The sequence below is a fragment of the Hippocampus bargibanti genome, linkage group LG17 (assembly GCF_051943395.1).
Source record: "Hippocampus bargibanti isolate YZ-2025 linkage group LG17, ASM5194339v1, whole genome shotgun sequence".
Classification (NCBI taxonomy): Eukaryota; Metazoa; Chordata; class Actinopteri; order Syngnathiformes; family Syngnathidae; genus Hippocampus; species Hippocampus bargibanti.
The window spans coordinates 2,585,452-2,729,630 of record NC_142750.1 but is presented as its reverse complement, the minus strand read 5'-3'; the positions used below and the strand labels follow the sequence as shown (position 1 = coordinate 2,729,630).

General features: G+C 41.0%; 8 protein-coding genes across 15 annotated transcripts in view; 5 read left to right on the top strand and 3 right to left on the bottom strand.

Moving 5' to 3' along the window:
- pvalb6 (parvalbumin 6) overlaps positions 1-21,512 on the top strand; it is a 25,645-nt gene extending 4,133 nt beyond the window's left edge. The window contains exons 1-5 of one of the 2 annotated variants that reach the window (XM_089019473.1): positions 1,180-1,337; positions 19,898-19,972; positions 20,056-20,188; positions 20,271-20,380; positions 21,314-21,512. In XM_089019473.1, the coding sequence (XP_088875599.1) occupies positions 1,304-1,337; positions 19,898-19,972; positions 20,056-20,188; positions 20,271-20,380; positions 21,314-21,339 (378 nt within the window). In that variant the 5' untranslated portion in view covers positions 1,180-1,303 and the 3' untranslated portion in view covers positions 21,340-21,512. Of the gene's footprint in view, positions 1-1,179; positions 1,338-19,897; positions 19,973-20,055; positions 20,189-20,270; positions 20,381-21,313 lie in introns of those variants that run through there. The other variant, XM_089019474.1, reaches the window with a different exon arrangement.
- A 1,066-nt stretch (positions 21,513-22,578) lies between these two features.
- baiap2l2a (BAR/IMD domain containing adaptor protein 2 like 2a) lies at positions 22,579-47,477 on the bottom strand. 4 transcript variants are annotated; one of them, XM_089019460.1, is made up of 16 exons: positions 47,338-47,477; positions 40,210-40,312; positions 39,990-40,117; positions 36,583-36,658; positions 35,259-35,345; positions 34,385-34,446; positions 33,418-33,489; positions 33,218-33,298; positions 32,193-32,324; positions 31,837-31,920; positions 31,471-31,537; positions 30,320-30,524; positions 28,539-28,604; positions 26,842-27,013; positions 24,863-24,903; positions 22,581-24,684 (listed from the first exon to the last, which is right to left on the bottom strand). In XM_089019460.1, the coding sequence occupies exons 4-16, from the start codon at positions 36,650-36,652 to the stop codon at positions 24,606-24,608; spliced, it is 1,218 nt and encodes a 405-aa protein (XP_088875586.1). In that variant the 5' UTR covers positions 36,653-36,658; positions 39,990-40,117; positions 40,210-40,312; positions 47,338-47,477; the 3' UTR covers positions 22,581-24,605. The 4 variants fall into 4 exon arrangements, with proteins under 4 accessions (XP_088875585.1, XP_088875586.1, XP_088875587.1 ...); XM_089019461.1 differs by having other exon boundaries at positions 40,210-40,309; positions 47,338-47,476; XM_089019462.1 differs by lacking the exon at positions 40,210-40,312 and having other exon boundaries at positions 47,338-47,444.
- nptxra (neuronal pentraxin receptor a) lies at positions 41,238-52,981 on the top strand. Its single transcript, XM_089019457.1, has 5 exons — positions 41,238-42,457; positions 47,359-47,635; positions 48,721-48,953; positions 49,725-49,904; positions 50,943-52,981. Exons 1-5 carry the CDS (start codon positions 41,753-41,755, stop codon positions 51,171-51,173), a joined length of 1,626 nt encoding a protein of 541 aa, XP_088875583.1. The 5' UTR covers positions 41,238-41,752; the 3' UTR covers positions 51,174-52,981.
- A 9,127-nt stretch (positions 52,982-62,108) lies between these two features.
- LOC148885210 (extracellular serine/threonine protein kinase FAM20C-like) lies at positions 62,109-72,004 on the top strand. Its single transcript, XM_089019466.1, has 10 exons — positions 62,109-62,557; positions 63,276-63,454; positions 65,010-65,088; positions 65,162-65,254; positions 66,300-66,415; positions 67,538-67,718; positions 68,174-68,283; positions 68,370-68,451; positions 69,732-69,791; positions 71,259-72,004. The coding sequence occupies exons 1-10, from the start codon at positions 62,118-62,120 to the stop codon at positions 71,506-71,508; spliced, it is 1,590 nt and encodes a 529-aa protein (XP_088875592.1). The 5' UTR covers positions 62,109-62,117; the 3' UTR covers positions 71,509-72,004.
- Positions 72,005-72,601: 597 nt separating this feature from the next.
- Positions 72,602-76,792, top strand: LOC148885209 (uncharacterized). 2 transcript variants are annotated; one of them, XM_089019464.1, is made up of 3 exons: positions 72,602-73,189; positions 74,616-74,893; positions 75,815-76,792. In XM_089019464.1, the coding sequence occupies exons 1-3, from the start codon at positions 72,982-72,984 to the stop codon at positions 76,556-76,558; spliced, it is 1,230 nt and encodes a 409-aa protein (XP_088875590.1). In that variant the 5' UTR covers positions 72,602-72,981; the 3' UTR covers positions 76,559-76,792. The 2 variants fall into 2 exon arrangements, with proteins under 2 accessions (XP_088875590.1, XP_088875591.1); XM_089019465.1 differs by having other exon boundaries at positions 72,632-73,189; positions 74,666-74,893.
- On the bottom strand, positions 76,430-82,791 carry ccdc97 (coiled-coil domain containing 97). 3 transcript variants are annotated; one of them, XM_089019468.1, is made up of 8 exons: positions 82,085-82,789; positions 81,379-81,552; positions 81,139-81,298; positions 80,880-80,968; positions 79,861-80,044; positions 79,666-79,789; positions 78,255-78,397; positions 76,430-76,544 (listed from the first exon to the last, which is right to left on the bottom strand). In XM_089019468.1, exons 1-7 carry the CDS (start codon positions 82,232-82,234, stop codon positions 78,283-78,285), a joined length of 996 nt encoding a protein of 331 aa, XP_088875594.1. In that variant the 5' UTR covers positions 82,235-82,789; the 3' UTR covers positions 76,430-76,544; positions 78,255-78,282. The 3 variants fall into 3 exon arrangements, with proteins under 3 accessions (XP_088875594.1, XP_088875595.1, XP_088875593.1); XM_089019469.1 differs by lacking the exon at positions 76,430-76,544 and having other exon boundaries at positions 76,932-78,397; positions 79,666-79,786; positions 82,085-82,791; XM_089019467.1 differs by lacking the exon at positions 76,430-76,544 and having other exon boundaries at positions 76,932-78,397.
- A 13,806-nt stretch (positions 82,792-96,597) lies between these two features.
- Positions 96,598-144,179, bottom strand: part of desi1a (desumoylating isopeptidase 1a) — a 56,256-nt gene continuing 8,674 nt past the window's right edge. Inside the window, exon 7 of the mRNA XM_089019471.1 lies at positions 96,598-96,732. Within this exon, the coding sequence (XP_088875597.1) occupies positions 96,702-96,732 (31 nt within the window). The 3' untranslated portion in view covers positions 96,598-96,701. The remainder of the gene's footprint in view (positions 96,733-144,179) is intronic.
- LOC148885207 (protein shisa-8) lies at positions 99,752-134,830 on the top strand. The gene is made up of 5 exons (XM_089019177.1): positions 99,752-100,488; positions 103,084-103,711; positions 116,840-116,955; positions 130,177-130,293; positions 134,181-134,830. The coding sequence occupies exons 2-5, from the start codon at positions 103,092-103,094 to the stop codon at positions 134,672-134,674; spliced, it is 1,347 nt and encodes a 448-aa protein (XP_088875303.1). The 5' UTR covers positions 99,752-100,488; positions 103,084-103,091; the 3' UTR covers positions 134,675-134,830.

The window sequence follows — 144,179 nt, the reverse complement described above, 5'->3', positions numbered from 1 at the left end:
CAATGTCACATGTCAACAAAAACATCTGAACGAACCACTTCCTGTCCATAAGGCAGAACTTGCGTTTGCTCAATTACGGGGAAAAAAATGGCAGCAACAAGATGTCCAAAAGTTGCTAACAATAGAGTGACGCCTAAAGGTTAGCCGAGCACAAAGAGACTCAACGCGTTTCTAATTAGAAAAGACATGACCTCTTAAATGAGATCATTAGCAAAGCCATTGTCAGGTGGGAACGCTGCACGGGTGAAAATGGATTGAGACTTTTCTTCATTTAGAACCTGCTCTCTTTTTTTTAAAGGACCTATTTTGTTCAGGCCATTCCAAGCCTTCGTCACTCGGGAAAGAGTCATTTTATTTTTAGAGTACAGTGATACCTCGGTTTACGAACCCCTTGGCTTACAAAATTTTCTGTTTACGAACGTTAAATTTGTGAAAATTTTACCTTGGCATATGAACTATTTTTCGGTCTCTGTAGTTTTAAGGCTTAGAAAATTAAAAAGTAGAAAAGTATGTTTTATGGGGACCTGGGAACGGATTATTCTCATTTTAATGGTTTCCTATGGGAAATTATTTTTTGGGATACACACGTTTCGCATTACACACTCTGTCTGGGAACCAATTAAGTTCGTAAGCCAAGGTATTACTGTTGTTTGTAAAATATCGATTGTCGCGATAATTGCATCATGCTAGTAGCGGAATTGGAAGCAGTCAAGACCCAGATACTGAACCCTCGTTCGACACGATAGCGTATCACGACTACTCCGAAGTCACTTGTGTATATTCGCCGTTCACCCCCCCCCCTCACCCCGCGGCGTTCACTTGCTTCCGGTGTCTGCATCTTTTGTCGCTTCATGAATGGCCGCATCTCAAAAGTGAATGCGACTATTGGTGTTGCTGACCCCCTTTTGCCGCTGCCCACTTTCCCTTTTGTAAGAAGCCAGTTCACCGCTAGCAGACCCCCCGCCCCCCGGGCGAGACCCCAACGCCTCATGCCGAACATGGGAATGTCTTGTTTCCGCCCCCCCTGTCTTTATGTAAGAAAAGTGCTCGAACTGCAAGGTCAGCGCTAGCAGAAAAGGCGTGCGCACTCCGCGGACGCCGGCGGCGTTGCGGGAAGACGGGTGGGGAGAGGGTGTCAACTGCTGCCGATGACCGGGCAGCGCTGGTGGGGTTAAGAGATACGAGGCAATGCTACATTTGGACATCCAATTGCCCTGAAGGGGGTTTCGAGGAGGGCGAGGGGGGGTACCATGTGCAGTCATGCGGCTACAGACGCTCATGAGCAAATAGCGTGGTAATATAAATGATAATGGAGTCAAGTGTACATTGGAGTCACGGTAAGTGGACGTTAGCGATCTTACCGCTTGTCTGCGTACATACAGGCAGTCGCAAACAATCATCCGTCAATACTTGGCGGTACTTGTGCAACGGGGCACGAAATTGTCGGGGGGGGGGGTGAGAATGGCACTCGAAGTGAAATGGCGTGGCGAGGATCTGGGTTGGATGCTAGCAGAGCGCATGTAGGATTGATTGATCCATTAAAAAAAAATCATAACACTCATAACTCATACACTGCCATTCCCGAATTTATTTGCGAATTGAAAATATGACGTTGAGCGCCATTCACAAATTTCTTCGGATGTAGGTTTTTCTAGCGAGGGGGTGCCGATAAAGCACTGGTCAGACCTCTGGAAATTAGTTTTTTTTCTCCCTTCCACGAGGGGGCAGCATTTGCCCTTTGTCCATGTTAGCGCATTGTTCCAGCATCAGCTGTTGTTCAAGCGCTATATAATAATAATCATCATCATCATCATCATCATAATAATCATCATCATCATCATAATAATCATCATCATAATACAACATTTCATTTATTATCACCTTTCAAAGCTCTCAAGGTCATTTTACAGTCACAGGATAAGTTTTTTTCTGTGGGCGAGCAGCGGCAGCCACACGCGCTAGCGTTCACTTAACATGGAATAACTCAAATAGAAAGTTAGCTAGCTGGCGAATGGACTACGAATAGATAGCTAATAGATAGCAAATATATAGCTAGTTAGGTAGCCAGATAGATAGCTATTTAGCAAATAGATATCAAATAGATATCCAGCAAGGAAGCCAGCTAGATAGCTAGATAGATAGCCCGCTAGACAGCGAGATTAGCTAACCAATAATAAAGTGCTATATAAACCAATATACAGTTAACATCCGATTTACGACCAGCGCGATTTAGGACTACCCGTACTTACGACCACAACCTACAAACCCTATTTTTAAAATTTTGATTCCCGCAACGCGCTAGCAGGCCGGCAATGCGTACAACAATTTTGGCCAGGCAGCCAGCATCTCACTCTCGCACAGCAATCGACTGCGTGATGACACCCGAGGGGTGGGGAGTTTGGCAGTTTATTTAGCCAACGAGTCTCTATTCAACATTTTGAATGGATTTCGATTTACGACCATTTTGACTTACGACCGTTTGGTCGGAACGGAACTCGGTCGTAAGTCGAATGTTACCTGTATATGTATAGCGTTGTATTTTGTACAGCCGCCTCCATTTCAAGCTCATACAACTCCGGACCTATTTAACTTAGGAATTAACCCTTTTTTGCTGATGAAAGAAGAGAGTCTAAGGTGTCTAACGTCGTATTGAATATTTATGTAGTCCTAAAACTCAATTTTCTGTGGCTCCTGGAATTTGAGTGACAGTGACAAAAACCCTGGCACTGGAGTGGACACATTTTTTTTGCACATGAAAGTCAGACGTACCTGCGCAAAGGTAGTTCTGGAGATAGCAGGTCTGCATGGGTTGGTTTGTTGAATTTCTAACTTCCAGCTTGCTAGTTATTTTTTGATGACTTCCTCTAAGGATGACAGCCTATTTGGATGAAAAAAAAACCATCAATATAAATTAATTAATAAAAAAAAGATAAATATTACTTCCTGGAAGGCTCTCATGAGCATGTTCTGTCCCACGACTAGCCGCCATTTTGCCGTTCGCTACGTCTGCTGTTTACACAATTGAAAAGCCTCGTAATGTCAACAGTCCTAAACCTTCTAAACTGTGATTTTTTTTTACCACCCCCCCCCCCCCACCCACACCCATCTTCCCGCTTCGTTTTTCTTCTCCTATTCAATATCTCGCCTCTCCCATTGGTCCAGAACACAAAGTGTTTTTCTTTCTTTCATTATTTGGGTAGGCGCTAATGCGGGAGGGACCTGATGGGCGAATGTTGTCCGCCAAGTCGAAAAGGGACGTCGTAATCAGGTGATGAAGAGGCTCCATTCACCAAGAGACAAGAGGACAAAAAGAAGCTGAAATCGAAATATGTCCAGAGATGGAAAGTGCATGGGATGGTGAATGAGACAATTGTGTGGAGAGGAAAGGAGAAATGGACACAAACGGGGGGAGGGGTGGCAGATAAATCATGAAATGTCATTTCGCCTCATCCTTTTTTTATGTTTTGAAGAGACTGTTATCAACTATCGACCATAAAGGCCTGCAAAGCCTTCTCTGCTGGCCTAAAATAAATATAATAATATAATAATAATAAAATATCAGAATCACAGACTGATTATATTAATTATATTTTGTCCATCAATCTTATTAAATAATTCCAAATTGTCTTTCAGCTTCCTTTCATTATATTTCCCATGATGCCCTGCTTCCAGATGTGTGTTTTTGTATTTAAGCATTTAACCAATCATATTTCAGGAGTTTTTTTTTTGTTCTTTTGACTTCAAGATGGCGCTCCGAGAGTAGCTGCCTTTCCAGCAGCTCCTGTATTTTGTTTTTGTACTTCTTTTTTTCCTTTCCTCTCCCTTTGCTGCTGTGAAATGTAAATTTCTCCACTGCGAGACGAATAAAGGAACAACCAATCCAATCTAAACCTAACTGGACTCAAACACTGAAAAGGGGTGGGGCTTAAGGCTCTTGCATCACACTGGGAGGCAGAGAAGCATGACGAAGACTGCAGCATTTTCAAATGAAGGAACGTACACACACACACACACACGCGCACACACACACACACGCGCACACACACACACACAAACACACACACACACACACACACACACACACACACACACACACACACACACACACACACACACACACACACACACACACACACACACACATTCTGTGCTGTGCTTTAAAGGGATCATCCGGTTAAGTATTTTTTTTAATCACAGAAATGAGATTATCTTGCCTTTTCAATTTGATCCATTTGTTTTAGAGAAATCAGTAGGTGACACACAGTTCCCATTTCTAGTCAGCAAAATGGCCGCAGCATCCTTTTAGATTAGATTAGATTAGATTACTTTACATTAGATTAGATGAGCCTTTATCTCACAGTGGAGAAATTAACATTTCACAGCAGCAAAAACAAAATACAGGAGCTGCTGTAAAGGCAGCCACTCTCGCGGCGCCATCTTGAAGTCAAAACAACAAAAAAAACAAAATAACAAATAATGTTAGACAGACAGTCGTCAATCTTAAGCACTTTCTGCACCCTCAGTTGTATGAAGCACTTCTAGATGAAAGAGGAGAGAATCAAGGCGTCCTTTTCACCAGTGGATCAGGGACATATTGGTGGAATATGCAGTCTGCTAAAAGCTAAATGTCTAAAACCAACACGAACCTGTAGCATCGGTTGACGAAAAGAGATCGTCTCACATCTCCTGTCCTACGTAAATCCGCTTCAATTCCAAGCCGCGACAGTTCCAGATCCTCAAGCCATGCATGTTATTCCCATGTTTTGGTGGAAGTCACGAGAAGAAACAGATAATATTTTTCCTTTCCAAATCATTGCAGGATGATCGCTAGTCAGATTCAGAAATGACAATCGATTGGCAACAAAATGGATCAACATTGACATTTTGCAGGCTTACCTTTAAGGCAGGTTTTGTATCTCCAAATCCCAAATTGCTGCTCTTGAAGCGGCCACAGCGCTGCTTTTCTGGATGTTGTTATTGTCAATATTTGTACATAAACAACGATTAGTGTATTTTATTGTTGTCATTGCAAACTAACAACCAAGGATGCTGTAGCTATCTAGCAGGCTAGCTATCTGAGTGGCTATCCGTTAGCTAGCTACCTATCTGAGTGGCTATCCGTTAGCTAGCCCCCTATCTGAGTGGCTATCCGTTAGCTAGCTACCTATCTGAGTGGCTATCCGTTAGCTAGCTACCTATCTTAGCAGTTTTTTTTTTTTTTGACGACGATACTAGTGCAGCGTGTTCTACCGGAAACAAATTCCTTGTGTGTTCTACATACTTGGCAATAAAGATGATTCTGATTCTGATTTGAGTGGCTATCCGTTAGCTAGCTACCTATCTGAGTGGCTATCCGTTACCTCTCTCTCTCTCTCTCTCTCTCTCTCTCTCTCTCTCTCTCTCTCTCTCTCTCTCTCTCTCTCTCTCTCTCTCTCTCTCTCTCTCTCTCTCTCTCTCTCTCTCTCTCTCTCTCTCTCTCTCTCTCTCTCTCTCTCTCTCTCTCACACTCTCTCTCTCTCTCACTCTCTCTCTCTCTCTCTCTCTCTACTCTCGAGCTATTTATTGGCTATCTATTATCTAGATAACTTTCTATCTATTTGAGTTACTTCCTGTTAGCTATGTAGCTGTATAGCCTTCTAGATATCTATCGAGGGGGCAGCATTTCCCTATTTTCCTTGTTAGCGCTTTGTTACAGCTTCAGTTGTTAAAGCGCAATATGTATGTATTGCATTGTATTTTGGACAGCCGCCCTCATTTCAAAGTCAGATAACTCCAAACGCATATAATTTAGGAATTTACACTTTTTTTCCGATAAAAGAGAGAGTCTAAGATTTTTTTACGCTACATTGACTGTTTATGTAGTCCTAAAAGTCAAAATTCTGCGGGTTCTGGAATTTGAGTGAAAATGACAAAAACCCTGACACTGGATTGGACACATTTTTTGCATGTCTGGCAGTGAATGAGTTAATGGCACCAAACATGAAGTCGCTTTGGGATCTTGTTGGATTTTTCGGCTTATTTGCGAGTACAGTATATTGGCAGAAAACTGCGCATGGGGGCCTGCCTTTGGCTTGCCAAGTGAAGAACTAAAACGCAAGAAGCAGCCCGCCCGCTGATGGCACGGAACAGGTCAAAGTCAAGCGCATCATTTAGATGACCGCAATTCTGTTGATGCAGCAAAGTGCAAAGAAGATCGTAGACGAGCGAGCGAGGGCGGACACCCGTTTGCAGACGTCACTTGGCTCGGATCATATTCAACTGCGCTTGCTCAGGGATGCTAGCAGGTAGCTAGCCTTGCATATTGATACAACATTCCCATGCACACAGCATATTCTAAACTTAGTTTCCTTTTGGCTCGACAGTCGCTACCTTGTGTGCTGCGTAATGAGCCCGGAGGTCACCCAAAAGGTCATTGGTGAACGGAACATGCATTCAATTTTAATTTATAATGGTGTGCGACACTAATTGCTCTTGCATGTTAGCTCAACATTACATTTACCATTGTAAATTAGCTTAACATTAAGCGTACAGTGATACTTTGGCTTACGAACTTAATTGGTGCCCAGACAGAGTGTCTAAGGCGAAAAGTGTGTATCCCAAAAAATTAATTTCCCATAGGAAACCATTAAAATGAGAATAATCCGTTCCCAGGTCCCCATAAAACATAATTTTCTACTAAATAAGCCTTAAAACTACACAAAATATACCTTATGTTACGTATAATAAATGTGCTATGGTATTGTAATTAAAGAAATAAACTGGGAACAGAGGACAAAAATGAGTCGGCAGCCATTTTCTTGTTAGGAGAACAGGCTCGTTCGCGAACAAGGCAAAAAACGCCTGAAAAGTTCGTACGCCAAGGTATCATTGTACTGCATTTTCCAGTGTATAAGGCACACCGGAGTACAAGGCGCACCTTTAATGAATGAAAAATGGTTTTTCATATGATATATAAATATATAAAAGTTTCCCAATTATAAGTAACTCAATATGACGTCACATATAAGGCGTACCGTCGTATAAGGCGCAAGGTCATCTTTTGACAAAAAAATGAAGGCTTTTGGGTGCGCCTTATACACCGGAAAATACAGTAAATATTCGCCAGTACGCTCTCTGCAAATATCCAAGCCTGTAGTGGACAAGTGAACCTTATTATTATTAGTAGTAGTAGTAGTAGAAGTAGTAGTAGTAGCAGTAGTATTAGCTTGCATTACACTGTGTAAGATACAGAGTTAGCTGTCAAACTGGCTATCTAGCTTGCTATATATTGGCTATCTAGCTGGCTATCTAGATACCTATCTAGCTATCTATTTGCTATCTATTAGCTGTTTGGCTGGCTATATATTAGCTATCGAGCTGGCTGTTAGCTATCCATCTGTCTGGCTATCTATTTTCTATCTCTTAGCTGTCTAGCTGGCTATTAGCTAGTTTTCTATCTATTTGAGTTACTTCCGCGTTGAGTGAACGCTGGCGCGTGTGGCTGCCGCTGCTCACCCACAGAAAAACTTATCCTGTGACTGTAAAGTGACTTTGAGAGTTTTGAAAGGCGCTTATAAATTTAATGTATTATTATTATTATTATTATACGGATCGTCTATTGCGCAAGACCTCCTATGCGTTACAAATGGATCACGCTACCGTCTCATAAAGTGACCACAGATCAGCATTGGCCGAGCAAACATGACAGATTGTTTCTGGTAAAAGAGAGAGGGAAAAAAAAGGTGGGGGCGGCTTGGTAGGAGGCTTAACTATAAGTCTCTGTGTCCTCCTGTGGTCATCATTCAATGCTCTGCTCCGAGGGCTATAAAAGGCTGTCCGATTCTGCCAAATGATCCCATTGGAAGTAGGGGGCGCAATGGGGAGAGGAAGATAAGAGAGTGCATGGGGGAAAAAAATAGAGAATTAAACAAAAAAAAAATTATCACAGACTCAAGGATTTAGAGGTGAGAGGAAGGGGGTGGGGGGAGGGGAGGGGTCCCAAAATGCGCCCGGGTAAAGAGGGCATTGATGAGATCACAAAAAAAAAAAGTGATTCGCGGACAATAAACAAGTGTGTGGATTGAATGGATGGAGAGCGGCGGTCTACGAGACAAAGAAGGACTTGATTTTTGCAGCCAAAGGGGGGGGGGGGGGGGTGGGTTGGATGCAGAAGCAAGCCAGATAGATGAGAGGGTTCATTGATTGGTAGATTGAGCTTCAGTGGGGGACGTCGTCGAGCTCCGACAGCCAAATTGAGTGAAAAGGAATTAAAAAAACAGAAACAATTACACACAACGGAGACAAATGAAAAAAATTAACTCATTCACTGCCAGGCAGTGTGGAAGAAAAATGTGTCCGCTCCAGTGCCAGGGTTTTTGTCATTATCACTCAAATATCAGGACCCACAGAATATTAAGTTTTAAGACCGCAAAAACATTCCATACAGCATTAGAAACCTTAGACTCTCTTCTTTCATCAGAAAAAAAGTTAATTCCTAAATGATATAAATCTGGAGTTATATGAGCATGAAATGAGGGCGACTGTACAAAATAATAATAAAAAACAACAATAATAATAATAGCAATTAAAACAACAACAATAATACAACTTAAAACAACAATAATAATAATAATAAATTTCATTTATAAGCGCCTTTCAAAACTCTCAAGGTCACTTTACAGTCACCGGATCAGTTTTTCTGCGGGTGAGCTGAGGTAGCCACGCAGCGGCAGCCACACGCGTCACTCAACCCGGGATAACTCAAATAAATAAAAAAACTAGCTAGCTAGCTAATAGATAGCTATTAGATAGCCAGCCAGACAGCTAGCTAGATAGCTATATAGCTAATAGATAGCAAGCTACATAGCAGACAATGCAATATATACATATTGGTTTATATAGCAATTTAACAACAGCTGAAGCGCGAACAAAGCGCTAACATGGGCAAAAGGGAAATGCTATCCCCTTGTGGAAGGAGTAAAAACATTGCCAGAGGCCATGGCAGAGCGCTTTATCGACACCCAAACATGAAAAAAAAAACAATTCCTGAACAAATTCGGGAATGGCGCTCGATGTCATATTTTCAATTCCCGAATAAATTTGTGAATGGCAGTGAATGAGTTAAAAGAGGGATAAAACAAGGCCATAAACTGGCTGATGGTTCCATTTATTGAAACCAAAAGTGGGGAGTGGCAGGTTAACAAAATTGATGACCTTGATGAAAGCCAGCTAAGCAAAACCAAGACGCGTCCCCCCCCCCCCTTCTTTTTTTTTTCTTGGCAAACAAAAGAGGAAACAGTAACATCAGAAGGAGCGATGAAAAAGGGCGGGGGAGTAGGAGCATTAAAAAAAAAAAAAAAGATGTGATGATGCGGAAACAAAGAATGAAATGAGATAAAATGAATGAGGCAAAAATAAAAAACAAATTAAATGCTTGCACGGGATCGCCGTTCCATCTGTCAAAAAGCAAATTGAAAATTCCTGCTCGTAGAAGAAGACAGACAGCCTGTGGCTTGTTTGTGGTTCTCTCTCCTGTCGTGCGAAAAGTGTCCTTTTGGCAATGGAGCTTTTTCTTCTATCTAAAATGAGCCTCTAAAGCTGCGATGACAAAAAAAAAAAATTGGACCGGAAGCTGGAAATGCAAATAGCATACACATCACCAGCTGGACTCGCTATGGCGTTGGCATGTTCTCCCAAGCTACTTCACAACCATATCCCCAAAACGGCCTCATTTTCAATATCCATCCACCAATCACATATCAGTCATCATTTGTTACCAGGGTCGGAAATCTACTTGTACGCCTTCACAATCAGTTCTGTACGATTGGCTAGTGATAAGGGCATACTGGCCAGAGCTAGCACACTGGCCAGAGCTAGCACACTGTATCTGTAGCGAGAAAATTTCACTGCTTCCAGATTACTATTTTCATATTTAAGCATTTAACCAATCACATTTCAGCCATCATTTATTACCAGGGTCGGAAATCTACTTGTAGGCCTTCACAATCACTTCTGAAGGCCCTGGAGCATAAAAATCAATGTCGATGAAACTGGTGCTTATTGCATCATATTTCAAGTTGGTAACCAAAGGCCTGCTGTAAAACGCTGGAAATGTCAGAGTTTTCGCAAAAGTATGATTGGCTAGTGATAAGCGCATACTGGCCAGAGCTAGCACACTGTATCTGTAGCGAGAAAATTGCACTGCTTCCAGATTACTATTTTCATATTTAAGCATTTAACCAATCACATTTCAGCCATCATTTGTTACCAGGGTCGGAAATCTACTTGTAGGCCTTCACAATCAGTTCTGAAGGCCCTGGATCATAAAAATCAATGTCGATGAAACTGGTGCTTATTGCATCATATTTCAAGTTGGTAACCAAAGGCCTACTGTAAAACGCTGGAAATGTCAGAGTTTTTGCAAAAGTATGATTGGCTAGTGTTAGCGCATACTGGCCAGAGCTAGCACACTGTATCTGTAGCGAGAAAATTGCACTGCTTCCAGATTACTATTTTCATATTTAAGCATTTAACTAAGCTGGGTTGATAGCTTTTTGCATCAAGTGTACAGATGGCTTGTGCGGGTTGTTTGTGGAGCCTGATTGATGGGATATTTTAACCTTGCAGTCTACACTCTGCCTTTGAACTATCAAAGTTGAAACTAGTCCAGTAATTTCACTGTTTTCTAGCCATTTTGTGACTCTCTCACTGTCGTCTGCCTGTCTCTTTAATGTTTAAACCACCCCCCCTCACAGCTGCGTTCTTGACCAATCACGTGGCTTTAACCACAGACTGGGGGCGGGGAATAGAGGAGAAAAACAGTCGGCTGCCATTTTCTTGTTAGCGAACGACACATCACTCATTGAGGCAGCTCCGTGTGTATCCCAAAAAATAGTTTGTATACCAAGGTAAAATTTTTCATACATTTAACGTTGATAAACGGAAAAGTTGGTAAGCCAAGGGGTTCGTAAACCGAGGTATGACAGTAAAAACACTGCATTGCAGCTACTTTTCTGTTCTGTTGCCATGAAGAGGCTGAGAATTTAGTGAGGGTTTCCTTTGAGGCAAGCTTCTCACCACCGCTGGCTTTTGATTTCACTTCATTGCTTTCTGTTTCATGCTCCTCATGCTCCAACGAGTGACTCAATGGCGAAAATTGACAATCGGACTTGGGCAACCGAAAAAAAAAAAGGTTCCTAAGTTACATTGACATTGAGATCGTCCATATTATCATGAGAATTGGATGATATGCAATTTGGTTTCTTAGTTTTACTCCTTGGTGCTTTGTACTATCTTTGTGACTGCTTTATTTCCTGTATATGATAATATGATAGTTGACCATGTTAAGCGCTTTGTTACAGCTTAAGCTGTTTTTAAAGTACAAATCCAATCCAATAAATCAACATGTATGTACAGTATTGTATTGGATTTTGTACATCCACCACTATTTCAAGCTCAGATAACTCCAGTCCCATATAACTTGGGAATTAACTATTTGTTTTCTTATGAAAGAAAACTGTCTAAGGTTTCTTACGGTGAACTGAATGTTTATGTTGTCCTTAAACTCACTATTCTGTGGGTCCTGCAATTTGAGTGAAAATGACAAAAACCCTGGCATTGGAGTGGACACCTATTTGCACATTGTCTGGCCTTAATAATAATAATAATAATAATAATAATACATTCCATTTATAAGCGCTTTTCAAAACTCTCAAAGTCACATTACAGTCACAGGATAAGTTTTTCTGTGGGTGAGCAGATAGGTAGATAGCTAGATAGCCAGATAGCTAGGTAGATAGCCAGCCAGATAGCTAGCCAGAAAGAGATGGCTAGTTAGATAGCTAGATAGCTAGATGGCCAGATAGCTAGGTAGATAGTCAGATAGCTAGCCAGATAGAGATAGATAGCTAGATAGCCAGATAGCTATATAGCTAGATAGCTAAATAAAGTGCTTGGAATAATACATAATTTGGAACTTGGACACCAGTGCCAAATATGGTCGTGTTTGCCATAAATGAGTGTTCACTCAACCCAGAATAACTCAAATAAATAGAAAGCTAGCTAGATAGCCAATAGATAGCGAATAGACAGCTAATACATTTGGATTTCAACCACATTACGTATGACCTACGGTAGCCTAGCAATTTGTCTGATAGCTTACTAGCTAGCCTATAGGCTAAATGTTGCTAGCATACATAGATGCATTGAATGAGTTAATATCCCCAGCAGACAAACATGTTTTCTCGGACTGTTTTGCGGATCTCCCATTAGCATGCCAATCAATGGGTGAATGAACAGCCATATTGATTTGAAACAACCCGCGCGGGAGTCCCACAAGTAATCACATCACGCGTCACCTTTGACAACGACGAAGACGCCGACATCATCAAACGACGTGAAGAGGGAGGACGACGAGGGGCTCAAATGAGGATGTTGTTTAGCGACAAAGCAACGGCGCTGATGAAGTATGGGATGTTGTCATTGATGTGGAAATACAAAGAGGCCATGAAAGACGTCCTCTTGTCTTCAGTGTCCCTCCCCTGGTAGTTTCCCTTTGTCGGACAAGAGTCTTCCAAGCTTTGAGAGAGGACCTCATTGCCTATGTAGATTTGATGCCTTATTTTTCCTTCCATTTTTCTCCTTGTGGTCTCTTTCATTCCTCATCTAGCATTCCGCGGTGAAATCCGACGTTGACCTCAGTGTCTCCAACCACGTCGACGTCAACTCTCTTCGCTTTTAATCTATCCTCTGTCATTTCTTTTTTTTAATATTCCGTCTTTCATGATCATTATCTCAGGATTACCTGTCAGCGCTTCATCAGGCTGTCGCCTTGTCAGGCACGCCTCTGGTGGCCATTTTTTTTTTTTTTTCATTTGGACAAATGTGCCAATAAAATGGTCGGACGTTTGAAAGAAGATCCTAACTCGAGGGAGCAGATGGCAGAGGGACAGGTGGAGTGATAACAGAATAGGAATCATCTTTATTGAATTTTATCTAATAAAGGCAAATACAATCCAATCCAATTGCTAAGCATGTAGAACACACAAGGAATTTGAATGGATTATTCTCATTTTAATGGTTTCCTATGTGAAATTAATGTTTGGAATACACACTTTTCGCAGTACACACACTTTCTGGGAACCAATTTAGTTCGTAAGCCAAGATATCACTGTATGTATATGTGTATATATATATATACATACATACATACGTACATACATACATACATACATACATACATACATACATACATACATACATACATACATACATACATACATACATACATACATACATACATACATACATACATACATACATGCATACATACATGCATGCATGCATGCATGCATGCATGCATGCATACATACATACATACATACATACATACATACATACATACATACAAACATGATGCAGGCAGACACACTACAAACTTCATTAATAGCTGGTTCCCTTGCTTGTATGTTCTCTTCAAATTGTACAGGTGGCTTGTGCGGGTTATTTGTGGAGCTTGATTGATGGGATATTTTAACCTTGCAGTCTACACTCCGCCTTTGAACTATCAATAATAATCCATTTTATTTCAAGCGCCTTTCAAAGCTTTCAAAGACACTTTACAGTCACAGACAGGCATAGATACAATAGTAAATAAAATACAATTCTAAATAGAATACAATAAATAAAATACAATTATGAAATAGAAACAAGAGATAGAGATACTATCGCAAAAATATATACGAAGTTAATTAGGGGCAATAAATTGCAAAAGCCGTGTGATAAGCCGTATTTCTGATAGACGGGCGCAACAGAGAAAGCACGCCGGCGGGATTGAAGATGTCACCGGAGATGCTAAACGCTATGAAGCAACGCATACATGAAAAGAGAAAGCTTCAAGTTAAAAAAGTGGAAAGAAATGAGACAGACAAAGGTCTTTCAAAAAGAGAGCGCTGGTCGGTAGGGGCTGATGTGGGCTGTGGAGGGGGATATTAGAGGACAGAGAGGTCCACTGGGTGAGTGGGAGGGGGGAGAAGATTAGGTGAAGAAATCGAATAGCAGCAAGGAGGAAGGACAAAACAAGGATGGGCATCACAAAACAATCCTGGCTGATGAGAGTGGCGCCAACGTTTGATGATCAGTAATAGCGATTGTTTAATTAGTTTGGGCGGAGACACGAAAAACATACAAATGAGGCTCAGCAACATCGGTGAACACACCCTCAAGGGGGCGCTACTGTCAAGTGAAAACGAATGCCTTCTTAGTTTGTCGCAGTGGCGGACCGTCATGGCCTGCAAAGCCTTCTCTGCTGGCCTAAATATATCTGAATTACGGACTAATTATATTTTGTCCATGAATTCTTATGAAATAATTCCAATCACAAGCCGCTCGTGATAAGCGCATACTGGCCAGAGCTAGCACACTGTATTGGTAGTGAACTGCATAAGCTAATATATTTTTGTGTTGATTTAATAGCGGGTTTGGCTGATGGAGGAGAAGAAAAATAGATATGGGTTGGAGATTTACTGTTAAAGCCATTTTCAAGACAGACTTTTCAAGAAAAAAATGGACATCATTAATAAAGGTCGGTCAGTTATTTCCTAGCTAATGCTACCCTCTAGTGTACTTGTCATAAATCACACCAGCGTTTTTACAGTCTGGATTGATTCAGACGTAGCACTACTGAAGGCCTAGCGATGAAATCCAAGGCCCGCCACTGGTTTGTCACTAGCTAGCTAGCCAGATGAGCGGTTAACTAGCTAGCCAGCTAACCGCTCATCACAATTACACCAAATAACAGCTTATCCCAAACGTTATTTGATACTTAGAAAGCTGATTCGCATCAGGGTCCAGTTAGCGTCACTACATCTTCCTTAAGACAAGCTTCGAAAATCAGACAACGGATGTCGTAGGTAATGCTATATCCCTGTAACTGGCTAGCTAATATCGATGAGAAGGTTTCTTCAGCCGTCATCTGTACTTCTTTGAAGGTGTCGGATGTTTCGCTTCTTATCCAAGATGCTTCGTCAGCGAACTAAAATGTTTTTATGCTGGTAGTTTTGACCCTATATATATCCCTACTGTCCAGACGTGGCCGTGCAAGACTCTCTGCTATGATTGGTCCCTGCTCTCAGGTTGAGGGGAGCAGAGGACTACTCCCTGCATCTACACTGATTACTTCTATTGTCCTGCCTGATTACGAGGTCTACGACTGGCATGATTGCCCCATTTGCTCTGGTATCACCTCATCAGCATAACTAAGCCTATGTTGGCTAAGAAGTCTGTTGTAGGAACGATCCAAATTGAACCTAACCAAATTGGCTTGCTAATACTTAGCTGTAAGTCCCTTCAGCAAATATCTTCAATGTTTGTAGAAGTGAGCATTTGAAATGCAGTGAGATAAAAAAAATAAAAATAAAGCACAAGGGTGGGCGGCGGTTGATAAATAGGCTACACCAAATAAAAGAGCAAAGCCAGTGTTAAACTTCCTGAACTGGCTCCTCCATAGAATAAGATCAAATTTTAGATAGAGAGAAGGAGCATCTCGACCAGGTAATGACTTCCCGATAGCAAACGTTTGTTTGCAAAATGAGAAGAGGTAGTGTCCCGGGTCGTACTTGTGATTTATTTCAAGGTCACATTTTAATTACAACTAATGAGATTGACGACGCTGGAACAGCTGTGCCCCCGGGCTAACCAAACATGCTAACACCCCCCTCCCCCCCTCAAAAAAAAAAATGTTGAAGAAATTAAACTTGTTGATTTGCCCGTCGTCAATAAAAAATAAAAATGAGACTGTTTTACGAGCTCAGCGTATGTAGTCCATTATGTCTATTCACAAAGGGGGCGGGGGGATACGTTTCGAATGATACATTTAATGAGATGGACACTCATTATGAAATATTGATGACTTTTTAACGGGGCTTACAAAAGCATCTGCATCTTTAATTTGTTTGCTCATATTACATGCAAATACGTCAGGTAGTCTCCGCACTGGCCTTGTTTTCATTCTTATGTCGATTTTGCAAATGAATCTCATCAATGAGAAGGTTTCTTCAGCCGTCATCTGTACAAAAGTGAAGGTTTCGGACGTTTCGCCTCCTATCCAAGAGACTTCGTCAGCGAACTAAAGTCTGACTGGTCGTATCGGCCCCATTTATATATCCCTAATGTCCAGACCTAGTGGCGCCAGACACAGCTATGATAGGTCCCTACTCTCAGGTTGGGGGGGGCGCGGGACCCCCCCCTGTGGCCCCACTGATTGTTCCTACATTCCTGACTAACGATTGGCCTATTACCCCCACTCCCCCCGGTATCACCTCATCAGCATAACGACCCTCATCAGCATTGCGAAAGTTGCCTAACCTGTTTTGCCTGAGCAGGCTATTGTATGAACGATCCAAATTGAACCTCACACCACCCGACCGGTTTAATGAAGGATTTCCGGTCAGGAATGTAGGAACAATCAGTGGGGCCACAGGGGGGGGTCCCGCGCCCCCCCCAACCTGAGAGTAGGGACCTATCATAGCTGTGTCCGGCGCCACTAGGTCTGGACATTAGGGATATATAAATGGGGCCGATACGACCAGTCAGACTTTAGTTCGCTGACGAAGTCTCTTGGATAGGAGGCGAAACGTCCGAAACCTTCACTTTTGTACAGATGACGGCTGAAGAAACCTTCTCATCGATGGACCACTCCTGTACGACTGAGAGCTTACACAGACGAATCTCATCAATGCGCAACTTTACGACGCCGCAAATACGGAAGCTATTATATAGCTATATATATATATATATATATATATATATATATATATATATATATATATATATATATATATATATATATATATATATATATATATGATTATTTTCCTCTTTTTTTCTTTTCATTGCATGAGATGAGCATCATTTAACCGAGAAAAAAAAAATCGGCAATGTGATTTGATTATGCAACGTTGAATTATACAACACCTTGGACATAAATTATAAAATGTAAACGTAACATTGCAGAATACAGTGATACCTTGGCTTACGAACTTAATTGGTTCCAGAAAGTGCATTTAAGGTGAAAAGTGTGTATTCCAAACGTTATTTCCCATAGGAAACCATAAAAAATAATTTCCTACTAAATAAGCCTTGAAACGACACAAAATATACCTTATTTTATGTATAATAAATGTGCTGTGGTATTGTAATTAAAGAAATAAACGGTACAGTATAATAAAGTCGTTTTATTTACCTTTGTGATGGTCGTTGATGACTTGAGGGAATTGATAGCTTTTTGCATAAAATGTCTCAAAGAGCTCTGGGGATCAGATATTTTAACCTTGCAGTCTACACGCTGCTTTTGAACTATCAATAAGGTTGAAACGAGTCCAAATTTCACTGTGTTTCCTACCCATTTTCTCATTATTACCATAATAATAATAATAATAATAATAATAATAATAATAATACAGTAAAGTCTCGTTATATCGATATCGGATATATCGATAGTCCCGGTTATATCGATACTATTTCTATGCACGCACGGAGAAAATTACATGCAAACAGGGTCGGATATATCGATAGTCCCGGTTATATCGATATTTTTTCGGACTCCCTTGAATATCGATATAACGAGACTTTACTGTAATAATAAGGGTGCGGAAAATCATACTGGACCCTCCGCACCCTGCCCACCACCTTTTCCAGCTACTCCCCTCAGGCAGGCGTTACCGATCCATGCGTACCAAATCCAGCAGACATTGAAATAGCTTCTTCCCCCAAGCCATTAACTCTTTGAACAGTAGCCCAAATGGAACTGTATAGTGCAATTTTTTTGATGAAGATACTAGTGCAGCATGTTCGACCGGAAACAAATTCCTTGTGTGTTCTACATACTTGGCAATAAAGATGATTCTGATTCTGATAATAATAAAAATTGGATTGCATGTACCTCTATTCCTATTAGTCGTTTATTTATAAGTGACGTAAAGTTACAAGGACTTGATTCAGACATAACACTACTGAAGGCCTAGGGTTGAAGTGCACGGCCCGCTACTGCCGTCATTGCATTTGATCGCCTCATTTGAAGTTGGATTGTGCAGATATTACACAATTTAAAGGTGCTTCAATAAATTATCTGGCAAGCACACAGGAAATCACAGCCCGCTGTATTCATTTATATTCGACGGATATCCACGATAGAAAAAAAATAATAATTTGAGTCTCACGCTGAACGCCTTCTTTTCAAACGTCACTAAATAACAATTCGAACCTCATTTGGAAGTTTATGCCATCGAAGACGTGCAAAGACGCTCAACGGATGGCCCATAATGCATCTTGACGCAGTCCGCTGACTGTAAATGAATAACAATTGACTTGACTCGCTTCCGCTGGCAGCTCAGTGGCTTACGTTCTCTCACCGAGTCAATCTTAGCCTCTTCATTTCAAAGTGAATTGTTTGTTCTCCAACCCCCCCCCCCCCCCGCGACGCTTTTCTGCTACACGTCACAAACGGAGGCTAGTAATAATAAAAGATTGAACGCCAGTTAAGTACTGTTCATTATTGATCCACATGCGGGAGTGTGGGGTATCACTGAAGCAGACAACAGTGCAGGCCTCAAGAAGCTCTCAAATATCACCTGCAGTGATTTAAAAAAAAAGGGTAGAAGACCACAAAGAGCGTCAAATGGGGGTCACCTTCAAAATTCAAGAAGATCTACACAGATGCTACTCTGGAAAAAATGATCTCATCTCCACTGGGTCTTTGAATAGAATAAGAATGTGATTACAACAGTGGTTGACCGTCAAGACCTGCAAAGCCTTCTCTGCTGGCCTAAAAATACCTGAAATACAGGCTGATGTTAATTATAGTTCGTCCATGAATTTAGGAAACAAAAAATTGGTGTCGGTTGTCCTTTAAATGGAAAAAGACTTTTATATGTCATCAGAACTGATCTGGCAAAGTCTCACTAGGTATTTCATAGACAGCTGAAGACTCAGATGGTCTGTTTAATCCCTGCTGACTTGGCCTGCGGCTCCTCCTCTGACCCGCTTTTATCTACAGCAGCTCGACGAGAATACACAAATAAAATGCCGCACGCACGTCGAAGGTGCCGGCCGCCATCTGTCCTTCTTCACTTGACTGATATTTTCCTTGTTTCGACCATTCCCGCCTTGTTCGCGTTCATCTCGATTCATCACTCTAACCGTCACTTATTTCCTCGCCTAATTCATCAGGGCTCATCTCGCACGCGCCCGTTTCCTGTTCCGTTCATGTCACCAGTGTCATTCCGTATAACAATAATAATACATTTATTTCCGAAGTGCCTTTCAAAACTCTCAAGGCCACTTTACAGTCATTGGATTTTTTTTTAATGTCCACATTTGGTCCGTCGTGGACTCCATTTTAACCCCGGTAACAGAGAATAAACAGAATAGAGATAGAGAATAAACAGAATAGAAGTTCATCAGAATCAGAATCAGAATCATCTTTATTGCCAAGTATGTAGAACACACAAGGAATTTGTTTCCGGTAGAACACGCTGCACTAGTATCGTCGTCAAAAAAAACTGCTAAGTGGCACTATACAGTTCCATTTTGGTTACTGTTGAAAGAGTTCAAAGAGTTAATGGCTTGGGGGAAGAAGCTGTTTAAATGTCTGCTGGATTTGGTGCGCATGGATCGGTAGCGCCTGCCTGAGGGGAGTAGTTGGAAAAGGTGGTGGGCAGGGTGCGGAGGGTCCAGTGTCATAAACCAAAACGTTCGTAAGCCAGGAGGTTCGTAAACCGAGGTATCGCTGTACTCAATAAATAGCTTGTCTGAAGTAAAAGAAGATTCCTTCCTGTATTCGAGCCTTTTGTTCACAGTGTCCGAACAAACTTTTCTGACACTCGCTCACATTTTCCGTCCCCTTTTCTCTTTTCGCCAACAGCTAAAATAGCCACAATGACAATGAACAGCATCCTCAACGTTGACAACATCAAGAAAGCACTCGATGCATTTGCAGGTAATTTACAGACAAAAAAACACATCTTACAAGTTGTTCAATTTACAAGCCAGCGTTTGCTTGACTGTGCTTCATATTTTTAGTGGCCGACTCATTTGACCATAAGAAGTTTTTTGACATGATTGGTCTGAAGAACAAGTCTCCCGACGACGTGAAGAAGGTCTTCACGGTGCTGGATGCCGACAACAGCGGCTACATCGAAGAGGAGGAGCTTAAGTAAGACGACGGAAAAAAAAAAACATGAAAAGAGAGTAACGGGAATGAAGCTTGATTTTGGTTCGTGTTCTTATCTGGTTAGATTTGTCCTGAAGGGCTTTGCCAAAGATGGCAGGGACCTGACGGATAAGGAAACCAAAATATTTTTACACGCGGCGGACAAGGATGGCGATGGAAAGATCGGAGTTGAAGGTAAACTACGTTCGTCGATAAATTAACTAATTCACTGCCATTCCCGAATTTTTATTCGGGAATTGAAAATATGACATAGAGGTCCATTGCCAAATTTTTATTTGGGAATTGAAAATATGACAGAGCGAGCGCCATTCCCGAATTTTTATTCGGGAATTGAAAATATTACGGAGCGCCATTCCCGAATTTTTATTCGGGAATTGAAAATATTACGGAGCGCCATTCCCAAATTTTTATTCGAGAAATGAAAATATGACTTGGGGCTCGAATTGATACAGAAGGACTTCTTTAATCGATTCCAAACATTTATGCTTTCCTCTTCGGAACTATCTGAATCATATTCATAACTGAATGAGTAACAATAAAGCATCTGCTCCGAATCTGAACTCTCTGAAGCCATTGTTTTGATTCTGGAGCAAGGCAGTGTGTGACCAATAGTGATGTCACAAACAAGGGGGCGGGACTTTCTGAATATCGCCAGTTCCGAGCTCATTTTTTGGCAGTTTTGGGACACTTTAAGTCATTTTTACTGGCATTTTGCATTTGTCTAAAAATATCAGCCTGCGTGTTTTGGGTATTTTAGATGCTATAAAACATTTTTCTGATGTCAGTCAGGAAACAAAAAAAATGGGATCGGTTGTCCTTTAAATAAATTGGGGATGGCGGTTGTCATTAAGGTACACACACACAAAAAAAAAACCAACACAATGCTGTCAACTTGACGGACGCTACTCAACAGTGAAGATGTTTGGATTTTTGAAGGGGGGTGAAGAGGTCGAGCTGATATAATAGAAGTAGAAATAATCTTTTTGAGTCGTTAGAAGCATTTTCACTCACAAAGGCTTGACCGGAGCATACATTTTTAGAAATGAATGTCGCAGTACAGACACTGACTACCAACACCCCCCCCCTACCTCCCTTTCTCTCATGCAGAGTTTACCACCCTTGTGAAAGAATAGCTACCTGTGAAGATTGAATTGACCCGAAAAGACCTCCTGACCATCGCCGCATCCTCACCCTTATGGCCTCCATCCTTTTGACTGCACAATAAAGCTCCAACACCCAAACACACAAATGCGTGTACACTGACTCATACACACACACACACACACACACACACACACACACACACACACACTTGTGTGATGCACACACACAAACAACTTGTGTGATGCATTCAATGCATCCATCGTCTCCCTTTTTTTTCCACCAACTATTCTTGTTTGCGCTTATGTAGAGACTTAAAAACATGGCCGCAGGATTACAACTTGCATTAGAAAGCAAAGTAGATATTGTGAAGAGATAAAAGGCCAGATCTATTATCCCCTCTTTGCTTCATTCCCTTTATTTATCTTTCCTGCCATTTTGATTTTCTCGGCCGTTTGCGCCCACTACCCCCCCCCCCCCCCCAAAAAAAAAAAAAAAAAAAAAAAATTGAACACAGGATCCATCTAGTAATGAGCCCTATTATTGTCATGCCATGAGAAGAAAGTGGTAAAAGCTGTGAATGAAAAATAAATATGAGTACAACGAAGACAAACGGGACTTTTCTGTTTGGCTAATTAATGGATGTGACCCCAAAAATGAAGGACTTTTAATTCCATCAAGAAATTGGATTTTTATGAAGATATCAAATAAAGATGAGATTATGCCTATTATGAATCTGTTCAAAAATGAAGGTGAGAGAATGACTAGATACAGTCCAACCTGGGTTTTCGACCATAATCCGTTCCAGAAACTTGTTCAAAAACAGATTCCTTCAAAAACCAAAACATTTCCCATTTTAGTCGATGTCATTAATGCCTACCTTTCTTTTAACTCATTCATAATAATAATAATAATAATAATAATAAGCCACATGCGCCAGCGTTCACTCAACCCGCAAATAACTTAAATACAGTAAAGTCTCGTTATATCGATATTCAAGCGAGTTGTCAAAATATCGATCAAGGACTATCGATTTAGTCGACCATGTTTGCAAGTTTTTTTCTGTGCGTGCATAGCAGCGGTATCCATATAACCGGGACCAGCGATTCACCGAATCCGCAAATAACTTAAATATATAAAAAAAACTACCTAGCTAGCTAACAGATAGCTAACAGATAGCCAGGTAACTAACCAGCTAGCTATTAGATAGCAAATAGACAGCCAGCCAGCCAGCAAACCAGCTAGCTAGCTAATAGATAGCTAGTCAGCTGGATAGATAGCTAACAGATAGCTAGCTAATAGATAGCCAGCCAACTAGCTAGCCAATAGACATCTAATAGATATCCAGCCAGCTGGATAGATAGTGACGTTTTGCATATAAATAGTGAATAGATAGCTATTCGCTATCTATTCGCTAACTATTAGCTATCTGGCTGGCTATTTAGCTATCTAGATGGCTATCTATTAGCTATATAGCTATCTAGCTAGCTGTCTAGCTGGATAGCTATCTGGACTTTGACACCTGTGCACAACGTCCTAAAATATAAAGCAATGCATTTCAAATGTCTGGAAGAGGGCACCACATAAAAACAAGCCCATAATATTATCAAATGTACCAGAGGTGTGCATTGGGGGGAGGATTCAGGGGGGGGGGGCTAATTCAACAGAACCATAGTTTGAAGCCATTAACACAATTGGATTCACACTGAGGTTCAATTTGGGTTAAGCATCCCTATGGGAAGAGCCAAACAGACAACGTGGGATCTTCTTTTGTAGGCCAATTTACTGCCTGAGCAAAAAAAAAAAAAAAAAAAAACAGTCGGGCAGCACGGACACCATCACGTCACCAGACAACCACAACACAAAATAATAACAAAAGTTTGAAATAGCCCATCAATGAACACCGTTTATTGGGAAATGGTCACATTTCATTTTTTTGTCACGACAAATGAATTGTCGTTAATACAGTCGATTGTGTAATTATAAGGCAATTATTGGAGCTATTTAAAAGATGGTCAATGGTGTCTCCGAGGCGTCATTAACTGTGAAGCACGATTTTGATTTTCCAATTTCTACCCGCATGAGAACATTAAAATTGGTGAGAGGGGTAAAAAAAAAAGCAAAGCGGTGCCAAAGTGCAACGGTAATGAAACGCTAAAGAGAACACTGACAGCGACTTGGCAACAAGCGGGAGAGACTATTTACACGACTTCACGACTCGTCGTTTTTAACAACATAAAGATTACACCCAACAATTTTCTGGGAAGATTTGTAATTTCGAGACGGACTTTCATCATTAAGAAGTGTCGGTCAGTTATTTCCTGGCTAACGCTACCCTCTAGTGGACTTGTAGTAAATCACACCACCCTTTTTTTAGTCTGGATTGATTCAGACATAGCACTAATGAAGGCCTAGCGATGAAATCCACGGTTCGCATTTGCGTTAAAACCTCTCAATTCAATCGTTATGACTGTGATGTTGCCCCTGTGGACAATTACAGATATTGCAGTTTTGACGCATGGTTTTGGCTAGACAGCTATCTATCTAGCTCGCTACATAGCTAGCTAACTATTTGCTATCTCGCTAGGTATCTATCTATCTAGCTAACTATCTATTTGCTATGTATTGGCTATATCACTGGCTAGCTATCTACCTATCTAGTTCGCTATCTATAGCTGTCTAGCTATCTATTTTCTATCTATCTAGCTAGTTAGCTATCTATTACCTGTCTAGCTATCTATCTATTTGCTATCTATCAGCTATCTTGCCAGCTAGCAATCAATTAGGACACATTGATCACTGCATTCACTCAACCCGGAATAACTAACAGATAGAAAGCCAGCTAGCTGGCTAATAGTTAATTAATAGCTAGTTATCTATATAGCTGGCTATCTATCTGGCTACCTAGTTAGCTATTTGGCTGGCTACCGAGCTAGCTAACTATTTGCTATCTCGCTAGCTAGCCATCTATCTAACTATCTATTTGATATCTATCAGCTATATCGCTAGCGAGCGATCTAGTTATCTATGTATTAGCTGTCTAGCTATCTATCTATTTGCTATCTATCAGCTATCTCACCAGCTAGCAATCAATTAGTACACATTAATCACAAGAAATGAAAGTACAACAGTGCAAACAGAGGTTTGGTCGTATTTAAGTATCCCAGAATAGGACCCCTTGGATAATGATTCATTAAAAAAAAAAAAAAAAATAGTACTAGAATAAAAACATCAACACTTGGACGGGAGTGCAGATCGAAGAATCTACTTACATTTAAAGTCTGTATACTAAAAGCCATTAGCGATAAAGACGAGGCGCTGATCTGTCATTGGTGGATGTGGGCTTCAACTTAACGGTTGCAAATGGGTTTGTGCCCCTTTAAGATAAGGAAAAGAAAGGAGAAGTGTTAACGTAGCAGCACTCGGGGCTTCTATTACATTTTTTTTAACCTTATGTTGCCATAAGTTAAATTATTTTAAGGCTACTGAGGCGATTGATTGATGCATCGCGAATCCCTCCGATGAAGAACTTGCGCTGAGTTTTTTTTCTCTTACCTTGGAAAGAGTTCCGGTTTTGATCCATGTGCCTGGGAGCGCTGTGGAAAAACAAGAAAAAGGGTCTGAGTGAGTGAAGATACTTGCACTTTCATTGAAGGAGGAAGCGGGGGGGTGAACCCACTTCAATCATTGACTTCTTGACACTTCATCCTCTTGTACATTGCTTGTACAAAGGTTGTGTCTCAACTCAACTGTATTTATCGAGCGCCTAAAAACAACTGCCGCTGTCTAGAACGTGCTGCACATGAAGGAAAAACAATCCAGACATCCGTAAGCACAAACACGGCAAAACAAACACACACAAAAAAAGCAAGTTCATGCAGAGTCAATAAAAATGAGTTTCATGATGAGTAGTGCACATAGAATTTAGCCTATTTTCTAAATAAAACGACTCTATTATACAGTACCGTTTATTTCCTTAATTACAATACCATAGCACATTTATTATACATAAAATAAGGTATATTGTGTGTAGTTTTAAGGCTTATTTAGTTGAAAAATTATGTTTTATGGGGATCTGGGAACGGATTATTCTCATTTTAATGGTTTCCTATGGGAAATTAATGTTTGGAATACACACTTTTCGCCTCACACACTTTCTGGGAACCAATTAAGATACTTGTATAATTGTGTCAGCACAAATGCCTTGGTGATCTTTGGACAATGATAAAACAAGATTTGACGACCGATTTGACCTATTTGAAATTGTTTCGAAAGTACATTTCTAATGTTTCATTCTGATCTATTGATACACACACACACACACACACACACACACACACACACACACACACACACACACACACACACACACACACACACACACACACACACACACACACACACACACACACGCACACACACATGCACACACACAGGTCTTCACTCATACACTGTCAGTCAGCAGCTGGAGCTTCCTCCCTGCATCCACCAGAAAGAAGGATGCGGTGACATGGAGAAAAGCACCTTACCACAGTGCCCCTGCTGGACAGAGGAGCACATTGCAACAAAATACGTTTTTTTTCTGCTATCTGATTGGTTAGTCAATCTGCATATTATAATTCATAAAGTAAATCTCGTTAGTGAGTGTGATGAGTTTTTTAATCTTCCTTTGAAATACCAACATGTTGTATATATTTAAGGTAAATATTTAATTACGTTCGTAATCATTACAATTAAAAGCTAACTGCTAATGCTAATATTAGCTTGTAAATATTATACCTAACCATTTTTTGGTGTTATGTCACTCCCAACAAGTTAGCCAATTAGCACTTTGGAGAATTAAGATAGCTATCTAATAGCTATAGAGCTATCGAGCTGGCTATCTAGCTAGTTATCTATTGGCTATCTATTAGCTATCTATTAGCTAGCTAGCTAACTTTCTATTTGAGTTACTTCCGGGTTGAGTGAACTCTGGCGCGTGTGGCAGCCGCTGCTCACCCACAGAAAAACCTATCCTGTGACTGTAAAGTGACCTTGAGAGTTTTGAAAGGGGCTTATAAATTAAATGTATTATTAATAATTATTATTATTATTAATTATTTTCCTCTGGACTTATTCTAATTTTGGTGAGATGATTAACTCATTTCCGACCATTCCCGAATTTATTACCGATAAAGCGCTGGTCAGACCTCTGGCAATATTTTTTCCCTTCCACGAAGGGGGCAGCATTTGCCTTTTTGTACAGCTGCCCCAATTTCAAGATCAGATAACTCCAGACTCATATCACTTAGGAATTAAGTCTTTTTTTTCCAGATTAAAGAAGAGAGTCTAAGGTTTGTTATGCTACTTTGAATGTTTATGTAGTCCTAAAACTCAATATTCTGTGGGTCCTGGAATTTGAGTGACAATGACAAAAACCCTGGCACTGGAGTGAGTAATACAATGTAAGATATGATTTGGCATTACTGTAATGACTGCATGTGAAGGCGTCAATGGCGATTGACTCAAACGGTTCAATAATACCCTTTAAATACCTTTTTTTCCGCATTCGACTCCGTTGTCTTATCAGACGTGGCCGTTTGATTTTGAGAGGACTTGTTCGAAGATTGCGATAGCAGAGGTGGAGGCGGCGGAGGTGGCGTGTTTCTTCCCGGCGCGTCCTTGCGGCTACTCGCGCTGCTGTTGCTTCTCGTCGGGGCGGCGAAACTATTGAATCGACATACATTTTGAAATAAAAACAGGAAGCTCATTTCACAAACATACAGCGGCCATTTTAAAAGTCTCCAATTTCAACAGCGCTAAAAATAGAAGCTGAAATACAATAAATAGCAACGGCGCTAGCCGTTTGTAATGAATAAAATGAGTGCATTTTCAGAAATTTCCACAGAACGCAAGACAATAAATGACTGCCGAACATCAACTCAATCTATGTAGCTGGCTAGCTAGTAGCTATATAATATCCTTCGAGTCGAGAAATACAATAGTTAGTATGTATTTGTATATATTAATGTACAAGCTTTTTTTAGCACACCAATGACTTTATTGTTATTTCTTTTTATTTATCTGGCTATCTATTTGCTATCTAGCTATCTACCTAGCTTAGCTAGCTATTTTCTATCCGTTAGCGGTCAAGCTGACAATCTAGCTAGCTATATATTAGCTATCCAGCTGGCTATTAGCTATCTATCTGGCTAGCCATCTAGCTGGCTAGCTAGTAGCTATATAATATCAGTCGATTCTAGAAATAGAATAGTTAGTATGTATTTGTATGTATTAATTTACAAGCTTTTCCAGCACACCAATGACTTTATTGTTATTTCTTTTTTACTCGCTTAATTTCTTTTTATTTATCTGGCTATCCAGCTGTCTATATGGCTATCTATTTGCTATCTAGCTAGCTACTTAGATAGCTATCTATTTGGTATCTATTAGCTGTCAAGCTGGCAATCTAGCTGGCTATATATTAGCTATCTAGCTTGCTATCTATCTGGCTGGCTAGCTAGTAGCTATATATTAGCTAGTTTTCTATCTATTTGAGTTACTTCCGGGTTAAGTAAACGCTGGCGCGTGTGGCTGCCGCTGCTCACCCACGGAAAAGCTTATTCTGTGACTGTAAAGTGACCTTGAGAGTTATGAAAGGCGCTTATAAATGGAATTATTATTATTATTATTATTGCAATGTTTTTAGCTAAGCGTTCGTAGTGGTGTTTCTCAAGGCGCAAATATCTTAAATGGCTCATATTATTACTGCAGCCTTGATTACAAGTCCCAAAGAAGAAGACAAAATTAAGATGGCCTGGAGGAAAGCAATATAATTAGTCTGTATGGAAGGAACTCTGATGTAAACAAGAATGAAGAGTAGAAATGTTCATAATTCATAACAAAATTATCCATCTATATCAACTATATTCCAGGGCTGTCTCTCTCTCTCTTTCTTTCTTTCGCTGTAAGAACAATACTTTGAGCACTCACTGATGCCCTTGATTATCCTCAAAGTTTTATAATATCCGGTCACGTTTCAACTTGTAATGGATTGATACGGACAGATCAAAGTTGGTCCATCTGACACCTTCCGAGTGATGAAAAAAAGATTCCCATTTGACTGAGGCTAATGAGGCCAAATTTTCCCTGCAGATGAGGAGGCTGCAACCTGAATTCCAAAATGGAAACCTTGCGACCATCCATTAAATCTGATGTTGTTGATGTTTTTTTTTTTTCAGTGTGTGCTTACCCGATATCAGCTTGTAAACGAAGGTCGTCCACTTCTTCAACATAGGAGGCTGGGAACCATCCCTGACTAAAAATAGATGAAAAAAATATTGGGATTGATGCGAGCTAGATAGCGAGCGAAAATAGTGAGCTAGACAGCGAGCGAGATAGCTAGTTAGATAGCGAGTGAGACAGCTCATTAGCTAGTGAGATAGCTAGCTAGCGAGCTGTCATTGTCACTCAGCTAGTGAGATAGCTAGCTAGCCAGCGAGATAGCTAGCGAGGGAGATAGCTAGCGAGCGAGGGAGCTAGCAAGCGAGGGAGATAGCTAGCGAGCGATGTTTCTAGCTAGATAGCGAGCGAGATATCAAGTGAGATAGCTAGCTAGATAGCGAGCGAGACAGCTCGTTAGCTAGTGAGATAGCTAGCTAGCGAGCTGTCATTGTCACTCAGCTAGTGAGATAGCTAGCTAGCCAGCGAGATAGCGAGCGAGGGAGATAGCTAGCGAGCGATGTTTCTAGCTAGATAGCGAGCGAGATAGCAAGTGAGATAGCTAGCTAGATAGCGAGTGAGACAGCTCGTTAGCTAGTGAGATAGCTAGCTAGCGAGCTGTCATTGTCACTCAGCTAGTGAGATAGCTAGCTAGCCAGCGAGATAGCTAGCGAGGGAGATAGCTAGCGAGCGAGGGAGCTAGCGAGCGAGGGAGATAGCTAGCGAGCGATGTTTCTAGCTAGATAGCGAGCGAGATAGCAAGTGAGATAGCTAGCTAGATAGCGAGTGAGACAGCTCGTTAGCTAGTGAGATAGCTAGCTAGCGAGCTGTCATTGTCACTCAGCTAGTGAGATAGCTAGCTAGCCAGCGAGATAGCTAGCGAGGCAGATAGCTAGCGAGCGAGGGAGCTAGCAAGCGAGGGAGATAGCTAGCGAGCGATGTTTCTAGCTAGATAGCGAGCGAGATAGCAAGTGAGATAGCTAGCTAGATAGCGAGTGAGACAGCTCGTTAGCTAGTGAGATAGCTAGCTAGCGAGCTGTCATTGTCACTCAGCTAGTGAGATAGCTAGCTAGCCAGCGAGATAGCTAGCGAGGGAGATAGCTAGCGAGCGAGGGAGCTAGCTAGCGAGCGAGGGAGGGAGCTAGCTAGCGAGCGATGTTTCTAGCTAGATAGCGAGCGAGACAGCTCATTAGCTAGTGAGATAGCTAGCTAGCGAGCTCTCATTGTCACTTAGCTAGTGAGATAGCTAGCTAGCCAGCGAAATAGCTAGCGAGGGAGATAGCTAGCGAGCGAGGGAGCTAGCTAGCGAGCGATGTTTCTAGCTAGATAGCAAGCGAGACAGCTCATTACCTAGTGAGATAGCTAGCTAGCGAGCTCTCACTGTCACTCAGCTAGTGAGATAGCTAGCTAGCCAGCGAAATAGCTAGCGAGGGAGATAGCTAGCGAGCGAGGGAGCTAGCTAGCGAGCGATGTTTCTAGCTAGATAGCGAGCGAGACAGCTCATTAGCTAGTGAGATAGCTAGCTAGCGAGCTCTCATTGTCACTCAGCTAGTGAGATAGCTAGCTAGCCAGCGAGATAGCTAGCGAGCGAGGTAGGTAGGTACATTTCATTTAAAACAACAAAAATCAACAAACCAATGAATTAAAACAAATAAGGGGAAGAAGTGTGATAAGGCTCAAAAAAGTCACCACAAATTGCAACTTTGACACTTCAACAGATTCAGAATGATTCCAGAACTCATTCGACTTAAAACAACAGTTGGCGAGGACACTCGCTCCCCGATTTGCTCCCCGAAAACGGCCTTTGCTCACCGTGAACGGTTGTCAGCTGCACGGCCGTACAACCAGCCGTTTTTCGGTTTCTGGACCGGCACTGTAATCATCTCTCCTCTGGCGAAATGCAGCAGGGTCGGATTAGAGCCAACCGGCTGATGGGCCACCCGCGCCCTGGTGGATCTTTCCGCACTGCCCGCCGAGTCAGCTGAAGAGCGATATAAGCTTCCCTGAGGAGATGGAGCTGGAAAGATCGAGAATCAAACACACCAGTGACGATATTTGTTGAAGTGGAAGCGCTACATTCCATTTCTATTCGGGCTCTGCAACTAATGTTCAATCTTCCCTTAGGGTGGCTAATTTCCATTTTAGTGCAACCCATAAATTTCACTTTACACAAAAAAAAATGTAGCATTTGCTAATGCTAATGCTAACTCATTCACTGCCATTCATGAATTTATTCGGAAATTGAAAATGTGACGTAAAGAGCCATTCCCATATTTGTTCGGGTTTTGCTTTTTCATGCTTGGGTGCCGATAAAGCGCTGGGCAGGGCCTCTGGCAATGTTTTGGCATATTAGCGCTTTGTTCCAGCTTCATTCAGCTGTTGTCAAAGCGCTCTATATTATATATATATATATATATATATATATATACACATATATATATACACATATATATATATATATATATATATATATATATATATATATATATATATATACACATATATATATATATATATATATATATACACATATATATATATATATATATATATATGTGCTATATATGTGTTATTATTTATTAATGTACTAATTAATTAAAGTACTTAGCTAGCTGGTTAGCTGGATATCTATTAGCTATCTGTTAGCTATATAGCTAGCTGGCAGGTTATCTGTTAGGTATCCATCCAGATAGCTAGCTATGTATTAGCTATCTATTAGCTAGCTGTCTTGCTATCTATTAGCTATCTGGTGGCTAGCTAGATAGCTCGCTTTTTATTTATTTGAGTTATTCCGGGTTGAGTGAAGGCTGGTGCGTGGCTGCCGCTGCTCACCCACAGAAAAACTGATCCGGTGACTGTAAAGTGACCTTGAGAGTTTTGAAAGGTGCTTACAAATGAAATGAAATGGATTATTATTATTATTATTATTATTGTTATTATTATTATCATTATTAGTCTCTCACCTCTTGATGGGACGTTGCCGAGAGGCTGCTCATCTCTGTACTTCCGGTTCTCTTGCCTTACCTGCGTCTGAAGAAAAACAACCCCGCCAATATTTATCATCGGTTGTCATTTAAAAAAAAAAATTAAATATTGTTTTAGCAATCTGAGGTTTTTCACCGCCCGTGCCGGATATATTCTGAGAAGTGACTCCTGCCACTAGAGGGCACTAAAACTGCAAAAACAAACCAATTCATCCACCCCGTCAGTGTTTCAATGAGATACAGATAAAAATGTATGTGAGAGGGTTTCTCTCAAATCCATTTTAGGAAGCCAATCTTGTCTCAAAACTGTCAGAAATCCTCATAACAGCTCCGCCACAAACTCACAGGCGTCCGTATAGCATCCCGTCCTCTGGTCGCGTTGACTTCTTCTCTCCAGGTGTCAGCTTTTTGTTGGAGAGCACCTCCATTCTAGCGCATAAAAATCAGAGTCTTCCAAGAGTTGACAAGAATCATTGCTACGTGTGGAACATGACCTCACCAACTCGTCAATGAGGGTAATCAGTTTGTTAATAATCATAATAATAATAAAAATAATAATCCATTTCATTTGTAAGTGCCTTTCAAAACTCTCAAGGTCACTTTACAGTCATTGTTAGATGTTTTTCTGCGGGTGAGCAGCGACCAATGCTAGCTGACCTTCGTCAGGTCTTCTCAAAATGAATTAACGCCATCACGTGTACCTTATTCATAAGGCTGGAGATGGAGCGGATAAGACCGCAGTGTTTTTCAGCCAGGAAGCGATATCTTCTCTCTTCTTCTTTGAGAGCTTCGCTATGACTTTCCCGAAGGAATCGTAAATGCTCAGCGGCGTCCTGACCAAAAACACATTTAACACAAAAAAAAATGTCAACACAACGCAGGACTGAAATAAACACTGGAATGGCCGACGACGTGCAGGTTTATAATAATAATAATAATAATAATAATAATAATACATTTCATTTATAAGCACCTTTCAAAACTCTCAAGGTCACTTTACAGTCACAGGATAAGTTTTTTTCCTGTGGGTGAGCAGCGGCAGCCACACGCGCCTGCGTTCACTCAACCCAGAATGACTCAAAAAGATAGAAAGCTATCTAGCTAGCTTGCTAATAGATAGCTATACAGCTAATAGATAGCTAGACAGCTAATAGCTATCTAGATATCTATATAGCTCTAGATAGCTATATCTAGATATCTATATAGCTATAGATAGCTATATATCTAGATAGCTAATATGTTTCCTGACTCAAGTAGCTCGCTAGCTAGCTATACAGCTAATAGATCGCAAGCTAGATAGCTAATAGATAGTAAAATTTGGCGAGCTCTAATTGACCTGCTCAATTTTTTTTATTTTTTTTTGGGGGGGGGGGTTAATAATAGCTATCTAGCTATCTAGCGATCTAGCTATCTACCTGGCTAACAATCTATTAGTTATCTATATAGCTAACTATCTGTCTTTCTATCTATTTGAGTTACTTCCGGGTTGAGTGAAAGCTGGTGCGTGTGGCTGCCGCGGCTCACCCACAGGAAAATGTATCTGTGACTGTAAACTGACCTTGAGAGATTTGAAAGGCGCTTATAAATGAAATGTATTATTATTATTAATAATAGATAGCTAATATCTAGCGTATAGATAGCTAATAGTTAGCGAATAGATAGCTAATACCTAGCGAATAGATAGCTAATAGCTAGCTAGCTAGCTAGCTACATAGCTAATACGAACCTGATTAGCACCACGCCTCAGCTGTCTGTCCATAGCCGCTGCCTGACTCCTGACACTCATCTCATATTGTTCTCTGCTGTCCTGTGGAGACACAGAAATCCATTATCTTCATGATCATCGCCATTTTAACAACGGAAAAGACTCGATGCCTTCGCCAAGAAGCCTTTTCATTACCGAGGATGGACATGAATCTCACTCACCGATATGTAATCTTGGTCCAATCGGACATTATTGTCCATCTCGTGAAGAATGTCCTCCGTGAACCAGCGAAACTGGGATCACACACACAATATACAGTGATAGCTTGGCTTATGAACTTAATTGGTTCCCAGATAAAGTGTGTAAGGCGAAAGGTGTGTATCCCAAAAATTAATTTCCCATAGGAAACCATTAAAATGAGAATAATCCGTTCCCAGGTCCCCATAAAACATAATTTTCTAAGCCTTAAAACTACACAAAATATACCTTATCTATGTATAATAAATGTAATATGGTATTATAATTAAAAACATAAAATGTACTGTATAATAAAGTGGTTTTATTGACCTTTGTGATGGTCGTTGATGGCTTGATGGAATGGAGTGGCCAGTTTCATCAGCATTAAACACTTGATGAGGAACGTAGCCTTCTTCTTTCACCATCTTGATGAAAGATCCCTTGTAGGTGCTTTCTTTGTGATAATTTTATCTAGTTCCTCATCAATTGTGTTCTGTTTAGCTGGGTTGATAGCTTTTTGCATCAAGTGTACAGATGGCTTATGCGGGTTGTTTGTGGAGGATTGATGGGATATTTTAACCTTGAACTATCAAAGTCTAAACCCCCTCATTGCTGCGTTCTTGACCAATCACGTAGCCGTAACCAAAGACTGGGGGCGGGGAATAGAGGACAAAAACTGTCGGCTGCCATTTTGTTGTGAGAAGAATGGGCTCGTTCGCGAACGACACATAACTCATTGAGGCAGCTCTGTGTACGAAAAAAGTTCGTATGCCGAGGTTAAATTTTCATCAATGTAACGTTCGTAAACCGAAAAGTTCGTAAGCTAAGCGGTTCATAAACCGAGGTATCACTGTATAATGAAATTTGACATGCAATAAAAACCGACACGATCATTTTAAAACGGACTTGAAAACTGTGAAAAAAAAGACCTGAATGGATCACGTTACTTACTACTCCTTCCAGCTCCAAGGTGAGTTTCTTTTGGCTTTCGGCAATCTGAATCAGAACATCTCCTTAAAAGTATAGAACATTATGTAAAAAATGGTGACATTCATATTCGTTTCATATATGATAAGCTTTCATGCGTCAAACCAAATCTTTTTCTGCAATGTACCGTATTTTCCGTTGTGTAAGGCGCACCCAAAAGCCTTCATTCATTTCTTCAGAAAATGACTGCGCCTTATATGCAGGTGCGCCTTATATATGAAGTCCTATTTACCCAAAATTCAAATAGATTAAAAGCGAGCTAGCTAATAGATACCATAATAATAATAATACATTTCACACCTTTCACAACTCTCAAGGACACTTTACAGTAACAGGGTATTTTTTTTTGCGGGTGAGCAGCGGCAGCTACACGCACCAGCGTTCACTCAACCCGGAAGTAACTCAAATAGATAGAAAGCTAGCCATCAGACAAACAACAGATAGCCAGCTAGCCAATAGTTAGCTAATATATAGCGAGCCAACCAGCCAGCTAGCTAATAGATAGCTAGGTAGCTTGATAGATAGCTAAAGGATAGCTAGCCAGCTAGCTAGATAGGTGTGCCTTATACACCAGAAAATACGGTATTTAATTCAGCATTTTATTTTTGTGGGTAAGCAAAGGAAGCCAGGCACCGTCCACCATTATCCAGCATACACGGCGGCATCTTATAGTCAACATTCCTGGAAGAATGATAAAACGCCCTCACGTGTTGACTTCTGTCGTCATGGACGCACAAGGGTTCAAAGTTTGATCACATCAGGTGCTTGGATGCTCACGTGAGACCTTCTCAATAAAATAGAAAATACAATTCTTGGTTTGGCGTGCTTCCCCCCTTACCTATGGAATGTGACGACATGGTGTGGAAGGCCTGCTCGCCCATCTGCGAAAGTGCAGTGAAGTAAGCTTCACTTTTCACAGCCAGAGCTGAAAAACATGTACAATAGAGTAGATACAATACAGTAGATACAATACAGTATCTACCTACCTAGATAGCTACCTAGCTACCTAGATAGCTACCTAGCTACCTACCTAGATAGCTACCTACCTAGATAGGTACCTAGCTACCTACCTAGATAGCTACCTACCTAGATAGGTACCTAGCTACCTACCTATCTAGATAGGTACCTAACTACCTACCTACCTAGATAGCTCGCTACCTACCTACCTAGATAGCTAGCTACCCACCTAGATAGCTAGCTGCCTACCTACCTAGATAGCTAGCTACCTACCTACCTAGATAGCTACCTAGCTACCTACCTACCTAGATAGCTAGCTAGCTACCTAGACAGCTAGCTAGCTACCTACCTACCTCGATAGCTACCTACCTACCTCGATAGCTACCTACCTACCTAGCTAGCTACCTATCTAGATAGATAGCTACTTAGATAGCTAGCTACCTACCTAGATAGCTAGCTACCTACCTAGATAGCAAGCTAAATATCTAGATAGCTACCTACCTAGCTACATATCTATCTATCTACCTACCTATCTACCTAGCTAGCTACCCATCTATCTAGCTACCTACCTAACTACCTATCTAGATAGATAGCTACTTAGATAGCTAGCTACCTACCTAGATAGCTAGCTACCTACCTAGATAGCAAGCTAAATATCTAGATAGCTACCTACCTAGCTACATATCTATCTATCTACCTACCTATCTACCTAGCTAGCTACCTATCTATCTAGCTACCTACCTACCTACCTACCTATCGAGCTATCTATCCATCTATGCATTTCTTGGTGTATATGTTTTTTATATCACCAACAGACTGGCATCTAAAATGGGGCCTGGAGATGTTTTATACCCATTGTAAAGCATTCAATAAACTATCATTCTCCCCACCTTCTGTCAGAAGGGCAAGAAACATAGTTGTTTATTCTTGTTAACGTCATAATAACAACCCCGCACGCCCTGGATACGGGCCTGCGATAGCCAACACAACAGCGCTACAAAAAACCCCAACAAATATGGACTTTGGAATGAGGTTTCCTGAAACAGATGGCCGACGTTACAGTTTGTTTAGTTTACAGCACTAATAAACAAAGGTGTGTGAACAGCACACAGGAAGTGAGTGAGAAATTCAAATTTGACATCCCCCCCCCCCTTCAGCCCCTAAAATCCCCGTTTGACACCAGTTCGGGTTTGCCTCGGTCTTACCTTGGAAAGCTCGGACATAGCTGTGTCCAAGCGACACGAGTTTATGCAGGCCAGGGTTAAACTCTTCCATCAGGCTCTGTTAAAAAAAAAGAAATGCGAATGTATGACAAATAATGTAAATGTAAATGTGGATTGCAAATTTCCCTGTTATGAGACGAATAAAGGTTTTCTGATTCTGAAATAAGAACAATAAAGATCTTGATTCTGGAGTGACCATATTTTATACGGAATGACGTCAAGGTTCCAATTTTACAATTTTCTTCTCATGAGTAAACCAGGAAATGACAATTTTTTTCAACAACAATGACAAAAAGCGACCTACAGAGTAAATCCCCAAAGTTGATCGATGGAGCTGCTCACTGTTCACCGCAGACATGTTACTATCCACCCTTGTGCGACTTCGAATAAAATCCCCTTGTGAAAGCATCCAAGTCTTAACTCATCCAAGCCGCAAAGTTGAATGGAACGGACAAAGCGAGCGCAGAAGGCTGCTCAGGTTGTTGTTAATAGACTCGGTCGCGACTCGAATACCGCGCTGTAAATAATTAAACGCCGCCCAGCTATAAAATGCAACGGCGACTCCTGTAAAGCGTGACTGAGTGTTTGCTGTAACGTGCGCTGAATTAAACACCGGGAAAGATGCGAATGTGTCCATTTCCAATAAAAATAACAACAACAACAATAATAACAACAATAATAATAATAATAATAATAATAATAATAATAATAATATCAATCAATCAATGTATTGTATTGTTGCCTGTGTGGAATATGAATTAAGCACAAAATAAAACCTGACCATTTCCAGCTATCTATTAGCTAGCTTTCTATCTATTTGAGTTACTTCCGGGTTGAGTGAACGCTGGCGCGTGTGGTTGCCGCTGCTCACCCGCAGAAAAAATATCCTGTGACTGTAAAGTGTCCTTGTGAGTTTTGAAAGGCGCTTATAAGTGAAATGTATAATTAGTATTACTGTATCTATTAGCTAGCTAGCTAGCTTTCTATCTATTTGAGTTACTTCCGGGTTGAGTGAACGCTGGCGCTTGTGGTTGCCGCTGCTCACCCACAGAAAAACTGATCCTGTGTCTGTAAACTTACCTTGAGCGTTTTGAAAGGCGCTGATAAATGAAATGTATTATTATTATTATTATTATTATTATTATTATTATTATTATTATTTATTATTATTATCAGTAGTAGTAGTAGTTGTAGTGGGAGTAGTAGTAGTAGTAGTAGTAGTAGTATGTTAAATATTGCCCAAAAAAATGGATTAACACCCTTTGAGGCGGGCATGCTAACCACGTTCCCGCTAAGCTAATGACATTTTGTCGTATTTATTTATCCGTTTTAAGCGGACTAAATTTGTCATGGAAGCTGGTGTATTTTGAAGCAAACAAACAATAAATATAGCAGATTTTTCAAAATAAAAGTCTGAATTTGGATAAAGTGGCTGAGGCGTGTTTAAAAATTCAAAATTAATGAAAAATACGACCCTTTTCCCATATTCTGACACGGCGTATCCCCGCATCTCGAATAGCTCGATATAATCTATCGGCATTAGAGCAACACAGTGCTGATGAGTAATGACGCGTTCAACTCCAAAGAGGAAATGAGGAAGGAAAAACGTGGACGCTTTGATTACCCGAATTCATTATTTATGGTTTAATAAATTATAGGCGGTGGTTGTCAGACGCGGATGGCGCTGTTGGCTCGTACACTAGGTGGCATTAAAAGCTAACCGGATATACGAGAAGAATTTTAAACAGCTTGATTATAAAAAGGCTGCTTAAAATTCTTTCACCTGTCAGTCCTTTTAATTGGTGAAAAGGATGATCATTAACAATCATATCGTTTTATAGCACAATGAGAGAAAGCATAAAACAGAATCGAGTTCCACATAAAAATGAAGAAGAAATAAAATAAGGAGTAAATGTATGCACTTGTTTGCATAAGAGAACCCCCCCCCATGATTCCCTACAATGAAGATCAACAAAACAAATTGAACACAAAATTGTGATCATATGAGCTATAAACGTACATTCTAAACTGAAATGACCAACCAAAGACATACAGACTAACTTTTGGACTTTAATTAACTCATTCACTGCCAGACGATGCGCAAAAATGTGTCCACTCCAGTGCCAGGGTTTTTGTCATTGTCACTCAAATTGCAGGATCCGCAGAATATTGAGTTTTAGGACTACATAAACATTCAATGCAGAGTAAAAAACCTTCGACTGTCTTCTTTCATCAGAAAAAAAAATAGTTAATTCCTAAATTATACGAGTCTGGTGTTATCTGAGCTTGAAATGGGGGCGGCTGTACAAAATACAATACAGTACATATATATTTATAATAATAATAATAATACATTTTATTTATAAGCGCCTTTCAAATCGCTCAAGGTCACTTTGCAGTCACAGGATAAGTTTTTCTGCGTGTGAGCAGCGGCAGCCACCCGGAAGTAACTCAAATAGATAGAAAGCTAGCTAGCTAATAGATAACTAATAGATATTAGATAGCTATTAGATAACTAGCTAGATAGCTAATAGATAGCTAGCCAGCCAGCTAGACAGCTAATAGATAGCTATTAGATAGCCATTACATAGCAAGACAAACGCTAGCTAGCTAGCAAATAGCTAGCTAACTAGACAGATGAGCCAGTTAAGTGATTTTTCCCAATAAGTGGAGAGTCACAACGTCAACAGAAGGACATTATAGGACAGATATTTACACTATATAGCGCTTTAACAACCGCTGAAGCTGGAACAAAGTGCTAACATAGGAAAAAGGGGAAATGCTGCCCCCTTGTGGAAGTGGAAAACTATTACTAGATGTCCGGCTTTATCGGCACCCAAGCATGGAAAAAAAAATCCCAAATACATTCGGAAAAGGCAGCGAATGAGTTAAAAGTAACTATTTAAAGATTCCAACTTTAGTGCTGTCTACATGACGACGTTCAATCGTCATTGGTGTCATTTCAATATTCCATACAAATCGGCATTGAAAAAATATATAGTTGGTGTAAATGTCAGGCTATCGTAATCCATCCCTAATGGGGTACTTAGTCATCCCTGTTACTGTTCAAGTGTTCCAGAAAGCTATTTTCTGCTGCGGAATAAACCCCCCCCCCCCCTACCGCTTCCTCCTCCATACTGCATCTGTGCACGCAACTTGGTTTCTTCCCTCTCTGAAAATGAACATCTATTCTATGAACATTTATTCTATCGCTTATTGAAACACAATAACATACTGTATTTTGACGATGATCGAGTGCTTGTGTGTGTACATGCTCACACAAAGATTAACATGTATTAGTACTTGACTGTGTGTGTATGTGTGTGTCAGATGTAATGACTTCACTAATAGCACCAGGTCTGAATCGTGTAACACGCACAGATACTCACCACGCACTACCGGGGTCATCGTTCTTCCGTGTCCATTACTCTGGAGCTGCTCCACTGGGAACCTTGACCTTGATTTATGGCAGTGGCTGGCCGTGGATTGCATCGCTAGGCCTTCAGTAGTGCTATGTCTTAATCAATCCAGACGGGGGAAAACAAATGGTGATGTGATTTACTATAAATTCACTAGAGGGTAGCATTAGCCAGGAAATAACTGACCAACCTTTCTTAATGACGTCCATTTTTTTTCTTGAAACGTCCGTCTTGAAATCTCCGACCAAATCTATTTCTTCTGCTCCTTCAGCCATTGCGGGTTGACAAAACTGCTATTAAATCAACACAAGAATATATTTGCTTATGCAGCTTGCTACTAATACAGTATGCTAGCTCTGGCCAGTATGCTCTTGTCACTAGCGGCTAGTAATAAGAGAAATTTCCGCAAACTATGATTGGTTAGTGACTAACCAATCATAGTTTGTGAAAATTCTGACATTCACAGCACCTTCCAGCAGGCCTTGGATTTCCAACTTGAACTCTGATTGGTTCAAGCAACAGTTTCGTGGACATTGACTGTTATGCTCCAGGGCCTGCAGAACCGATTGTGAAGGCCTCCACCAGGTCAATTTCTTCATTCATTGAAGGTGCGCCAAATAATAATAATAATAATAATAATAATAATAATAATAATAATAATAATAATAATCAGAATCCATTTCATTTATAAGCGCCTTTCAAAACTCTCAAGGACACTTTACAGTCACAGGATATTTTTTCTGCAAGTGAGCAGTGTCAACCACACACGCCAGCGTTCACTCAACCCGGAAGTAACATAAAGTTAAAAAAAAAAAAAAAACTACATAACAAATAGTCCGGTGCGCCTTATATATGTAAAAAGTTTGAAAACCCACCATTTATTGGGGGTGCGCCTGATACTCAGGTGCACCTTATACACCAGAAAATACGGTAAGTACAATTTGGAACCGTTCTTAGCCTTTTTTATCTTGATAAAAATATGGATACAGGTAATGCGAAATCATCCATTGTCCGTATATACAAATTGCCCACAATCTGGTGTTGTTCTACACCGGAAAATACGGTAGGTTTGACAGTGAGCGTCAATGCTAACTCTTCATGAAAATTGTGGAGGTGAATTCTGCCTAGCAACAAGTGGCTGGGCCAAGCAGGAAGGCACTTTTGTCTTTGTTGATTTAAAATATCTCATTTGTAATTCTATTTTAATATTATTTTATGATTTGGGACGTGTTATGTTGCCTGTATGGTTAACGGTCAGTTAAAATATGTCAGATAAGAACGTTATTTTAATTGTGTTTATTATTTAGAAAAACCAAAAAACAAATATTGTACTTTCACTGGCAACGAGTTGAATGCTTCGAAAACGCTTTCATGACTTTGCCTTAATTGTTCTCTCTAAGCTGGATGATGACATGCGCGTTGCGCACATGCACGGACGGAGGAGGTGGAACAGCAACACACGATACTCGGATGCTTTCTGTGGACTCCATGATAACTCCAGTGAAGCGCTCGCAAGTCCTCGTCACATCATCTACTGCGATACAAAAAAAGTATCCTTAATTCTTTTTTTTTCGCTTCTTTTTTCTCGATCTCAAAACACATCAAGTCGTTTTTTTCATGTTGCGTTCAAGTACTCGTTCTTTTCCGGGGTGTTGTTACGATTAATTTTTTTTTAATAATCGATCGCCTTCACCGCCACCCTGAAGTTCATCGTGATCATCTTGGCCGCCGGCATGGTGGCCTTCATCGGCGCCGTCATCTGCATCATCGCGGCGGTCCACACCGGAACCACCAAGGCGGCTCGACGGCAACCGTCAGCCGACAACCGCTCGCTGATCGCGACCGGCGCCACGCAGACCCCCGCGACCAGAGGCTCGGCGGCCAGGGCTGGAACCTTGGGTGCTCTACACGGTTCAGAGGTACCCGGATTCGAGGCGCCGACCTTCCCCGGCGGGCTCGACGGCTTGGACGGAGTCACCGGACTGACCGGGCACGACCCGGCTGTCAGTCGCCTCATATGCACGCCGATCCCCGCCGGGGAGTGCAAGCCGAGAAACTTTGAGCAACAAGCGGACGACCCGTCGCTCTACGCGGGGGAAGACTGGGGCTACCTCCGCACCGCCGCGGACGAGCTCCGGCACACCGTCTCGCAGCAAAAGGAGCAAATACAAACGGACCAGCGGACCATCAGGGAGCTGACGAGCAAACTATCCGAGTGCGAGAAGGGGCTGAAGGGTCGAGGGGGAGTCGCCGACAGGCGCGGAGGCGCCGTGGGCATACGGGGAGGCGAACGCCCGGCGGAGGGGGACCAAGCCGAGCGGGTCATGGTGCGAGACAGCCCCGCGTCTGCTCACGACCACCACGCGCTCACGCTCCGGGCAGTGGATGAGCTGGAGGAGGCCATCAGTCAGCTCAAAGACCGCATAGAGAGACTTGAGGTATGTGCGGGCGGAGGGGGGGTCTAGTGGGGTAACAAATCAGCCCCTATGCACACAGCTCAACTCTACTGCAGAGGCGTTATGAATCCCACTTGTTTTTTTTTTTATCCCAGAGCGCTTGCATGGCATGATTTTTAAAGACAAAGGAGGGAGTTCTCGATCAAAACTGTTGAGAAAGACAATTGCTTGAGAATTTATATTTCATAACGTCTAAATCAGGGGTAGGCAACCTATGGCTCGCGAGCCATATATGGCTCTTTTGATGATTGCATCTGGCTCGCAGATCATACAAAATACATATTCTCGGTTTTTCACTTTTCATTTCCTGTTTGGGCTGCAGTTGGCGGAAAGCGCAATTTTGATTGGATGATACTACCTTAGTCGGCCGTTGATGTTCAATGAGCAATTGTGATTGGATGGTAGCCGTTGATGCCCAGGTAAACGCCCCTTTTTAAATAAGCCCGCACAGTAAAAAAAAAGTGACGAGTATCGTACACTTCAGGTTGAACGATGTGCAAAAATGTGTCGACTCCACCAGTGCCAGGGTTTTTGTCATTGTTGTCACTCGAATTCCAGGACCCACAGACTCTTTGACTTTTAGGACTACAGAAACCACAGGTGTGCATGTCAAGGCCCGGGGGCCAAATCCGGCCCGTCACATCATTTTTTTTTTGGCCCGCGAAAGCAAATTAAACATGTGAAATTCCATGATGCTTGCTAAAATCCTAACCAAAAGTTCATATTTTTGGATGTAAATCACAATAACAGTCATTATTCTTGACTTCAGATTTGAAAACTAGTTATTTATTAATTTGTCGTGCGCTCTGTATGTAAGATGTGGATGAGGTTCAACATTCTAATGGCTTCCCCAAATTCATAACGGCCCTCGAGAGGAAACTATAACTAAACCTTAGACTGTTCTTTCATCGGAAAAAAAGAGTTAATTCCTAAATTATATGGGTCTGGAGTTATATGAGCTCGAAATGTGGGTGCTTGTCCAAAATACACTGCAATACATACATATTGGTTTATGTAGCGGTTTAACAACAGCTGAAGGTAGAATAAAGTGCTAACATGGAAACAAATGAAATGCTGCCCCCTTGTGGAAAAGAAAAAAAAAAAAAAAACATAAGAGGCCATAGCCAGCGCTTTTTCGACACCCAAGAATGAAAAAAACAAAACCAGAACGAATTCGGGAATGGCGCTCGACGTCATATTTTCAATTCCTGAATACATTTGTGAATGGCAGTGAATGAGTTAACTATATCATTTCAAGCTCAGATAACTCCAGACCGGTATAACTTAGGAATTAACAATTTTTATTCCCAATGAAAGAAGAGAGTCTAAGATTTCTTACGCTGCATTGAACGTTTATGTAGTCCTAAAACTAAATATTCTGTACATCCTGGAATTCGAGTGACAGTGACAAAAACCCTGGCAATGGAGTGGACAGATTTTTTTTTTGCACATCGTCTGGCAGTGAATGAGTTAACAATTATAAATGTAGCAAAAAAGAACATTAATGCATTTGAAAATGGGTTAAAAAATGGCCTAATCCTTCATCCCTTTTTTAACGGAGATCATAAAGGCTACTCGATATTTAGCGATACGTGGAATCACCCCGTAGTAATCCTTCCTAATGTTTTTGACAGCAACACACTATTTGGCAACGGTGTTTCTGTAACGCCGCTATGCCAAGAAAGCAGATTGCAATTTAATTTAGCAAAAAAAGAGGGATGAAAGGAAAGCCTGAGAGGATGGAGAGATAAAAAGTGGGTGAGTGAGGCGGATAGATGGAAGGAGCGGTGCGAGAACACCGCCATCAGCTAAAGGGAAAAGGAGGTAAGAGGAGGGGGAGAAGCGTAACATGAAACGTCCCCTCTCATCTGACCAGATTCCGAAGATGTATCGCCTCCGTTTTGGCGAAAGCAATGTCATCCATAATGGATGAGTTGCCAGGTTGTACGCTACAGATCCTCTCCTGCAATTCAACGCCTTCCTTTTTAATGACGGGATACCAAACAGTTGTTTCATATGATGCCGCGCTAACCTAAATAGCGGGCTAGTTATTAGCTATATAGTGATATAGCTGGCTGGATAGCTATCTAGATAGCTAGTTATTAGCTATCTGTTGGCTAGCTAGCTGGCTCTCTATCTATTTGAGTGGCTGGCTATCGAGCTGGGTAGTTATTAGCTATCTGTTGGCTAGCTAGCTGGCTTTCTATCTATTTGAGTGGCTGGATATCGAGCTGGGTAGTTATTAGCTATATAGTGATATAGCTGGCTATCTAGCTAGCTAGTTATTAGGCGTCTGTTGGCTGGCTTTCTATCTATTTGAGTGGCTAGCTATCTAGCTGGCTAGTTATGAGCTATCTGATGGCTGACTAGCTGGCTTTCTATCTATTTGAGCGGCTAGCTATCTAGCTGGCTAGTTATTAGCTATCTGATAGCTGGCTGGCTAGATTGCTTTCTATCTATTTGAGTGGCTGGCTATCGAGCTGGGTAGTTAATAGCTATATAGTGATATAGCTGGCTAGCTATCTAGATAGCTAGTTATTAGCTATCTGATGGCTGGCTAGCTGGCTTTCTATCTATTTGAGTGGCTGGCTATGTAGCGGGCTAGTTATTAGCTATCTGTTGGCTAGCTAGTTTGCTTTCTATCTATTTGAGTGGCTGGCTATCGAGCTGCGTAGTTATTAGCTATGTAGTGATATAGCTGGCTGGCTGGCTATCTAGCTAGCTACTTATTAGCTATCTGTTGGCTGTCTAGCTGGCTTTCTATCCATTTGAGTGGCTAGCTATCTAGCTGGCTAGTTATTATCTGTTGGCTAGCTAGCTGGCTTTCTATGTATTTGAGTTACTTCCGAGTTGAGCGAACGCTGGCGCGTGTGGCTGCCGCTGCTAACCCACAGAAAAACGTATCCTATGACTGTAAAGCGACCTTGAGAGTTTTGAAAGGCGCTTAAAAATAAAATGTATTATTATTATAATAAAGTGGTGACATTTTCACAAGTGATTCTCACCCCTTTTTTGAAATAGTCCCGACGGAATCATTTCTTATCATGCTGCATTGTTTTCTTGAGGCACCATCACCTGTGCGTTGCACTCAACAGCCTAGTCACGTTTCCATCTGTGGCTGTTCGCTTGAGCAGCGCGCGCGCCGTGTTGTTTACACCAGATTGTGGCCAATTTGGATTGACGGACTATGGATTATTTCGCATTACCCACATCCGTATTTTTATCAGGGTAATTGCTCCTGCTGAGTACAGATTCATGGAGCACAAAAAAGGCAAAGAACTGTACCAAATTGTACTTAATGTATTTTCCAGTGTATAACGTGTACCGGAGTATAAGGCGCACCCACAATGAATTATGTATTTTATTTTTTTTCCATATCTAAGGCGCACCAAACTATAAGGCCTGCACGCGCCATAACTCAAAAAGATAGCTAGCTATTAGCTAGCTAGCTAATAGATAGTTCGACAGCGAATAGATAGCGATCTAGATAGCTAATATGTTTCCTGACTCAAATAGCGAGCTAGCTAGCTATATAGCTAATAGCTAGCCAGCTAGCTAGATAGATAGCTAATAGATAGCGAAATTTGGCGAGCTCTAATTGACCTGCTCAGTTTTTGGCGGGATTTTATGATCACGTTGCTTATCTTAACCTGCACACGTTTTCAAGAGACTTATTGACGTTTGTTCAAAATTTTGGCGACAAATGCGGCCATTTTATTTTGACCTGCGCATCTTTGTGTGGTATTACGGTACTCGTATCAAACCAAAACAAAATTTAGGAATGAATTCTAATAATACTAATACTATTACTACTACTACTACTACTACTACTATAATAATAATAATACATTTCATTTATCAGCACCTTTCAAAACATTGATTCCGTTCCCAAACATTATGTAAGAAGCGGCGCCTGTGGAATTGCTGTGAGGGAACACACTGTGCTGTGATGCACAATTCACATGAGCCTTTTTATTTTTTTTTATTTTTTTTTTCCATGACCAGGCACGTATAGAAAAGTCACTTCTAGCCCAAAGTAAGCTCGGATCGGTTCCATGCAGCTCATCCGTAACACTAATGAGGATAAGCAGTATAGAAAATAAATATGAATATTGTAACTCATTCACTGCCAGGCATGTGCTAAAATGTAGCCACTCCACTGGCAGGGTTTTTGTCATTATCACTTGAATTCCAGGATCAACAGAATATTGAGTTTTAGGACTACATAAACATACAAAGAAGCGTTAGAAACCTTAGACTCTCTTCTTTGATCAGAAAAAAAAGAGTTAATTCCTAAGTTACATGGGTCTGGAGTTATATGAACTTGAAATGAGGGCGGCTGTCCAAAATACAATGCAATACATACATATTCGTTTATATCGTGCTGGAACAAAGCGGTAACATGGAAAAAAGTGAAACACTGCCTCCTTGTGGAAAGGAAAAAAAAACATAGCCAGAGGCCATGGCCAGCGCTGCATCGGCACTCAAGCATGAAAAAAAAACCTGAACACATTTGGGAATGGCGCTTTGCGTCATACTTTAAATTCCCAAATACATTCGTGAAAGGCAGTAAATGAGAAGAAAGATCGGACAGTTCCGAATATGTCAGAAAAATAGCAAATAATATTGCAATTTTATGAGGTTATTATAGATGCTTTGCCATCCTTCGCCAATAAAGTTATTTCCTGGCTAACGGGACCCTCTAGTAAATCACACCACACTTTATTTACAGTCGCAGCTGTGGATGGATTCAGACATAGATAGCACTACTGAAGGCCCAGTGGTGATATGCGCAGCCCGCCAGTGTATTTACACTAACCTGACACACTTCATGTGACAACGCCAACCATGGTAAAGCGTACCTTTGTTTTTCTCCTCCGCAGGCCGACATTAATCTGTTTCCTCACAGCCAGACGGACATCAACACCTCCGCGGTTGTGCACGACGGCGGCAAATCCTTCGACCCGGAAAGTCCACTCCGGCGCAACAAAGGTGCGGAAAGATCCTGGAAGATGGACGACTTGGAAGGGGAACTTGAAAGGAAGGTTGAACTGTTGGAGAAAGAGAGAAAAGCCTTAAGGCTGGAAACTGAAAGACAGCGACAGGAAATGGACCGGGGAATCAATAAGCTGCACGATCGACTCTCGGGACTGGAGGAAGGTAAATATAAACAGTGGGCGGGTAAAAAAAAAAAAAGTACATTGATACCTTGGCTTACGAACGCCTTGGCTAACGAACTAGAGAGAGTGAGAAGCTGGATAGAAAACAGTGAATTTTGGACTCGTTTCAACTTTATTGATAGTTCAAAGGCAGAGTGTAGACTGCAAGGTTAAAATATCCCATCAATCAGGCGCCACAAATAACCCCACAACCATCTGTACACTTGATTGAATTGTATTTATTATTATAATATCGATGCTTGTCTGTGACTGTAAAGTGTCCATGAGGGCTTTGAAAGGGGCTTGAAATGAAATGTCTAATTATTATATTGATGCAAAAAGCTATCAACCCAGCTAAACAGAACACAATTGATGAGGAACTAGGTAAAATTATCCCAGAGAAAGCACGGCAACTTCACTCAGATATCGTCAAGATATCCAAAATATCGGCAACCTGGAAGTTCGTCATCCATTGACGATTTCAAGGCTAGCCACGGATGGTTCGAGAACTTTAAGCGTCGTACAGGGATTCATAGTGTAATTCGTCATGGTGAGGCAGCCAGTTCTGACAATAAAAGTGCCAAAGCTTACAAAGAATCATTCCTCAAGATGGTGGAAGAAGAACGTTACGTTCCTCATCAAGTGTTTAATGCTGATGAAACCGGCCAATCCCTTCCATCAAGCCATCGACCATCAAAAAGGTAAATAAAACAACTTTATTATACAGTACAGTTTATTTCTTTAATTACAATACCATAGCACATTTATTATACATAAAATAAGGTATATTTTGGGTACTTTTAAGGCTTAGAAAATTAGAAAGTAGAAAATTATGTTTTATGGCGACCTGGGAACGGATTATTCTCATTTTAATGGTTTCCTATGGGTAATGAATGTTTGGGATACACACTTTTCACCTTATACACTGTCTGGGAATCAATTAAGTTCATAAGCCAAGGTATCACTGTAGTTATTACAGATCGCATTTGGTTGCATGTGTGATCCTTTCGCTAACGTTATCCTTTTCGCTACTTTGCGTCCTTGAGATCCTTGATTATTATCAATGAATCTTTTTTTCCGTTTTAGCTAATTCCTTTCCACAAGGCTACAGACTTTCTTTTCCATCCCGTACAAACTACATGTACGCTATGGTGAAACACTCCATCCCAACGTTATGGGCCTTCACCTTTTGCCTTTGGCTACGGCCCGTAGGAGGGATCATCGGAACGGCCGTCTCTTACGCCGTTCCGGAGCAAGCCAATGAACTGGCGCTGCTCCAAGGATCGCATTCGCCCACTGAGCTGCTCATCAATGACAAGGTAGAGAATCGATCAGGAAGTAGCGTTTAGTTTTTCAATAAAACCGGGCCACGTGTTCAAATGCGACATTTTCGGGAGATAAAAATGAGGCGAGAAATTAGTCGATTCAAACTTGAGAGGTCATTGATCTGTAGAATTCTTTGGTAAGAAACAAAAAAAAACACAGGGTCGAAGTATCCAATGAGAAACAAGCTTTCTAGCTGAGTACTATTGCTATGAACTCATTCACTGCCAGACAATGTGCAAAAAAACTCCAGTACCAGGGTTTTTGTCATTGTCACTCAAATTCCAGGACCCACAGAATATTGAGTTTTAGGACTACATACTCATTCTATTTTCGTAAAACAGCAAAAACCCTTCACTAAATCGCCTTGGTGGGGTGAGGTTCAATTTGGATCGTTCCTACAACCGACTTGTTAGGCAAGATAGGTCTAGTGATGCTGGACAAAAGGCAAATGCTGCCACCTTGTGGAAGGGAGGAATATTGCTAGAGGTCTGGCCTGCGCTTTATCGGCACCCCTTGCAAAAAACAAAACAAAAACAAAGACATTCGAAAATGGCGCTCCATGTCATGCTTTTCAATTCCCGAATATATTCGGGAATGGCAGTGAATAAGTTAAGGCAATGAAAATCGATTTTATTTATTATTAGAACTTGATGAACAATTTATGCAAAAAAAAAATGGCTCTGAAAAAAAGTCAAAGTCAGTAATCAACTAAGGACGTACATCAAAATCAAAAATCAAATGTGCTCCCATTTTTTCCCCGCTAGGTGGCCCGGCTCCCTCTGAATCTTTCCCGGGGCAACTGGCAACACATTTGTGTGAGTTGGAGCAACAAAGGAGGCGACTGGCAGGCTTACCGGGGCGGAAAGTTGAGGGGGGAGGGCCACGGCCTGGCAGCCGGTCATCAAATTAGACCCGGAGGACTGCTCATCCTCGGTCAAGAGCAGGTAATGATAAGTTTGTAAAGGTGTTTAACTCATTCACTGCCATACGATGTGAAAAAATTGTGTCCACTCCAATGCCAGGGTTTTTGTCATTGTCACTCGAATTCCAGGAGCCACAATATATTGACTTTTAGGACTACATAAACATTCAATGCAGCGTAAAAAAAATCTGAGACTATCTTCTTTCATCAGAAAAAAAAAGAGTTAATTCCTAAGTTATATGGGGCTGGAGTTATCCGAGTTTGAAATGGGGGCGGCTGTACAAAATACAATACAGTACATATTGTAAATATGGATTTACAGTATACAGCGCTTTCACAACCTCTGAAGCTGGAACAAAGGGAAATTCTGCCCCATTGTGGAAGCGGAAATACATGACCAGAGGTCTGGCCAGCGCTTTATCGGCACCCAAGTATGAAAAAAAATTAATAATAATTCTTGAATAAATTCGGCAATGGCGACGAATGAGTTAAAAGCAACTACAGTAAAGTCTCGTTATATCGATATTCAAGGGAGTCCGAAAAAATATCGATATAACCGGTACTATCGATATATCCGACCCTGTTTGCATGTAATTTTCTCCGTGCATGCATAGAAATAGTATCAATATAACCGGGACTATCGATATATCCGATATCGATATAACGAGACTTTACTGTATAAGGATTCTAACGGCGTATTGAATGTTTATGTCAGGGGTGTTTAAATACAGTAAAGTCTCGTTATATCGATATTCTCGGGAGTCCGAAAAAATATCGATATAACCGGGACTATCGATATATCCAACCCTGCGTGCATGTAATTTTCTCCTTGCGTTCATAGAAATAGTATCGTAATAAGCGGTAGTATCGATATAACCGATATCGACTTTACTGTACTTCTTCTTTCCTTTATTATTCGTATTTGTATTATTATTATTAGTATTTGTATTATTATTATTATTAGTATTTGTATTATTAGTTGTATTATTTGTATTTGTATTAGTGTTATTATTATTATTATTATTATTATTATTAAAAGCACCCCTTTTTGGCACCCTAGGATTCCCTGGGTGGAGGCTTTGATTCAACTCAAGCTTTCGTCGGAGAGTTGTCCCAGATGGGTGTTTGGGACCGAGTCCTGTCCGCCGACCAGGTGGCCATTTTGGCCCAGTGCGGAACGCTGACCCGGGGCAACGTGGCTCCATGGACGGAGCGCGCCGTGGAGGTTTATGGTGGAGCCACCAAATACTCCGGGGAGCCTTGTAGTAAACACAGCCGGATCTCCAAGTGACAGATGGAGCGTTTGAGGAAAAGGAAGTTGGAACGAAGGGGGGGGGGGGGGTGGATGGAAAGTTTTAAGCCTTTTTAAAAACCATCAAGTTCGTATTCCATCTGCGCTCGTTAACGTTGGTACTAAAAATCTCGTTGAAACAACTCTCGGTGGCAGGGATATTATATCTAGCCAACTAGATAGCTAGCCAGCTAGATAGCTAGACAGTGAATATATAGCCATCTAGATCGCCAGATAGCTAATAGATAGAAAATAGATAGTAAAAATGCATGTGTCCACTCCAGTGCCAGGGTTTTTGTCATTTTTCACTCAAATTCCAGGACCAACACAATATTGAGTTTTAGGACTACATACACATTCAATGGCGCGTAAGAAACCTTAGACTCTCTTCTTTCATCAGGAGGAAAAAAAAGAGTTAATTCCTAAATTACATGGGTCTGGAGTTATCTGAGCTTGAAATGGGGGCAGCTGTATAAAATACAATACATATTGGTTTATATAGCGCTTTAGCTGGAACAAAGCGGCTAACATGGATAAAAGGGAAATGCTGCCTTCTTGTGGAACGGAAAAACATTGCCAGAGGTCTGGCCAGCGCTTTATACGCGTTATATGTGTTATTTAAAAAAAAAAACATTTTTTTTTTTCAATTTCATGATGCAAACCAGCAATTGGAATTCAACTTGTAGAACGTTGGCCCACAACGGAGCCCTTTGAACGGGGGATAAGAGTTCTCAAGAGATGTTGTCAATCAAGGCGCCATGTTGCAAAAGGATGGGGCGGAATATCAACAAGCTGATGGCGGCAAGGTGATGATGAAAGACAAAGTAAAGCAACGAGTAGAAAGTACAAAATCTATATATATTTTTTCCTCTGTCTGAGTTATGTGTTATATGAAACATTTCCACCTGCATGTTCTATTCATACTTTCAATGTCTTGTAGGTGCAACCTGCACAACTTCACAAATAAGGACAGTGCCTATTGCGTCATCGACGCGTTAGATTGATGAACGAGATGATGAAGTTGACAAAAAAAAAACGACTCTCACTTTACTGTTACGTGAGGCACACACATTTTTTGTTTGTTTTTAGGACATTTTCTTTGTCTACTCTCTCTCTACTGTTATGTCATGGACACACATTTTTATTGTTTTTACGACATTATGGGGATGTTTTCTTCGTCTACTCTCTCTACTGTTATGTAATGCACACATAATTCTTGTTTTTATGACATTATGGGGACATTTTTTCTTTGTCTTATCTCTTTAGTGTCACGTCATGCACACACATTTTTATTGTTTTTATGACATTATGGGGACGTTTTCTTCGTCTACTCTCTCTGCTGTTACGTCATGCACAACAATTGACTTGTTTTTATGACATTACGGGGACATTCTTCCTTGTCTATTCTCGACTGTTATGTCATGCACACACATGTTCTTGTTTTAAGGACATTATGGGGACACTTCCTTTATTTTTTTTGCTGTTATGTCATGCACACATGTCTTACTGTTGTCGCGCACACACATTTTCTTGTTTTTAGGACATTATGGGGACATTTTCTTTGTCTATTCTCTACTGTTATGTCATGCACACACATGTTCTTGTTTTAAGGACATTATGGGGACACTTCCTTTATTCTTTTTGCTGTCATGTCATGCACACATGTTCTTGTTTTTAGGACATTATGGGGACATGGTTCTTTGCCTACTCTCTACTGTTATGTTATGCACATGCATTTTCTTGTTTTTAGGACATTACAGGGACATTGTTCTTGGTTGCCAATTAAAAAGTCCATTTTTATATTTCCACCCGTCTTCAGTAGTTTGCTGATGTGTTTTGAGCCCGCAGAATGTTGATGTGAAACAAGCATTTGAAAATAGAAACACACATGCCAAATCATGTTGTGCCTCATGTTGCCTATTTGTATGCTTTCCGGTATGTGCAATGCTGATGTTTAAATGGTTTGTGTAATGTATGTCACGGCTTTTTGGAACAATTTGTAAGTGTTGTGTCATTATATTAAGAACATTGGGACACAAAAAAAAGAAAAATAAGAGTTATGTCTTTTTTGAATGTTGGGGTCATTTGTTTGTTTTGTATCGAATCTGTTCTGACCATAAATACACTGGTGAAAAAAAAAACAGTGGGTTGAATTTACTCAATTTTATTTAGTCAAAATGGTTGCAATAGACGATGATCCGGAACCTGATTCGACATCATTGCTAGTAATGGAAGAGACAGCGTAAAAGCACTTTGGGAGTACGTCCTGCAACTGCAATGAGTTTACGCAGTGCCTCGTTCTTACGTACAGAGAACTTCGATGCCTCGACGGCTCAGGGGCTCAGGCGTGTCAGATTTCCGACTGTCAGTTATCCAGAGTCACACAACATAAGATTTAAACAGATTCAAAGCCCTCTTAACCTTACGTGTAATCTGCAGTGTGTGAGAACCTCCTTAAAAGGGGCTTGGCGGTCCACATGGAGCAGAAACACTAAGGCACGCTTCTTGGTTTTTAAGTGACGGATCCTTCACGATTCACGTCAGTAGACGTCACCTTTTCAAACTACAAGGAGAAGCGATTCCCGATGCGTTACAGATGTTAGCTCGCTATCTATTAGTTATCTATTAGCTAGCTAGCTAGCTTCCGATCCATTTGAGTTACTTCCGGGTTGCTCACTCACAGAAAACCATATCCTGTGACTATAAAGTGACCTTGAGAGTTTGGAAAGGCGCTTATAAATCAAATGTATTATTCTTCTTATTATTAATAGATAGCTAGCTAGATAGAAAAGATAGCCAGATGGGCATTATAGCTAATAGCTAGCTAGCTAGCTAGCTACATAGCCAGCCAGACAGCGAACAGATAGCTAATAAATAGCAAATAGATAGCTTCCCCAGAGCATGACGCTTTGTGATTTGGCTCTGATTGAACGACGAAAATCCAAACCACCAGAAATGCTGCATTGTAAAATAAAGTATTGAAATGTTGTATAATATAAAACAATGCAGGGATTTCAATCGTCGTGACCTTTTGGATTAAAAAAAAAAACAATAAAGAAATAAACTCACAAACCACCCATTTTGACCGTCTTTCACGGTGAACATAACCACAACAAAAAGATGCTATTCCCATGATGGATTACTCATCCAGGGCTAATCCATAATGTTCCATCTAGGAATGGACAGTACGTAATCCCGTCTAATCCGGGCAAACGGGTGGCCCAACATCATTCTGATTGAATTTCTACAACCACGCTGGTTCTGGTGAGCAGCAGATAATTTTACCTTGTTCCTCATCAATTGTGTTCTGTTTAGCTGGTTTGATAGCTTTTTTTGCATCAAGTGTACAGATGGCTTGTGCGGGTTGTTTATGGAGCCTGATTGATGGGATATTTTAACCTTGCAGTCTACACTCTGCCTTTGAACTATCAAAGTTGAAACTCTCTCACTGCCGTCTGTCTGTCTCTTCAATGTTTAAACCACCTCCCCTCACTGCTGCGTTCCTGACCAATCACATGGCTTTAACCGATAACTGGGGGCAAGGAATAGAAGACAAAAACAGTCGGCTGCCATTTTTCGTTCGCGAATGACACAACACTCATTGAGGCAGCTCCGTGTACGAAAAAAAGTTTGTATGCCAAGGTAAAGTTGGTATGCCAAGGTAAAATGTTCCTAAATGTAACGTTCGTAAACCGAAAAGTTCGTAAGCCAAGGGGTTTGTAGACAGAGGTATCACTGTACTTAGTTCGAGCTCACAATGAGGTTCTCGGACGATGAAATTGATTGATAGATAGTTGATAGCTAGATAGATTGATTGATTGATTGTTTTTGCAGGCTGCCATTTTGTAAATAATGAGTTGCGGAATGATAAAGAGCAAAAACGGGTGATGGGGCGGAAGTCATGCGAAAATAAACAAGAATTCACACGGGGGAAAACTGGATTGTAACTGGTTCAAGTCGTTGGGTGTTTACAAAGGCGGTACACATAAACCGGCGTGCGGCACACAATGGCCGCCGAGCACTACTTAGTATTCCGTAGCCGTTTCCGCGCTACTCTCTGTTTTAACACCTTCGACATCTTTCTCCCGACTCATCCGTTCGTCTTGTTCTCAATTACCATTGTGCCTGCTATACATCATTTGTTCCTCTTGTTTTGATGTGATTATTTTTCAGTCTTTTTGTCTTTTGGCTCCAAAACACGCACTTCTCTCCCGAATCAGTCCATCCGTATGAAATATTCATGGCCATCCGTAGTGCCAATGCGGCGCATTTGAGCTTTGTGAGGAAGTGCGAGAACGGTGAGAGGATGCTTGGCCCTGGCCTGGGAAGGAGCAGGAGGTGATTAGAGAAAAGAACTGGATAGGATTTGGCATTTTAGGTAAAAAAAAAAAAAAAAAAAATACCAATGTTCATTACACTTTGATAAGCATTAAAAATAAACCTCAAATTCATATTGAATAATTCCGAATTGTTTTGGTTCCCCTTTATAAGCGAGACGCGGAGATGATGCATTATGCGTTATGTGGAACAGACAGGTAGAGCGGTTGTCTTTGGGAGAACTTTAAGTACAAGTTGTTGGCCGCTAATGTCAAATATAATAATCTCAAATAATCTATTTGCTATCTATTAGCTATCTAACTGGCTAATTAGCAATCTATCTATTCGGTTTATAGCTAGCTAGCTATCAACTTTATATCTAGGTAGCTATGAACTATATATAAAGTTAGCTATCAACTATCAATCCAGCTAGCTATCAACTGTCTATCCAGCTAGCTATCAACTATCTATCCAGCTCGCTATCGACTGTCTATCCAGCTAGCTATCGACTATCTATCCAGGTAGCTATCGACTATCTATCCAGCTAGCTATCAACTATCAATCTAGCTAGCTATCGACTGTCTATCCAGCTAGCTATCGACTATCTATCCAGCTAGCTATCAACTGTCTATCCAGCTAGCTATCAACTATCTATCCAGCTAGCTATCAACTATCAATCTAGCTAGCTATCGACTATCTATCCAGCTAGCTATCGACTATCTATCCAGCTAGCTATCAACTATCTATCCAGCTAGCTATCGACTATCTATCCAGCTAGCTATCAACTATCTATCTAGCTTGCTATCAACTATCTATCTAGCTTGCTATCAACTATCTATCCAGCTAGCTATCAACTATCAATCTAGCTAGCTATCAACTGTCTATCCAGCTAGCTATCGACTATCTATCCAGCTAGCTATCGACTATCTATCTAGCTAGCTATGAACTATATATCAAGTTAGCTATCAACTATCAATCCAGCTAGCTATCAACTGTCTATCCAGCTAGCTATCAACTGTCTATCCAGCTAGCTATCAACTATCTATCCAGCTAGCTATCAACTATCAATCTAGCTAGCTATCAACTGTCTATCCAGCTAGCTATCAACTATCTATCCAGCTAGCTATCGACTATCTATCCAGCTAGCTATCGACTATCTATCCAGCTAGCTATCGACTATCCAGCTTGCTATCAACTATCTATCTAGCTTGCTATCGACTATCTATCCAGCTAGCTATCGACTATCTATCTAGCTTGCTATCAACTATCTATCTAGCTTACTATCAACTATCTATCTAGCTAGCTATCAACTACATATCTAGCTAGCTATGAACTATATATCAAGTTAGCTATCAACTATCAATCCAGCTAGCTATCAACTGTCTATCCAGCTAGCTATCAACTGTCTATCCAGCTAGCTATCAACTGTCTATCCAGCTAGCTATCGACTATCTATCCAGCTAGCTATCAACTATCTATCCAGCTAGCTATCGACTATCTATCCAGCTAGCTATCGACTATCTATCCAGCTAGCTATCAACTATCTATCTAGCTATTGGATTGGATTGGATTTGCCTTTATTTGTCTCACAGTGGAGAAATAATCGAGCTATCAACTATCTATCTAGCTAGCTACCTACTATCTATAGCTATCTCGCTCACCCAAAGAAAAACTTATCCTGTGACTGTAAAGTGACCTTGACGATTTTGATAGGCGCTTATAAATGTTATTAAATTATTTATTATTATATATTCTGAGCCTCACCTGACCCCAAAGGTCAGCATCCATCTGTCTAAAAATGCGCATTTTGATATTGTTCCACACACAAGCCAGACTGTATCGGAATGAAGACATTGTACGAACACACGCTCCAATCTAATACCGCAACGGGTAACAAGGACGCACGGGGGGGGCCAAGCGACAGAATGCAATTAAAACCCACGTCGGGTGTCTCGTTAATACGCGAGCTGAGTCAAAACGTCCGTTAGCGCACATTCCCTCCCTACGACATGGCAGATGCTTGTCTTATTATCCCGGGCTTGCATTTTGCTCGGGTTGTCTGCCTGCACGCTCAAATTAGATGTCAGAGTTGTTTCCAAGCAACCGACGTGAAATTGCAACAGCTGCGGAAGGACGAGGCCATGAGACCTTTGACTCTTATGAGTCGAGGACGCCGTTTCGAAGGGAAGGTTTGAAAAGGAAATTCATATCTCCAATTCAAAATCATGTTGGATTCATTCATAGTATAGCCTCTGATGAAAGCTACAGGCTACAATATTGTTTCATATCATCACCCCGCAATAAATAAATAGGTAAACAAATAATAATACATTGGTGGGTGGATGAATGAATTAATACATGAATAAATATATAAATGAAAAAATAATCAAATAAATAAACCAAAATAAATAAATGAACAAATAATCAATCAAATAAATAGATAAATAAATAAATGAATAAATAAACACATACATGAATAAATGAACAAATAATCAATCAAATAAATAGATAAATAAATAAATGAATAAATAAACACATACATTAATAAATGAACAAATAATCAAACAAATAACTAAACAACGAACTAACTAAAAACCTAAGTAAAAAAAATCCATAAATAAATAAATAAATAAATAATCAGTATATAAATAAATAAATAAAACAAATAAACAAACAAACAAACAAACAAATAAATAAATAGGTGGGTGGGTGGATGAATGAATGAATATACAGAAATAAACATAAATGAATACAAGAACAAATAAATAAATTAATTAATTAATTAACTCATCATGAATAAATGAACAAATAATCAAATAACTAACTAAATAATAAATAAATAAATAAATAGGTGGGTGGATGAATGAATATACAGCAATAAATCAACATCAAAACGAATAAATGAACAAATAATCAATCAAATAAATAAATACATAAAACAATTAATAAATAAATAAAGACACATGAATAAATGAAAAAATAAGCAAACAGCTAACTAACTAACTAAGTAACTAAATAATTGGGTTTGCTGTATTTATAGTTTTAAGTACCAGTCGGTCCAAATTCAAATGTGACAAATAAATTATGGGAACGGTACACACATTTCACAGCACATATTGACAAAAAAATTAGCACTTATTAATTATTATGTCTGTATGCATGAAATGTATAATAGCAGATTATTTGCTGCAGATTTGCTCATCGGCCTATTCCTCTGGGACCCGCGACAAAACTCATTATACATTCAGACCTAAAGCGGTTTGCTAATTAACGGAAACACGTCGTACTTAGTTCAGTGGCAGCATTAAATACACTGACCCCTTTTTAGTCCGGAGGAGCTCAAAGTGTTCAAAGTCACAAAGTGGATTAGATGCCACTTCTTTTTCCCATAATGGATTTTTATATGAGGTTCAAAGTACAGGTAACATCCGACTTACGACCGAGTTCCGTTCCGACCATGTGGTCGGAAGTCAAAACGGTCGCAAGTTAAAATCCATTCAAAATGTTGAATAGAGCCTGAGGGGCTAAATGACTCACAAACTCCTCCTTCTGGTGCCATCACACAGTCGATTGCTGCGCGAGAGTGAGATGCTGGCTGGCTGGCCAAAATTGTCAAACACGGCCTGCTAGCGCGTTGCAATAATAATAATAACAATACATGTTATTTATAAGCGCCTTTCAAAACTCTCAAGGACAATTTACAGTTACAGGATCAGTTTTTCTGTGGGTGAGCAGCGGCAGCCACACGCGCCAGCGTTCACTCAACTCAGAATAACTGAAAAAGTTAGAAAGCTATCTATCTAGCTAGCTAATAGATAACTATCTAGATAGCCAATATGTTTCTTGACTCAAATTGCTAGCTAGCTATATAGCTAATGGCTAGCTATATCGCTTTAATTCTAGGCGTGGAATTTTCAAAATGGAGGTCGTGGTCATAAATGCGGATGGTCGTAAGTCGAGCTGGTCGTAAGTCGAATGATACCTGTAAAAACCTCTTCCTTTAACAGAAAAAAATAGTTAATTCCTAGGTTTTATGGTTGTGGAGTTATATGATCTTGAAATGAGGGCAGATGTACAAAATACAATACAATTCAAACATAAAATAGGTATATTTTGTGTCGTTTTAAGGTTTATTTAGTAGAAGATTATATTTTATGGGGACATGGGAACGAATTATTCTAATTTTAATGGTTTCCTATGGGAAATCAATGTTTGGAATACACACTTCTTGCCTTACACACATTTCCTGGGAACCAATTAAGTTTCTAAGCCACGGTATCGCTGTACTTTGTGTCTGAAATTGAAATGAAAAGATGGCAATCTCAGCAAGTTACAATTCGACCGCTTTCTACATCAATCTGTCGTAGCACCAATCCGAAAATCTGCTTCTAAATTTTCAGCTAGCGTCCGTGTTTATCACTCGGCTCATTAACGGACAAGCATCAAGGTCATTTATGTACAGGTCACGACGACATGGGTCACCGCAACATGCCTCGCTTCGGTTTGCGCCATAACAAACAAACACGCGATCGCACTCTTTGGTTGACCGATCAGGAATGTCAGATCTCAGTTTCGTGAAGCCGAGGAAGAACGGAAAACGGGGGAAGAAATCAAGATCTTGAAGGGAACGGGATGTAAGTGATTCTACCTGCCTACCTGCCGTACCTTGCGGAGTTTGTTAGCAGCAGGTTCGATAATGTATTGATTTTCCTCGCTGAGCTGTTTTGTACATGATGTTCATGATTAGCTGATGAAAATTAATTTCCAGATGCAATATATCACTTATACTTCTGAATATTGAATGCTTTTTGTCATCTTAACTCATTCACTGCATAGAACATACGGCATTCCCGAATTTCTTCATGTTTTTTCTTGCTGGAGAGTGCAGATAAAGCACAGGTCAGACCTCTGGCAATGATTTTTCCCTTCCACAAGGGGGCAGCATTTGCCTTTTGTCCATGTTTGTCCAAAGCGCTATATAAATCATTATTAACTAATTATTCGCTAGATAGCTAGCTTGCTATCTATTTGAGTTACTTCCGGGTTGAGTGAATGCTGGTCCGTGTGGCTGCCACTGCTCACCCACAGGAAAAAAAAAAAAACTTATCCTGCGACTGTAAAGTGACCTTGAGAGTTTTGAAAGGCACTTATAAATGAAAGGTATTATTATTATTATTATTATGTATTGCACTTTGTACATCCGCCCCCATTTCAAGCTCAGATAACTCCCGACCCATATCACTTAGGATTTAACACTTTTTTTTCTGATGAAAGAAGAAAATCTACGGTTTCTTATGCTACATTGAATGTAGAATGAGTCTGGCACAGCCATGTCTGTACAGTAGGGATATATAGGGCCAAAACTACCAGCAAATTTTAGTTCGCTGACGAAGCCTCTTGGATAAGAAGCGAAACGTCCGACACCTTCAAAGAAGTACAGATGACGGCTGAAGAAAGCTTGTCATTGTATTAACAGAAAGTAATAATTAAAGTAATAATTTACATTAGCATAGATGGTTAATAAATTTACGTTGGTAAACTTTTTTTGGGCTCCGGGCTCGCAATCTCGCTCAGTACTCATACAAAAGATCTTCTTGGATGATTCTGAGCAACATTGTAGGTTACTTTGGGCCGGTCCACTATTATTAGTCTCTCGACCATGAAATATGTGATGCAGGTTGCCATAGCAACAACAGAGACACCATTTTTCCCAAGTCGAATATGTTTAAGGTCATATTTTAGTAGTGATGCCTTTTGAAGACCCCGTTGGGTAGAAATGAAATATGCGCTTGTGGAAGAGATCAATTCTGCGCAGTGCTTCTAATTCAGAGAAGAAAAAGTCGGCGAGGGAAAACAATTCAAGGAAGAACGATGAAAAGGTTTCTTCAGCCGTCATCTGTACTTTTTTGAAGGTGTCGGACGTTTCGTTCCTCATCCGAAAAGCTTAGTCAGCGAACTAAAATTGTGCTGGTCGCTCTGACCCTATATACGATACATCCCTAATGGCTTGTGAGAGCCTCAATCTGCAGTATATATACACCTAAAAGCTAGCAACAACTCTTTTGACGACAGTGAGGTTAAAATCCTAGCTAAAGAAAAGAGATGGTTTGAAAGGGGAGTAAAGGAAGCCATTTTTGTAAAACAGCAAAACCCTTCACTAAATCACCATGGTGGTTTGAGGTTTAATTTGGCATAGACTCAACCAGCAAGGGTGGAAGTACAGTAGATGTGTTCAGTAATTGTGTATCAATCATGGCTAATAGCTAGCTAGCTATCTATTCACTATCTAGCTGACTTGCTATCTAGCTAGGTATCTGTTGGCTAACGATTTGCCAGCTAGTTAGCTTTCTATTTGAGTTACTTCCGGGTTGAGCGAACGCTGACTCGTGTGGCTGCCGCTGCTCACCCGCAGAAAAACTTATCCTGGGACTGTAACGTGACCTTGAGAGTTTTGAAAGGCGCTTATAAATGGAATGTATCATCATCATCAAATGTGGATACGCAACAACAAACAACGGGCATTACCGCCCCCTACTGGACAAAAGTGTATTGCCTCCAAAAGAACATGAACTCAAAAGGCCGTTTTGGTTTCTCAAGCGTCTCACCCTCTGTTCTTTATTTTCCAGCATGGTGAGACGGAACCCGGGTCTATCATCCCGTTCTGTCTATCTCTGCCTGGCCTGTCTGTCTGTCGCTCTACACGTCATTCTCGCCTTCTTCTGTCTCACCGTCCTCCAAACCGCCTGCGTTCTTCCCAACTCATCCTTCAATCCAAGCACAGAAACCGACAGGCATCAACGGGTCGTTTCATCTTCAAATAAACTGTCAATCATTTCCCGGAATGACAAACCTGACAAATCAAACGCCATTATTGATCCGGAGAAGAAACCGATCGGGGTCGTAAAAGTAAATGGCGACATCGAGGAGGCCTCGAAGCTGCAGGCGCTTTTTAAGCACCCGCTTTACAACCTGCCGCAAGGCGAACTGCTGGAAGATGATTGGCTACTGAGGGTGAAGAAAAACCAAGATGTGGGTGACGAGGAAGACGTCAATAGCGACAGCCAGTGGTGAGTACGACACTGAAAACGGGTAAAACAGAGGAGCCCGCGAACTGCCGCGGCTTGGAATTGAAGCGGATTTACAGTATGAGGGACAGGAGATACTTTTCGTCAATGGATTCGACAGCTTCGTGGTAGCTTTCAAAAGTTAGCTTGTAGCAGACGTGCACATTTCTACCATGACGGAAAGTTCGTCTTCCAAACATTTATTTCCCATAAGAAACCATTAAAAATGAGAATAATCCGTTCCCAGGTTCCCATAAAACATAATTTCCTACTAAATAAACCTTACAACTACACATAAAATACCTATTTTATGTGTGAATTGTATTGTAGTTTGTACATCTGCCCTCATTTAAAGATCATATAACTCCAGAGCCATATAATTTAGGCATTAACATTTTTTTCTGTTAAAAGAAGAGATTCTAAGGTTTGAATGTTTATGAGGTCCTAAAACTCAATATTCTGTGGGTCCTGGAATTCAAGTAACAATGACAAAAACCCTGGCACGGACCAGAGTGAAAACATTTTTGCACATGTTCGGCAGTGAATTAGTTAATAATTGTGTCTTTGTGTTGTCATATTATTATTTTTTGTTTGTTTTTACTTTGTTACTTCCGGGTTGAGTGAATACTGGCGCGCGTGGCTGTCGCTGCTCACCCGCAGAAAAAAAATGGCTATATTTTCAGCACTCATGTTGATATGCCGTGTTTTTTTTTTTTTAAAGGGAGAGTGCAAGTCACGCTAAAGGCTACGACAAAGTCTCCTGGACCGACGACGTCACGTCGCACCCGCCCTGGTTGCGATTCCACTTGGGAATTACTCGGCGGGCGCTGTATGACAGAAACGACCCCGTGGTGTCAAAGCTGACAAGTGACATGGCAACGCAACGTATCCTCGGAGCAGGTGAGGCAAGAAATAATCGGTGAGAGGGAAGTACGATAATAAGCGGCAGGGTGAAATTCAGACAGACATAAATCGGCTCTTGACCTAAGAAAGCTGCATCGCAATAAATTTAGACACTGACCTAGCTAGCTCTTAACTATGCTAGTCCCAGTAGTGCTTAGTTCTCATTTAATTATGATAATTTTTCCTTCGTGAACTCATTCACTGCCAGACGTGCAAATGTCATGTGCGATTTTTATTTCCACTCCAGTGCCAGGGTTTTTGTCATTGTCACTCAAATTCCAGGACCCACAGAATATGCCGTTTTAGGACGATATAAACATTCAAAGCAGCGTAAGAAACCTTAGACTTTCTTCTTTCAGCAGAAAAAAAAGTGAATTCCTAAATTGTATCGGTCTGGAGTTATGTGATCTTGAAATGAGGGTGGATGTCCAAAATACAATTCAATATACATACAGATTGGTTTATATACCTAAGCTACCTTGGCTTATGAACGCTTTAGCTCATGAACTTTTCGCCATCTAGTTGGCTATCTAGCTGGCTAGCTATCTGGCTGGCTAGCTATCTGGCTAGCAAGCTCTTTTTCTAGCTAGCTAGCTACCTAGCTAGCTACCTAGTTAGCTAGCTACCTACCTAGCTACCTACATACCTACCTAGCTAGCTACCTAGCTACCTACATACCTACCTAGCTACCTACATACCTACCTAGCTAGCTACCTAGCTACCTACCTACCTAGCACACACACTGTTGCGCAATGCAGACTGACCCTTGTTGACAAACGCATACGAGTTGAAAATACAGTCGCTTCGTTTTAGGTCAACCCGCCTCTCCTTATACTGTTGAATTATTAACATGAAGTCACATGATTGCTACAGACGATTTGTTCACAGAGAGAAAGACTTTTCGGGAATATCAGGATGTGCAAAAAGAGACACGTTTCAAGCACATATCCGCGACTCGGTACATTATGGAAGAACTCATACTAATAATATTAATAAATATAATAATGATCATACTTTAATAATAATATTAACGATAATAATAACCATGATACGACTAATACTACTAATAATAATACTAATAACAATAATCATGATAATACTAATAATTTTCAACAGTAGCCAAAATGGAACTGTATAGTGCCACTTAGCAGTTTTTTTTTTGACGACGATACTAGTGCAGCGTGTTCTACCGGAAACAAATTCCTTGTGTGTTCTACATACTTGACAATAAAGATGATTCTGATTCTGATAATAATAATAGTAATAAATGCAATAATAATCATACTTTAATAATAATATTAACAATAATAAATACTACGACTACTACTACTACTACTAATAGTAATAATATTAACAATAATAATAAACACCATATACTACTACTACTCATACTCCTAGACTAATAATAATAATAATAATCATCATCATCATGGAATTTTTTTTTACATAACCAAAACTAAATAAAATAATAAAACAGAATTTGACACTTATCATAGCGCCTGTACATTTTTTTTGCCCATGAATACAACCTTTCTTTTTCTTGACCTTTCAGTTCAAAAGTCAGGAGGTACCCAATTCAAACTACTGATGTCTTTCCCCAACTACGGACAAGCTCTACTCAAACCCAAGAAGTAAGACCAAAAGTATGATGATAACCATGTCATCGCCTATTTTCAACTCAGCGCGGGCGCTTTTCTCATCTAGACAATCCAGAGACGCGGAGACGGACGTCAACCTCTTTTACTTCTCTGACTTTGAAAGACACAATGCGGAGATCTCCGCTTATCACCTTGACAGGTACCAACAAACAATTAACGTTTCACCTTGAAAATGAAATTAAAAGAAAATCTTGGAGGAAAACTATTGCTTTCAAATGATTTCCTTATGACAAATGAGTGCATTAATAAATAATAATAATAATAATAATAATCCATTTCATTTCTAAGCGCCTTTCAAAACTCTCAAGGTCACTGCAGTCACAGAATCAGATTTTTCTGCGGGTGAACAGCGGCAGCCAGGTGCGCCGGCGTTCACTCAAACTGGAATAACTCAAAAAGATAGAAAGTTAGTTAGCTAGCTAATAGATAACTAATAGATAGCTAGCTAGTTAGATAGCGAATAGATAGCAAATAGATAGCTAGCTAGGTGTAGCCAGCCAGCTAGTTATAGAGTGAATAGATAGCAAATAGCTAGCTAGCTTGGTAGCCAGCTAGCTAGTTAGATAGCGAATAAATAGCTCTGGCTGGCTGGGTAGCTATATAGCTGGCTGGCTATCTAGCTAACTATCTATTGGCTAGCTATTAGCTAGCTGGCTTTTTATTTATTTGAGTTATTCCGGGTTGAGTGAACGCTGGCACGTGTGGCTACCACTGCTCATCCACGGAAAAACTGATGCTGTGACTGTAAAGTGACCTTGAGAGTTTTGAAAGGCGCTTATGAATCAAATGTATTATTGTTCGTATAATTATTATCATCATTTTCTAACTATTTGCAATCTATTAGCTCTGGCTGGCTGGGTAGCTATTTGGCTGGCTAGCTAGCTATCTAGCCTGCTCTATTCACTATCTAGCTAGCTATCTATTGGCTAGCTAGCTAGCTTTCTATCTATTTCAGTTATTCCGGGTGGGCTGCTCATCCACAGAAAAACTGATCCAGTGACTGTAAAGAGTTTTGAAAGGCGCTTATAAATGTATTATTATTATTATTTATTATTATCGGATGACTGCCGTGTAGAAATGTGGTCGCACCTCCTGTGGCAAGGCCATGCTTCTTTAGCCGCCTCAAGAAGTGCATCCTCTGTCGGGTTTTTCTCAAGATGTTCTCTCTGATGTCTTTGTCTAAGGCTGCTTGGCTTCAACAGAATCCCCCCAGTGGTCGGGCGTCTCATTAATGTCACCAGTGAGATCAGAGAGATTACCACTGACCGCAAGCTGGTTCATACTTTCTTCACTTCCCCTGGTAACCCCCCCCCCCCCCGGCCCGCCACCCACAAGTGATACCTTGCTTTATGAATCAATTGACTTACGAACTTTTCGGTTTATGAACGTTAAATTTATAAAAATTTTACCTTGGCATACAAACTATTTTTCGGGATACACACGGAGCTGCCACAATGAGTGATGTGTCGTTCGCGAACGAGCCCGTTCTCCTCAAGAAAATGGCAGCCAACTTTTTTTGTCCTCTATTTCCCACCCCCAGTCTTTGGTCAAAGCACCGTGATTGGTCAAGAACGCAGCAGTGAGGGGAGGTGGTTTAAACATTAAAGAGACAGGCAGACGACAGAGAGAGAGAGAGTGACAAAATGGATAGAAAACAGTGAAAATTGGACTTGTTTCAACTTTGATAGTTCAAAGCCAGAGTGTAGACTGCAAGATTAAAATTCCCATCAATCAAGCTCCACAAATAACCTGCACAAGCCATCTGTACACTTGATGCAAAAAGCTATCAATCCAGCTAAGCAGAACACAATTGATGAGGAACTAGGTAAAATTATTGCAAAGAAAGTAACTACAAGGGATCATTCCTCAAGATTGTGAAAGAAGAAGGCTACATTCCTCATCAAGTGTTTAATGCTGATGAAACCAGCCACTCCATTCCATCAAGCCATCAACGACCATCACAAAGGTAAATAAAACGACTTTATTATACAGTACAGTTTATTTCTTTATTTACAGTCCTTATGGAATGTGACTTTCCTTCCAAACAGCAATTCCCTCCCTCCGACCTCCCCCCACTCCATTCCATCAAGACATCAACGACCATCACAAGGGTCAATAAAACAACTTTATTATACAGTACAGTTTATTTCTTTAATTATAATACCATAGCACATTTATTATACATAAAATAAGGTATATTTTGTGTAATTTTAAGTCTTAGAAAGTAGAAAATGTTGTTTTATGGGGACCTGGGAACGGATTATTCTCATTTTAATGGTCTCCTATGGGGAATTATTTTTTGGGATACACACTTTTCACCTTATACACTCTGTCTGGGAACCAATTAAGTTGGTAAACCAAGGTATCAGTGTACTCTCAAGACCAAAGCTATTTAAATAGCTCTCTCTCTGCCTCCCCCTAGCGGGGAATGTGTGCTTCTACGGTCAGTGTGAATACTACTGCTCAACGGAGCACCCGCTGTGCGGGCAGCCGCACACTCTGGAAGTATCTTTGGCGGCGATGCTGCCCGACCTCAGCCTCGCTCCTCGTAGGTCGTGGAGGTCACCGTGGAGACGATCCTACAGCCGCACTAAACTGGCCCAGTGAGTTCTCCGACATGTGTGTTTTTTTTAGCGTAATTAACTCATTCACTGCCATTCCAGAATTTATTTGGGAATTGATTATTTTTGGAAGTAAATTAATTTATTTTAAAAAACTGAAGAGCCATTTGGGAGTGTATGAGTTGAATTCTACCCTTGGATTAACAGATCTGTTTTTTTTTTGTTTTAGGTTGATATGCTATTTACTATCTTTTGGGTAGCTGGCTATCTATCTAGCTAGCTATATATTTGCTATCTACAAGCTAGCTAGCTATTAGTTATCTATTAGTCTCTATCTAAAAGTCAATATTCTGTGGGTCGTGGAATTTGAGTGACAATGACAAAAACCCTGGCACTGGATTGTCCACATTTTTGCACATTGTCTGGCACTGAATGAGTTAAGTGCAATTGCGCATCCACGAGAGTTGGTGGAACGTTGCCCGTTTTTGTTATGCCAGATGGGAAAAAGATGCAGCCTACTGTGACACAGTCAAACAGACGCCTCCCTACAACCACGGCACCAGATTGGTGGATGTGATCGACATGGCAATTTTGGACTTCCTCATGAGTCAGTCTCCACGATACGAATTCAGTTGAACACTTTTAAATCCGACTGTTAACATGACAGCAATTTGTCATTGCTTTTTTTTTTAGGCAACATGGATAGACATCATTATGAGACGTTTGAGAAATTTGGCAATGAAACGTTCCTGCTGCATTTGGATAATGGACGAGCGTGAGTACAGTCGTGTCATATCCAAATGTCTGTGGAAGCTCTCAGTCGTACCGGAGTGGTCCATCGATGAAAAGGTTTTAACCTAAGAGCTAGCAACCACTCATTTGTCAACAATTAAGTTAAAATCTTAGCGAAAGAAAATAGATGGTATGAAAGGGGAGTAAAAGAAGCTATTTTCATGAAACAGCAAAACCCTTCACTAAATCGCCATGGTGGGGTGAGGTTTAATTTGGATCGTTCTTACAACACACTTCTGAGGTTGTTACCACATAGGCTTAGTTATGCTGATGAGGTGATACCAGAGCAAATGGGGCAATCAGGCCAGTCGTATTATTATTATTATTATTATTATTATATCTGTTAGCTATGTAGCTGGCTAGCTTTGTAGCTAGCTAGGTCACTAAATCTACGTGACGTTTGGATGAAAAGGACTAAAAGCTCGCTCGCTATTTGCTATTTATTAGCTGGCTCGCAAGCTATCTAGCTCTGTATGTGTTAGCTATATAGCTGACTAGCTGGCTATAAAGCTGGCTCACAAGCTATCTAGCTGTGTATCTTTAGCTATATAGCTAGGTAGCTTTCTAGTTAGCTGTTAGCTATCTATTAGCAAGCTAGCTTTCTACCTAGCTGTTATCTATTAGCTATCTATTAGCAAGCTAGCTTTCTAGCTAGCTGTTAGATATCTATTAGCTAACTAGCTAGCTTTCTAGCTAGCTGTTATCTATTAGCTAGCTAGCTTTCTAGCTAGCTGTTAGCTAACTTTTAGATAACTAGACAGCTTTCTAGCTAGCTGTTAGATATCTATTAGCTAACTAGTTAGCTTTCTATCTATTTGAGTCACTTCTAGGGTGAGTGAACGCTGGTGCGTGTGGCTGCCGCTGCTCACCCACAGAAAAACTGATCCTGTGACTGTAAAGTGACCTTGAGAGTTTTGAAAGGGGCTTAGAAATGAATGATGATGATGATGATGATGATTATTATTATTATAGCTAGCTATTCGCTAGCTAATAGATAGCTAATAGCTAGTGAATCGATAATATATGAGCATGTTGTCATTTTGACTGATTAAGCAAGCAAGAAACGACCCCACGGTTGCTGTCAGTCCTTTGAGATACATTTACCAACATAACCAAAACAATTGAAGTCGTGCTTCATCAATTATTGGTTTGACCAGTGAATCATACAACAACAAAAAAACAGGTCTCACAATGCTTTGCTAAAAAAGCTAGCAGTATCCATGCATGTAAAAGTTAGCACTCATTTTTGCAAATATTTTTCAGGTTTGGACGCCACTCTCAAGATGAGCTATCTATTTTGGCTCCCTTACAACAATGCTGCAGGTAAAGCTTCGTTTATGCTCCATTTCCAACAAACATTCAATTGCATTTGTGACAGTTTCCATTTTATAACAATTTTAGGAAATATCTGCTAAAATGGATCTAGCTGTTTATCTTCACTTATACCGTCTACGTCTCGTGCTCGCCATTATAAACCTGAACCTTGGTCACTCTGTGACAGTTGTGTCGGATTAGAAAATAGGATGAAAAACTAATTATACTAAAAAAAAATTGGAAGCGTAGAATTATTTTTAACTCATTCACTGCAATTCATGAATTTGCGCCATTCCCACATTTGTTCTACTTTTGATATTTTTTTTCATGCTTGGGTGCCGATAATGTGCTGGTCAGACCTCTGGCAATGTTTTTCCATTCCGCAAGGGGGCGTCATTTGCCTTTTGTCATTTGTCGGTTATATCATGCAAATTCAATAGAAACACACTATAATTTGAGTTACGTCCGGGTTGAGTGAACGCCGGCGCGTGTGGCTGCCGCTGCTCACCCACAAAAAAACTGACTGTAAAGTGACCTTGAGAGTTTTGAAAGGCGCTTAGAAATGAAATGTATTATTATTATTATTATATATGGTCAATGTTGCGATCCATCCATTTTTTTGATCGGTTCATCGTCATCAAAGTGGTGGTTGGGGGGGACCTATCACAGCTGTCTTTGAGCAGTAGGCGGGGGACACCCTGAACCGGTTGCCACCAAGTTGCATCAATGAATATTGCATTAGTGGATAATGCCGTTTTAATCCCACAAAGTGGCGTCCAAAGAAGCACTGTACGTTAACATGCAATAAGATAGCTAGCTAGCTAGCTAGCTAGTTATCTAGATCGTTATCTATTAGCTAGCTCTCTAGCTAGTTATCTATTAGCTAGCTCGCTCTATATCTATTTGAGTTATTCCAGGTTGAGTGAACGCTGGCACGTGTGGCTGCCACTGCTAACCCACAGAAAATACTTATCCTGTGACTGTAAAGTGACCTTGAGAGTTTTGAAAGGCGCTTATAAATGACATTTTATTATTATTATTATTATTATTATTATTATTATTATTATTATTATTATTTCCATGTTATCACTTTGTTACAGCTTCAGCTATTATTAAAGCGCTATATAAATCAATACAGTATGTATATATTGTATTGTATTTTGTACAGCTGCCCCCATTTCAAGCTCAGATAACTCCAGACCAATATAACTTAGGAATTAACTTTTTTTTTTCTGATTAACGAAGAAAGTTTAAGGTTTCTTACGCCGTGTTGAATGTTTATGTTGTCCTAAAATTCAATATTCTGTGGGTCCTGGAAGTTGAGTGACAATGACAATAACCCTGTCACTGGAGTGGACACATTTTCGCACATCGTCTGGCAGCTAACAAATTAAAAATGTTCTATTATTTAATGAATGATATTTTGATTTAATGCAAAGACTGTGCTTTCTGTTTGTTGTCTTCCTACCTGGACAGGATCCGCCGCTCCACCCTCCTCCGATTGCGTCTCTTGTCCAATCCAGACTTTCGTTTAAGTGATGTCATGCGACAGTCGTTGGCCCAAGATCCGCTTCAAACTGTAGCTCCACTCTTGTCCGAGCCGCATCTTGTCGCTCTGGACCGACGGCTGGCAATCGTCTTGCGTGTGGTGGAGATCTGTGAAGAGCGGCACACTGATGTCATTTATCATGATTTAGGAACGGATGAAGTATATGAGCACGATTAGGACGGATCATAACGACTGGTGATTGGATTCGGTGGATGTAATATAGTAGTCATGAATCAAAAAAAAATAATAATAAATAAAACCTCCTTTTATGCCGCGTTTATGTGATTAAGTACCAAGGCCAACAATTGTTGGTTGTATTGGACGTGTTAGCTTTGTGGTAAAAGTACAACGCTGCCCCCTGGCGGTGATGATCAGTGTGAACTCTGTAAAATGTTTTGGGAGTCCTTGCCTCAAAAACAGATCGATTATACCAAAACGCCACGCAAACACGTGATGGTCATTTTTTTTTAAAACAGCAGAACATCATAGTATAAAATGAAGTATGTTTCCACCATACGTTATTTTTACAGTAGATTTGTGGTATTCTTTTCATGTCGGCTTTTCCCTTCACTTCATTCCAGTTGTCATTTTTTTTTTAAACCTTCCTCTGTTTTTTTTTTCACTGAAAAAACACACCAGTTCGTCGTTTTATAATAATAATCATTTTATTTCAAGCGCCTTTCAAAGCACTCAGTGACACATTACAGCCACTGACAAGCATAGATACAACAATAATCTATTTGCTATCTAACTGGCTAGCTCTCTATATATTAGCTATCTATTAGCTAGCTAGCTAGCTTTCGATCTATTTGAGTTACTTCTGGGTTGAATTAACGCTGGCGTGTGTGGCTGCCGCTGCTCACCCACAGAAAAACTTTATCCTGTGACTGTAAAGTGACCTTGAGAGTTTTGAAAGGTGTTTATAAATGAAATGTATTATTATTATTATTATTATTATTATTATTATTATTATTACAGTAAAGTCTCGTTATATCGATATCGGATATATCGATAGTCCCGGTTATATCGATACTATTTCTATGTACGCACGGAGAAAATTACATGCAAACAGGGTCGGATATATCGATAGTCCCGGTTATATCGATATTTTTTCGGACTCCCTTGAATATCGATATAACGAGACTTTACTGTATTATTATTTTAAATAGGAACAAGGGATACAGCTACACAGAAAATGCTATTTTAAATAGGTAGCTTTTGAGATGGGATTTGACGTTTGGAAGAGAATCATTTTGTGAAAATAATTACTTATAAATTATAATTAGACAGACAGACAGAGAGAGAGGGGGGGAGAAAGGGCGAGAGAGAGAGCGAGAGAGACTGCGACTGCGCAGCCGATCTGCGCATTCGTCAAGGCAACGGGCAGCCGGAGCTCAGCCATTTCTGTGCCAATTTTAACACATATTCTCTCTCTTTTCTCCCTTCGTGTGTGTGCCTCTCTCTCACTCTCACACACCCCGATGTAGTGTGTATATATCACCACTCGTACAACGTGAAGGAACAATCGCTGCTACAAAGCATCAGGATTCGGTTGAAATCCGCCATCTCGTAACTTTGAACGCCTGCGCAGACACCGCCCCCCCTCCCCCTTGAGTTCGGTTATTGTTTCTTTGTGCACGTACGCCCCCAATGGAGACACCCGACCCACAACAAAGCAGCTACGACGCAGCAACGGTGCCGTTCAAAAAAGAGGAAGGGGATGAACATCGATCTGCGCTAGTTTTGGGCAGCCAGGGTTCGCCTGCGTATGGAGGAGGAAGAGGGGGGCCGAATGACGCCGAAGAGGAACCGTCGGCGTTCCACGCAGCTCCCACCACGACTTGTGATGTACAATCGTGTGAGTGATTACCTCAGATCTCTTTTTGTGATGCTATTCGTGCTTTTATGTATTTATTTTTACTGTACGATATCTATTTGAATAGCGCGTTCAAATGAGATTGTGATACAGGCGGGCCACCAGATGGCGATGTTTTCCTTTCTATTCTCGTCGCTGCCCAAAGAAGAGAACATGGACGGCATTGTAACTTCGTTGTGATTCGAAAAACATTTTTTATTGGGTTACATAATTCGACTAGCCATGCCCAAATGTTTTTATTTTAATTATTCCCATCGCCCCTGTTTTGAATTTCGAGCAGCCCCGTGCTAGAAAAAACGTTTTATAGCATCTAAAATACCCAAAACACACAGTCTGATATTTTTAGTCAAATGCAAAACACCAATAAAAATGACTTAAAGTGTCCCAAAACTGCCACAAAATGAGTTTGGAACTTGGCAGATTCAGAAAGTCTCGCCCCCTTGTTCATAACATCACTATTGGTGAAAGCATAAATGTTTGCAATCCATTAAAGAAGTCTTTCCGTGTCCACACACTGCCTTGCTCCAGAATCAAAACAATGGCTTCAGAGAGTTCAGATTCGGAGAAGATGCTTTCTTGTTACTCATCCAGTTATGAATATGATTCAAATACAGTAAAGTCTCGTTATATCGATATTCAAGGGAGTCCGAAAAAATATCGATATAACCGGGACTATCGATATATCCGACCCTGTTTGCATGTAATTTTCTCCGTGCGTGCATAGAAATAGTATCGATATAACCGGGACTATCGATATATCCGATATCGATATAACGAGACTTTACTGTAGTTCCGAAGAGGAAAGCATAAACGTTTGCAATCGATTAAAGAAGTCCTTCCGTTATCAATTCAAGCCGTCTGGACTCTAATGTAGCGCCCAGAAAATGCACAAGATGGCGCACAAGCTCTGTTGGAAATGGGCCGATTTGTCCGCTGGGAATTTGTGTCAACTTAAACCTTCTTTATGGATGTTACCGCAATTGGCTGCGACGATTCACCATTGCGTTATTTATGTAGTTTTCCTTGTAATTTCGCGATTGACACTGTTTTCAGGTGAAAAAAAAGTACCCAAAATGCACAGTGCGTCACTTTCTCGGTCAGGGGTGTTCCTTCCGTGACGTCACTTAGGGCATCGTCATCAACTCGAAAACAAGACTTCCTGAATATTCAGTGCGAGTCTTAAAAGGTCAAATATAGCTACTATATGCGGTGGAATCTTTGTAAAATGTGCTCAGTAGAAGTCATTTGAAGTGATTTTACAAATTATGCACGCAACTTGTCCGCAGGTGTCAATAGTCCTTTAAAGGTAACTGTTAATGCTAACATTAGCTTGTAATATCATAACCTAACAGTATGCCATTGAAATCCTTCGCAAATATCCCAATTGTTCCCCCCCCCCCCCATTCAGCATCAACAACGTCATCCACTCCTCCCCCCACTTCCGATTTCTCCTCCAAGGCTGTTTTGTGTCTGATCGACGCCGTGGGCCGCCGCTGGGGACTGTACGAGACCCGTGAGCGCTCACAGCTATTCCAGAGCGTCCAGGAGGAGTTAGCCGCTAAGGGCCATGTCCTTCCCGTTGAACGGATCCGCCGCAAATGGAACAACCTGATCGTCACGTACAAAAGGGTCAAAGATCGCAGTCGAGAGACGGGACGCGCTAAAACGACGTGGGAGTTCTTTGATGTGAGTGTTGTGGTTCCAAAATTTAATGTTGATGCAATTAGAGCGTCTTACAAATACAGTGATACCTTGGCTTACAAACTTAATTGGTTCCCAGACAGAGTGTGTCAGGCGAAAAGTGTGTATCCCAAAAAATAATTTCCCATAGGAAACCATTAAAATGAGAATAATCCGTTCCCCATAAAACATAATTTTCTACTTTCTAATTTTCTAAGCCTTAAAACCCCACAAAATATAGATTATTTTATGTATAATAAATGTGCTATGGTATTATAATTAAAGAAATAAACTGTACAGTATAATAAAATCGATTTATTTACCTTAGTGATGGTCGTTGATGGCTTGATGGATCAGCATTAAACACTTGATGAGGAACGTAGCCTCCTTCTTTCACCATCTTGAGGAATAATCCCTTGTAGGTGCTTTCTCTGCGCTAATTTTACCTAGTTCCTCATCAATTGTGTTCTGTTCAGCTGGGTTGATAGCTTTTTGCAACAAGTGTATAGATGGCTTGTGCGCGTTATTCGTGGAATTGATGAGAATTTTAACCTTGCAGTCTACACTCTCAAAGTTGAAACGAGTCCAAATTTCACAGTTTTGTATCTATTTTCTCACTCTCTGTCGTCTGCCTGTCTCTTTAATCTTTAAACCACCTCCCCTCACTGCTGCGTTCTTGACCAATCACGTGGCTTTAACCTAAGACTGGGGGTGGGGAATAGAGGACAAAAATGAGTCGGCTGTTAGGAGAACGGGCTCGTTGGCGAACGACACATCACTCATTGTGGCTCTCCGTGTGTATCCCGAAAAATAGTTTGTATGCCAAGGTAAAATGTTCATAAATTTAATGTTTGTAAACGAAAAGTTCGTAAGCCAAGGGGTTCGTAAACCGAGGTAAATCCAATGCTAGTTGCATTTGCGTTGCAGCTAATGGATGCGACGCTCTGCGACACCGTGGGTTCCTACCTCGGCGCCAACAAACGCGCCAAAAAAGTCACACAAGCTTCAGCCAAAGTGGCGCCGAGACTTCACGTCCCGCCGCCCGCCACCATCGCCCGCCCCAACGCCAACTCCCCGACATCCGTTCAAGTGGAATCAGGCGCCAAGTGCCCGTCCGTCCCCATAGCATCAAAATCGTCTCTTCGCCAAACAGAAAGTCCGGATCTCAAACCGCTGATCGTCCTTCGCAGCGATATCATGGCGGCCAACCTTCACCTGGCCTCCGCCGATCCGCACCAAACCTTTATCTCCTCCTCGCCTTGTTTCACGCAAGCCGCCTCCCCTTCTTTCGTATCCGCCGCCAACGCGGACCAATCCCGTAAAGCGGCGCCGTTCCCGACAGACGTCGCATGCTTCCATCGTAGCGACAACCACAATTTGACTTCCGATTTCTCTTCCTCGCTTTCGTCCTCCGTTTCGGTTCTTTCAGGGTTTGAAGCCCACAATGGAAACGAGTTGCAAAACGGCGGCCGCAACGACCGGGAAAGGGAAGGGCAGACTGACCTTGACGGCGCGACTCGCGTCCGGATGGAAGCCAGAGAAAGACGGCGTGAGAGGAGGGAGATGCGAATGGGGAGGTCCCTGTGTAGGATTGCCACGGCTTTGGAGCTGCTCTCCTCCAAACAAGACACCGTCATCGCTTTGCTTCAGAGGTTGGCTGAGAGAAAGTAAAAGAGAAGAAATCATAATAATACATTTCATTTATAAGCAGCTTTCAAAGTCACAGGATAAAGTTTTGCTGTGGGTCAGCAGCGGCAGCCACATGCGCAGACGTTCACTCAAATAGATAGAAAGCTAGCTAGCTAGCTAGCTAGCTAACAGAAAGACATTTTGTCATTTCGTGATGATGCTTCGGGCCTGTTGATGAACTGCGAGAGTTTCAAAATAAAAGTCAGGGAAGAAAGATTGTGACAAGAGTGGACATTGATTTCACTTGTTTGACTCATTCAATGCCAGACGATGTGCAAAAAAAAATGTCCGCTACATTGCCAGGGTTTTTGTCATTGTCACTCAAATTCTCGGACCCACAGAATATTGAGTTTTAGGACTACATAAACAATCAATTCAGCGTAAAAAAAAAACGAAAACTCTCTTATTTCATTAGAAAAAAAGAGTTAATTCCTAAATTATATGGGTCTGGAGTTATCTGAGGTTGAAATGGGGGTGGATGTACAAAAGGCAAATTTTTGATTTTTTTTTTACTTCAAGATGGCGTCGCGAGAGTGGCTGCCTTTCCAGCATCTCCTGTATTTTGTTTTTGCTGCTGTGAAATGTAAATTTGTCCACTCTGACACAAAGTCCCGTACCCACAGAAGACCTGATCTCCGGCGGCAGTCAAGACCCAGGTTGATGCGCCGTCCGCCACCGCGCTGGGCCTATTAGCTAGCTTTCTATCTATTTGAGTTACTTCCGGGTTGAGTGATTATTAGCTAACTCTTAGCTAGCTAGATTTCTATCTATTTGAGCTACTTGATTATTAGCTAACTCTTAGCTAACTAGGTAGCTTTCTATCTATTTCAGTTACTTCCGGGTTGAGTGATTACTAGCTAACTGAGCTAGCTAGCTTTCTATCTATTTGAGTTACTTGATTATTAGCTAACTCTTGGCTCGCTAGCTAGCTTTCTATCTATTTGAGTTACTTCCGGGTTGAGTGATTACTAGCTAACTCTGAGCTAGCTAGCTTTCTATCTATTTGAGTTACTTGATTATTAGCTAACTCTTGGCTCGCTAGCTAGTTTTCTATCTATTTGAGTTACTTCCGGGTTGAGTGATTACTAGCTAACTCTGAGCTAGCTAGCTTTCTATCTATTTGAGTTACTTGATTATTAGCTAACTCTTGGCTCGCTAGCTAGCTTTCTATCTATTTGAGTTACTTCCAGGTTGAGTGATTATTAGCTAACTCTTAGCTAGCTAGCTTTCTATCTATTTGAGTTGGTTGATGATTAGCTAACTCTTAGCTAACTGGCTAGCTTTCAAATTGAGTTACTTCCGGGTTGAGTGATTATTAGCTAACTCTTAGCTAGCTAGCTTTCTATCTATTTGAGTTACTTGATTATTAGCTAACTCTTAGCTAGCTAGATTTTTATCTATTTGAGTTACTTCCGGGGTGAGTGAGTATTAGCTAACTCTTAGCTAGCTTTCTATCTATTTGAGTTACTTCCAGGTTGAGTGAACGCTGGTCACACACAGAAAAACTGATCCTGTTACTGTAAAGTGACCTTGAGAGTTTTGAAAGGCGCTTAGAAATGAAACATATTATTATTATTATTATAAATAAAGGCTAATCTAATCTAAATATATTCCATAAACAGTATTTATTACAAAGTATTGGCAGAGTGCATCAAATATCTCAATCACAACACGTCACTTTCAAGATTGATTGTCCCCTGTGACGTCTATTCTGTCATCGCGTCGTCATCTTCTTCCTCGTCGTCTTCGTCAAAATACTTTTCTTCAGCGTCTCTGTTGACGATGTCAAGGTTGTCGTAGTCTGGGTTCTCGTCCACTTCGCTAGTACGGAAACACAAAAGCACCAGTGAAATAACTACTTTTTCTGATCAAAGAAGAGAGTTTAAAGTTTCGTACGCTCTATTGAATGATTATGTAATCCTACAAATCAATATTCTGTGGGTCCTGGAATTTGAGTGACGATGACAAAAACCCTGGCACTGGACTGGACACATTTTTACACATCGTCTGGCAGTGAATGAGTTAAATAATTCAAAATGACAAAACAGACAATGATTTTGAGGAAATCCACGAGTGATACTGAACTGCAGATATGTAGGACACAGTGGCGGATCGTCAAGGCCTGCAAAGCCTTCTCTGCTGGCCTAAAAATATCTAAATCACGGACTGATGTTAATTACATTTTGTCCATGAATTGTCGTTAAATAATTCCAAATTGTCTTTCAGCTTCCATTCATTGTTTACCCCCTGGTGCGCTGCTTCCAGATGTGCGTTTTCATATTTAGGCATTTAACCAATCACATTTCAGCCATCATTTGTTACCCGGGTCAGAAATCGACCTGGAGGCCTTCACAATCAGTTCTGCAGGCCCTGGAGCATCAAATGTGTCGATCAAACTGTTACTCTAACCAATCAGATTTCAAGTCGGCAACCCAAAAGGGGTACTGGTGCCTTCTTGAAGGCGCTGGTCAAGGTCAGTTTTTGTAAATTATGATTGGCTAGTCACTAGCTGTTAAAGTCATTTTCAAAACGGACATTTCAAGAAAAATGGACAGCTGGCAAGCTATTAGCTAGTGAGCTATTAGCTATCTATTGGCTAGCTTTCTATCTATTTGAGTTACTTCCGGGTTGAGTGAACTCTGGCGCGTGTGGCTGCCGCTGCTCACCTACAAAAAAAAATCCTGTTACTGTAAAGTGACCTTGAGAGTTTTGAAAGGCGCATATATATGACCTGTATTATTATTTATTTCCTTCCTTTCCTTTCATAACTTTGCTGCTGTGTTACTTCCGGGTAGAGTGAACGCTCGCGCGATTGGCTGCCGCTGCTCACCCGCACAAAAAAAAGTTATTTTTTTATTATTATTATCATTCAGAAAGGTCGTTCAGTTATTTCCTGGCTAATTGCACCCTCTACTGGACTTGTAGTAAATCACACCACACTTTTATTAGTCTGGATTGATTCAGACATAGCACTAGTGAAGGCCTAGCGATAAAATCCACGGCCCGCCACTGCTTTTCAATAGATGGTATTAAAACAAAATGTCTAATGTCCTCCGCTTGAAAATAACTCCTGTTTAGCCTGCACGCACCTGTAGTTGAAATCCGTGTCTTTGCCGTCGAGGAAGCGTTGGTGCATCTGACTGATGAACTCCTCCCGAAGAAGCGCTTTCTCCTCAGAGGTTGGCTCCCAAGTATTCTCTTGGATTTTGTCTTCTTTGTTGGGAATGAGAAAAAAACAAACAAACGATTAAAAACGATCACCTGAATAATTTGCGTCTCCCCACCTTCATCTTCCTCCTCTTCCCGAGCACCCTCCTCTTTTTCTTGTTCCTCCTGCAGACGATCCTGGATAAGTCGTTCCTGGTAGGAGTTGAGGAGAAGTTGCGACAACCCTCCGGCGGCTCCCTCCGGTGCCGTCCCTCCTTGCTGTGCAGCGCCCAGCATGGACTCTTGGGAGCGCTCTATCACCTTAAAAATGGTTTCTTACAGTTTCATTTGTGATGTCAAGGAAACGGTTGCCAATTTAGTGAGTGAGTTCAATTCCTAAATTAGATGAGTCTGGAGTTACATGAGCTCAAAATGCAAGAGTGCTTTACCGGCACCCAAAGTAGGAAAAAAAAAACAAACAAACCCGAACAAATTCCGGAATGGCAATTTGCGAATACATTCGTGAATGGCAGTGAATGAGTTAACAATAATCTCAGAATGTACAGTTTGAGTTTATTCCTGAGACGGGGAAAAAAGTGCACAGCATGGCTTTAATAATAATAATAATAATAATAAGATATTTCATTTATCAGCGTCTTTCAAAACTCTCAAGCACACTTTACAGTCACAGGATCAGTTTTTCTGTGGGTGAGCAGTGGCAGCCACACGTGCCAGCGGTCACTCAACAGGGAATAACTCAAATAGATCAAGTCAGCTAGCTAGCTAATAGATAACTAAATGCTAGCTAGCTAGCTAGCTAGCTAGACAGCTAATAAATAGCTATGTAGCCAGCAACGTGACCCCGTTCAACCGGGAATAACAAATAGATCAAGTTAGCTAGCTAGCTAATAGATGACTAATAGACAGCTAGCTAGACAGCTAATAGATAGCAAATAGCTAGGTAGCCAGCAACGGTGACCCCGTTCAACCAGGAATAACTCAAATAGATCAAGTTAGCTAGCTAGATGACTAATAGATCGCTAGCTTTGTGTCATCTAAGCAAAACGGTTGATTCATTCATATAAATTAATGTGAGACCAAATAAGAAGAGAAAACATCAAATAAACAAACATGATGAAGTCAAGTTTGTAGTTACCTCATCATCCGTTAGGTACTGTCCGATATATTGTTCATACAGCAGCGGCTCGCGCGTTCGCATTTCTTCTTCACTGAAATAGACGCCCTCTGAGGAAAGCGTGAAAAAGCAAATCAACAACATCTGGTTAAGTGGGTGAGCAGAAAAAACAATTTCACAAAATCGAACTAAAACCCTCTTTATTAACTACAAATTCAATTCAGTGAGGGTTCGTGTGCTTTTTATCCCGTTTTGGAAAAGAGAAAACAAAAGGTTCTACCTTTTTGTAGGGCCCTGAGTGCAGCGTAACGCTGATTTCGAACTTTCGTCTTGCGGGTGCTTCCTGCTGCTTGCCTTTGGATCACTTGGTTGTAGTGTTGGGCCCGCGGGTCGGCGCTGACATGGGCAAAAGCCGACACATGCTCGGGCTTCAACCATTTCTGGTAGGTTGAAACATTGAAAAAAAAGTGATTTACTCTTGTCAAAGTACAACCAGTCTAATTGCGGCAGGTATACATACGTGGTAGCGCTCCAAGAAGACCAATGGTTTGCTCCTGTACTGATGCAGTAGCTCGTTTTTACGTTCCTCGGTGGTGAGCTCAGCGTCTCCTTTCTGTTGACTCTTCACTTGGCTTCCACTTGCAACCACAGCCTCCAACAAGACATTGACTTCAGAGGGGACGTCTTGTAAAACCTTGAGGTCACACTAAAAGTTAATTGAATTATCCAAAAAAAACTATTTAGCTAATCAATTAATCTCATACTAAAGTATGTAGGCTTTTGACTGTTTGATACGTCTTTCTCTTAATGTGCTGTTAATAAGTGAAACTACAGTAAAGTCTCGTTATATCGATATCGGATATATCGATAGTCCCGGTTATATCGATACTATTTCTATGCGCGCACGGACAAAATTACATGCAAACAGGGTCGGTTATATCGATATTTTTTCGGACTCCCTTGAATATCGATATAACGAGACTTTACTGTATTTTGAGTGTAATTAAATTTTCGCTCTGTAAAATGACCAAAAATGGGTATTAATGCAAACGAACTATTGTACTTCAGTTCATTTTCGTTAATATTCATATTTTTGTTGACATGCACTAAAAAAGACAAGAATTAGCACTTCAATTATTGAGCAGCTACACTGGAGTACTCCGACGACAAGTAGCGAGTGTGAACCCGTTTTTCGTCTTTGTACAAAGCTAACGCGTTTGGCTCACCTGTGAATCTTGCGGTAGTTCTGCGTGATCTCTGTGGAGAACACGGGGCAGTATCACGAGGTCCTGTGGTTCTGTGCGTTGGTCCTCAACACATTTATCGGACGGCGTGGGTTGTCTTTGGACGGGGGGCTCTGTAATTTCACCCCACATTGCTAGGGCGTCCGCTTCTGCAGCCCAGAATTAATATAAACGGGTTGCTTGGTGAAGTACAGATGTATAATCGTTAGTGCAGGAAGCTGTGGTGAGTCTACACATTTAACATGATCACACGAAAGCAGTTTTATCAGACTGTACAAAAAGTGCTGTTACGTGTAGGGCGCCGCCATATTGGTCCGTCACTATTTTTTGTTCCCCGGAAGTCATATTTACGCACTCTACTGTTTGTTTTATTTAAATGCACATTGAAACCACTGCAAACCACAATTTGAAACCCAAACAGCAAACCCATGGAGATTTAAGGTCCTTAACAAATTTCTCGGACAGTGTCGGTTGTCTTTGGACGGGAGGCTCTGAAATGTCCCCACACATTGCTCAAGCGTCCGTTGTTGCGGCACATAATTAATATAAACGGGTTGCTTGGTGAAGTACTGTTATATAATCGCTAACACGGAAATTTGTGGTGAGCCTTCACATTTAACATGATCACACGAAAGCAGTTTTATCAGACTGTACACAAAGTGCTGTTATCGGGCGCCGCCATATTGGTCCGTCACTATTTTTGTTCCCCGGAAGAACATACGCCCTCTACTGTTTGTTTTATTTAAATGCTCGTTGAAATTGCTTGAAACGACGAACAAACCAATGGATGTCTAATTTGGAACATAAATTATTTTTCATAAACACTATTTTGAAACCGTACTTTGAAACATTACGCTTACCCGAAGCCCTAATTTGAGCACCAATCGTGACATTTATCGAATTGTACAGGGTGTTCTTTAAATATTTACTGATATACACGCGCGTGCACGAGTACACATAAACGCCCCCACACACACACACAGCTTCGGGCGCGTTACGTCTGTACTTATATAAATTTTAATAGACATCTCTATGCACAGACTTGAAACTATTGTCACGCATTCAACTAATATCTGCACCCCTAAACGCAAACAAGTGAGATAATCCGTGCCAGGCAGCTCTACCGTTGTGGTCTTATCGCAAGTAATGGTGTATTAATGTCCTGATTCGTTCCTCCTTCTCTTTTTAGACTTTTAAGTTTTCGCCCCCCGGACACCCTCACCATCTTCTTGCATACAAACACTCATAAATATGACACTATTTCCGTGAAACAGGCCAGGGAAGAAAAAAAAATAACATTTTGTCTTCCGTCCATCCTGCCTCTATGAACCAAATCGACCAGTTTTACTATGAACAAGCACCATAAATTAGTCTTAATGTACACTGACAGGTTTGAAAAAGGACCTTGATATTTTTTTTTACCAGCCTTCTCTCACTTCTCCATCTCAAATCATATTATCTACTGTCACAGCGGATATAGTCCAATAATAGAGATGAACGAAACTGTCAATGAGAGTAACAGAGGTCTCATCATCTGTGGGGCATACAGGCAGTATTAACTTTAAAGGACAACCGACATCGCTTTTTTGTTTCCTAACTGACATCAGAAAACCGTTTTATAGCATCTAAAATACTCAATTGCAAAACACCAATAAAAATGACTTAAAGTGTCCAAAATCTGCAAAAAATGGAGCTGTGAATTGGGCATTTTCAGAAAGTCCCGACCCCAGTTCGTGACGTCACGTCAAGACGTCTTGCCTTGCTCGAGAATCAAAACAATGGCTTTATATACGGAGAATATGCTTTCTTGTTACACATCCAGTTATGAATATGAATCAAATAGTTCTGAAGAGGAAAGTATAAATGTTTGCAATCGATTAAAGAAGGTCTTCCGGGTCATTTTGAGGGATCAAGAGTGATGTGTAGCGTCACAGAAAATGGCAAAGATGGCGCCAGAGCTCCGTTGGAAATAGGTTTATTTTTCAGCTTGGAATTTTTGTATCAAAGAGTTGTCTCGGTGTAACATACAACGATTCACCATTGCGTTATTTATGTGTTTTCCTTCTAATTCCGCCATCAACACGGATCAACACGAAGTATTCAGACCAAACAAAGTACCGCAAAATGCATTGAGGTGATGCAAGGTATGTCCTTTCTCAGTCAGGGGCGTTCCTTCAGTGACGTCGGGTAAGGACTCGTCACCAACTCAAAAACAAGACTTCCGGAATATTCAGCGCGAGTCTTAAAACGTAAAATATAGCTATATGCGGTGGAATCTTTGTAAAATACACTCAGTAGAAGTCATTTGAAGCGATTTTACAAATTATGGACACAACTTGTCTGGAGACGTCGGTTGTCCTTTAAAGGAAAGCAAGCAATTTTAGAAACAGCAAGAACACATTTTTTAACACACACTATTTTCCCCTTAATTTTTATTTCCTACCCCTATCACGCTCTCTCTCTCTTTCTTCTATCAATCATTCACCCATCCATTCTTCTACGTCCATCCATCCCCTTTCAAAAAGTACATAGTGGTACAAAAATCCCAAAGGGTAACATGACCTCCCGCCCTCAAAGGCGAGTGGATAGCTGGTCTGAGAGGGGATGGAGGAGCGAGTGTACCAACGGTCTGACAGTGCTCAGCGACGTGAACTGAGGCTTGAGCAGGTACCGTCAGTCGTGCTCAGGGGCTGTTAATCCACTCACCCAAATGACATGGATGTCTACGATGCAGTCATGTTGGATTAGGACACTGGCACACGTCATACTCCGATAAACCCTTGATGGGCAAGGGTTATATGTGTCAAAATTGACAAGTCATGTTGTCAATTGACGAAACAGATAATGATTTTGAGGAAACCCACGAGTGATTGACATACCCTTTAAAAAGCAAATAAGCATGGATAAACAAAGATGTGAAGACTGAACTGCAGATATGTAGGACACAGTGGTGGACCGTCAAGACCTGGAAAGCCTTCTCTGCTGGCCTAAAAATATATAATTGTGGACTAATGTTAATTATATTTTGTCCACGAATTTTTGTTAAATAATTCCTAATTGTCTTTTAGCTTCCTTTTGTTACTTTTCCACTGTTGCGCTGCTTCCACACGTGTGTTTTCGTATTTAAGCATTTAACCAATCACATTTGAGCCATTATTTGTTACCATGGTCAGAAATCGACCTGGACGCCTTCACAATCAGTTCTGCAGGCCCTGTCGCATCAAATGTGTCGATGAAACTGTTGCTCTAACCAATCAGATTTTAAATTGGTAACCCAAAAGGGGTACTAACGCGAGTTAACGCGTTAGTACCCCAAATACACCCAGAAGCACAAAGTTATTCGATGCAGGCTTCTGATTGGCTGCCTAGTATGCAAATCCCCAAAACGAAACGAAATTCCGAAATTTCCAAACTGAACGAAGATTTTGAAATCGGAATAAAGCAAACGTTTGATATAATATATATATATATATATATATATATATATATATATATATATATATATATATATATATATATATATATATATATATATTTATTTTTTTTCTTGAAAAAGTATTCGGCCAGCCGGGCGGAGACATTCTGTAAATTGTACGCTCGACGTAAAAGTTGCACGCCCCGGGCATCTGGGCAGACGTTATTTCAGACACTGCTAATACGCTCGATTAAAGGGAAAGTCACTCTTTACACGACTGATTGATCATACACCGCATAGTACAGTTTCACCTCAATTGCTTCAAATGTCAAATAAACCTTCATCGCCAAACACGAGCGAGCGGCGACTTTAAGATCAGTGAGCATAGCAACGATTTTAATTAAGACAGGTAATACGTTGGCCCATTCATGGATCATAGAACAATTGAGCCCCCCTGCCGCCTTCCTATTAAAGAATAGCAAGGTGTGCGAAATGCGATGATACATTAAACAGTCCATTTGGTCGATTTAAAAGTTCAGTGCTGATCACTTTTAAAGTTTACCTGGAACAACGCTCTTATATTAAGATAAAACAATCTTCCTATTGGTGAGTTGGCGCGTTTAAGTGCCATTTCCACTATACCTTGATTGAATAGCGTCAAAAAAAAAAAAACAAAGAACAACAACAATATGGATAATGTATGAACTTGTGACCCAATTATCCCGCCTAATCCCCTAAAGCTGATGCTGAAGGTAGAGCAGCTGCGTAGGAAACTCTTGCCAGCCAATGATGTAAGCCATTTGTGCCACTTGCAAATTGCTGCCTCAGCTATTCTTGGGCTTAAACCCCAGTGGTGGGCCATCAGGGCCTGCAAGGCCTTCTCTGCTGGCCGAAAAATATCATTGCTTCTCCCCTGTTGTGCTGTTTTCGTATTTAAGCATTTAACCAATCACATTTCAGCCATTATTTGTTACCAGGGTCAGAAATCGACCTGGACGCCTTCACGATCAGTTCTGAAGGCCCTGTCGCATCAAACGTGTCCATTAAAGTGTTGTTTTAACCAATCAGAGTTTGAGTTGCTAAAATCATTTGAAATGACTTCTACTGAGCGTATGTAGCTATATTTTACGTTTTAAGACTCACGCTGAATATTCAGGAAGTCTTGATGATGATGTCTGACGTGACGTCATGGAGGGAACGTCCCTGACCGAGAAAGCGCCACACACATTTTGGGTACTTTTTTTCGTCTGAAAACTTCGTGTTGATGGCGAAATTAGAAGGAAAAAACATAAATAACGCGATGGTGAATCCTTGTGTGTTGCACCAAGACTACTATTTGAGACTAGTTGACACAAATTCCCAGCAGACAAATGAAGGGTTGGGTGGGGTGTGGGGGGGCGCTCTGTTGTCATTGTCGATGCAATACGATTCCAGATTTCTTATTCATGACGTGCTTTCCACACTCTGTCTAATGAATTGGAGGTCCACAATGGGGGAGTTGAGTTATCTCTGGATCGATTTCAACAGCCACCGTCGCCGCGAGTCGTCCTTGGAACATCAGGCTAGCCTGAGTAAGCTGTCATTCCGACCAAGGTTTTTCTCCTGGTTTGACACATGGCAGGAAAATAAAAGAGACCTCAAACTTTGTCACTTGTCATCGACACCATATTGAGCCTGGAGGGCAGATGGAGTCATGTGACCGTTGTCTAATTAGAACCTAAGTGGCTTCTTTAGCAGCCTTGGACAGGAAGCAATAATTATAACGACACACGAGAGAGTAAGAGTATCCCATCACTAACAGCTATTTGTTAGGTGTTGTTTTCAGACTATATTCCCTGTGATGCGATGTAATTTTACACCGTCCCCCTTGGCACTTTTGTTTTTTTGAAATGTAACGTGATTACCGGGGTTTTTGTTTTCATATTGTTGGTCTATAAATTTGATAGAGCATGATCACTTTCCATTAAAGAACGACTCTAGTGACAGCATTTCACCATGATAAGATACTTCCTCCCAACATTCGTAAGAGCTGGCTATCTATTCGTTATTTATTAGCTAGCTAATGAGCAGCGGCAGCCACACGCGCTAGCGTTCACTCAACCCGGAAGTAACTCAAATAGATAGAAAGCTAGCTATCTGGCCAATCGTTAGCAAACAGATACCTAACTAGATAGCCAGTCAGCTAGATAGCCGGCCAGCCAGATAGCTAATAGATAGCAAATAGCTAGCAAGTGATAGATAGATGAAGTGGTGAACTGTCCTATGCAAAACAGAAAATGTCAGGAGACTCAAAGCAGAAAAAAAAAAATCATAAAAAGAACTGTACATAGTGCAAAGTATAAAATATATATCAAAGTATAAAAAAGCATATTTGATATACAGTAACTAACGCTATTGACTCGACAACATAAATGACCCCCTGGAGGCCATTAAGCGATTCAAGGAGGACCGGATTGGAATATTTGACTCCGCCTCCAGCTAAATATGTGCCCTCAGGACGCAGAGGTTTTTGATCCAAAGAGTGCACAACCAAAATTAAGCGGGGCCATTATCACGGCCCGCAAGTCTGGCTGTCTCACCTCTAATTGCTAACGTCATGGCGATGCGACTAGCATACGATGAAGATGTCTGGATGTGTGTGTGTGTGTGTGTGTGTGTGTGTGTGTGTGTATATATGTGTGTCCTTGCCCTCCGTGTCTTTGCTTTTAAATTGCAGAGGCAGCATCATATGCCCTTTGACAGTCGACACGCATCCTCCCTCTGCTCAGCTAAAATGCTAAACTCCCTCATGTGTGAGAAGCTCGCACACACACACCCACACACACGCACTCACACACACTATATCTGAGCTCCGCCAGGTTCCCATCTGTTCATCACAAGGTGCTTTCCTTCTTGTCAGGATATCCGTCACCTTTATAAGTTTGATCTCGCACGCCTGTCTGCCCATCTGTCAGTTTTTATGTCCATCAATTAATCCCTCACATCCTCATTAACTCACACAAAAGGAAATACGTCAAGATGTGAGGGTGTAATGTCGATGAGACTGTTGCTTTAACTAATCAGAGTTTCAGTTGGCAACCTAAGGTCTGCTGGAAGGCGCTGGCAACATCAGAGTTTTTGAAAACTATGATTGGCTAGAGACTAGCCAATCAGAAACACAGAGCTGCACATGAACAGGAAAGGCAGACGACAGAGCTTGAAACAAAAAAACCAAAGTGAAAAAAAAACAAAAAAAAAGTGAAAAGCTGAGAAAATTGATAGAAAACAATGAATTTTGGACTCGTTTCAACTTTATTGATAGTTCAAAGGCAGAGTGTAGACTGCAAGGTTAAAATATCCAATCAATCAGGCTCCACAAATAACCCGCACAAGCCATCTGTACAATTTGAAGAGAAAAGACAAGCAAGGGAACCAGCTATTCATGAAGTTTCTAGTGTGTCTGCCTGAATCTGTTGCTGTTGGAATATCACAACTTCCAAGATGTACAACCCAGAGCTCCTTTAGACACTTTATGCAAAAAGCCATCCGTTCCATCAAGCCATCAACAACCATCACAAAGGTGAATAAAACGACTTTACTATTCAGTACTGTTGATGTATTTAATTACAATACCATAGCACATTTATTATACATAAAATAAGGTATATTGTGTGTTGTTTTAAGGCTTATTTTGTAGAAAATTATGTTTTATGGGGACCTGGGAACGGATTATTCTCATTTTAATGGTTTCCTATGGGTAATTAATGTTTGGAATACACACTTTTCGCCTAACACACACTTTCTGGGAACCAATTAAATTTTTAAGCCAAGGTATCACTGTACGTCTTATCCGATAATCCGCAACTGTGTTTTTCGTTGCCAAAAATTCACGCTGCAATCCTTCCGCCGTTATCTTCTCATTAGTTGACTTTCGAAGCACTTCCTTTTCCACCGCGGCGTCTGTGTGTACCATTTTTAAACCCGCTTTCACACCGTTCCCACAGATGCTGCAAAGATGAGACGCAGGCGCGGCAGGCAAACGCTCTCGCATCATTTTATTTATTTTTTTATTTTTTTGCTCCACCTTCCCCGAACGACGACAATGTCAATTGTATCTGTTTTCCGCTTTCAAGTCACTGCATGAAAGCCGCACGCTCATGAGCGACGGAACGTTGGTGGTAGGAAAATTTGAAGCTACGGGATGACGGGAAAGCTGATACAAATAAATTCAAACATTAAAGAGACCGGCAGACGACAGTGGGAGAGTTTCAACGTTGACAGAGTGTAGACTGCAAGGTTAAACTATCCCATCAATCAGTCTTCACAAACAACCAGCACGAGCCATCTGAACACTTGATGCAAAAAGCTATCAACCCAGCTAAACAGAACACAATTGATGAGGAACAAGGTAAAATTATCGTAGAGAAAGCACCTACAAGGGATCATTCCTCAAGATGGTGAAAGAAGAAGGCTACCTTCCTCATCAAGTACTTGTGCAGCGTGTTCTACCGGAAACAAATTCCTTGTGTGTTCTACATATTTGGCAATAAAGATGATTCTGATTGTTATTCTGAAGTGTTTAATGCTGATGAAACCGGCCACTCCATTCCATCAAGCCATCAACGACCATCACAAAGGTAAATAAAACGACATTATTATACAGTACAGTTTATTTTTTTAATTATAATACAATAGCACATTTATTATACACAAAATAAGGTATATTCTGTGTAATTTTAAGGCTTAGAAAATTAAAAAGTAGAAAATTAGTAGTTTTACGGGGACCTGGGAACGGATTATTCTCCTTTTAATGGTTTCCTATGGGAAATTAATTTTTGGGATACACACCTTTCACCTGACACACTCTGTCTGGGAACCAATTAAGTTCATAAGCCAAGGTATCACTGTACAACCACATTTTGGCGTCTTGTAAAAATGGAGAAAAATGGAGGCACTATACAGTTTTATTTGCGTGACTGTTTAGAAAGTTTGCCTGAGGTTTGGGAAATTATATAATTTCCCCCAAAAAAATCAGCACTGCATTATGAATGTGTAAATAAACAAAATTTAGAATGATACATTTATCATCGCAGATGTCATTCTCTGCTTTGGGGCAAACTGCAGTGTTAAGTAACGCAGGCTTTGGCTTTAAATTATTCTTCCCTTTTTCTTCGTGCACACACTCAGCTTGTTATCCTGATTACCGGCCCGGCGTCACAATATCGCAGAAAGCGCCCGGAAAACTGCTGCTGTCATGTTGTAAATTAGTTGGGGAGGTTTGTGCCTACTAGCGAAGAAATCAAAGGCGATGAATAAAACGAATCTGTCAGCAAAGCAAAAAACTGGAAGGCGACGCCGTTTCCAACAGTCAACTTACATTTGGCCACTTTTTTTTTTTTGGGCCAGGGTTTTTGTCATTATCACTCAAATTCCAGGACGCACAGAATATTGAGTTTTAGGACGATATAAACATTCAATTCAGCGTAAGAAACCTTATACTTTCTTCTTTCGTCATTAAAAAAAAAAAGAGTTAATTCCTAAATTATATGGATCTGGAGTTATATGAGCTCGAAATGTGAGCAGATATCCAAAATACTATGCAATACATGCATAATGGTTTATATAGCGCTTGAACCACAGCTAAAGCATAAATATTGCTATCTATTAGCTGTCTATATATTTGCTATCTGGTTAGCTATCTGGCTGGCTAGCTATTAGCTATATATTAGCTAGCTTTCTATCTATTTAAGTTACTTCCGGTTTGAGTGAACGCTGGCGCGTGTGATTGCCGCTGCTCACCCAGAGAAAAACTGATCCTGTGACTGTAAAGTGACCTTGAGAGTTTTGAAAGGCGCTTAGAAAAAAAAAGTGAAAACCTCTTCTACTGATCATTTGGATAAAATCAAGAGGCAACTACATCAACGACCATCACAAAGGTAAATAAAACGACTTTATTATCCAGTACAGTTTATTTCTTTAATTACAATCCTATAGCACATATATTATACATAAAATAAGGAATATTTTGTGTAGTTTTAAGGCTTATTTAGTAAAAAAAATGTTTTTATGGGGACCTGGGAACGGATTATTCTAAATTTTAATGGTTTCCTATGGGAAATTAATGTTTGGAAGACTAATGTTTGTTTGTTTTAACAGTAAATGGTGACTCTAAGACATAAATACATGCAAACCATCTCATACTTGCACTGACTCATTTTTATTTAAGGTTTGACATCAATCAAAAAAAAAAAAAAGAAGTCCAAGATGGCGCCCAAGTAGGCAGCCATCATCAAGTGCTATCCTGTATTTTATTTTTCTACTTCTTTCTTACCTTTCCTCTTACTTTCATCACTTTTGCTGCTGTCAAATGTTAAATTATCAACTGTGAGACTAATAAATGCTAATCTAATATAATCTTTTATTCACCATTTTATCTTGTCAAACACACCATAAAAGATATCTGGCCAACAACTGAAGACTATTTACAATCTGATCGCGAGTTTTAGTCTGGAAAATAAAAGTAGACGTGTATGTTTTGATTTGGCAGGCCATTTTAAATATTGTGGCAGGCTGAATCAGGCTCCCCCGGGGTCATGAATTTGACACCTGGGTTCCAGACCGTTGCCTATCCACACCTGGAGACATTACAATGCTGACAGGGAGCGATTGCGTTACATGAGTACTAATGCGGGGGTGAAAAAATGAAATGCTGCTCCAATTTTACCCCGTGACCTTTTCGTGATCATCAAGCAGATCGATGAAATACCGTATAGTAAAGCAAAAATGGCTGAGATTCAAGAAGATTTGATTGCAAATTAATAAGCTTTAACATGTGGGTTGCGACCAAGCGTAAAAGCCTTCCGGGACCTTGCGGCGATACCCTTAGCGTGTTAATTAATTCACATCCTGCCGCTAATTATTTGACTTTTGGCTAATTAAACTGAAATCTCGCCTCCTGCTTTTCTATCTTTGGCTTGAGCCCTTCTTTGCTTTCAACAGAACAACACTTGCATCCCCAACGGTGGCTTTACGGCTCACTGACGAAGCTATTATTGCGTCGTGTGATACGCCCGAGGCTAAATGACTAGCATCTTGCCGTTTGTACCTTTTAAATGCCCCCCCCCCGCCCCATTTAACTCATTCACTGCCAGACGACGTGCAAGCCTAACAAAGCGCTAACGTGGATAAACGGCAAATGCTGCATCCTTGTGTGAAAAAAAGGTGTCCACTTCAGTGCCAGGGTTTTTGGCATTTTCACTCAAATTCCAGGACACACAGAATACTGAGTTTTAGGACTACAGAAACATCCAATGTGGCGTAAGAAACCTTACACTCTTTTTTTCATCAGAAAAAAAAAGAGTTAATTCCTAAATTATACGGGTCTGGAGTTATATGAGCTTGAAATGAGGGCAGCTGTCCAAAATACAATGCAATAATAATAATAATACAGTGATACCTTGGCTTACGAACCTAATTGGTTCTCAGACAGAGTGTGTAAGGCGAAAAGTGTGTATCCCAAAAATTAATTTCCCATAGGAAACCATTAAAATGAGAATAATCAGTTCCCATAAAACATAATTTGGCGGAAAGCGCAATTTTGATTGGCAAGTACTTCGTTAATCGATTGCAAACATTTATGCTTTCCTCTTCAGAACTATTTGAATCAAATTCATAACTGGATGAGGAACAAGAAAGCATCTTGTCCGAATCTGAAGCATTTGTTTTGATTCTAGAGCAAGGTGAAGATGTCCTGGCGTGACGTCACGAACAAGGGGGCAGGGACCTTCATTTTCATCGGCGCTGATGGCACAAGGGACCCCAAGTATCATTTCCGTTCAAATTTGTAAACCGAGATCCATATTTATAACTAAATACATAAAGAAATAATGGAGAGGTTGTATCGAGGTCTCGGTCCCCTCCAGGATCAACAGAAGCAGGTAATCTCTTGGCCCAGTTCAAACGTGTTTCGCAAAGAGCAAGACGTTGATAAATATAGAAGCGGATAAATAGCTGCGAGGGAAGTGGGGGGGGGGGGAATAGACGTGCCGCCGCGAAACGCGACGTGACGTCACCGGCGAATCATGACTCACCCGCCAGTTTTCGGCAGATAAAAATATAAGGCGGAAAACGAGGCTAAAACCATTGAAATCCAAATGGTGCCTCGTCACAATCGAGTGAATGGACCGATCATCTCAAGCTAATGATAACATCCCCCCCATCCCAAAGTATGACACATGTATGCGATCCGTCCGTGCTTGCCTTTGCTTTCTACAGGATTTCACAAATCGGCTTTATGTCCCAAAAAAAAGTTGAGCAGAAGGAGTACAAGAAGCACCCCGGAGGGAGGCAATTGGGGAGTTGTCAGCGCATCGACACGGTTCACTTTCTCCATTTTCTTTTCTCCCGCATTTCAGTTTCCAAATGTGCAAAGCAACCCCGTCATTTGTCTTGATTCTTCAATCACTTGCTTTCTTCCACTATTTCACTCCAAGCGCCTTTTTTTGCCGCCTTCACCTTAAGATGACCTTCTTATCTCTGTGCTCTGCCAGCATCGCTCTGCACTCGGCGTGTTTTTCTTGGCTCAAGTGAGGGCAGAAGCCATCTCGGACCGGCTGATTGAGTTACAGCGGTTGTGCCTCACACACACTCACTCACACACACACACGTTCCTGTTTCAATGGTTTTGTGAGGTCCGGATAACTCCAGATAAGGAGTGAGGACCACCGTTGCTGATAAGTTTAGAGAAGAACTAGTGTTACATTTGAACACTAAATGTCACCCCATTTCCCACTTCAACTTCTTTAAAAACAAAGAAATAAAAAGTGGACTTGAAATTGAAATAACAGCAGGAGTGAGGTTTCTGAATGGGTGCATTGAAAGTCCTCACCGCTGTAGTGAATTTGGTTAAAATATCGTTTTAGTTTTTGTGGTATGAACTTTTTCCTCTCATTAACCAAGCACACACACACACACACACACACACACACACACACACACACACACACACACACACACACACACACACACACACACACACACACACACACACAAACACACACACACACTGTGTAAAAAGTGTGTGTGTCCAAGTGAAATGAAAATACACACAAAAAAAAATATCATTTTGGGTGAATTTGTGAGGACCTTTCTGAAACTTTAACAGATGCATATATAGACCCTATAGAAGCTTTAGAATGAAACACTTGTGAGGACCGGCCAAAAGGTCCTCACTTGTCAAAAATGTCCTCACTACGTATGGTATAAAATGTTAGTGGTCCTCACAAGACTACTCATCCAAACACAAGCGCACACACACACACACACACACACACACACACACACACACACACACACACACACACACACACACACACACACACACACACACACACACACACACACACACACACACACACCATAAAGGCTTAGCGGAGGCGGCGGGCTGATACTGCCAGACAGTTCATAATGACACAGAGCGCCCAAAGAGAAGCCACAGGATTATCCCCTCTTGACGTCTAATGGAAGGCATGACGAATTCCACTTGCGGAGATGCGAGCTGATTTCGGAATCATTTGCATTGATCCGGCGATATGGAGACATATTGCCGAAGAGAGATTGACAAACAAAAAAATATGACTGTCGTGAAGCAAGTGTGAAATCAATTTACATGACATTTTTTTTTACAATTAACTTCCAATATCCGAGTGAAGTTGCCATGCTTTCTCTGCGATAATTTTACCTAGTTCCTCATCAATTGTATTCTGTTTAGCTGGGGTGGTCGCTTTTTGCATTAAGTTTACAGATGGCTTCTGCGGGTTATTTGTGGAGCCTGATTGATGGGATATGTTAACCTTGCAGTCTACACTCTGCCTTTGAACTATCAATAAAGTTGAAACGAATCAAAATTTTACTGTGTTTTCTATCCATTTTCACACTCTCTGTCATCTGCCTATTTATTTTTATTTGCAGCTCTATGTTTCTGTAACCCCCCCACCCCCTCACTGCTGCGTTCTTGACCAATCATGTGCGGCGTTATACATCTCTATTCAACATTTTGAATGTATTTCGACTTACGGCCATTTTGACTTCAGACCGTTAGGTCGAAACGGAACACGGTCGTAAGTCGGATGTTACCTGTATATATTTCTGTGTTATTCAATTAAGTGGTATATTATTATTATTATTATATCGTTGCTTTCTGACTTTTTTATGTCATGTGATCAACAAACAACCACATTCAAATGTATGCTTTGATAAAAACCAATGCAACTGACCCTGGTTCATGAAGGTCACGTTTGGTGCTGATGAATGATTGTAAATGTTTCATTACGCTCCACTGAGTCGCACCAAATAAAGAACTTAATTGGTTCTCAAATATAAAGGCAAATATAGGAGAGGCTATGTTCCCAGCATTCTTCGTTATAGTACAGTAAAGTCTCGTTATATCGATAGTACTGCTTATTACGATACTATTTCTATGAACGCAAGGAGAAAATTTACATGGCGCAGGATCGGATATATCGATGGTCTGGTTATATCGATATTTTTTCCGACTCCCGAGAATATCGATATAACGAGACTTTACTGTATATGGTATTGAAGCGTGACTTCAATTTTTTTATCTCATGCTTCTGGAACGTTAGCTTTTTTATTAAGACCACTACGAAGATATCAAAGAGAAGATTTGATTGACATTTTATTGAGCCCTTTCCCCATGTCCTTCCGTGGCCTTATTTGAGTTCCCCGACTCCTTCCTTCCACCCCGTACTCGTCTCCACCCCTGAACTAATCTACCGTGAGTGACAGTCAGAGAGCACGGGAATGATGAGCAACTAAGCGAGCGAAAGGGGGCGGGAGTCTCAGCGCCCTCGAGTGAAAACGGAGTGACGGGCGTGTCGCCGGGATGGTGTGACATCCACTCCAATTTAGCAGACATTTATATGAGCGGATGGGGAAATGAGTTGAGAAATGGGGGCACTGGGCAAAGAATGCCATCAAGGTATATATATAAAAAAAAAAAGCTGAAGGCCAGATGATGAGAAAGCTAGAAAGCTTACCTACCAGGGATATTTTGGAGTTACTGATGTGTGCTGTGACTGATATGCACCTGGAAGCGCCTACGCAGGAGTTGAGGCTTCCTGGAGTACCGGTGCAGTCTCGCAGGAGCAAATTACGACTTTGATCAATGGAGGCCAACCAATTTGGTCATTGGTCCCCATTTTCGAGGACTTGCACACTGCAAAAAAAAAAAAAAAAAAAAAAAAAAAAATCAAGACAAGGGCGGGGAAAATCCTATTGGACCCTCCGCACCCTGCCCACCACCTTTTCCAGCCACTGCCCTTAGGCAGGCTCTACCGATACATGTGGTAAAAAAAGTAAGTAAGTAATAATAATAAGAATAAATTTGATTTCAAAACGCCTTTCAAAACTCTCGAGGTCACTTTAAAGTCACAGGATCAGTTCTTCTGTGGGTGAGCAGCGGCAGCCACATGCGCCAGCGTTCATTCACTCAGATAGAAAGCTAATAGATAGCTAGCCAGATAGCTAGTTACCCAGCTAGACCGCTAATAGATAGCTATCTAGATAGCTAGCCAGCCAGCTAGACCGCTAATGAAATGTATTATTATTATTATTATTATTATTGTCATGATTGTCATTGTCGTTATTATTATTATTATTATTATTATTATTATTAATACATAGCTGACAGCCATATAGATAGCTAATAGATAGCCAGCTCATATTTTTCAATTCTCGAATAAATTTGGCAATTATTGTTATTAATACATAGCTGATAGCTAGCTAGATAGCTAATAGATACCCGGCTCATATTTTTCAATTCTCAAATAAATTCGGCAATTATTATTATATTTATTACATAGCTGCTAGCTAGCTAGCTATATAGCTAATAGATAACCAGCTCATATTTTGCAATTCTCGAATAAATTTGGCAATTATTGTTATTAATACATAGCTGATAGCTAGCTAGATAGCTAATAGATATCCGGCTCATATTTTTCAATTCTCAAATAAATTCGGCAATTATTATTATTATTATTACATAGCTGCTAGCTAGCTAGCTATATAGCTAATAGATAACCAGCTCATATTTTGCAATTCTCGAATAAATTCGGCAATGGCAATGAATGGGTTAATAACGGGGCTATAATCCCTCTGCGCCTTTGTAACGAGCGTGTGCTGTGCACGTGTGCCGCCGCAGTCTATCGGCAACGATTTAAGGAGCGAGATCATAAGGATGGATGGCGGAGAAGAAGCGGGGTTGGGGGGACGGGAGTGAGATAAACAAGCGTACGAAAAATAAGGGAAGGGATGCCAGTGTGTCTGGCATCGAGAGAGAGAGAGAGGGGGGGGGGGTAAAGAAGTGAGGAATTAACACCCGGGAGGGAGAGGAGGATTAGAAACATGGGAATAGGAAGTGAGAAGGAGAGCGAGAAGGATGTATGGGGAATGATGTATGGGGAAGGCGTGAGGGCAGGTAGTGTGTGTGTGTGGGGGGGGAAGGGGGCGGAGGGTGTACAAAGAGCTTCCTGAAGGGAAAGTGACATTATTGGCCTATAGATAGAGAGAGACAAATCGAGAGAGAGTCAGAGTCCAATCTATTTCCCTGGACATTCACGAAGGGAGGCAGCAAAAAGGGATGGAAAGGCGGCTGACATTTCAATAATATACAACATCCCCCCCCCCCCACCTCACACACCCCTGCCGCCAATTTTCTCCTCAGGAGGGTGTTGCTACGACCTTGGCTTTGACGGAATATAAGAATGGTGACGCTCAATTGGAGTCAAACTCGTCTCTATTTCGATGAAATGCACCTGTCAAGATAGTAACGTTGATAAAGTAGCGTTTTGAACATTCTTAGTCACATGGTACAGATGCCTTTTTTTTTGGTGCTAAAGTCGATTTTTCAAGTTTGCACATTTTGTATATTTTTATTGGCCATACCGGAGTCCATTCTGTACATTTTTGCACATCGTCTGGCAGTGAATAAGTTCAAAACATGCACGCACACACACACACACGTTAGATATGAAATATTATATTATACATTTTATCATTGGGTTAAGATCATGATCATCATGATGATCATCATGATGATCATCATGATAATTATCATGATGATCATCACAATGATCGTCACAATCATCATCATCATCACGATCATCATCATCACGATCACGATCACCACCATCACGATCATCATCACGATCATGATCATCATCATCATCACGATCATCACGATCATCACCATCACGATCATCATCATGATCATCACGATCATCATCATGATGGTCATGATGATCATCACGATCATCATCACGATCATCATGATAATCATGATGATGATTATCGTGATGATCATGATGATGATGATGATGATAATGATGATAATGATGATGATCATCATCATGATCTTAACCCAACGATGAAAAAAATCATGGTGATGATGACGATGATCATGATGATAATGATCATGATGATGATCATGATGATGATGATGATGATCATGATGATGCTCATGATCATCATCATGATCTTAACCCAACGATAAAAAAATCATGATGATGATGGTGATGATGACGATGGGTCGAGGAAGGAGCCAAGCGCACAAATGGAGATGGTTTGAAAGAAAAACAGATGAGGACAGGGAGAATGAGAAAAGGGGATTTGCACACTGCAGGAATCGAAAAACGAGGACGTGGAAAATCCTACTGGACCCTCCGCACCCTGCCCACCACCTTTTCCAGCGATTTCACTCAGGCAGGCGCTCCCGATTCATGTGCACTTAATCCAGCATACATTGAAACAGCGTCTTCCACCATTAACTGCCAAATCTAACTGTATAGTGCTTCTTTGCCATTTTTTTTTAATGATGATACGAGTGCAGCGTGTTCTACCGGAGACAAATTCCTTGTGTGTCCTACATACTTGGCAATAATTCGGATTCAGATTCTGAAAAGACAAAAGAAAGCAAAATAATACGTGATGCAACGTTGAGACGAATGTGCTGGTGATATATCGCGAGGGGTAGAGGAGGAGCGTCAGCAAGAAAGACCTTGTGCTCATTTGCGAACAACAACAACCCCAAAAAAAAAAAATCTATGTGTGAGAGTGAAGCGGCAGAGTGGGGGAGGGGATGGGAGGAGTGAGCCAAAGAGGGAGGAGTATCGGATATATTGTCATCCGGTCCTGCCAGAGAACAGTGAGAGAGAACGGCAGCGGAAGCATCGGCAAGTTGAAGGATACGGACGCAGCGCCGTGATGGGAGCGAGCGGGAAATAACGGAATAGCCCAAAAAAAACGGAACGACAGCTGCAAAGGAAGCAAAAGGATGGAATGACAGGGAGGGGGGGGGAAAAAAAAAAGCATTCGCTTTCGCCACATGGACTTTTCGCCACTTTCGTTCGGAGCAAGCCACAGTGAAAACACATACATATGATATATATCTAAAATATTTTATACATATATATCAAATTATGCCTGTTTTCAAAGAAGCAACTGCCGGAAAAGGAGACAACAAATCCTAATTCCAATCGATCACATGCAACAATTAGCCGAAAACTGTTGCATAATGCTGCCTTGAGATTCGTTCGGGGTCAGCGTTTTGCTCAGGTGCTCGTCATGTGACCAACTTGCACCTGAACCCACCCTGGTCACCCCCTCCTCTAATTAGAACAAAAAGAGCATCTGCTGCAGTCCAAAGAAGGGCTTCCTTTGAAAACAGGACATGTTTTGATGTGCCGATTGGTCGCCAGCGCCGCCGCCGCCGCTGCCGCCGCCTCTGCGTTGGGGCTATCGCATCTCCACTTCACCACCGGTTTTTGGCAAACAAGCTACGGACGTTTATTTTTGGGCACAAACTTGGTGCTCGCGCGCATTTCAAAATGAAGAGGGAGAAGGTCTCCCTTGACCTCATGCTGATATTTGGTGAGCTTCAACAAAAGTCCAACAGTCCGGCGTGGAAACAAATCAGGTATATTTTATGCGGGCCTTTCAAAATAAGAGTAGGAGATGAATTTGTTTAATTGAAAATTACAATTGTTAAAAGTAAACAATAATCCATGTGGGATTTTTCGATAGCCATTTTTTTAATAGCGTCTCATGTGCAGCCTCACTAACATCAATACAGCATCCATACCCCCGCCCCTACTAGGAGCGCCCTTTCCCTTTCAAAATAAGAGTAGGGATGAATTTGTTTCTTTAAAAAAAAAAAATAGTTAAAAGTAAACAATAATCCATGTGGGATTTTTCGATAGCCATTTTTTTAATAGTGTCTCTTGTGCAGCCTCACTAACATCATAACAGCATCCATACCATTTAATTTCTAAGCGCCTTTCAAAACGCTCAAGGTCACAGAATCAGTTTTTCCGTGGGTGAGCAGCGGCAGCCATACGCGCCGGTGTTCACTCAACCCGGAAGTAACTCAAATAGATAGAAAGCTAGCCAACTCTATAGCTAGTAGATAGCCAACAGATAGCCAGCTAGCTAGCTAGCCAATAGATAGCTAATAGATACCCAGCTAACCTGCCATATAGCTATTACATAGCCAACAGGTAGCCAGCTAGCCAATAGATAGCTAATAGATAGCCAGCTAACCAGCTAGCTAGCTAATAAATAGCTAGGCGGCTGGATAGATAGCTAACAGATAGCCAGCCAGCTAGATAGAGAGCTAATAATGATAATACATATCATTTAAAGCAAAAAGAATGGCCGCCGCCGACAATAAAAGTACCCCCGCCACGCTACCGTTGACATTGTCAGCGGTAAGATGAAAGACGCAAGTTAAGCGAGGGAGGAGAGTCGACTAGGCCACTGGAGAAAACTCCAAAACACTCGCCGCCGATTTTTTCCTCGGGACGTCAAAAGTGATTTGGCGCCGCTCATCCGATGTGTTACCCACTCAGGAATACGAGCTGAGGATTGAGAAACGCTTTCCCGAAATGGGAACTGTGGATTGTTTGTGAGTCTTGGAAGAACCTCCGCCCACCATTTTGTTTTGACAGCAAACACTTTCACAGATTGTCTTTTGACTGAGAAAAGTGATTGCAGGAAATGCTACAAGCGCTTTTATTTGTGGCTTCTGAACTGAATCCACCGCAAGCCAAGCGGATTTGTCGGTTTTTTTTTTCCAACTTGGGGATATCAAGCGCTTTGATGAAAGGTGACATTTCCACCATTTTGAACCCCTCGCCTACAAACGCGTCCATTTTCAGGGACGCAGATGAACCGACTGAGAGACTCAAAATGGATTCCCCCAAGTCCAATTGTTACCGTCATCAAACTTTTGATCAACACCGAACAGACGATGAGTGTTGACTGCAGTGGCGGGGCGTGCATGCCAACCCTAGGCCTTCACTAGTGCTACGTCGGAATCACTCCGCAGCTGCGAATGTGGTGTGATATTACTACACGTCCGCTGGAGGGTGCTGTTAGACTTGAAGAAACTTAATATAATAATACATTTCATTTATAAGCGCTTTTCAAAACTCTCAAGGACATTTTACACTCAGCGTTCCCTCAACCCGGAAGCAACATAAAGTAAAAAAAAAGCTAAATAAATAATATGACAACAAGACACAGAGAGTCATTCATTCTTCCGCACTTTCTGTACCCTCTTTGTGACATGAATCAGTTGTAGATGAAAGAGGAGAGGATCAAAGCATCCTTTTCAGCAGTGGATCAGGGACGTCATGGTGGAATGTGCACGTCTATGAAATTCGGTCATTAAACTGTTCGAATTTTTACAATGAATGTGTGGCTAACCTCATAAAATTTAAATATTTGCTATTTTTGCTAGCTTCTGAGCTGTCCAACCTTAATGATGTCCATGTAATCTTGAAAAGTCTGTCTTGAAAATGGCTTTAACGGTATAACTGCAACCAAATCAACTTCTTCTTCTACAGCCATTGTGGGTTGACAAAACCGCTATTAAATCAACACAAAAGTGTATTTGCTTATGCAATTTGGGACAGATACAGTGTGCTAGCTCTGGCCAGTATGCGCTTAACACTAGCGGCTAGTGATACTGTGATTGGCTAGTGACTAGCCAATCATGTGACTACATTATATATGAATACTATGACGTTTCCAGCGCCTGCAAGCAGGCTTTATTGTTGCCAATTCAAACTCCAGGGCCTGCAGAACTGATTGTGAAGGCGTCCAGGTCGATTTCTGACCCTGGTAACAAATGTTGGTTGAAATGTGATTGGATAAACGTTTAAATAACGAAAACACACATCTGGAAGCAGTGCAACAAGTGAAAAGCAATGAAAGGAAGCTGAAAGACAGTTTGGAATTATGTAATATGAATTTATGGACAAAATATAGATCGCATTAGTTTGTGATTCAGATATTTTAGGCCTGCAGAGAAGGCCTTGCAGATTCTGACAGTCGTGGTGGTCAGAACCTGCAAGGTGCTTGACTGACAAAATGAGTCAATAAGTAAAAGGTTTAGCTTGTATGCTTTTGATTGAAAATGGCAGTTGTAACTATGTTGGTGTGAGCTGACTAACTTCTGTGTGGGAATGACTATTTAACACTTTTATTGTGCCCCCCGACCCATACCTAGGTTCTTGAATGTTGAGCCTCCCAGTTACACAACAACGCGGACGCATCAAAACCAAAGGACCTAAGATGGCCGCCTACGTGCAACCCATGCTGGTCAGCTTCTCGGCGGCCATTCTTCTCGGCTTGACCTCTCCGGGTGGACTTGGCCATCGGCCTTTGGCCCAAGTTGCGGCCCAGAATCCTCCCAATAACCTCACCACCGAGCCGTCGGTGTTACAGGAAGCCGCGTTGGCAACGCCGACCGCGGAGACGGAGGACAAAACTCCAGGCGGCGCCAATCGTTGCTGGGGTTACTACGACGTCATGGGCCAATGGGACCCTCCGTTCAATTGCAACGCGGGGATCTATAGCTTTTGTTGCGGCTCCTGCTTCTACCGCTTCTGCTGCCAATTCAAAATCCAGAGTTTGGATCAGACTTCCTGTTCAAACTACGACACGCCCGTCTGGGCAAACACCGGGCGACCGGCGGCGCCCGTCACGGAGGTCCACCAGGAGCCGGATCGAGACCGAACCCACATGATTGTGTATATTATCTGCGGCGTGGTGGCCATCATGGTGCTCATCGGAATTTTCACCAAGTTGGGGCTGGAGAAGAGTCGAGGCGGGCAAACGGATATGACGAATTCCAGGTAGGACCCGAATTAAAGAACATTGAGCTTCTTGTTCTCGTGAGTGACATCTTTATCAAACCGCGGTTGTGATTACGCAAAACTTTTTGACAAGACGTGAGCTTTACAAAGCCAAGGTGCTTCGCCTCAGCAGGACTCACAGAGTGGTTGTGCGGTACCTTTTTTGCCAAGTATGCGATATTTTGGGTTTATTTTTGACAAAGACTAAGAGCATCCACGTCTCTAATAGTTGCTGTGACCTAAATTGCCAAAAAAAAACACTGAGCAAGTTGTCTCTATGCAGCAACAATGCTCGTAAGCAATATTCTTGTATGTATTCATGTATTTATTTGTTTATTCTAAATGTTAATTTTAAAGGTCAATGTAAATTTAAAGGTAAATTTAAAGATACATTTAAAGGTAAATATTAAAGGTAAATTTAAATGTAAATTAAATGTTATTTTAAATACATTTTAATTTTAATTTTAATGAAATGTAAATTTAAAGGTAGATTTTAAAGGTTAATTTAAATGCAAATTGAAATTGAAATGTAAATTAAAATGTTATTTTAAACTCATTTTAATTTTAATTTTAAATTAAATTTTAAATTTAATTGTAAATTTAACTTTAAATTTAATTGTAAATTTAATTTTAAATTTATTTGTAAATTCATTTTCAAATGTAATTCTAAAGTTAATTTTAAATTTAGTTTTAAATTTATTTTTTATGTCATTTTAAATGTAATTTTAAATGTAATTTTAAATTAAATTTTAAATTTCATTTTAAACAAAATTTTTAATTAATTTTTAAATTTAATCTTAAATGTAATTGTAAATTTAATTTGTATTTAACATGTATTTTTTTTAAATTTCTTATAATTTAAAAAGTTAAAAATTTAAATGTGTACTTCTTAATTAATATTTTTTTAATGTTTTGTTATTTTTCCCTCTTTTTTTTTTACAACATAGAACAGTATTTCACTAATAAGGTTATTCTGTTTGTTAAAAAAAAAGAACGAATTTGGATCCAATTGACGAACACCAAACTTTGATCTGAAGGTGAAATCTAAAAATCCAAAAGTCCACCACAAAAGCGTCTTCCTCCATCAGTATTTCATTGATGATCATTTTACATGATGATGCTTTGAGTTATTTAACAAAACACGCATTTGGGTTTTGACGCTGGCGGACTGCTGCTGCGGCTGTTTTCCCATCGATGCTAGGATTGATTACTGTGACACAACTGCGACTCTGCCAATGTTTGGCCCCCAGTGAACGATCCGAAGGGAGCGGGTGTTTTTTGGGATGGCTGGGATATTGACTGGATGTGACTGGAGAGGAGCCAACGGTTAATTCTAGTGCACAGAACAGCGAGGACAAGCGAGAGACGCAGAGTGTGTGTCAGTGTGTTGTGTTGGGTGGAACCCGTCAGCCTATTGGCTGCAAAGAATTGCCCCATGGGGGTGGCGTCTCCTTTAAAACACCGTCATACGCGCATCCCTCAGTCTACTCGACAGAGGAGTAAAACGATGGTGTGACCACTCCAGCGCCAGGGTTATTGTCATTTTCACTCAAATTTCAGGACCCACAAAATATTGAGTTTTAGGTCTACATAAACATTCTATGCAGCGCAAGAAAACTTAGACTCTGTTCTTTCATCAGAAAAAAACAGTTAATTCCGAAATGATGTGGGTCTGGAGTTATATGAGCTTGAAATGAGGGCAGCTGTCCAAAATACAACGCAATAATAAAAACAAAAACAAATAGTAAGATCTTGAAAATAACTCTAAAATGGAGCCAGTGAAAGGATGTTCTATGCTCCCTCTGACAAGTACCAGTCAAGAGGTAAGCAGCAACATTCTGGACCAGCTGGAGATGCTTCATGGAGGATTGGGCGACTACACAATAAAGCGCATGACAGTCATCGAGCCGAGATATGACATGTCATGAATTAGCTAGCAAACTATTCATCCGTCGGTGCTAGCTAACAAACTATACATCCGTCGGTGCTTTTTGATAAAGGGAGAGAAGCTGCAGCATCCCCCAAATAACCTCCCACGATCAAAAACCAGTCACATTTGGGCTGTACATCAGCTGTTGCCTGCCAAAGATCCAAATGCCTTTCCATTCAGAAAAGATGAGCTCATCTTGGCACGACAATCACATTTTCAAATTCACTCCTAGCCTGTGATTGTCCGCTACTTTCCGCCAGCTGTGATGCGCGCGCGTGCGCTTGTAAATGTGTGTAGTAATAATAATAATAATAATAATAATAATACATTTCATTTTGAAGCGCCTTTCAAAACTCTCAAGGTCACAGTCACAGGATAAGTTTTTCTGTGGGTGAGCAGCGGCAGCCACACGCGCCAGCGTTCACTCAACCCAGAAGTAACTCAAATAGATAGAAAGCTAGCTGGCTAATAGAAGTTAAGTTCATTCTCTCTCCTTATTATCTTTTACAAATGAGTTAGATAGCTATTTAGCTAATGGATAGCTCGAAAAGCTACATGTCTTTTGTGTTGTGTCACATTAGTAGAGGAAATGTTTGGAATACTTAATCGCACGTAGAGCGTACAAAAAAAAGTGACGTATAGTGCAAAATGCTTTAGTCAACTACAATTTGGCATTTCGGAACAAAATTTAACCAAATTGTACACAAAAAAATAAAAACAGAAAATCATGAATACATTTCCAACATTCCCGACTTTGAGCAAGTACAGATGACGGCTGAAGAAACCTTTTCATCGATGGACTCGACTGAGAGCTTACAAAGACGTCGTGTTTTTATTATACATATTTTTTGCAAGTTAGTTCAAAGACTTTGCGGTCGAATCGATTTGTTTTTACATTGTGTCACATCCACAAACACATCCGACAGTGTAATGTCGGCCCCTCTTTTTGTTGTAATAGCATTAGCCACCTCATCATAAGTTATTCCCCAGAAGAGCTTTTTGCGTTCAAGGGCACGACCAATTGAATGAGTCACAAAGGGGGAGCCAAACGGCCATTTCCATGCGTCCAATCTATCGCTTGACTCGATTGCATTTCATCCTCGCCGCTTTCCATTTCCTTTATTGTTGCGCCGCGGTGGCGCTTTTCATCATCGCCCGTGACAGGTGTTTACAGCAAAGCGATGAGCGCTCACGATGCTACGCTTTTCTCTAACGCTTAAGGATAAGACTTAGGTTTTGACGTGTGTGTTTTCTGTTTTCTTTTTTATTTCTGCTTGTGTTCCAATGAAAGTGACATTTCAGGGGTCAAAAGCTATCTAGCTTGCTATCGTTTAGCTATCTAGCTGGATTGGTAACTATATACAGTAAAGTCTCGTTATATCGATATTCAAGGGAGTCCGAAAAAATATCGATATAACCGGGACTATCGATATATCCGACCCTGTTTGCATGTAATTTTCTCCGTGCGTGCATAGAAATAGTATCGATATAACCGGGACTATCGATATAACCCAGACATAACGAGACTTTACTGTATTAGCGACTGTATCTTGTGACTGTAAAGTGACCTTGAGAGTTTTGAAAGGTGCTTTGGTCGGAACGGAACTCGCTCATAAGTTGGATGTTACCTGTATATATCCCTAATGTCCAGAGGTGGCGTTGCCACTCCTCTGCTCCGATAGGTCCCTGCTTGATTATGGTCTATGACTGGCTCTGATTGCCCCATTCGCCCTGGTATCACCTCATCAGCATAACGAAGCCTACGTGGTAACGATCTAAGAAGTATGTTGTAAAACTTCTTGTTAACTTTGGCTCTCCAAAACATCCGACCCATTCAAAGAAGTACAGATGACGGTTGAAGAAACCGATAAGAACCGATTTTCATCGATAATAAAAACATTGTTGGAGGTTGGTGAGCCAAAGTAGTCTTTGTCGATGCCTCCCCTTACACTTGACGCGAGGGTTGCATCTCTTGGGGGGTGAGTCTCAGGTCGCCTTGTACGTACGATATGTGTTGGGGTCAACTTTTGCTGTCCGCCGCGGGTTCCATTTGCACTCCGACGAATCCCGATAATGGTCTCGCACCCGACAAGATTGACACTGGCTACAAGTCGCAGTGACAGAAAATCAACAGGCTTACGAGGAGCTGCTTGCTGGAGCGTACGCGGCGGCCAGCATTAGGAACCGTCCCTGTGCCATATAGCTTCTTCGTCTATCTATGCATCTCGACTAGCCAACCGGAAACGTGACGTTTCAGAGTAGCCTGATAAGTGGAGAGAGGACCGCGGGAATATACTCCACGGAAGATGGCAAAGATAACAAATAATACAAACATGGTGAGATCTGCTGCTTTTCCAGAGTGTGAAGCGTTTGATAATTTGCTTTCAAATTTGTACAGAATTAGATTACAGTGAGACCTCAACTTACAGACACCTCAATTTACAAACTTTTTGTCTAACAAACGTCAAATTTATGACAATTAAACCTTATAATAAGCACTATTTTCATAATACACACCCACCACGGCTGGCGGAGTGATCTTTGGCGGAAGCACACGACCGAACAGCACCAGAGGTTGTTACCAACAGTCCTTATGGAAGGTGACTCTCCTTCCATAAGCCATCAACGACCACCAAAAAGGTAAATAAAACTTTATTTTACAGCACAGTTTATTTCTTTAATTACAGTCGTCATTTAATGCGCCTCTCTTTCCAAACAGCAATTCCCTTTGACCTTCGACCTCCAACACCATTCCATCAAGCCATAAATGACCATCACAAATGTAAATAAAGTGACTTTATGATACAATGCAGTGTATTTCTTTCATTACAATACAATAGCACATTTATTATATATAGAATAAGGTATGTTGTGTGTAGTTTTAAGGCTTATTTAGTTGAAAAGTATATTTTATGGAAACCCGGGAACGGATTATTCCCATTTTAATGGTTTCCTATGGGATTTTTTTTTTGAGATACACACTTTTCGCCTTACACACTCTGTCTGGGGACCAATTAAATTCGTAAGTTGAGGTCTCACTGTATAGGCCCTTTATTATTCACCTTTATTGGTCTCGCAGTGGAGTAATTGACATTACACAGCAGCAAAGTTAGGAAAGGAAAGGATGAAGTAGAAAAAAAATCAAAGCATCATTTTCACCAGTGAATCAGAGACAGGAATTTGTTTTCACTCGTATTCAACCTTGACTGAGATCTAAACCCTCCGTTTGCCTGTTTGTTGATTCCTTTGCATTTCAATTCAAACCACATACAACCCCCGGTTGCCTCTTTTTGCACAAATGAGAGCGATAAATCTTAAGGATGTGGCCTTCTCTATATGCTGAACACACTGCGGCTCAAAGGCGGTGGATTTTCGAACAGATGTTAAGCGCTTTTACATGGCCAACCCGAAGTACGCGCATGTGCGGAAGTGACATTTTCACACGCCATCTTTGGCACGTTCATGGAAGCACTCAATGTATCACGAGCCGTTGTTTACTGTTCGCTTTGCCTTAAAATCTCTTTTGTGCCGCCATCTGTCTCTCACTATTTACTCGCAGCTCCCTGCGTCCCTTTACGTGATGAGCTTCCAACTAGCCGAGCGGCCATTAAGTGGATTTATGGGCGGGTTTCCACTATAGGAAGAGCTTCTGCAAAGATCTTATTCCGTTGTTTTTTTAATGGGATGCAGGTCTCAGTTTTCAGGAATGATTTGAACAGTTAGTGGCGTAAAAAGGAAAGCTAGCATGTTTTTAAAGACGCTTAGAGGACAACTGACACCGTTTTTTCGTTTCCTAATTGACATCAGAAAAACGTTTTATAGCATCTAAAATACCCAAAACACGCAGGCTGATATTTATATATGTATATATGTATATATATATGTATATCAACTGAAAAACATAAAATAAAAATGACTTAAAGTGTCCCAAAACTACTTCAAAATGACCTCAGAAAATTTCAGAAGGTCCCGCCCCCTTTGAGTGACATCACACCAAGACGTCTTGCCTTGCTTGAGAATCAAAACAATGGCTTCGGATTCGGAGAAGATTCTTTCTTGTTACTCATCCAGTTATGAATATGATTCAAACAGTTCCGAAGAGGAAAGCATAAATGTTTGCAATCGATTAAAGAATTTATTCCGTACCAATTCGAACCGTCTGGACGCCAATGTAGCATCCCAGAAAATGCACAAGATGGCGCACAAGCTCTGTTGGAAAAGGGCTGATTTGTTCGCTAGGAATTTGTGTCAACTTACACCTTCTTTATGCGTGTTACCGCAATTAGTTGCGACACACAACGATTCACCATCCCGTTATTGATTTCATCCAGTTATGACTCATATTCATAACTGGATGAGTAACAAGAAAGCATCTTCTCCGAATCTGAAGCCATTGTTTTGATTCTCGAGCAAGGCAAAGACGTCCTGGCGTGATGTCACAAACAAGGGGGCGGGACCTTCTGAAACTTGACCTCTCCGGGGTCATTTTGAAATAGTTTTGGGACAGTTTAACTCATTTTTATTGATGTTTTGCATTTGACTAAAAATATGAGCCTGCGTGTTTTGGCTATTTTAGATGCTATAAAACGTTTTTCTGATGTCAGTTAGGAAACAAAAAAATGGTGTCGATTGTCCTTGAAGGTTTCCGTCAGAAATGTGTTTAATACATATCGGAGCAACTGCTAATCAGGTCGGAGTGAAGAAAGTGGGGAGTGTTAGCGCTAAATGAATGGAACAAATGGGGAAAAAAAAAGTTGTCGTCGTTGATTAAATGCCAATTTTAACCAATCTTTTTTTTTCTTCTCTCCGTCAGTTAATCTCCATTCCTTTATTTAAACAGATTTCTCTGCTCTATCTTTAATTGCGCTCTCGCTCTGATCTCGCACTTGCTCATTTTCTCACGGCGACTTTGTGCCTCCTTTTCTCCTGTCGCACCGATGGTCTCACTTCTTTGTGTCTTGCTTGATCCTCATCTTTGTTTCTTTCAACTTCCCCGCCATTTTTTTTTATGTTTTCCCAGCCGCTCTCTCCCTCTCTCCCCGTTACGTGCGCTGTTTAGCTTTGCTTAGCTTCACCTGTCAGCTCGGATCAGAGCTGTTGGAGCAGCAACATGACAAACTGTCCTCTGATTCACTTGTAGACTAACACACATACACACACACTTGTAGCATCTTCATCCCTCCCCGGTTGTCGTTCTTTCGTTATCAATTTATTTAACTTTGTTTTTCCTTGAATTAACTTTGCATTTCCTCGGATGGTGTTGCCGGGTAGAATTTAGCGGAGGCGTGTCACATACAGACAAACGACAGTTCTGTCATTTGAATTTTAATACGCTCGACTGTATTTTAATCATATTAATAATAATAATACATTAAATTTCTAAGCACTTTTCAAAACTCTCAAGGACACTTTACAGTGACACTTTAATGTGATGCCTCAGTTTCGTAAGACTTTACAAGTCAGAGAGCAACAGGTGTCAATTAAGAGGTTTTTAGTCAGCAAAAAATGATAAAAAGTCTCAGAAGAAGCAAAGATTAAGTTACCAACAGTCTTTATGGAAGGCGACTTTCCTTCCATAAGCCATCAACGACCATCACAAAGGTAAATAAAACTTTATTATACAGTACAGTTTATTTCTTTAATTACAGTCCTTATGGAGTGTGACTCTCCTTCCAAACAGCAATTCCCTCCGACCTCCAAGGCCATTCCATCAAGCCATAAATGACCATCACAAATGTAAATAAAATGACTTTAGTATATAGTGCAGTGTATTTGTTTCATTACAATACAATAGCACATTTATTATACATAGAATAAGGTATATTGTGTGTAGTTTTAATGCTTATTTAGTTGACAATTATATTTTATGGAGACCTGGGAACGGAAATGATAAAAACCCTGGAGTGGACACATTTTTTGCACGCATGGCAGTGAATGAGTTAAAAATAAAAAAACGCGCCTTGGGTGAATAACCGACGTGGGTCACGGGCATTCCGTGCCTGAGTGTGTAATCCAAGGTCACCAAACTAGAGTTCACAAAGCAGCAGTACAACCACTGCCAGAGTGATGCCGCACTTGACTTTGACACATTTTACACGACATGTGCAGCGCCATGCATGAGGGCCGCGCTCGGGGGGAGGGGGGGGCACTGCCAGGGTTTTTGTCATTGTCACTTGAATTCCAGGACCCACAGAATATTGAGTTTGAGTACGACATAAACATTCAATGCAGTGTAAGAAACCTTAGACTCTCTTCTTTCGTCAGAAAAAAAAGTTAATTCCTAAATGATATGGGTCTTGAGTTATATGAGATTGAAATGAGGGTAGCTGTCCAAAATACAATGCAAAACAATAGCTATGAGGAATAAGCAATAGCTAGCTATCTATTACTTACCTATTAGCTATCTATTAGCTTGCTATCTATTAGCGAGCTAACTTTCTATCTATTTCAGTTACTGGCGCATGTGGCTGCCGCTGCTCACCCACAGTAAAACTTAACCTGTGACTTTGAGAGTTTTGAAAGGCGCTGATGAATGAAATGTATTATTAATACAGGTAACATCCGACCTACGACCTGCTTGACTTAAGACGACCCATACTTACGACCACCAGACCCTATTTTTAACATTTTAAGAGGGGGAATTTGCGAGTCATTTAGCCTGCGAGTCTCTATACAACATTTTGAATGGATTTCGACTTACGACCACTTTGACTTGCGACCGTTTGGTCGGAACGGAACTCGGTCGTAAGTCGGATGTTACCTGTACATACATATTGATTTATATAGTGCTTTAACAGCTGAAGCTGGAACAAAGCGCTAACATAAAAAAGGGAAATGCTTGTGGAAAAGAAAAAAAAAAAACATTGACAGGGGCCATGGCCAGAGCTTTATCGGCACCCAAACAAGAAAAAAAACATATTTACATATATATATATATATACATATACATATATATATATACATATACATATATATATATACATATACATATATATATACATATACATATATATATATACACATATACATATATATATATATATGTAAATATGTTTTTTTTCTTGTTTGGGTGCCGATAAAGCTCTGGCCATGTCAATGTTTTTTTTTTCTTTTCCACAAGCATTTCCCTTTTTTATGTTAGCGCTTTGTTCCAGCTTCAGCTGTTAAAGCACTATATAAATTATTCGGGAATTGAAAATATGTGTATATATATATATATATATATATATATATATATATATATATATATATATATATACACATATTTTCAATTCCCGAATAAATTCATGAATGGCCGTTAATGAGTTAATAATGTTGATGTTGAATCATCGTAGCATTGTTGATTATTATGAATAATGTCAAACGGACAGGCAATACGATTGATTTCCTGCTGACAGGTGTGTGCGTATGTGTGCGCATGTGTGTGCGTATGCGCACGTGTCGCCAACCCATGCGTGGGCCATGCGTGCGTCACGCCGCCGCATGTTTGAGAACAAAGCCCTTGAGCAAAATGAATCATTGGGAGTACTTTTTGTTCCTCCTAAAATAGAAGCAACCCCTAAAAATAATCAGTGCGGGGTGACAGGGGGGCAGTGAGTCAGAATGTGACATATGGTATTTTCTGTGACGTCATCTTTACCAAACGCCGCCGCCCCCTCGGCGCTGAATTGTGGTAAATACACCAATCCAAATTTCAGGGAGGCGAAGGAAACACATTGTAAATACAAGTATACTCAATTGGCCAACTGCCCATTTTGCTTTTTCTTTGGTTTTTTTTAAACGCTACTTGCTTCACGCTACAAAATGAGGGGACTTCCTCCTTCAGCTAAACAAGGACGCTAAGAAAGAAGAAGAGCACACGTTATGAAGTCGCACGGTGTTGATGTTTTACTTCCAGTGCAGGAATAAAAAAATACATAAATAAATAAATAAATACTGTACACAAGTGAATTAATACATAAATAAATAAAAAAATAAATAAATAAAAATACAAATAAATAATTACATCAATAAATAACTACCTAAATAAAAAATACATAAACAAATTGAGAAAAAATAATTGTTGATTGATTGATTTGTTTGTGTGTTTATTTACTTAAAAATAAATAAATACATCCATACATAAGAAAATAAATAACTACTGTACATCAGTAAATTAATTAATACATACAGAAATAAATAAATAATAAAATAAAGATAAACAACTACATAAATAAATTACCTAAATAAATAGATACATAAATAGAGAAAAATATGTATTTTTTTATCTATGTATTTATTTAAACACACACAGATGAATAAATAAATAAATAAATAAATAAATAAATAAATAAATAAATAAATAAATAAGGGTGGCCCTGTAGTCGAGTGGTTAGCACGACGACTTCACAGTGCAGAGGCAGTGAGTTCAAATTTCCCTGTGTCGAGTTTGAATGTTCTCCCCGGACCTGCATGGGTTTTCTTCGGGTACTCCGGTTTCTTCCGACATTCCAAAAACATGCTTTGCAGGCTGATTGAATAATCAAAAATTGTCCCTAGGTGTGAGTGTGAAAATGACTGGTTGTTCGTCTCTGTGTGCCCTGCAATTGGCTGGCAACCAGTTCAGGGTGTCGTCCCCCCCCGCCGAGTGCCCGAAGACGACTGGGATAGGCTCCAACACCCCCCCCATGACCCTCGTGGGGATAAAGCGGTTTGCAAGATGAATGAAAATAAAAGTTTCAAAGTGCATGGGTAAATTTAGCATGATCCGCTTGTTTCCAGTGCTGTGTGTTCAAACTTGAATTTTAGGTCAAACCTCGATCCCCGAAGGCGGGCCCGTGTTTTGGATTCTCTTCCAGTGTTTCATGTAAGTGGCTCAGAGACAGTGCATGAGCGCAAACAGGGCCTGGCATGGCGCCCGTTCAGCCATGCCAAGGGACATTATTTGGCAGCTGTCAGCTCTAATAGGAATAGAGCAGGGTGGGAGACAGATCCAGGCTCTGTCCCAAGCCTATAAGGGAGCACTATCTGGCAGCCATCGCACAACTCTGTGGGCATTTTATGTGTGCAACAATGTTCCTTTGCCCCCACGGACCAATGCATCAGATCCTTTGTAATGAGGAGTCTCGCTTTACCTTACTTTTGGTGAAGTGCCATTGAGTGTGTATTTTTGTATTTATTTTGATTGGATTGGATGTACCTTTATTCGTCTCACAGTGGAGACATTTACATTTCACAGCAGTAAAGTTATGTAAGGAAGAGGAAAACAAAATACAGGAGCTGCTGTAAAGGCAACCAGTCTCGCGGCCATCTTGAAGTAAAACAAAAAAAACTAAATAAATAACATGGCAACACAAAGACACATAGTCATTAATTCTTCAGCACTTGCTGTACCCTCTTTGTGACATGAAGCAGTTCTCGATGAAAGAGGAAAGGATCAAAGCATTATTTTCAGCAGTGGATCATGGTGGAATGTGCACGTCTACTACAAGCTAAATGTTGAAATCAAACACGAAGCTGTAGCATCCATTGATGAAAAGAGATTGTCGCACATCTCCTGTCCCACATAAATCCGCTTCAATTCCAAGCCGCGACAGTTCCCCATACGCATCGGCGCTCGCTCTGCGCTGACGCTCCTTTCTTATCGCGGGCTCCTCAAGCCACGCATCCATCCAGTCGCAAACTTTCCAACAGCACCGACCTTTCCGCTGAACAAATCGGGGATGTGAAAATTCTGCCCATGACAACCGCAAAAAAAAAAGAGAACAATGGCCTCAGAGCTGTCCAGCCATGACAGTCAAATTGTAGTGACAGTCCTTCCAATCAAAAACAGTGCTGGCATAGTCGTGCTGCCGAAAAGGCGCAACCGCTCAGCAGAATCTCCTTCTTTTAATATTATTTTGAAAGTACAGAAATAACCGAAAGGAATTCAGGTAAAACTTAACAAAAAATAAAATTTCCCAAAAGCTGAGTGATTGTCCAGACACTTCTAGGCCAGTTTGAAATGTATGCAATAAGCTGACAAGACAGGTATGGCAGTGATACACCAGCCATGAAAATGAAGCATGGGCAATAACAACAACAACAACAACAACAACAACAGGAAGGAGGCGGGAAAGGGGTGGGGCGGGGGGTGTGTGATTGATGCAGAAAGTGGAACACGAGGCAGACGAGGAAAGAGAAGATCTTTCTTGGGACATAGCGAGAGAACAACAAGCGCTTTAAAGCATCCTGAAGGGGATGGAAAACACAGGGAGGGGATCAGGGGGCGGAGCCTTAGAGCTTTATTCGCTCCCTTTAATCGCATGGAAAATAAATGAAATACAGTGATACCTCAGTTTACAAACCCCTTGCCTTACGAACTTTTCGGTTTAACAACGTTCAATTTATGAAAATTTAACCTTGGCATACAAACTATTTTTCGGGATACACACGGAGCTGCCACAATGAGTGATGTTCTCCTAACAAGAAAATGGCAGCCGATTATTTTTGTCCTCTATTCCCTGCACCCAGTCTTCGGTGAAAGCCACGTGATTGGTCAAGAACGCAGCAGTGAGTGGGTGGGGAGTTTTAAACATTAAAGAGACAGGCAGATGACAGAGAGTGAGAAAATGGATAGAAAACAGTGAAATTTGGACTCGTTTCAAAATCGCTCTCCCTGCTAACGGAGAAGGCAGAAAAGGTCGCCTGACACACGCTCGGACTCAGGTGGACAGCGAAGGAAAAAAAAATCAGTGTACAGTACTACAGGAGATGTTGCCAAGACAGTATCTGCACTGTACTGTAACTGTACTGAGTGTAGTCACGCAGTAGATTGCTGTGCGAGAGTGACATGCTGGCTGGCCAAAATTGGAGTACGCGTTGCCGGATGCTTGCGTGTTGCAGTGCCAGCCGTAGGATTAAAAAGAAAAAGGTCTGGCGGTCATGGTCGTAAGTACGAGTGGTCGTAAGTCGCGCCGGTTCTAAGTCGGATGTTACCTGTATATGAGAAAAGTTTTTAAATATGGCATTCATTGAATATATAATTATATATATTCTAAATATAATTAACATCACTCTGTGTTTCAGATATTTTTAGGCCAGCAGAGAAGGCTTTGCAGGCCTTGACGGTCCACCACCGGACTCGATAGATTTACAGAGAGGAATGTTGGGCATAACATCCACAAGTGTAATCCTCTCTGCCAAGATTTTTAGCATTGACAGTTTTTCCTGCTCGTCAGGACTTTGACCGAGCTACTGAAGCAGCCGGGCGAGGCGGGAGTTGTGGATGGAACCGGAACGCACCACCTGATCGGGACCAACGGGATCTCGGCTAGGGCGTTACGCTCCAACAACGGTCAGTTCTCGACACTCTCACCCTCAAACTGACAAGGCCATTTCCGTTTGTTGCCATTAGCTTGGTGACAGACATGCGAATAACAAGGAGGCTTGGGGACTAAAACACACACACACACACACACACACACACACACACACACACACACACACACACACACACACACACACACACACACACACACACACACACACACACACACACACACACACACACACACACACACAGTCATCCGAACGAGGACAAGACGGGGAAAGAAGCTGTTTAAATATCTATTTGCTATCTAACTAGCTAGCTGGCTGCCTAGCTAGCTATCTATCTATTCGCTGTCTTTCTAGCTACCTGGCTACCTAGATAGCTATCTATTTGCTATCTAACAAGCTAGCTAGCTATCTATTAGTTATCTATCTAGCTAACCTATCTAGTATTTGAGTTATTCTGGGTTCAGTGAACGATGGCGCATGTGGCTGCCTACCTAGCTAGCTATCTTTTTATTTGTTATCTATTATCTGTCTAGCTAGCTAGATGGCTACCTAGATAGCTATCTATTTGCTATCTGACAAGCTAGCTAGATAGCGACAGGTATTATTTATCTATTAGCTAGCTAGCTAACTTTCTATCTATTTGAGTTATTCCGGGTTGAGTGAACGCTGGCGCATGTGGCTGCCTATCTAGCTGGCTATCTATTTGCGATCTATTTGCTGTCTAGCTAGTTAGATGGCTACCTAGATAGCTATCTATTCGCTATCTAACAAGCTAGCTAGCTATTAGCTATCTAGATAACTTTCTATCTAAGTTATTCCGGGTTGAGTGAACGCTGGCGCATGTGGCCGCCTACCTAGCTAGCTATGTATTTGCTATCTATTCGCTGTCTTGCTAGATACCTGGCTACCTAGATATCTATCTATTCGCTATCTAACAAGCTATCTAGCCATATATTAGTTATCTATTAGCTATCTAGCTAACTTTCTATCTATTTGAGTTATTCCGGGTTGAGTGAACGTTGGCGCATGTGGCTGCCCCTGCTCACCTGCAGAAAAACTGATCCTGTAACTGTAAAGTGACCTTGAAAGTTTTGAAAGGCGCTTAGAAATGAAATGTATTATTATTATTAATAATAAAAGCTTGGCCAAAACATACCGATTTTTAATTAGAAAAAATAGAGGTGCGCGTTATACACATGTGCGTGTTATACTCGAATGAATACAGTAATCCCTATATATGGTGCATACCTCGATTCATCTCTAATTTATCATCCTGCTTCACACGATTGCAAACGCGACATGTGTATGGAGACAAAAGGAGAAAAAAAAAGAAAAAAAGACGTACTGTCATCTTCCCACCGCGGTTATAGACACATTTTGGCCTCATTTTCACCCCATGCTGTGCTTATTAGCACTCCTCTATCTTTTCTTTCTTCCCCATTGCTGTCGAATTTGACCGACTTTCGCTCCTGCTTTTTCACACCAAATTGCTGCAGTCCTTAGCGGCCATAACATCATTATCTGGTTAAAAAAATAAGAAGAAATAAATAATATTTAGCCCTGTGTATTTTCCCTGCATATTGTTTTGTTCATTCAATATCTCCAAAAGATCTTCATAGATAATTATACCCCCGTTAAATAATTCCAGCCGTTTTTATTACGTATTTTCCGATTTACGAACCGCTTTCCACTCGCATATTTTTAAGCATTCCCTCCGTGGCTCCCCGCTAACTTCAAAAGTAGGTTACTTGAAGCTTAAAGCGCCGCACGTTCAGATTTCACCGCGAGAAGAACGGAGGCTGGTTGGCGACGGGAGTGAAAACACGCGGAGATGACAGTGAGGGCAGGAGGATCAAGTCTTCCAGATCATGCCGTGTCAGCCGTCCACGCGCAATTACCTCTTCATTAAACTCATTATAATCCTCCAGGGCATTAAAGAGAGAGACAGAGCGAAAAAGAGACCCTGAGCTCATTTTGAGGGGCCTATACAGTGAGATCTCAACTTACGAACTTAATTGGTTCCCAGACACAGTGTGTAAGGTGAAAAGTGTGTATCTCAAAAAAAAGTTCCCATAAGAAACCATTAAAATGGGAATAATCCGTTCCCGGGTTTTCATAAAATATACTTTTCAACTAAATAAGCCTTAAAACTACACACAACATACCTTATTATATGAATAATAATTGTGCTATTGCATTGTAATGAAAGAAATACACTGCATTGTATCATAAAGTCACTTTATTTACATTTGTGATGGTCATTTATGGCTTGATGGAATGGCCTTGGAGGTCGAAGGTCAAAGAAAATTGCATGAGGACTGTAATTAAAGAAATAAACTGTGCTGTAAAATAAAGTTTTATTTACCTTTTTGATGGTCGTTGATGGCTTATGGAAGGAGAGACACCTTCCATAAGGACTGTTGGTGCTGTTCGGTCGTGTGCTTCCGCCGAAGATTACTCCGCCAGCCGTGGTGGGTGTGTATTATGAAAATAGTGCTTATTATAAGGTTTAATTGTCATAAATTTGACATTTGTAAGACGAAAAGTTTGTAAGTTAAGGTGTTTGTAAGTTGAGGTCTCACTGTACTGTATTTTCCGGTGCGCCTTATAGTCCGCTGCGAGATAGAGAAGATAAAGGAGACAACATGCTGCTAGCTGCGAGGGGGGGACAGCTGGTCAGCTGCTGCCCTTACTCTCTTCTGGTGGGGGAGCTGCCCTGAGGATATCCCCCTCCCCCCCACAAACACACATGCGCGCGCACACACACACACACACACACCTGCTCCGACAATTGCAGATGGTTGCATGTAAACTTTACAAACTCCACCAATGTCACCTGAACGCATCACGGAAAAGTGTCGCAACAATGGAGGTTGTTACACGGGTGCAAACCGCTTCGGTCAATAGCCGAGGCGGGGGGGAAAATCAGCGTGATAAGAAAATGAGTATCATTGCATCCCGCGGAGGGGCTGTTAAGCGAAAAAGACGTGGGGGGGGGGGGGGGGGTTGTTGTTGTGTGTTAAGGCATTAGCGTGTGTGTTTACATCTGTGCGCCCTTGAACACCACCGAGTTGTCATCAGAGTGCCACATGGGGCCAGTGCCAATTATATCCTCTGCGAGCTTGTCAATGACACCCCGCTGCCGCAGAAACAGCTTGAGATGCAGACAAACCAAGCATGAATATCAATTCTGAATTATTTCTACATGTAATAATAATAATAATAAAATAATACTAATAATACATTTCATGTATAAGCGGCTTTTAAAACTCTCAAGGTCACTTTACAAGTTAATAGCTAGCTAACCAGCTAGCAGATAGCTAATAGATAACCAACAGATAGGTAGCTAGATAGCTAGCCACCGAGATAGCTCAATAGCTAATGGCTAGCAAGCTAGATAGCTAGTTAGTTAGCTCATACACTGAATGTCACTTAAATACACTGATAAAAAAAACTAGCTAGCCAGCGAATTGATAGCTAAATAATAATAATAATAATACATTTCATTTATAAGTGCCTTTCAAAACTCTCAAGGACAATTTACAGTCACAGGATTTTTTTTTTCTGCGGTTTAGCAGTGGCAGGCGAAAGCCAACAGAGAGCTAGCTAGATAGCTAGCTGTATAGTATATTATATAATTATAATACCATAGCACATTTATTATACATAATACAGTAAAGTCTCGTTATATCGATATTCAAGGAAGTCCGAAAAAATATCGATATAACTGGGACTATCGATATATCCGACCCTGTTTGCATGTAATTTTCTCTGTGCGTGCATAGAAATAGTATCGATATAACCGGGACTATTGATATATCCGATATCGATATAACGAGACTTTACTGTATAAGGTATATTTTGTGTAGTTTTAAGGCTTAAAAATTAGAAAATTATGTTTTATGGGGACCTGGGAACGGATTATTCTCATTTTAATGGTTTCCTATGGGAAATTAAATTTTGGGATACACACTTTTCACCTTACACACTCTGTCTGGGAACCAATTAAGTCCGTAAGCCAATCACTGCACATCAAAATGAGGAAAGGATATTTATTCCCATCCCGAGTCCGGTGACAAATAACTCCATCATCCAAAGCGTTACCTCGGGAGTGCAAATTGTTTGTAAACGGACGACGTAATCATCATCAACGACGCACCCCCTTTGGTAATTATTCACTTTTTACGATGGCAGCTTTCCCTCGCTGAATAAATCACCGATTGAAAGACGAGCAGCTTTGCGAGACACATTAAAAAGAGAGAGATGAGCGACGATTAAAGGGATCATCTGCACCTGTGCCTTCCCTTATTTAACTTGTCAAAATGTGCCGCAACACCGCGGGGGTGCCAATCAATGACGTCGTCGCCCTTTGTGCTAAAATGTCCTTGTCACCAAGCGTTTCTCTTCCCCACCATTGCGGATTTGTTGTGAAAACGATATTTTCAGACCTGGGAAGAAAAACGTCAACTTCAGTCACTCGGGAATTGAAAATATGACGTCGAACACCATTCATAGTGAACGCTGGTGCGAATGGCTGCCGCTGCTCACCCGCACAAAAAAAAATCCCGTGACTGTAAAGTGTCCTTAAAGTGAACGCCAGACGATGTGCAAAAATGTGGCCACTCCAGTGCCAGGGTTTTTGTCATTGTCACTGAAATTGCAGGACCCACAGAATATTGCGTTTTAGGACTACAGAATAATTCAATACAGTGTTAGAAACCTTACAGCACTGGTGTCAAAGTCAAGGCCCGCGGGCCAAATCCGGCCCACCACATCATTTTTTTCGGCCCGCGAAAGCAAATCAAACTTGTTAAATTCCATGATGATTGCTAAAATCTGAGCCAAAATTTCATATTTTTGGATGTCAACCACAATAAAAGTCATTATTCTTGACTTGAGATTTGAAAACGAGTTATTCATTAATTTGCCGTGTGCTCTATATGTAATATTTGAAGGGATTTAAACATTCTAATGGGTTCCCCAAATTCATAACGGCCCTCGAGAGGAAACCATAACTACAATGTCGCCGCGGCAAAAAAATGACTTTGACACCCCTGCCTTAGACTCTCTTCTTTCATCAGGAAAAAAAAAGATAATTCCTAAATTATATGGCTTTGGAGTTATATAAGCTTGAAATGAGGGCTGCTGTCCAAACTAGAATGCAATGTATACACATTGGTTTAGATAGCGCTTTGCTAACAGGGACAACAGGCAATTGCTGTCCCCGTGGAAGGGAAACACATTAGCAGAGGTCTAACCAGCGCTTTATCGGCACCCCCCCCCCCCCACCCGCAAGTACAAATAAAACCCGAACAAATTCGGGAATGGCGCTCCACGTCATATTTTCAATACGCGAATTTATTTCTGGCAGTGACTGAGTTAATTTCTTCTATTTCCCCTCCCCCAACCTCCACATTCCCACTCTCGTGAGTCAACAATTTTCAGATTTCCTCCATGCCGCTCGCCCGCGTCATCCTTCTCACTCCCTGAATCCCGCCATGCTTCTCACCTCATTGTCACCTACATATGCCTGTGAGTGTGTACTCATACAAATTTGACACCTCCAGAATTGTTATTTTTACACCCTAATTATCACCATCCCTCCCTTGCCTCTCCACTTTCATACCCCCCGCCCGGAAGTACCTCAAATAGATAGAAAGCTAGCTAGCTAGCTAATAGATACAGTAAAACTAATAATAGATTTCATTTATAAGCGCCTTTCAAAACTCTCAAGGTAACTTTACAGTCACGGGATAAATGTTTCTGTGGGTGACCACCGGCAGCGTTCACTCAACCCGGAAGTAACTCAAATAGATAGAAAGCTAGCTAGCTAATAGATAGTTAGCTCGATAGCTAGCCAGCCAGCTAGACCACTAATAGGTAAAAGCTAGCTAGCTGGATTTCAAGCTGGCTAGCAATCTTTCTATCTGTATATCTATTAGCTATATAAGCAATCTAGCCATCTGTTAGCTATAGCTATCTATCTATTTGCTATCTATTTGCTATTTGTGACTGTAAAGGGACCTTGAGAGTTTTGAAAGGCGCTTATAAATGAAATGTATTATTATTAATAGATAGCTAGCTAGATAGCTAGCTAGATAGCTAGCCAGCCAGCCAGACCTCTAATTCATAGCCAATAGATAGCTAATAAATAGCTAAGAGCTATATAATAGATAAAAGATAGAACATAGATAGCTATGTAGGTAGCTCGACTATCATCTACCGTTAGCTACCGTTAGCTTCATTCATTTGGGACAATCCCAGAAAAGTACGAATGTCGTGAAGCTTGTCCTAGGAAGTAGACAAAAAAACATAGCGTGAGAAGTCTGGGCGACTAAGCGCATCTCACAGGAGGCACTCATGTGGATCGGAGTAGAGAAAGCGGCGACAAACAGCTTTGCTTGTACTCAGGTGGCCCTCTAGGAAATAAAAAATATACGTAGCTTGAAAAATATAGCGATGTTGAGTTAGATTTGCCAGCTGCGATGGCTGTGGGGCGGAGAAGGAGGAGGTAGTTTCATGCTAACGTTTCCCCCGGAAGAAAGAAATCCAATGTGGAGACATTGCAAACGTCTTGCTGACTGCTTCCCTCTTTAAATTTAATTGATGTCTTTTTATTATAATAATAATAATAAATACATTTCATGTATAAGTGCCTTTCATAACTCTCAAGGTCACTTTACAGTCACAAATAGCAAATAGATAGCAAATATCTAGCTAGCTAGCCAATAGATAGCTAACAGATGGCTAGCTTGCTTATATAGCTAATAGATATATAGACAGAAAGCTTGCAATCTAGCTAGCTAGCTTTTTTTTTCTGCGGGTTCGCAGCAGTAGCCACATGCGCCAGCGTTCACTCAACCCGGAAGCTAGCTAGCTACTAGCTAGCCACCTAGACAGCTATCTGCGTAGAGTTGAAGTATTAAAAAGCCCGTGCCCGTCGGTCGGTGTTGCGGAAAGGCCGTCGGCTGTCATAACAGAGATGACTCCTTCCCCATCTGAGGTTCACGCATGACTGAGTGTGATTAGGTTAAACGCGCTGGCTGAGATGATGTGATGTGATGTCGCGCCGTGACGTGCGTGTGCCCGTCAGATACGGAAGCTTTTGCGCGTTGGCGTCACACGCGTTTCTTGGGGTGCGATTGCGGTTTCCTTGTCGGTCAAAGTGAAAGTGAAAGGTCAGTCGAGAAGCTGTCTTTCAAGAAAGAACCTTGGCGTTCGTTCTGATGGAATCGATTGTCGTCAGGTATGTTTGGAGCATCAGACATTTGCGCACGATAATAAGAATAATAATACATTTGATTTCAAAGCGGCTTTCAAAACTCTCAAGGTCACAGGATGAGTTTTTTTCTGTGGGTGAGCAGCGGCAGTCACACGCGCCAGCGTTCACTCAACCCGGAATAACTCAAATGGATAGAAAGCTAACTATCTAGCTATTCGATAGCTAATAGATAGCCTAGATAGCCAGCCAGCTCGCTAATAGCTAGCGAGCTGGATAGATAGCCAACAGCCAGCCAGATAGCTAATAGCAAGCCAGCCAACTATCTCGCTAAGAGATATCTAATAGCTAGCTAGCTAGCTGGATAGATAGCTAATAGATAGCCATCTATGCTTATCTGTGACTGTAAAGTGTCCTTGAGAGCTTTGAAAGGTGCTTGTAATAAAATGTATTATTATAATTATAATAATAATAATTATTATTATTATTATTATTAATGACATTGATTAAATATTACGGTTTTTGAAGGAATCTGTTTTCGAACAGGTTTCTGGAACGGATTATGGTCAAAAACCCAGTCTTGGACTGTATCCAGTCATTCTTTCACCTTCATTTTTTAATAGATTCATTATACGCATAATAGCTATCTAGCTTTCTAGCTAGCTATGTATTAGCTAGCTGGCTATTAGCTCTCTATTAGCTAGCTTTCTATCTATTTGAGTTATTTACGGGTTGAATGAACGCTGGCGCACGTGGCTGCTGCTACTCACCCACAGAAAAACTGATCCTGTGACTGTAAAGTCAGCACAATGGCCACCCTTGGCCTGACGTATTAAGCGGGAAGTCGTTGAGTGGGGTGATGGCTCATTATGGCTTGATAATGATGCCAAAAACGGAGCGCCATCCCGCCTTTTCCTTCCATAACATTAACGCTATCAGTCGGCCTGCAGCACTCGGGGATTATCCTGCCATTTTAATGTATCACCGCATGCTGCATTGCTCAGCGGCTCATGTCGGTGTGAGTGCGAGTGCACACACACACACACACACACACACACACACACACACACACACACACACACACACACACACACACACACACACACACACACACACACACACACACACACACACACACACACACACACACACACACACACACACACACACACACACACACACACACACACACACACACACACACACACACACACGTAGTCTCAGCCCTGACACTGATCGCCTGCCTGCATGTGCAGCATGCAGGGAACATAATTCAGGATTACCTCAACTGTACACTCTTCTCACACTCGACTAAAATTTGCTCTCATATCACACACACCACAAAAATCCTCTTAGATATAATATACAGTGATACCTCGGCTTACAAACGCTTTAGCTCACAAATTTTTCACCTTACGGACATTAAATATAATCTTGGCAAATGAACTAGCTTTCGGCGGATGAACACCAAACCACGCGGTCGAACAGCGCCACGGTGGCTGGCGGACTAGTTTTCCACACCCACTTTCTTTGAGTGCAGACATGGTTTGTTATCAAGTGGAGTACTTTTGCTCTTATTGGACCAAAAAAGGGCCCACCACAGGCTAGTGTGAAGCCAAAGAGGACACAAAAGAAAATTAAGGTTGAGCAAAAGAAGGAGATCATCGAAAAACACGAACGAGGTGTGCGATTGTGTGACTTAGCGTCCCAGTAAGCTAAGTCGACCATTGCTACGTGTGGCTAAGGGTCTTTCCCCATTTGCGATCTATTTTCTATCTCTCTAACTAGCTAGCTATGTAGCTGGCTATTTGGATTGGCCTTTAAGTGTTTCGCAGTGGAGAAATTTACATTTCATATTTATTAGCTATAAGCTGGATAGATAGCCAACAGCCAGCCAGATAGCTAATAGCAAGCCAGCCAACTATCTCGCTAAGAGATATCTAATAGCTAGCTAGCTAGCTAGCTGGATAGATAGCTAATAGATAGCCATCTATGCTTATCTGTGACTGTAAAGTGTCCTTGAGAGCTTTGAAAGGTGCTTGTAATAAAATGTATTATTATAATTATAATAATAATTATTATTATTAATGACATTGATTAAATGTTACGGTTTTTGAAGGAATCTGTTTTCGAACAGGTTTCTGGAACGGATTATGGTCAAAAACACAGTCTTGGACTGTATCCAGTCATTCTTTCACCTTCATTTTTTAATAGATTCATTATACGCATAATAGCTATCTAGCTTTCTAGCTAGCTATGTATTAGCTAGCTGGCTATTAGCTAGCTTTCTATCTATTTGAGTTACTTACGGGTTGAATGAACGCTGGCGCACGTGGCTGCTGCTCCTCACCCACAGAAAAACTGATCCTGTGACTGTAAAGTCAGCACAATGGCCACCCTTGGCCTGACGTATTAAGCGGGAAGTCGTTGAGTGGGGTGATGGCTCATTATGGCTTGATAATGATGCCAAAAACGGAGCGCCATCCCGCCTTTTCCTTCCATAACATTAACGCTATCAGTCGGCCTGCAGCACTCGGGGATTATCCTGCCATTTTAATGTATCACCGCATGCTGCATTGCTCAGCGGCTCACGTCGGTGTGTGTGCGAGTGCACACACACACACACACACACACACACACACACACACACACACACACACACACACACACACACACACACACACACACACACACACACACACACACACACACACACACACACACACTTCTACATGTAGTCTCAGCCCTGACACTGATCGCCTGCCTGCATGTGCAGCATGCAGGGAACATAATTCAGGATTACCTCAACTGTACACTCTTCTCACACTCGACTAAAATTTGCTCTCATATCACACACACCACAAAAATCCTCTTAGATATAATATACAGTGATACCTCGGCTTACAAACGCTTTAGCTCACAAATTTTTCACCTTACGGACATTAAATATAATCTTGGCAAATGAACTAGCTTTCGGCGGATGAACACCAAACCACGCGGTCGAACAGCGCCACGGTAGCTGGCGGACTAGTTTTCCACACCCACTTTCTTTGAGTGCAGACACGGTTTGTTATCAAGTGGAGTACTTTTGCTCTTATTGGACCAGAAAAGGGCCCACCACAGGCTAGTGTGAAGCCAAAGAGGACACAAAATAAAATTAAGGTTGAGCAAAAGAAGGAGATCATCGAAAAAAACGAACGAGGTGTGCGATTGTGTGACTTAGCGTCCCAGTAAGCTAAGTCGACCATTGCTACGTGTGGCTAAGGGTCTTTCCCCATTTGCGATCTATTTCCTATCTCTCTAACTAGCTAGCTATGTAGCTGGCTATTTGGATTGGCCTTTAAGTGTTTCGCAGTGGAGAAATTTACATTTCATATTTATTAGCTATATGGCTATCTAGCTAGTTAGCTAACTGTCTATCTATTAGCATTCTATCTATTTGAGTTACTTCCGGGTTGAGTGAACGCTGACGCATGTGGCTGCCGCTGCTCGCCCGCAGAAAAAAACGATTTTGTGACTGTAAAGTGACCTTGAAAGTTTTGAAAGGAGATTAGAAATGAAATGGATTATTATTATTATTATTATAATTATATGAAAAGTGGTCCCCAGAAAACACGTGCATGTGTATCATAAATCTCTGTTCGATATGGTGGGTGGACATACTGGCAGGAGATTTACGCTTGAAAACATGAAGCCGGGGTCTTGGTCCAAAAAACAGGAATGACTGATCACGGTCTAGCTGCACGGTGACCTGGTGCAGAGCACATCTGGCGCACGGTTCGGAGGTTGGCAGTTTCAATTCTGGCAGTCGTGAGCTACTCAAGGACGTTTGGTGACGGCATTATTATGACAAATTGTATTTCCTCTATGATGCTTGCATTTCACATTCAAGTTGGCTGTTGCTATAGGCGACCGCGGCGTACGGCCACGCGAGGGCTTTACGGGCCTTCGTAAAAGTCAACGTGCGGGAGCCACTGAGGTTCATCCCGCGAATATGGATGAGATTGTTTCTAATCATGAACACACATTCCTGTTTCAATGGTTTTGTGAGGTCCGGATAACTCCAGATAAGGAGTGAGGACCACCGTTGCTGATAGATTTAGAGGAGAACTAGTGTCACATTTGAACACTAAGCGTCACCCCATTTCCCACTTCAACTTCTTAAAAAACAAAGCGATAAAAAGTGGACTTGAAACTGAAATAACAGCAGGGGTGATGTTTCTGAATGGGTACATTCAAAGTCCTCACCCCTATAGTGAATTTGGTTAATTACGCCAAAGAGCTCAATGGGTGGTTTTTGAACGTTTTTTTGAACGTGGGAAGTTTTTCAACGTGTGTGTGAATATGTGTGTATATGTGTGCATTGTGTGTGTAGCTGTATGTATGTGCTCAGGGGTCCGCTTGGCCCTTGTGATGAAAGTTCAAAGCTCAGATGAGCTCAATAATTCATCACTTGAGCAGGGCTGAGGGAATCACCGCTCGAGTGTGACTTCCACGCACGGATGCGTCGCCGTTGGTTACGATCAATTCATTCGTTCCACAGGTAGAAAGACGTGCGCACAAAAGGGGCCGATTTATCCATCAAGTATTTACACTTTCCAGGTGGGTCTTGCTGAAGCAAACAATATTAAATATAAAATAATATATATATATATATATATATATATATATATATATATATATATATATTATATATATATATTACAGATAAAATCGGAAATGGGAAGTACCGCCTGGCAAATTAAGAGGGGCAAATGAGACTTTGGAATTTAGGACCCAAGTGGAGGATTGTTACGTAATGCGTTTTTTTTTCTTCCGCCCCCGCACCCCCCCCAAAAAAAATATCTGCAGCTGTTATGCGGAGCCGCGGATGATTATACAACACATGCACCGACATTACATATAGCATGCGCCGTTAAAAAGGATGAGAATGGTCACAAATGTTACAAATGATGGATGACGGGAATTACATCTTGGTAAAAATGTGAAATTTATTAAATATAAATACATGTATACATACATATTCACATATAAACATATACACATACAGTATATAGATACATGTATATCAAAAATATATACACATATACAAAAAATATACACACACACACACACATATATATACATATATATATATATATACACACACACACACACATATACATCTATATATATATACATACTTATATGCATATACAGTAAAGTCTCGTTATATCGATATTCAAGGGAGTCCGAAAAAATATCGATATAACCGGGACTATCGATATATCCGACCCTGTTTGCATGTAATTTTCTCCGTGCGTGCATAGAAATAGTATCAATATAAGCGGGACTATCGATATATCCGATATCGATATAACGAGACTTTACTGTACTTCGCTTTTCACATAATTTTTTGTACTTAATTTACGCAACAAAAAAACAAACAAACTGAAGAGCAATTTGGAAGCCGAACGAGCCGGATCTTTTTAGTGAGCCGAGCCAAAAGAACTCCCATCACTACTGCAAACTACTCTCTGGGAACTTTCTGGTAGCTTAGGAACAGCCCTGTGGTCAAACTGGAGACTCGCCAAGGATCTTTCCTTCAATTTGTTGATTTACTCCCTCCGACACTCCCGCACACCCCCACCCCTGCAGTCTCTCTCCGGCTAACTCCCTCACTACTTTGTGTTCCCTCCGTGATTTCTACGAGCGGCTCACTCGAAGACCGCATAAGAATATAGGACACAGTCACACCCCTCGCTCTGCGTTGGTCTCTTAACTATTGCCGCATTTCCTTTTCGGAGTCTGTCACCGAAGGGGATGTAGTAAAATGGAAATCCACAACATTCAAGGTCATTCTCGTGCACTTCTGGTCTCTTTCCATGGTGTTTTTTTAGCTCTTGTTTGTAAATAATGTTCACCAAATAGTTTACAGAGTGCTCGATTATATGCGGGTATTATTGCGCGGGGGCTTGATGGGTGGTAACATCTGCCTGCTGTGGCTATAAAATGTTTAAAAAAACTATTTTTTTCCAGATCATAACCATCTGAATAACGCCGCCCTGTCTCCCCTGGGTCCGACCATGGCCTTGTCGCACCCGCATAACAACCTGGGAATCGGTTTCAACAAGTACTCCTCACTCAAAGGTGTCGGTAAGTCTTGAAACGTGCCATTTAAAATACAGTGATACCTCGGTTTACGAATGCTTTAGCTAATGAACTTTTCGCATTACGGATGTAATATTTGCGAGAATATAATCTTGTCATACAAACATACATTTTTCGGGAAACACACGGAGCAGCACAATGAGTGATGTGTCATTTGCGAACGAGCCGGTTCTCAAACGAAGATGGAAATGGAGAGGCGTCTTTTTTTCCTCTCTCTATCTAAATACAATAAATAAAGTCATCAAATTATCCACCATTAAAATCCTCACAAACTCCCTTTTGGGGGTCAAGACGTACTCAAGTTTATGCTTTATTAATTAAAAGTGAGCACATTTGCCAGAAGGCAAAAGTCTGAGTCACAAACATTTTGTTAGCATTTTAAAGCCGTTTAGTTTTCAGCGTATTCCCAGCGTGGATGTGTCACAGAAGATTTTCTGTCACCCGTCTTTTGCTTTTCGCTTTTCATTTGGAGCCCAAAAGGTTCTTCGCTTTCGCATTCATCATTGCACTGTTTTTTTCCATCATGAAAAAGAAGAGAAAATTGTACTAGACCGTATTTTCCCGTGTATAAGGCGCACCCAAAAGCCTTGATTTTCTTCAAAACATGTCCCTGCGCCTTATATGTGAAGTATTATTGAGATACAGTAAAGTCTCGTTATATCGATATTCAAGGGAGTCCGAAAAAATATCGATATAACCGGGACTATCGATATATCCGACCCTGTTTGCATGTAATTTTCTCCGTGCGTGCATAGAAATAGTATCAATATAAGCGGGACTATCGATATATCCGATATCGATATAACGAGACTTTACTGTACTTCGCTTTTCACATAATTTTTTGTACTTAATTTACGCAACAAAAAAACAAACAAACTGAAGAGCAATTTGGAAGCCGAACGAGCCGGATCTTTTTAGTGAGCCGAGCCAAAAGAACTCCCATCACTACTGCAAACTACTCTCTGGGAACTTTCTGGTAGCTTAGGAACAGCCCTGTGGTCAAACTGGAGACTCGCCAAGGATCTTTCCTTCAATTTGTTGATTTACTCCCTCCGACACTCCCGCACACCCCCACCCCTGCAGTCTCTCTCCGGCTAACTCCCTCACTACTTTGTGTTCCCTCCGTGATTTCTACGAGCGGCTCACTCGAAGACCGCATAAGAATATAGGACACAGTCACACCCCTCGCTCTGCGTTGGTCTCTTAACTATTGCCGCATTTCCTTTTCGGAGTCTGTCACCGAAGGGGATGTAGTAAAATGGAAATCCACAACATTCAAGGTCATTCTCGTGCACTTCTGGTCTCTTTCCATGGTGTTTTTTTAGCTCTTGTTTGTAAATAATGTTCACCAAATAGTTTACAGAGTGCTCGATTATATGCGGGTATTATTGCGCGGGGGCTTGATGGGTGGTAACATCTGCCTGCTGTGGCTATAAAATGTTTAAAAAAACTATTTTTTTCCAGATCATAACCATCTGAATAACGCCGCCCTGTCTCCCCTGGGTCCGACCATGGCCTTGTCGCACCCGCATAACAACCTGGGAATCGGTTTCAACAAGTACTCCTCACTCAAAGGTGTCGGTAAGTCTTGAAACGTGCCATTTAAAATACAGTGATACCTCGGTTTACGAATGCTTTAGCTAATGAACTTTTCGCATTACGGATGTAATATTTGCGAGAATATAATCTTGTCATACAAACATACATTTTTCGGGAAACACACGGAGCAGCACAATGAGTGATGTGTCATTTGCGAACGAGCCGGTTCTCAAACGAAGATGGAAATGGAGAGGCGTCTTTTTTTCCTCTCTCTATCTATATATATATATATATATATATATATATATATATATATATACACACATATACATATATACACATATATATACACATACACACATACATATACACATACACATATATATATATATATATATATATACATATACACATATATATATATATATATATATATATATATATATATATATATATATATATATATATATATATACATACACATACACACATATATATGCATACACACATATATATACACACATATATATTACATATATGTAAATAAACACCTGCTTGAATAAACACATGACTAACTGCTTAAATAAATACATCAATAGACCCATAAATAAACAAATAAATAAATACATAATCACATAAGCAAAACAAAGATAAAAATAAATAAATAAATGCTTAAATAAATAAATAACTGCGTCAAAAAACAAATAAACAGATAAATACATTTAAAAAATAAATCAATACTAAACGCATACGTGTAGGGGGGGAACGAGATGATTAAACCCTTTTTTTGGGGGGGAGCTTGTTTTTTTTCTCTTGAGGAAGCAAATTATTCATAAAGGGGGAAAACAAGGTTGATGGTGTCTTAAGGCGAATGTGTGTGTGTGTGTGTGTGAGTGGGTTTTTGTGTGTGTCGGGGGGGGAGACGGGGCTGCAGCAGCGATGACCGAACAGCAGCGTCGCGTTAATCCGACATGACATGCTGAACCCGTTCTACTTTTATTTCCCTCCAGTTTTGTGCAACACCCCCTCAGCATCTTGCTTAACCCTTTTTTTTTTTTTACTGCTTTAGATTTTGTCCCAATCTTTTCCAAATTGTTCCTGGTCAGAATACAATTCAAAACTGGGTCCAATGAAAAAGATGTTCACTGATTTTTCATTTGCCCATTAAAGGACAACCGACACATCCGGACAAGTTGCGTCCATAATTTGTAAAATGACTTCAAATGACTTCTACTGAGCGCATTTTACAAAGATTCTACCGCATTAACAGTAAAGTCTCATTGTATCAATAGTACTGCTTATTACGATACTATTTCTATGAACGCAAGGAGAAAATTTACATGCCGCAGGATCGGATATATCGATAGTCCGGTTATATCGATATTTTTTCCGACTCCCGGGAATATCGATATAACCAGACTTTACTGTAGTTATATTTTACGTTTTAAGACTCGCGCTGAATATTCAGGAAGTCTTGTTTTCGAGTTGATGACGATGCCTGACGTGACGTCACGGAGGGAACGCCCCTGACCGAGAAAGCGACACACAATGCATTTTGGGTACTTTATTTGGTCTGAAAACTTCGTGTTGATGGCGAAATTAGAAGGAAAACATAACGCGATGGTGAATCATTGTGTGTTGCACCAAGACCACTATTTGATACTAGTTGACAGAAATTTCCAGCAGACAAATCAGCCCATTTCCAATGGAGCTTGGGCACCATCTTGTGCATATTCTGGGCGCTACATTGGAGTCCTGACGACTCGAACTGATACGGAAGGACTTCTTTCATCGCTTGCAAACATGTATGCTTTCCTCTTCAGAACTATTTGAATCATATTCATAACTGGATGAGTAACAAGAAAACATCTACACCGAATCTGAAGCCATTGTTTTGATTCTAGACTCTAGAGCAAGGCAAGACGTCCTGGCGTGATGTCACGAACAAAGGGGGCGGGACCTTCTGAAACTCGGCAATTTCCGAGATCATTTTGAAGTCGTTTTGGGACACTAAGTCATTTTTATTGGTGTTTTGCATTTGACTAAAAATATCAGCCTGCGTGTTTTGGGTATTTTAGATGCTATAAAGCGTTTTTCTGATGTCAATTAAGAAATAAAAAAAAAAATGGTGTCGGTTCTCCTTAAACGAGCGATTAGCGCACAGGTGTCAAAGTCAAGGCCCGCGGGCCAAATCCGGCCCGCCACATCATTTTTTTCGGCCCGCGAAAGCAAATCAAACTTGTTAAAAATGACTTTGACACCCCTGGATTAGCGCAAAGATCGTAATTGACGAACGGATTGTTTAGACTTCTCTCTGTCCCCCTTCCATCCAGATACGACCCCCCGAGACTACTACAAGAGCTACCCGATGGTGGATTACACCCACCACCAGTCCCCGCCGACTTTCCAGCCCATCAATTTCCACCCGAAGGAAAAATCCTTCCTCCCGCCGCCGGACATCCACGCCCCTCTGGCCATTACCATCAACTCCTCGCAGATCCCCAAACCCAAAATCTCCAAGACCAACACCCAGCCGCTGACGTCGGGTTCGGCCTTCAAGGCTTGGGACCCCAGCAAGAGCCACGGGCGGCGCCCGGCCGCCTCGCACGTGGTCTTGCAGGGGCCTCCGCATCACCACGCCGTCCATCAGCAAACGCTGCATCGCCAACCCAACAGCCGGCGCCAAGCCTACTCCAACAAACGGCAATTTAGCATCGAGACGCTGCCCGAGCTCTTTTCTCAGCCGCTGGGTTACGGACACTCGCCGCACGTGCACCCCAAGCACAAAGGACTGCCCACCAACAGTAAAACTGAGGTCACCGTTTGAACGATGAGACGTCGGGAAGAAGGAACAAAAATGGCGTGTCCTGATAGCTACTATATCCACGTGCTAACTGGGGTAGCGACGAGCAAATATCGTGTATGATCAACATTTTTTTTAAATGACTGTATTTTCCGTATCATCGTGGATAAAAACGTGACAGCATCAGAAGCAGCAGACAAGCATGAGAAGGTCATGTAAATAATCAATCGGCTTCTCAGGGTGTTAGCGTAGCGCTAAGCTCCGCCAAGTCCCACCCGCTCCTATGCTAGAAATGTTAGCATAGTGCTTAACTACGCTTAATAATATCCGCTCCTACGCTAGCGACTTCAGCATAGTGCTTAACTTTGCTAAGTCCCATCCGCTCCTATGCTAGCGACTTTAGCATCGCGCTTAACTCCACGAAGTACCACCTGCTTCTACGCTAGCACTTTAGCATAGCGCTTAACTCCGCTAAATCCCACCCACACCTATGCTAGCGATGTTAGCATAGGGCTTAACTCCGCTAAGTCCCACCCGCTCCTACGCTAGCGACTTTAGCGTAGCGCTTAACTCCACTAAATCCCACCCACACCTATGCTAGCGATGTTAGCATAGGGCTTAACTCCGCTAAGTCCCACCCGCTCCTACGCTAGCGACTTTAGCGTAGCGCTTAACTCCACTAAATCCCACCCGCTCTACGCTAGCGACTTTACCATAGCGCTTAACTCCACTAAGTCCCACCTGCTCCTACGCAAGCGATGTTAGAATAGCGCTTAACTATGCTAAATCCTATCTGCTCCTACGCTAGCGACTTTAGCATAGCGCGTAACTCCGTTATGTACCACCTGCTCCTACGCTAGCGATTTTAGCATAGCACTTAACTCCGATAAATCCCACACGCTCCTACGCTAGCGACTTTAGCGTAGCGCTTGACCTCCACTAAGTCCCACCCGCTCCTACGCTAGCCACTCTGGCAAGGAAATCACAGGCGAGTAAGGGTTGCCAGCTCACCCTAGCTAGAGACTAGCCTGGCGATTTGTAGCAGGCGGGTAGTGGGTTATTTACCTTATCCCAGAGGCGAAAAAGGGGATGGGAGGACATGTTGAAAATTACAGAAAGCAAAACGCGCATCTCAACCTCCCCCGTGGCGCTGCGAAAGGCAAAAACACATTTCCGAATGTTCCACAATTGCACCTATCGAGATCTTTTTGAAGTCACACCTCCCCGACCGCTGCCACCGCCGCCCCTTTTGTCAGCAAATGTTCACACTCGCATGAAGATTTTAGTAGCTTTGTAGCAAAATATGCACGCCTGAATCAAAAGAAAAAAAAACATAATTGTGCGTTCTTAATACCGCGATTTTAATTGCATGTGCGATGGGGAAACTTATTCGTGGATTTCATCGCTAGGCCTTCAGTAGTACTATGTCTGAATCAATCCAGATTGGAAAAAAAAGTGTGGTGTTATTTACTACAAGTCCACTAGAGGGTACCATTAGCCAGGAAATAACTGACCATCCTTTCTTAATAACAATAACAATAATACATTTCATTCATAAGCGCCTTTCAAAACTCTCAAGGTCACTTTACAGTCACAGGATCAATTTTTCTGGCAGCCACACGCGCCAGCGTTCACTCAACCCGGAAGTAATTCAAATAGATAGACTGCTAGCTAGCTTTAACAGTAAATCTGCAACCAAATCCATTTCTTCTCCTCCTTCAGCAATTGTGGGTTAACAAAACTGCTATTGAATCGACAATATTTTTGCTTATGCGGCTCGCTACAGTACAGTGTGCTAGCTCTGGCCAGTATGCTCTTATCACTCGCGTCTAGTGATATTATGATTGGCGAGTACCTAGCCAATCATAGTTTGTGAAAACTGACGTTAACTAGCGCCTTCAAGACGTTTGCCAACTCGAAATCTGATTGGTTATTGACACATTTCATGTGACAGGCGTCCATTGTGAAGGCGTCCAGGTCGATTTCGAACCCTGGTAACAAATGATGGCTGAAATATGATTGGTTCAACGCTTAAATAAGAAAACACACATCAGAAAGTAGCGCAACATGGGGAAAAGTCGTGAAAGGAAGTTGAAAGACCATTTGGAATTATTTCATAAGAATTTATGAAAAAAATATACTTCTGTCATTCAGATATTTTTAGGCCAGCAGAGAAGGCTTTGCAGGCCTTGACGGTCCGCCACGGGATAATATCGACCAGCAGCTACACAAATCATGGCCGCGAGAGCGATGATGAGAGAAAATGAATATTTCATAGTATTGGTGGCAGTATATTTTTAAAACAAGTTTATTTGAAGTCTACAACTGATAAGACAAACAACAAACACAGCCATCACGTGAGGCGCGTTGCACTTTCTTGCGCTGAGAAACCCCAAAACGATAGAGTCCAAATGACTTTTGCGATATAATCAATGATGATGTACGTGGAGCAACCCGCAATGTATAACCTTCAATTTATCACCTACCCGGAGGTGGCGTACCGTTTAAATAAGAGAAAGAAATAAATAGAAAATGTGCGCATCGCTCAAGAAGAGCGTAATTGTGATTTAAGAGGGGCAGCAGGCGCCTTCGCAGAGGCCTCTTTATCAACGCCACATGTTCAAGTCATGAGTGTGGCGTACCTCCAACAAAACAATTCGTGGATTCAAAAGTATGATCTGGTTTACTCTAAAACGTGGCATCAAAAGCGCCCAAAACAAACAATAAAAAAAATAATAATACATCAGCCATTTATAATAATATAAGAATACATTTCATTATTAGCGCCTTTCAAAACTCTCAAGGTCATTTTACAGTCAGAAAGCTAGCTAGCTAGCCAATAGATCGCCAATAGATAGCTATTGAAACAGCCAGGCAGCCAGCTATCTTAGCTAGCTATCCATTAGCTATATATCCATAGCTATCTATCGGCTATCCATTAGCTATCTAGCTAGTTATCCATTAGCTATATAACCATCCTTCTTGAAAACGTTCACCGTTTCATTTGAGTTGAACTCATTAATGGACGTGGATGGTTTTGTGGGGCGTCGCGCATCGGTTAGCCGCATTCCGCAATTTGCATCTCAGTTTCAAGGCGCTGCGAATGTAAACGAGTGCAGTGGGAGGAGGGGGAAGTGGATGGAAGAGGCGCCGTTAAACTTTAATGCGAGAAAATAAATTAGCAAATAGAATGCCCCGCTCGCGCGGCGACGTTAGCTTGGCTGGCTATCTATTTGCTGTCTATTAGCTAGCTATCTGGCTGGCTACTTAGCTGGCTATCTATTTGCTGTCTATTAGCTAGCTATCTGGCTGGCTACCTAGCTTGCTATCTATTTGCTGTCTATGAGCTAGCCTTCTGGCAGGCTACCTAGCTTGCTATCTATTAGCTATCTAGCTAGCTATCTATGAAATATCTCGCTAGCTATCTATATAGCTTTCAATCTATTTGATTTACTCCGGGTTGAGTGAACGCTGGCTCGTGTGGCTGCCGCTGCTCACCCACAGAAAAAAACTGATCCTTTGACTGTAAAGTGACCTTGAGAATTTTGAAAGGCGCTTAGAAATTAAATGGATTATTATTATTATTATTATTAAGGAAGCAATAAGTGCTTCGCAGCTGCATCAGAAAGATAAGCAGAAAATAAAAGGGGGTTTACATTTTACAGCAGCAAAGTTATAAAAGGAATAGGAAAGGAAAGAAAGAAGTAGAAAAAGCAAAATACAGGAGCTGCTGGAAAGAAAGGCAGCCACTCTCGCGGCGCCATCTTGAAGTAAAACAAAAAAACTCACAAAAAAAAAAACTAAATAACACACATGACAACACAAAGATACAGAGTCATTCATTCTTTAGCACTTGCTGTACCCTCTTTGTGACATGGAGCAGTTCAAGCAGGATCTAAGCATCCTTTTCACCAGTGGATCAGGGACGTCATGGTGGAAATGTGCATGTCTAACTACAAGCTACATTGATGTCACTTGGAGTATTTTTTGGGGTGCATTTTTCGTCAAATCACTTCCAACCCCGGAAAATAAATCGGACGGACGGCCCTTAGTTGACCGCGACGGATTTGAACCCGGAACAAGCTCTTGCGGGACATTTCCCGTCTCCGTTTTTCAAGGCACGCCGCGAATTGTGGATTCAGAATTTTTGATGCAAACTCCTCAGCAGAGATGACCACCTGGATCCTGGACACCCCCTCAAGGCATGTTTTTACCCAATTTCCACATTGGACTGGCTGTTATAAAGGCCTTGGATGGACAAGACACTGAAAATACTTGCACGAAGGACGAGCAAGACTACTTGATATCTTGCGTCGATTGTCCAAAATGGCAAACAAAAAACCACGAGGACCCCTTTTGACTGATGCTTTGACATTCAAAACTTTATTGAGATCCTCATCGTTGAACGTGATTCGTCCCGATAAGGAACGAAAGTGCGACGACGCTAACGCCGCTAGGCGCCGACTGACTGTTTGTACATTTCCCTCGAAGAAACAAAAGTATTCTAGCGCTAATTTTCACAAATGCAACCATAAGCGGGCAAAAAAAAAAAAAACGATTCCGTAGCAGCAATATGTAGTTTTTCGGTGTCTGTTTTTTGTCGGTTGCTTTGTTTATTCTTATGATTCTTATTCTTATTTTGTATTGTGCTTTTTCAAGAATGGAAACGACGACGTATTTATATTCACGTTCATCTGACCAATGAAAGTTAGAAGTGCTTCCGGATTTTAGACTCATGGCTGCACGACGTTCAAACCCCGCCCCCTTTGATGATGTCATACATTAGAATCTTGTGATCTATTTTTGACATTGTGCGGTCCGATCGCCCTCATGTAATCGATGTGCTCATAACATATTGCATTGTATTAAAGTGGTTCGGATGACGCGCGAGTTGTGAGGGGGATTCAGATTTGTACAGTGATGCCTCGGTTTACGAACCCCTTGGCTTACGAACTTTTCGGTTTACGGACGTTAAATTTATGACAATTTTACCTTGGCTTACGAACTTTTCGGTTTACGGACGTTAAATTTATGACAATTTTACCTTGGCATACGAACTTTTTTTTGTACACGGACCTGCCTCAATGAATGATGTGTCGTTTGCGAACGAGCCCGTTCTTCTAACAACAATATGGCAGCCGACTGTTTATGTCCTCTATTCCCCGCCCCCAGCCTTCGGTTAAAGCCACGTGATTGGTCAAGAACGCAGCAGTCAGGGGAGATGGTTTAAACATTAAAGAGACAGGCAGACGGCAGTGAGAGAGTTCCAACTTTGATAGTTCAAAGACACAGTGTAGACTGCAAGGTTAAAATATCCCATCAATCAGGCTCCACAAACAACCCGCACAAGCCATCTGGACGCTTGATGCAAAAAGCTATCAACCCAGCTAAACGGAACACAATTGATGAGGAACAAGGTAAAATTATCGCAGAGAAAGCACCTACAAGGGATAATTCCTCAAGATGGTGAAAGAAGAAGGCTATGTTCCTCATCAAGTGTTTAATGCTGAGGAAACTGGCCACTACATTCCATCAAGCCATCAACGACCATCACTAAGGTCAATAAAACCACTTTATTATCCAGTACGGTTTATTTCTTTAATTATAATACCATCGCACATTTATTATACATAAAATAAGGTCTATTTTGTGTAGTTTTAAGTCTTAGAAAGTCAAAAATTATGTTTTATGGGAACCTGGGAACGGATTATTCTCATTTTAATGGTTTCCTATGAGAAATTAATTTTTGGGATACGCACTTTTCGCCTTACACACTTTGTCTGGGAATCAATTAAGTTCGTAAGCCAAGGTATCACTGTATTTGCAAAAAAAAAGTGGAGAAAAGGACGTTGTGATGCTTTATTTCAGGATAAACCGTACCAGGCGGCAGTAGGTTGCCTTTGATTGCTTACTGTGTATATATACAGTCTGTACGCTGTCCCACTTGTCTGCTGTGAAATGTGTCCAGTTACTCAGCTTACGGTATATAAGGGCTTTTTATAGATATTAATCATATGATGTCACACACGGTAACTCAAGGCCAATTATTTTATTTATTTTTTTTAAAAAAGGGAGATGAAATTCATTTTCACGCACACATAAAATACAATTAAAATGGCGCCGGCCTACGTGTCCTGTTTGAAATTAATAAATCTTTGTGAAATACGTCATCCGCCATCGTGTGCATTCATTCGTTCATGATTGCGGTAATTTATTTGGTGATTAATCAAGTTATTTATTTATTTACTCATTCGCTTGTCTGTGTATTTATGTGTTAATTATTTATTTAGTAATTAACTAATTAATTCATTTGTTTACTTATTTATTCTTCTGCTTAACTATTTATTTATTTGGTAATTAATTGAGTTATTTATTTACTTATTCGCTTGTCTGTGTATTTATGTGTTAATTATTTATTTAGTAATTAACTAATTAATTCATTTGTTTACTTATTTATTCCTCTGCTTAACTATTTTTATTTATTTGGTAATTAATTGAGTTATTTATTTATTTACTTATTCGCTTGTCTGTGTATTTATGTGTTAATTATTTATTTAGGAATTAACTAATTAATTCATTTGTTTACTTATTTATTCCTCTGCTTAACTATTTTTATTTATTTGGTAATTAATTGAGTTATTTATTTACTTATTCGCTTGTCTGTGTATTTATGTGTTAATTATTTATTTAGTAATTAACCAATTAATTCATTTCTTTACTTATTTATTTATTCCTCTGCTTAACTATTTATTTATTTGGTGATTAATCGAGTTATTTATTTATTTACTTATTCGCTTGTCTGTGTATTCATGTGTTAATTATTTATTTAGTAATTAACCAATTAATTCATTTCTTTACTTATTTATTTATTCCTCTGCTTAACTATTGATTTATTTGGTAATTGATTTATTTACTTACTTATTCGCATGTCTGTGTATTTATGTGTTAATTATTCATTTAGTAATTAATAAATTTGTTTACTTATTTATTCCTCTGCTTAACTATTTTTATTTATTTGGTAATTAATTGAGTTATTTATTTACTTATTCATTTATTTGCCTGTCTGTGTATTTGTGTTATTTATTTATTGAATAATTAACCAATTCATTAATTTGTTTACTTATTTGTTTATTCCTCTGCTTATTTTTTTATTTATTTATTCTCAATTTTCAATTGGTTGTAGCACGTGGCTGCGCGAGAGGCGCGGTGAGCTAATTGTCGCTAAAGCTAATTGGCGCTAAAGATAATTGGCGCTAAAGATAATTGTTGCTAAAGCTAATTGTCGCTAAAGCTAATTGTCGCTAAAGCTAATTGTTGCTAAAGCTAATTGTCGCTAAAGCTAATTGGCGCTAAAGCTAATTGGCGCTAGCCTGACATTGAACAGTTCAGTCGTAGGCGGCGGCCATGTTTGTTGCACCGTCAACAACAGGACAAAGTGGATTAACCTTCACACTGCTTGTGTCTCATTTCGCTTGCCCCCCCCCCCCCCCTCCTCACTCTATTTTGCCATGCCCTTTGGTTCTTGCTGCCTCTTTTTGGCTTCGATGTCGCCTTGTGTTTGTTGCGAGCGTCTCTCATCTTCCTTCCCAGTTGCCCCCCCCCCCCTTCCCGATCCTCCCTTCGCCCCCCCCCCATGCAGCTAGAAATGTCACCTCCCTTCCCTGGCACGTCTTTTTATTCCTTGCGTATAATCCGAGACGCTCTTATTCATGCCACCATTGTCTTTTTGACAATGTTTCTTCAGAGGCTTCGTACACCCTCTTACCCCCCCTCACCCACTTCCAGATTCTCCTCCTCCTGACTTTGCGTACCCCCCCAAACCCCCTCTTGTGTCTCTCGTCAATCAATGGCTTTTGTGCGGCATTTCTCGTCTTATCTGGCTCCGTCGGGTGCCTGTTAAAATCCCTGCATAAGAGTGAGCTGCCATTTCTCCCTTTTGTTACCTTTTGTTATTTCTTTTATTTTGGCGGGACTCGCTGGCCTACTTGGCAGGAATTTGGATGTTTATCTACTTTTTTGGTCACAATGTTCAACGAAGCAGAATTTGACATGAACTCATACCCCTCCATTCCCGAATTTATGATGATGACATTTCTTTTTAAGCGCCTTTCAAAACTGTCAAGGTCACTTTACAGTTACGGTACACGTTTTTTTTTTTTTTTTTTCCTGTGGGTGAGCAGCGGCAGCCACACGCGCCAGCGTTCACTCAACCCGGAAGCAACTCAAATAGATAGAAATTTAGCTAGCTAGATAGCTAATAAATAGCTAATAGCTAGATAGCTAACTAGATAGCTAGCCAACAAACTAGACAGCTAATAGATAGCTATAATAATAATACATTTCATTTACGAGTGCCTTTCAAAACTCTCAAGGTCACTTTAGAGTCACAGGATCAGTTTTTCTGTGGGTGAGCAGCGGCAGCCACATGCACCAGCGTTCACTCAACCCGGAATAACTCGATAGCATTTGCCTTTTGTCCATGTTAGCGCTTTGCTATAGCTTCAGCTGTTGTTCAAGCGCTATATAAACCAATATGTACTGTATGTATTCAAGCTGATATAACTCCAGACCCATATAACTTAGGAATTAACTATTTTTTTTTCTGATGAAAGAAGACAGTCCAAGGTTTCTTACGCTGAATTGAATATTGATGTAGTCCTAAAACTCAATATTCTGTGAGTCCTGGAATTGTGAGTGACAATGACAAAAACCCTGGCACTGGACTGGACACATTTTTTTGCACATCGCCTGGCAGTGAATGAGTTAAACAGCATGAATAATTGTCATTAATTTAGCTCTGTGCTGCCTGTTTTTATTTCTGATGCATTTCAACTTCCGGTTTGCGCAGTCATGTCGGAATTCCGATTCAGGGCACCCCAAAACTAGTTCATGCAGGCAGGATGTAAACACGAGACTGAGCGAGTGCCATCCAGTGAGGGGGGAAGGGGGGGTGGACAAAATGAAATGGTTCTGCTGCTCGAGAGGAATTTAAAAGCCACCAGGCCTGTTCTAATTTTATTTCTATCATGGTTGGAATCAAAACAGCCTGAACACCAACAAGGCTGATGGCTTAATGTGGTGCCATTAAAACACATAAAATGACACGCAAGCGTCAATCGACGGCGAGTAAACAGCCGCCACGCTATTTTGTCCGTTTGCCGTCCAATGCGGCAGTTCTTCCACGGTCTCGTGTTGTTTTTCCTGCACCTCAGCGTTTCCTTTTCACCTCCGCGGACCTCAAACCGGCCTTACTCAGCGCTCAGGGGCCCGAGGGGTAGCACCCGGCATAATGGTTCTGCTAGCATGGCCGCACGCTAATGAACGGCAACAACTGCACGCACGCCCGATTAACCGGAGCGGATTTACACGACACGCCGATCTTTTGTCTAGTGCTAAAAAACGTCTTTGGAAAAGGGCCGCCGCCTGGTGGTAGCTCTCGCCTCGCCGCAACGCCCTAACTCCACTCACGGCCATTTTGGGTATGAAGTGGTGACGTGTAAATCTTGACGTGCAAGACTACTCTAGTGCG

What these genes read in the sequence shown, in the direction of transcription:
- ccdc97 (XM_089019468.1), bottom strand. Translation starts at nt 82,234, where the DNA reads ATGTGGGGTGAAATTACAGAGCCCCCCGTCCAAAGACAACCCACGCCG. An exon ending in AACTACCGCAAGATTCACAG is followed by an intron (nt 81,553 to 82,084) that starts GTGAGCCAAACG and finishes TGTGACCTCAAG; the next exon opens with GTTTTACAAGACGTCCCCTC. An exon ending in GACACGGATTTCAACTACAG is followed by an intron (nt 78,398 to 79,665) that starts GTGCGTGCAGGC and finishes TTTCCGTACTAG; the next exon opens with CGAAGTGGACGAGAACCCAG.
- LOC148885210 (XM_089019466.1), top strand. Translation starts at nt 62,118, where the DNA reads ATGGTGAGACGGAACCCGGGTCTATCATCCCGTTCTGTCTATCTCTGC. An exon ending in GCAACGTATCCTCGGAGCAG is followed by an intron (nt 63,455 to 65,009) that starts GTGAGGCAAGAA and finishes TTGACCTTTCAG; the next exon opens with TTCAAAAGTCAGGAGGTACC. An exon ending in CATTTGGATAATGGACGAGC is followed by an intron (nt 68,452 to 69,731) that starts GTGAGTACAGTC and finishes AATATTTTTCAG; the next exon opens with GTTTGGACGCCACTCTCAAG.
- baiap2l2a (XM_089019459.1), bottom strand. Translation starts at nt 37,009, where the DNA reads ATGCTTTCACAAGGGGATTTTATTCGAAGTCGCACAAGGGTGGATAGT. An exon ending in GGGATGCTATACGGACGCCT is followed by an intron (nt 31,538 to 31,836) that starts GTGAGTTTGTGG and finishes GTTTTTCTTCAG; the next exon opens with ACGCAGGTAAGGCAAGAGAA. An exon ending in CGTTTACAAGCTGATATCGG is followed by an intron (nt 27,014 to 28,538) that starts GTAAGCACACAC and finishes TCGATTCAATAG; the next exon opens with TTTCGCCGCCCCGACGAGAA.
- nptxra (XM_089019457.1), top strand. Translation starts at nt 41,753, where the DNA reads ATGGTGGCCTTCATCGGCGCCGTCATCTGCATCATCGCGGCGGTCCAC. An exon ending in AGCTGCTCATCAATGACAAG is followed by an intron (nt 48,954 to 49,724) that starts GTAGAGAATCGA and finishes TTTCCCCGCTAG; the next exon opens with GTGGCCCGGCTCCCTCTGAA. An exon ending in TCATCCTCGGTCAAGAGCAG is followed by an intron (nt 49,905 to 50,942) that starts GTAATGATAAGT and finishes TTGGCACCCTAG; the next exon opens with GATTCCCTGGGTGGAGGCTT.
- LOC148885207 (XM_089019177.1), top strand. Translation starts at nt 103,092, where the DNA reads ATGTTGAGCCTCCCAGTTACACAACAACGCGGACGCATCAAAACCAAA. An exon ending in ACGGATATGACGAATTCCAG is followed by an intron (nt 103,712 to 116,839) that starts GTAGGACCCGAA and finishes CCTGCTCGTCAG; the next exon opens with GACTTTGACCGAGCTACTGA. An exon ending in GGCGTTACGCTCCAACAACG is followed by an intron (nt 116,956 to 130,176) that starts GTCAGTTCTCGA and finishes ATTTTTTTCCAG; the next exon opens with ATCATAACCATCTGAATAAC.
- LOC148885209 (XM_089019464.1), top strand. Translation starts at nt 72,982, where the DNA reads ATGGAGACACCCGACCCACAACAAAGCAGCTACGACGCAGCAACGGTG. An exon ending in GACTTGTGATGTACAATCGT is followed by an intron (nt 73,190 to 74,615) that starts GTGAGTGATTAC and finishes CCCCCCATTCAG; the next exon opens with CATCAACAACGTCATCCACT. An exon ending in CGACGTGGGAGTTCTTTGAT is followed by an intron (nt 74,894 to 75,814) that starts GTGAGTGTTGTG and finishes TTTGCGTTGCAG; the next exon opens with CTAATGGATGCGACGCTCTG.